We start from the raw sequence: 144,179 nt of genomic DNA on the forward strand, positions 1-144,179 counted from the left end.
AGCCAATCAAAAATAAAAGTTGCATTGGATTCCAAAATTAGATTTCACTAGGCATCCTTGATTAGGAAACTTAGGGCCTCTTCTATCAAACTGTGCTAACAGTTTGTAGCGTGGTGAGCCACGCTGAATGGCCCGCACTGCTCCTGATGCTCATAGAGTTCCTATGAGCGTCGGGAGCAGCACGAGCCATTCAGCGCGGCTCTCTGCACTAAAAACTGCAAGCGCAGTTTGATAGAAGAGGCCCTTAGTGGTGCCTAATGTAGGCATCCTATACAGAATCTTCCCTTATGTGACTCTTTAAGACATTTAAGAATACAAAATTTAGATATGTACTAAAGAATACTATCAAAATACTGTAAAAATGTATGCTCATTCCTGATGACAAATATGATTTGTGAAAAACAAGACAGGAAAGATCTACACAAGACCAATGATCTGAAAGTGAGGGTATTTCTAGGCCCTTCTCTTGACTACTACAATACTTGGGCCAGAAACATTACCAATCTCACTGAGCCAGCCCCAATATGATGTCATCAAGTTTCACTGACTTGTATTTTAAATTTTAGGATGAAGGCTATATCCTGGCTCTTCTCATTATTATAATGTTATATTATCTGACTTTTTCAGTTTGTTCTTCATATGATATATTTATGTTTATTTAAGATCTGATATACCGGTCCTGCATTTTACTGACCTAAACGGTTTAAAATGTATCAAACTAAAATGAAATTAGGTACTTGAGAAAAACTACCCTATCTGTCCCAAAGGCTCACAATCTAGCTAAAGTACCTGATAAACTAAAAATATGTACGGTAATAACAACATATAATACATTTCCAAGATCAAAAATCAAAGAGATAGAAATAATGAAAGAAGATAAAAAATTAAAAATAAAATAAAAACAAATTTAAGAGACAGAAAAGTCTCTGAAGTGGCCTGATAGCAAACAGTGATATTTTAGTGCAGGTCTTAATAGCTCCCGGCACAGCACACTTCACAGATCCGTCACTGGCAGAGCTTGAGAGCATCAAAGAAATTAACATTTCTAAAACATATCAACTAAAACTGTTATATTAAATAAATAAACGCAAATCAACATGAATCAGTACAAATTAATACAAATTAGAGCAGATTGTGGTCCCCATTCCATATGCTAGGTTATTAAGGAGAAAATGCATCAATGGTGTTTGAAGCGACTAATTTTTATAGCCTACCAGTTTTTTTGGTTAGGAGGTGGGAACTAACTCTCTTCTCATAGATAAAGGAGAACATTGCTTTTAAACACATTATTCATCCCAGTCTTCTTACAAATACCCGAAGGAGTGTTGGGGGGGGTGTTGCTTGGTGGTGGGAGAGAGTAGGCATCTCTCCCGCTGTTGAGGGGATGTTGGAGGTTGTGTTGCTTGGCGGCAGGAGGGGAGATGCAACATCGGCTTTTAACAAGCGCGCCTAAGATGCCTTTTCTCCCACAAAAACTACTATAATTCACAAGGCACAGCTAATGCATTTACTACTCCACCTAAAAAAAAAAGACTATAATTTATGTGAATCATGTAATTTGTATTTTGTTTCATTAGCCACAGTCAAAACACATGCCACAAGATGCACTTTTCACAGTGCTGGCACTGCACCAGCACCCTCCCTCCCCACCCCAGATCAGTCGCTGATTTTTGGCCCCAAAAGCTGACCCAGCCATTGGAGAATGACTCGGTGATGTTGAAGAATCCACTGGAGAGCTCATTTAAATTTTGGAGAGCCCATTTGCATGGCAGTGTTGGAGACTGCTAGAAAGCTCACAAAAGACCACAATAAGATGTTTTGACAATCTACCGCTAAAATGCATGCAGGCTAAAAAGTCTGGAACCGGTTTAGCGACCGCGTTAAAGGCAACCTTAAGTTTTGAGAATCTGACCCTTAGTCCTGATAGTATTCTAATCTGGAGGTCCTAAAGCCCCCTCTCCGGAATTACCTGGCCACACGCCCGCCCCTTTCCCCCTTCATTGATCGCTGTCTTCCAGCTCACTTATCCTCCTCCTTCTTCATCAGCCAAGTTCGGCTAAAGTTGTTGTAAATCCAATAAATCATGGTAAATCGGCCCGTTCGGCCCTTCCCCCCCCCTTTATTGACCGCTTTCCTCCTTCTCTACTTCCCACTCCCTCTTCTTCAGCCATGTTCGGCAGAAGGTGTTCTAAATCCAATACATTGTTTGTAAATCGGCATGTCAATGCGGATCCTAATGTAATTATTGTGAACCGCCTAGAACTCGATGGGCATGGCGGTATATAAGAATAAAATTATTATTATTATTATTATTTGGCCCCAGGGCCTTGGCCAATTATATATGGCCTCTTTTACATAGGCGCACTAGCATCTGCGCTGCGCTAACGGCACCGAAGCCCATAGAGATTTAAAGGGCTTCAGGGCTGTTGCTGCGTGGCTTTGTAAAAAAGGGCAATAGTCTCAGTTCACATGCAGCCCTTGATTAACACTCAAAAAGTCAGAATGCATTTCTAATGGCATGGCAGTAACACCTACCAGCTAATCTGATTAGTGCCCAGTACAGACTATAAACCTTGGGATTTTCAAATGCCATGGGAATGCTTCCCTTTGAATTTGAATGGATCATGCCACCAAGTCAGCCACTGACTCATGGCAACATGCACAGTGAGAAATTGACCCTGTGCTGTTTCATGGCAGATTACAGGAGTGGTTTGCCATTGCCATGGCTCCATTATATTGCTGCTGCCCAACATGGAGCCCCTTGACCTACAGTGCCTGGTATTCCCAGGTGGTCTCCCTGTTTGGCTTCTGACATTATGGGTGGGCTTGCTCAGGTTTCTTTGAATTTAGAAAATTTCACACAATAAGCATCATACTCTTTTGTCACCGTCCAATACTGGGAAAGTTTCTTAATTGCCAGCATTCAGGTCTGAACCTCATTTCAGCATTAGTCTTACTGAAACCATACTGTAACTTTGAAGCTCTGCTATTTCTAGGACCTTGTTTCACACACTGCAACAAGTGCCAGCCTTTTACAGAATCACACTTGAGTTGTGCATGTGACTTTTAATTAGTCCCAATTAGCATCAATTTTAGGTGACATATAGCTTTGGAGGGTCTACATATAAAATGCTAACAGCTATATGCAAAATTTGCTGCGCTTAAGAACATAAAAAATGGCAAACTTGGGCATTTACATTTAGACACGCTGATGTGGGTTTACACTAGAATAGGTGTTCAGATGGTCTTATAGAATAGGCATTCCCTGCACTACCAGCGAGATAACAGCAAAGGTGAACCCCTTTTTCCTTACAGCAGCATTTTTGTTTAGAAAAAGATAATAATTAAATAGCCATAAACCTTGTCTTTCAGCACACACATACTCTGACATAGAGAGCTGCACGGGAAGGGGATGACGGGAATCCTGCAGGACCTGCAGGTTCCCCCTTCAGGTCACGGGGATCCAGCGGGGATGCCCCCTCTGGTCGTGGGGATCCCGAGGGGTTGGGAGGCAGCTTGAGCCAAATGGCTCATCTTCTTTTCCTGCCCTTTTGCGTCTTCTTTTCATGCCCTTCTGCTCCCAGCACACCAAACGTAGCCGACCCGGAAGTCATAGCTGACGTCGGAGGCAAGGCTTCAGGTCAGCCACGTGGAGCGAGCAGGGCCTGCTACCCTGTGAAGAAGTGCAGCACTCGGGAGAGGTAAAGACTTGCGGGAGCCTCGGAGGTGAGCAGAAAAGGCAGGGCCTGCTGCCCTGCGAAGAAGTGCAGCACTTGGGAGACAGGAGGGTGGCAGAAAAGGCAGGGCCCGCTACCCTGCGAAGAAGTGCAGCTCAGTCATTTGGGAGAAACAGGGCTGTTTTGCGTTGTGTATTCAGACCCCATATCTGGTAAGTGATCATGTACATGCATTTTTGGGGGGGCTTTCCTTTAGGCTTTGTCCTTTCAAAATTTATTGAACTTTCTCTGGATTTTTGCTTTTTGGCATTGGAGGCGGGGAGGGGGGTTAGTTTTCTTTAGACGGCCCGTTCCGTATTTTCTGTGTGTTTTATTGACTTCTGACCATATGCATATCATAGTGTACTGTTATCTAGTTTTTTAAGGGGAAATCAGCATTTAAGAATTCTTTTTGTTAGTGTGTGTATCAAAGTGCAAGACTATACAAGTGCAGAATGGAAATGAGTCAACTAATGGGTCTGAAAACACCTCTAAGGATTCAAGACAAAGTTAGACAAGTTTCTGTTGAACAAGAACGTGCGCTGGTAGGGCTAGTCTCAGTTAGGGTGCTGGTCTTAGACCAGAGGGCCGCCGCGTGAGCGGACTGCTGGGCATGATGGACCACTGGTCTGACTCAGCAGTGGCAATTCTTATGTTCTTATGAAGTAATAGACAGAAGATAAACAAAATACAATGTAATAGGGAGAATTGGGCATGAGTGTGTCAATGAGAGGGAAAGAGAGATGGTGTACACGGGGAATGGAATAAAGAGGATAATTTTTGGTCATAGAAACTAAAGAATGAAGCACTGGGAAAGGAAATGAAGACAAGAAAATACCAGGATCTAAATTGCATATATACTAATGCAAGGAGCCTAAGAAACAAAATGGAGGAATTAGAAGCTATGGCCAATGCAGAGGACATAGACATCATTGGAGTCTCTAAAACGTGGTGGAAGGAAGAAAACAAATGGGATACAGCACTGCCGGGGTACAAACTCTATCGCCAGGACAGGTCAGGACAGAAAGAAGGTGGAATAGCCCTATACATAAAAGAAAGCATACAATCAACAAAAATGGACACAGCAGAGACGACCAACAATCGCTATGGGTTAAAATACCGGGATGGAAAGGGCCTGAAATAAAGATGGGCCTATACTATTGTCCACCCGGGCAAACCGGAGATATCGATGAAGAAATTAAAGCCGAGATGAAGCGAGAATGCAAAAGCGGTAACACGGTTATTATGGGAGACTTCAACTACCCTGGGATAGACTGGAGTCTTGGAAGCTCAAAATACGCTAGGGAGACAGAATTCCTGGAGGCTATACAAGATTGTTTCATTGAGCAGCTTGTTAGAGAACCAACGAGAGGAAATGCCACTCTGGATCTAATCCTAAATGGGTTAAGGGGAACTGCAAAGGAAGTAGAGATAGTGGGACCATTGGGAAACAGCGATCATAAAATGATCAAGGTCAAGGTTGAGGTAGGAATACCGAAAGGAAAGAGAACCATAGCGACAACTTTCAACTTCAGGAAAGGAAACTACGAAGCAATGAGGGAAATGGTAAGGAAGAAACTTAGGAACACTTCCAAAAAAATGGCAAACGGTAGAACACGCCTGGTCTTTTCTCAAGAACACGCTGAGCGAGGCGTAAAAACTTTATAATCCCCAGATTCAGAAAGGGGTGCAAAAAGAGTTGAACAAAAGACCCGGCGTGGATAACTAAAATAGTGAAGGAGGCAATAAAAAAAATTCATTCAGGAAATGGAAAAAGGACAAAACTGAGGGGAACTGGAAAGAGCACAGGAAGTATCAATTCTGGAGGCCACATTACCGTAAGGATGTGCTCAGAGTTGAATCGGTTCAGCGGATGGCCACCAGGATGGTCTCGGGGCTAAAGGGTCTCCCGTACGAAGAAAGACTGAGCAAATTGCAGCTCTACACTCTCGAGGAGCGTAGGGAGAGGGGAGACATGATTGAGACATTTAAGTACATCACGGGACGGATAGAGGTGGAAGATGATATCTTTCTTCTCAGGGGACCCTCGACCACAAGAGGACATCCGCTCAAGCTCAGGGGAGGGAAGTTCCGTGGAGACACCAGGAAATACTTCTTCACGGAGAGAGTGATTGAGCATTGGAACGAGCTTCCAGTGCAGGTGGTCGAGGCACGCAGCATCTCAGACTTCAAGAACAAATGGGATACCTATGTGGGATCCCTACGAGGTCATGCCAAGGGATAGGGTCACTAGGACTGAATGAGCGGGTCAGTAGAGTGACATTATAATTACAATTATTCTTTAGGGGGTCAGTAGATTTAAGAGGGTGGGTAAATGGTGTGGGCAGACTTGATGGGCTATGGCCCTTATCTGCCGTCATCTTTCTATGTTTCTATGTTTCTATGTTTCTATCAAAAAGAATGTCACCGAGTGGTTCGAAAAGCCACAAGAGAGTATGAAGAGAGGCTAGCCAGGGAAGCATGAAATTTTAAACCATTCTTTAGATATGTTAAAGGGAAGCAACCAGCTAGGGAGGAGGTGGGACCACTGGACGACGGAGACAGGAAGGGAGTGGTGAAGGAGGAGAAAGAAGTGGCAGAAAGACTTAACATGTTCTTTTCGTCTGTATTCACAAACGAAGACACATCCAACATACCGGAACCTGAGCAATTCTTCAATGGAAATCAAGCAGAAAAATTAACATCCATGGAAGTGAGCCTTAAAGATGTACGCAGGCAGATAGAAAAACTAAAAACTGACAAATCCCCGGGTCTGGACAGAATCCATCCAAGGGTTCTGAAGGAAAAAAAGGGGGAGATAGCGGAACTACTGCAGCAAATTTGCAATCTATCCTTGAAAACAGGCGTGATTCCGGAGGACTGGAAGATAGCCAACGTTATGCCCATCTTTAAAAAAGGATCAAGAGGTGACCCGGGAAACTACAGACCGGTGAGTCTGACCTCGGCTCCTGGGAAAATGGCGGAAGCACTGATAAAAGAGAACATCGATGAACATCTTGAAAGAAACGAACTTCTGATAACCAGCCAACATGGTTTCTACAGGGGAAGATCATGCCTAATGAACTTATTGCACTTCTTCGAAGGAATTAACAAATGGATGGACAAAGGAGACCCCATAAACATCATATATCTAGATTTCCAAAAAGCCTTTGACAAGGTGCCCCATGAACGCCTACTCTGGAAACTGAAGAACCCTGGGGTGGAAGGAGACGTACATAGATGGATCAGAAACTGGTTGGCGAGTAGGAAACAAAGGGTAGGAGTGAAGTACCACTACTCGGACTGAAGGAGGGTCACGAGTGGGGTCCCACAGGGCTCGATGCTCGGGCCGCTGCTATTTAATATATTCATAAATGATCTAGAAACAGGGACGAAGTGTGAAATAATAAAATTTGCAGACAACACCAAACTATTTAGTGGAGCTCAGACTAAAGAGGACTGAGAAGAATTGTAAAGGGACTTGAACAAACTAGGGGAATGGGCGACGAGATGGCAGATGAAGTTCAAAGTTGAGAAATGTAAAGTATTACATGTGGGAAACAGAAACCCGAAGTACAACTATACGATGGGAGGGATGTTATTAAATGAGAGTATCCAAGAAAAGGACTTGGGGTAATGGTGGACATGACAATGAAGCCGACGGCACAGTGCGCAGCGGCCGCTAAGAAGGCAAACAGAATGCTAGGCATAATCAAGAAGGGTATTACAACCTGAATGAAATAAGTTATCCTGCCATTGTATCGGACGATGGTGCGTCTGCATCTGGAGTTCTGCATCCAATATTGGTCGCCGTACCTTAAGAAGGACATGGCGTTATTCGAGAGTGTTCAGAGGAGAGCAACGCATCTGATAAAGTGGATGATACGCTGAGAAATTGGAGAAACTGGGTCTCTTTTCCCTGGAGAAGAGGAGACTTAGAAAGATATGATAGAGACTTACAAGATCATGAAGGGCATAGAGAGAGTAGAGAGGGACAGATTCTTCAAACTTCCGAATAATAAAAGAACAAGAGGGCATTCAGAAAAGTTGAAAGGGGACAGATTCAAAATGAATGCTAGGAAGTTCTTCTTTACCCAACGTGTGGTGGACACCTGGAATGCGCTTCCAGAGAGCGTAATAGGGCAGAGTACAGTACTGGGGTTCAAGAAAGGATTGGACAATTTCCTGCTGGAAAAGGGGATAGAGGGGTATAGATAGACCTGTTGGGCTGCCGCATGAGCGGACTGCTTGGCACGATGGACCTCAGGTCTGACCCAGCAGAGGCATTGCTTATGTTCTTATGTTCTTATGAGTGAGGTACAGATGAGAGGGAAGAAAAAGATGAGAGGGAGAAATGTTGAGGTGGAAAGGGGACAGTAGGACAGATTGAAAGGGATGCAAGAGGGAGGAATGTTGGACATAGTGGTGAAGGGAATGGAGGGAGTGATGTGGCATGGTGCTGGAGAGGGGTGATAGAAGGAGAAATGTTGGGCATGGGGCTGGTGGGCAGGGGCGAAAGATGCTGCATATGGTCTGGGGGATGAGAAAGGGATAAATGCTAGACCATGGTAGGAGGAACCAATGGACAGCAACAGAAGAATTTACAGGAAATGGGAAAGTGGAAAAAAGAAACCGGTACCAACTTGATGGAAAAATAAGTTTCCAGACAACAAAGGTAGAAAACTGAATTTATTGACTAAAATATGTTAGCTTTGGGAAATGTATATGGCAGATGTCTTTGCATTGTGTTCAAAAGAAAAGAAAAGGAAATGCATTTCTGGTTTTATTTCTACAGTGTTGAAGTACTTGCTGACCCATGCTATGGCTGGTGGGGATCCCCAAGCACTGCCAGCAGAGAACCTCCTCTAGAGATGGCCAGAACTTCCCTCCACCAAGTGCAGCAGTCACTGGCAGCATCCATGAGCCACTGAGATGCCAGCATCTGTGACTCAGGGACGCTACTGCTGCCTGTCAAGCTTGGCAAAAGGGACCCCCGGCCAACTGCAGAGGAAGTCCTCAGCTGAAAGCTTGGGGGGTTCTCTCATCAGCTGAGTATTTATATTTTATATTTACATTAGAGACTCTGGTAGAAATCCATTTACAAAGTATGTATTCTTCCCAATTAATATTTCCAAATTAATAAAGTATCTTTGCTTATTTGTAAATGGGTCTCCACCAGAGCCTTTAATTAACTATTTCTGAAGTTTATAGGGACGGGCGGGGACGGAGGGGATTCCTCGCAGGGATGGGCGGGGACGGAGGGGATTCCTCGCGGGGACGAGTGGGGATGGAGGGATTCCTCGCCGGGACGGGTGGGGACGGAGGGATTCCTCATGGGGACGGGTGGGGACAGGTGGGATTTTGGTGGAGACGGGTGGGATTTCTGTCCCCACGCAACTCTACTCTGACAGGCACAGAGAGCAGTGGCAAACATGCTGAGAAAGCATTTTTTTATTTATTTAATCTCCATATAAAAAGCATATAGCATCTCTATCATTTTCTTTGCTCTCTGTGAATGAAATTCAGAGGGAACATCTTCTTTCATGTTCTTACAAGTTAGGTGCAACATGTAGCTTAAGTCCAAATAATCTTCTCCATGGCCGGTGATGTAAAATTCCAGTGGCACAGTTTCTGATAAGGAATTAATGTCCATGCTTTCACATAGATTTTTTTTTTCAAACTGGTTTTGAAAGGTAAGAATTGAAAGAGGTCTAGTTCTGGTTTAACACATTCTTTTGAGCTGCTATGAGCAAACAGTATGACTTTTTTCTCTCTGAATAAATCTCTCAGCTTGAAAGCACTGACTCTCTTCTTAGCCTTGTACGTATGCTTCTGAGACATTGTACTACAGGGCTTATTTTGTTTAAAGGGTGTGAGAAATCATTGCAATAACATCTATTAAATCACTTATTTTTCACTTACTGGCTCTTCAGACCACCACTTGTACCAATCCAATCTGCTATGCCTTCTTATTTAGGCTATTCAAAATAGCTGTGGTGACATATCCCATCATATTTTTGGCTATGTTTTTGGCCACATTTTTCACATGCAGTTTAACGATTTCAGTGCTTCCTCTCAAGAGTGGTAGTGCTTCTCCAAAGAGATTATGAAATGCACTCCCATTCTCTGTTCCATGAAGAACAGGGTCATACATTTGAGCTGCAAAAATCCAAAGGAGCATTATAGTATAGGGGTGAAGTAGTCTTAAACAAAAAAAGAGCAGTACTTGAGGGTGATTATATCCAACAATTTTAAGGTAGTCAAATAAGTACCACCCAATATTTAGTGCTATTTATCTGGCCAAGAATGGCTCCTGGCTGGTTAAATAGCATTTAGTTGGTTAACCACAAATATTCAGTGGGAGATAGCTACTGAATATTTATGGTCATAAGCTAGCATGGTCACCAGCTGTGTCGCACGGCTCAGCCAGTCAGCACCAATATTCATTGGTTTACCAGCTAAGTTTAGCAGCAAGTTGAACCCGCATAAATAGCAGATCTACCTTTGACCATTATGACTTTTCCAGTCAGCTGATGGATATTGGCATAACTGGGCTTTTGGTGGCAGGACAGAGTGCGTATCCCTCCTGCTGTTTTGCTGCCTTGGGGGAAGGTAGTCGGCATGTCAGAAGGCAGTGGGCATCCTTCCTGCCAGTTTTCTTTTGCAAGGGTGTGGGTTCAGCATGGCAGGATGAAATGGGCATTCCTCCTGCCATTTTGCTGCTGGGGGGGGGAGTTGCCATGGCAGGAGGGAGTGACATTTTTTTAGTGCATCTTGAAGCCATGTTAGAGCATCAATCACTCTACTAGTTTACATGACATTTTAATATTAATCAGCTTATTGCATGGTTGGATCGGGGAATGCACGATTGTGCAGAAAACTAGGTTGTGGACCATTTTCTTCATTGGGTCAGCAAATGTGATTGCCGCTAAAGCTGTCATCTGGGCCTAAGAGTTTTGCACAAAAAGAGTGGCGCCTAGTGATACCTAATTAGAGATGCCTAGAAGCACCTACCTATGCCTATCCACAAAGTAGGTATAAGAACATAAGAACATAAGAACTGCCATCTCCGGATCAGACCCATGGTCCATCGAGTCCGGCGATCCGCACACGCGGAGGCCCAGTCAGGTATACACCTGATGTAGTTTTAGTCACCCATATCCCTCTATGCCTCTCATAAGGAGATGTGCATCTAATTTGCCTTTGAATCCCAGCACAGTGGATTCCTTAATAACCTTCTTTGGGAGAACATTCCAGGCGTCTACCACTCGCTGCGTAAAACAGAACTTCCTGACATTTGTCCTGGACTTGTCCCCCCTTAGGTATGGTTAGGGCAAAGAATAAGCATGGTATATCTTAGGCATCACTGGGCATATGTGTTAGGCATTGGTAAATTAGGCCAGAAAAACCCTGGCCTAATACAGCTTACCATGCCCAGCAATGTCTAAGCTGAGTTAGGTAGCACTAGGTGCAATTCTATAAATGATGCCTAATGGTTGATTCATAACTGCACTGAATGGCACCTAGGAGCTAGGTATCGCTTGGCACCGTTTATTGAATCAGGTCCCTATTGTCCAGCCTAGTTGGGCTCAGAAGCATTAATAACTTAGTAAATGAGATCTGAGGTCTGAAAATATGTTTGCAAGCTCCATTTAAAATTTGCAAATTAATTTTATTGCAAATGGACAAAGGAAGTTGATTCCATACATTAAGGACTACTACTGAAAAAATTGTTGAGCGAAATCATGCAAGGCAGATTTGACAGACAGATGGAACAAGCAAGTCTTACTGTGAGGAGTGAAGCAATCAAGTTGGAGTATAATATACCAAATACTAAATTTAAAATGATAATACTAGATTTAAAATTATTAAAACCAACAATAATACTATCCAGTTGTGAAGTGTAACAAAATAACTAACTGCTTACCTAAAAAATTAAGAATAAAAATGGAAAGAGTGTGATAGTCAACAAAAAGTTAGTTTTCAACATTAAAAACCAATTGAATAAATGTCATCCATGAAGAAATAGAATCCAGCCAATATACAAACAGTTGAAGATTAATATTCTTTTCATCTATATGAAAAATCTAGGAGGATACTATTAGCATAAAATTATGTTGAAATATCATGAAATTGAATCAAAGTTGGAAGAGGGCTCATGAAGATATTAAACAGTAGAGGAGAAAGAATAGATCCTTGGTGAACACCACAGTGCAGAGTGTAAGAACATAAGAATAGCCATTCTCATGGTGGCCAATCCAGGTCACTAGTACCTGGCCAAAAACCAAGGAGTAGCAATATTCCATGCTATTGATCCAAGGCAAGCAGTGGCTTCCCCCATGTCTTTCTCAATAGCAGACTATCTATTGGTCACTAGAGATCCTACGTACCCAAGAAAACCTGATGTTGGATAAAGGCAAAGGGCACCGAGTACTATCGCCTAGCAAATCATGCTGGAAAACTTCATATGAAGAGTGTTAATTGCCACGCTGTGGAAATCGAGGGCTAATGACACATCATGGCAAGCCATCAGACCTTTTCCAGTACTTTGAAAAGAAAAGAAAAACTAAAGTTCTTTACCCCAGCCATAACTTGTCATTCAGGTGAACAAGTTGAACCGCAAGGTAATGGCGGAATAGAAATCTCTAATATAATCTAATGTAATGTAATGTAACAACTATACTACGTAAACTAAGCCTCTACACAATCATGAAATTGTCCTTTTGCAGACTGCTATAATTCAACCAAAGTTATTTTCCCCAGCCATAACTTGTCCTTCAACTGGAACAATGATACTAATTAAACTAAGCCAAGAAAAACAAAACTAAAGTTCTTTACCCTAGCCATAACTTGTCATTCAGGTGGAACAACTATACTACGTAAACTAAGCCTCTACACAATGATGAAATTGTCATTTTGCAGATAAAGGGAAGGAGGTGAGAACCATAATTAACTCCCCCCTCTCCCCCCCCCCCCCCCCGAGAAGCTTGAACGGAACTCAGAGACCTGACATCACGTAACCCTGAAGCAGGGAACTTTTGGGAGGGGACTTACACCAGTCATAAAAGGTTGGGTTATATAAAGTTCCCTAGCCCCTACCCGGAGCATTGGGGTAGTGGGGGCATTGGACTTCAGGTGGGTCAGGTAGAAAAGCTTCCTGAAGTATCTGCAGACAAAAGCAGTAAAACTAAAGAGAAAACGTTTTGGTTTATTTTTGGCTTTTTGCCTGAGCAGCAGGCTGGACTATATTTTAAAGAAGAAACCTTGTGAATGTGTGATTTGTTTTAAGTCCATTCCGCCAGAGGGACTACTGGAACCCCAGTGCTTTGAACTGGGGGTAATAAAGATAAAAGCTGAACTTTACCCAGAAAGCAGTCAACTAATTATTCTACTGATTATCCAGTGGGAGTCCTCCTGGGAGCGCTCCGTCCTACGCCTGGGGAGGGAGCCGGGTTGCCAGCGCTAGGCTTACTCCTGGCCCCGCCACAATCTATATATATAAAATCGGAGGTATGTATGTGTGTGTGTATGTGCCGCGATCACGCAAAAACGGCTTGACCGATTTGAACGAAACTTGGTATGCACATCCCTCACTACCTGGGGTGATATGTTCTGGGGGTCTTGCGTCCCACCTGCACACGTGGGCGGAGCTACAAACAGAAAATCATATTTCACCCATTCATGTCAATGGAAAAAATGTAAAAAGCTGCCATTCTCACAGTAATTCAAAAACGGCTTGACCGATTTGAACGAAACTTGGTATGCAGATCCCTCACTACCTGGGGTGATATGTTCTGGGGGTCTCGCAGCCCACATGCACACGTGGGTGGAGCTAAAAACAGAAAATCAGATTTCACCCATTCAAGTCAATGGAAAAAATGTAAAAAGCTTTGGGACCGATTTGAACGAAACTTGGTATGCAGATCCCTCACTACCTGGGGTGATATGTTCTGTGGGTCTCGCGGCCCACCTGCACACGTGGGCGGAGCTACAAACAGAAAATCAGATTTCACCCATTCAAGTCAATGGAAAAAATGTAAAAAGCTGCCATTCTCACTGTAATTCACAAACGGCTTTACCGATTTGAACGAAACTTTGTATGCAGGTCCCTCACTACCTGGGCTGATATGTTCTGGGGTTCTCGCGGCCCTCCTGCACACGTGGGCGGAGCTACAAACAGAAAATCAGATATCACCCATTCATGTCAATGGAAAAAATGTAAAAAGCTGCCATTCTCACAGTAATTCACAAATGGCTTGACCGATTTGAATGAAACTTGGTATGCAGATCCCTCACTACCTGGGGTGATATGTTCTGGGGGTCTCGCGGCCCACAACTCTATGTTGCTTGCTCAAGGGTGGGTTCACCCAAGAATTTATATGTTCTTGCTCCAGGAGGTGAAACTAAAAATTTTGTTTATAATCACGTTTTGCGTTAGTTGTATTGTATTCATTTTGTCAAATATTTCACATTATAATTTGAATATTGTACTTTTTATTAAGCTGTAAAAAATAATTTCATTCACCACTATAAAGTATCTTTATTTTAATCCATGTACAGTGTTATTGCTATAATTAAATACCCGTGCAACGCCGGGGCATCAGCTAGTCTATATATATAAAATCGGAGGTATGTATGTGTGTATGTATGTGTGTATGTGCCGCGATCACGCAAAAACGGCTTGACCGATTTGAACGAAACTTGGTATGCAGATCCCTCACTACCTGGGATGATATGTTCTGGGGGTCTCGCGGCCCACCTGCACATGTGGGCGGAGCTACAAACATAAAATCTGATTTCACCCATTCATGTCAAAGGAAAAAATGTAAAAAGCTGGCATTCTCACAGTAATTCAAAAACGGCTTGACCGATTTGAAAGAAACTTGGTATGCAGATCCCTCACTACCTGGGGTGATATGTTCTGGGGGTCTAGCTGCCCACCTGCACACGTGGGCGGAGCTACAAACATTAAAATCAGATTTCACCCATTCATGTCAATGGAAAAAATGTAAAAAGCTGCCATTCTCACAGTAATTCAAAAACGGCTTGACCGATTTGAACGAAACTCGGTATGCAGATCCCTCACTACCTGGGGTGATATGGTCTGGGGGTCTCGTGGCCCACCTGCACATGTGGGCGGAGCTACAAACAGAAAATCAGATTGCACCCATTCATGTCAATGGAAAAAATGTAAAAAGCTGCCATTCTCACAGTAATTCAAAAACGGCTTGACCGATTTGAACGAAACTTGGTATGCAGATCCCTCACTACCTGGGGTGATATGTTCTGGGGGTCTTGCGGCCCACAACTCTATGTTGCTTGCTCAAGGGTGGGTTCACCCAAGAATTTATATGTTCTTGCTCCTGGAGGTGAAACTAAATATGTTGTTTATAATCAAGTTTTGCGTTAGTTGTATTGTATTCATTTTGTCAAATATTTCACATTATAATTTGAATATATGTGTGTGTGTGTATGTATGTATGTTCCAGCATAACTTTTCAATGCATGGACAGATTTCAACCAAACTTGACATACACATTACTTACTATCTGAGGACAAACACTGTGGGGGTGGGAAGAGGGGGGATATGTAAAAATGATTGAAAATGACAGATTTTAGTATCTACCCCATAGTGTTTTCGGGCTCACAGATGAATACTCAGCATAACTCTGAAACGCATGGAGAGATTTCAACCAAACTTGGTACACATATGACTTACTATCTGGGGAAAAATATTGTGAAGGTGGGACGGGGTAAAATACTGTGGGGGTAGGAAGGGGGTGATATGTTAAAATTATCAAAAGCGACAGATATTAATGTCCAACCCATAGTTTTCGGGCTCGCAGAGATGAATACCGACACTCCCGATGCCGTTTAAGTCTAAGTTCAGCCCCATAGAGAGGGACATTCCTTTGGGACATGTGGAGGGTAGGGGGTTGGGACATGAGGGTGGGGCATATGGGACATGTGGGGGGGGGGGTAACGTGGGACATAGGGGGGTGGGACATGTAGGGGGTTGGGCATTTTGGGATAAATAAATATCCGGGCAACGCCGGGTAATCAGCTAGTATATATATATATATATACAGATATGCTGCCCTTTTATGACTCCTTTTGGTTCAGCTTGCTGTCATTCCATTTCCTTTATATCCTCCCCACCTTGCCAAGTACATCATCAAGTACTTCTCCGCTTTTCTGAAAGCTACCTTAAGTACATGCCTGGTAACCGCTGAGAATCAGAGTATACAGCACATAGCCCACGGACATAGTAAATGTTACTGCCAGTGCTAACTAGCCCAGCCAATTGGTGGTGTGAATATATCGGCTGAGATAAGAAAACCCAGAATCAAACATTATTGAAAATGTACTCTAAAGGGCTCATAATCAAAAGAGAAAAATGTCCAAAAACCAGCCTAAGTCGGCACTTGGACGAACATTGTCCAAATACGTCCAAGTGCCGATAATAAAACGGGTTTTGGACATATTTCTAAATGACCTAGGCCTTCATAGTGCCACTGAATGACCAAAGCTTAACGGGGCATTTCAGGAGGAGTGTCAAGGGTGGGAGTTGGGCGGGACATGGGCCGGCTTAGACTTAGTCGTAGAGCATGTATAACCAAAAGTTGTACTGCCAGGATCGACGGAACTTGGACATTGTGACTTAGACCATGTAAAACATGGTCTAAGTCACAAAAACCCACCTAAAGTCACCAGATAAGCACTGCAAACACATAAAACAGAATCCCACACACTACCCCAGTGATCACTGATCCCCCCACCCCCATAAAAATATTAATCACACCTTTAAAATTCAGCCTCCAGATCATCACCTGGCAGCCTGGCATAGGAAAGCCTTGTCGTCCAGCAAATGGCATCCTTTGGAATAGCCTTATTCTTTTATATTCTTAAATCACAGCCAACTATTATGAACAAAAGCACTTATCTTTCAGCTTGAGTTCATGTGGAATGGCATTGGTCAAACTGCCGCTACAGGCCCATGTACTGTATCCAAGCGGCTTCCTCAGGGTTTTTTTTATTATGGGCTACAGTCTACTTGTCAGCATATGCACTTGGAACTCTGTGGCACTCATTTTATGCGCTGGATTATAGGGATATGCGACCAGCTGTAGTGTATCCATACCGGCTCTTTGAAAACAAAATCAGTACCTTTCTTCCTGCGTTCAAACAGATCTCCTTCAGTTTTCTCTCACTTCTTCAGCAACACCCACCATTGTAGGCTATTCCAAAGGATGTCATTTGCACAAAGCTATTTGCACTGGAAAGAATGAGATTGTTCTAAATTTTGCTATTTGCGCATATTTAATTGTTGAAATATTTATAGTTCTCAAAAAAAGTTTTCTCTAATATAAGAAATAAAATAATTTATAAATATAAAATTTAATGAGATAAACTGAACTAAATTTTGAGTAGTAATTATTAAAATTTTGGATTAAGTGTCATATATGGTCACTTTTAAAATATGAAGGCTTTGGATCGATGAAAGATACTCCTTCCACAATTCCTTATACGGATAATATTACTATGATCCTTGGAGTGGCAATTCTGAGATTCTTCCCTTCATTTAATTAAGTAATCTATCTCCTGGTAGATTAACCTTTTGAGGATCTGATTGCTTGTGGTTAATCGTTTTCACTTTTTTGTACCACTTGATATAGTAACCATAAACAATCTCTTAAATATGTTACTCATGTCTCATGTATGGAATTTGCTACTGTTGACAATATAAAATTAGTTTTTTTAAATATATCCTTGAAGTGTTCTAGAATCAATACATTAATATCCTTGAAGTGTGTGGTGCAGTGATTAAAGCCACAGCCTTAGCACCCTGAGGTTGTGGGTTCAAACCCATGCTGCTACTTTTGACTCTGGGCAAGTCATTTAATTTACCCAGGTCCACTAGATAGATTGTGAGCCTGCCAGGACAGACAGGTAAACAGGCTTGAGTCCATGAATAAATTCATGTAAACCATTCTGAGCTCCCCTGAGAGAATAGTATAGAAAATTGAATAAATGTGTTCTAGAATCAATATTACTTTAGTATAAATTTTTAACCTTTAATACCCAGTCTGAACAAGCAGGCCAAGGTGGTTTACAAACTTAGTAGTATACAGTATATAAGCTTGAAATCTTTTGGTGGCCTTTGGAACTTTCTTGTATTCACACTGTTGCCCTTTACATAAAAAAGGTTGGATATAGTTTATTTAAAATTTGATAAAACACTTTACAATATATTTCAAAGCGTTGTACAATTAAAATAAAAAATAAAATAATGAGCAAAGACAATACAAAGACAGACATACTAAGGGGGGAGGGAAGAATAAAACAAAAGGGAAGTGTGGGAAAAAATTACAATTAAAAAAAAAAATAATAATTAAAATACCACTGCTGTATAGGCATCTGCACTATGCCCTGTTCATTACATATTTGAACTTACAGGATCCAGTGTGTTATGCAAATGAGACCTGTTCCATGCATCTTGACTGTTATAGGGAAGGTGATCCTAATATATGCTGCCCTGTCATCTAAAAGGGCCAGGTGCCAAAATCACCCAGTGTCAAAGGCATCCCTCCACTGGCAGATCAGGGGTAGTGCAACTTCCTATAGGTCCCATTTTATCACTAATGCCAGCCCATGGCCCTTATCAGTCATTCTGCTGGAATGCCCAAGATTGCCATATTTGTTATACTAATGATACTCATGGAGGGCAAGAAGAGGTTTATGTACAAGTAAGGACAATGTTGTAAATGGCACAGGGATAGACAGGTTTGGGGTAAGGTCCATATGTGCACTGTGTTCCTGGAAGCTCTGGAATAGGTGCCCACATGTACGTAATGTAACATTTTATAACCTTACTAACAGCTGAAAGATGTGCAGGCAAGTAATCCCAGAGGCACAGGAAACAGAAACCATCATGCCATTTGTGGTGAGTGTGGAGGAGTTTCTGGACATCCAGTTGCCAGTACTATCTCCATTCATAGATCAAGAAGCAGATGCAAAGGCAGCAGTTGAGAATGGTGGTGGTAAGGCACAAGAAAGCCTATCAAGACACTGTGGTAGGAATTGATAATCTATACCTGTAATCTTCATGTTCAGAACCAAGATATCATGCCACAGGGATATCATGCCATTTCCCCATTAATGTGTGATAAAACATGAATGGTGCTTCTGAAATGACTGCCATAGGAAGTATATGGAGTGCATCAGGTTTGACTGAACATCTATATTTGTGTAAGATGAAGGGTTTGAATGGAAGTAAAACTAGATTTGGAAAAAGTTGAATATGATGATAAGCACATTGTAGAGGCTGATCCAGTGTTTACATCAGCTCAAATTGTGTGTTTGTTCTGTTTTTTGGGTTTTTTTTTCTATGTTTTCAAATATAAGTGCTATGGTCCCTGATAGAAAAAAAATTCCACTGACTTTTTAAAGAGGATTTTGCATGGGAAACTTTTACAAATACTTTGGATAAGAGGAAATGAATAAAATCCTTATTATGGTGTTTCCTAATAACCCCTCTCTCCTTTTTTTTTTTTTTTACGAAAGTGTAGTGCGGTTTTTAGTTCCAGCCCAGCTGTAACAACTCCAACGCTCATGGGAATTCTTTGAGCGTTGGAGCTGTTAACGCCGTGGCCGGCACTAAAAACCACGCTACGCTTTTGTAAAAGGGGAAAAAGTAAAAGAAGAAGTTTTCTTTCAGTATCCTTTTCTATTTTTCTGCATTTATAACAAAGCTTTAATAGTCTTAAATTTGCTTCCATAGGAAGAAAATGGAAATGAGTGTTTGCGGCATCTTCCAGCCTAGATTTATGTTGCTATCTGAAGGCTGTCAAAGGTGACTATAAGGTGCATATTTCTAAATGATTCAATATTTGTAGGCAGTGGAAGGTGTTAATGGAGTGTGTATGGTACTTCTTTCTATGCACTCTTAATAATTTTTTTTTTTTTTTTTTTTGCCAAATATCAGAATATCTGCTTTTAAGACAATTGATATTCCTGGTATTTTTCCACAATATGCCATGCAGAGAATCAAAGAATTATGGGTGGCTTAAATCATGTCTATTTAATCAAGACTGTTCCTTGACTAGTGTTAAATATACAGCAATAAATTGTACTTTCATTGTGCTAAGATGAGAACTAGATTGAATATTTTATTATATATTTATGTTTATGAGAGAGATACACATATTGGAAAATAAATCACCTATGGGATAGATAAGTATTAAAATGTAACATATTTTGCTTTATACATTAATTCTACTTTTAATGGTAAACATTTATCAAATAAGGTTTTAATAGAAAAGATGCATAAAATTATTCAAACTAATGCTATAGGCTAGGATATTAAATAACAAAAACAACAATAAAAGTTGTCAGGAAATGAAACATTTTAATTAGATATGATTTTAAAAATGCAAATACGGCCTGCACAAAGTGGTGGGTGAGGCTCTGGTCACCTTGTTCGGCAGACTGGATGGATCATGAGGGTCTTTTTTTGCCATCATTTGCTGTGTTACTGGTGCAAACCTTTAGACATAAGATACCATACTAGGTCATACTATAAGTCAATCTAGCAAAGTATTTTGCTTCTAACAATAACCAAACCAGGTCATGAATATCTGGTAGAATCTAAAAGAGTAGCATGTTTATATTTATTTAGCAGACTTGATATACTGCCCAACCTTTCTGGCAGCTTACAATAAACTAAAAACTTAAAAAGGGGAAAAGAGCTCCATTAAAAGTAGTACAGACCTGGGGGGTGGAGCCTGCAGCTTGAATTCACTGTTCCCCTCACCCATAGCACTAATCATTGCAGTTGCATTGTTACATTCTTTAAATCGGTGATTCAGTACTACAGGATCATAGCAGAGCATGGCAGCCTGAAAACAAAATAAAACTGAAATGGCTTTTGAGGCCCAAAGTAGTGGGGAGAGACCTAAACAGGATCTCCTTTCACCACTCGAGATGATATCATCACATGAACTGCAAGATCTCATAGAACCAATTGTGGCAGAGCTTGATTCTATCAAAAGAATGATTTAGGACAGTATCTCAGAGCTACAACAGGAATTTGCTAGTCTGTCTACACAAGTAGCGCATTGCAATACAAGATCAAATAAAATGTAATAGAGCATTTCTAACTTGGAAGACTCAGCGTTAATAAATTGAGACATTACAGAGAGAACTGGAAGATGCTGGTAATTGAAGTCACAGTGCAGTTTCTTGGCGCCACTGAATCAGAGACGCCTACATGCTTACATATTGTGCCCTGAGGAAGACAACTCTAATTGCCAAAATCCGTATCCTGGTTGGGACTTTCAGAGGATTCCATTTTTGGGACTTCATATAGTCTTTTTTAAGACCTAGGACTATTTCAATGTTATAACCTATGTTTCAAATAAATATAACTGTTGGTTGGTTTTGACATCTCTCTAACCTCTTTTTTGTACTGTATTTTAGGATTGCCAGAAAGAATTGAAGGAGAAAATCCACTACAATTTGATGAGGATTTTATTCCAAGACACTTGTAACTTACCTTCAAATACCCATTTGAATTCAAAAAGGCCTATCATATTCCCACTAGAAGCATGGACCTTACCAGAGGGCCACAACCTTTCATCTATAAATTGCTGCATCACACTCAGGTACTAGAAAACCTACAAGGCCTAGCAAATAACTGATCTTCTATGGAATGGAACAAAGATATGTATAGTGCCTGATTTTTGCTATAAACACCACAAAACATCGGAAAAGATTCCTGGAATTGCACCCACAGCTGAAAGCACTGGGAGTGCAGTATGGGCTGTTATATCCTACTGTCATGAAGGTGACATTTGGAAAAACTTTGAAGACGCTTCAGGGTAGAATGGAACGCTGATTGTGCCATTAAATAAATTTTAGAATAAGAAGTACATAATATTGACATATTTAATTAAGAAGAAATGAGTCACTGGGATATTATTTAAGAGTTGCATTTATGAAAAAAAGAAAGAAAAATATGGACCGATTAAGATGTATGAAGAAGTTATATTGAACTGTATTGGGATCATAGAAGAGGAATTATCTAAAGGTCCTTAGAAATATGTTATTTGGGTGATGAGTGAATTTATTAAATTTTCGTGTGAAATTATAAATACTACATTTGTTGACTTATAGCTTCTTAGCTTTAGCATTAAAGGACTGTTATTGTGTGATATAATAATAGATTGAGTCAATTTGAGCAACCAGAGGACTTTAATGAGTTCATTAGAGGCGTATAGTGGGAAGGCACCTATGTCTGACATTTCAATTTACTGTTCAAGCTTCTCAATCTTAAACTGTACAGTTTGTGGTTAGTTCAGTTGTACTTGCCAGTTAAACATGGTTAGTTTGTCACTGACTAACTGCAAGTACTTTGGTGAGTTATGTTACTATTTTATGAAATTAAAATTGCAAATATGAATGGGATGTTGTATTCAATAAAGCTGTGACTGGATTTATCTATTTATTCAATTTTCTATACCATTGTGAGCTAAGAACAGTTTGTGTGAATTTATTCAGGTATTCAAACATTTTTCCATGTCTGTCCTGGTGGATTCACAGTCTATCTAATATACCTGGGTCACAAGGAGTAGTGTGGGTTTGAACCCACAACAGTACATCAACAGTATATCAAAGGGACAGCAAAAACAAGACGACCCAAATTTCCACAGGAAAAGAACAACAGATCCAAACAAACGAGACTGTGGAAACCCAATGTTCTCGGACCTTTGATTTTAATTTTATTCCAAATTTTCTCAATAACAGCAATATCAACAAAAGACTCAATCCACATGTATCCTCTTATGGGTCCCCTTATGATACATGTGAATTGAGTCTTTTGTTGATATTGCTGTTATCGAGAAAATTTGGAATAAAATTAAAATCAAAAGTCTGTGAACATTGGGTTTCCACAGTCTCGTTTGTTTGGATTTGAACCCACAACCCCAGGGTGCCGAGGCTGCAGTTCCAACCCCTGTGCCACACTCTAAGACATAGTAAGGTAGGAGATAGCATACAAACATGGTCTGACAGGGTTGGCAAAACATACCCCCCCACACACACACACACACACTTTTACTATACCGCGATAGTGGTTATTAGTGCTGGGAGCCTTACTAAATGCTCTGCACTGCTCCCGACGCTTATACAGTTCCTATGAGCATCGGGAGCAGCGTGGAGCATTCAGTGTGGCTCCCTGCACTAATAACCACTATTGCAGTTTAGTAAAATGATGGGGGTGGGGGATAGTTAACAAACCCCCTCCTTTACAAAGCTGTTCTAGTATGATTTACTGAGGCTAAGTCTTAACCTGAATCTAGAGAGCCAATTAACCACCACAGCCAGTGTAAAAATGCTAGCCAGTTTTCTAAAGGAGGATCTAAGCATGGTAAAATTTAATATGACAAACATGTTATGGTGAGAAATATTATGATGAGCATAGTATTACAAAGCATGGGTAACATAAGGCCTCTTCTATGAAACTACACTAGCAGTTTTTAGCGCAGAGAGCCACACTGAATGGTCTGCGCTGCTCCCGACGCTCATAGGAACACTATGAGCGTTGGGAGCAGCGCAGTTTGATAGAAGAGGCCCATTTGTTTTTCCAAATAATGGTGGTTGGATTAATTTTGTTTGATTTGAGAGAGGAATGGATATGTGAGCGCCTTAACTATGGATTTTATGGACTTTATGGATTTTAACTCCTGGAATTTGTCAAAAAATTTTCAAACCCAGCTTTGTTAACGGTCAACATTCCAGAGTTTGATCACATATTGGATGAAAAAAAAAATATTTTCTATTTGTTTTCAAAGTTTTACCCATATGACTTCATGTCTTTATATACTTGAAAAGAGTAAACAATCGATTTACAGTTAACCATTTCTCTCCACTCAAAATTTTGTAGACTTCTATCATAACCACTGCCTCATCTTAGCTTACCAGAAACTTCCTCTTTTGTCATAATTCCTGCAGAAAAGGTAATTGGGAATTTTCTATCTACAGTACACTATTATGTACCTTTGATTCTAGGTGAAATGTTTCCACTAGCTCCTTTGATGATTTTATACAGTAATTAACCTGTCCAAGTAACTTTTACAACTATTATACCTTCCTAGCAATGCCTTTATTTCTGCCTAATTCAGCTCAATAGCAGTTTTCTCACCTTTTCTATCAAGCTATGTGCCTTCTTCTTGTGTTTCTAAGATCAAAATACAATGGAGTCAATTTTCATCCTGTGTGGTCACAAAATTAATTTAAGTGCTGGCACTTAAGCTATTATGCATATTCAGCACAATCTTTATAGTAGTTCTGAGGGTTGGATTCTCAAAACTTACCGTGCCTTTAATGATGGTTGCAAAACCAGTTCCAGCCAGTTTAGCGTGCCAGTATTTTACTGCCTGATTATCAAAATAGCTCACTGTGGGTTTTTTCTGAGCTTCCTAGCAGCCTCCGACTCTGCCATGCAAATATAGTACGAGGTCATTACTATTAAATGGTGGTAAAATGGGCTCATTACTATTTAAACGAGCACTCCAGGAGATTCTCTATCATCACCGGGTTATTCTCCAAGCAAAGTGCCGACTTTTAACAACTAAAAATTACCAGCTGGTCTGGAGGTGCCGGTGCTGTGAAAAGCATGTCTCAGGCGCATGTTTCTGTCTGTGGCTCATGATTAAAAAACAAACACACTATTCACATAAATATGGTGATGGGGAAAAAATCTCAAAAGCACGCATCCCAAGCGCATGTATTAGAGGTGTTTATTAAACACGTGTTTTATACACGCTTGTTGAAGCTGACAATCACACCTCCCTTCCCTTCTCCTCCATCCAATAGCGCCTGCAAACCTATGATTAACACAATGATGTAGCATTGCTGGTGGTTCACCACCCCTCCTATACACCCAAGCCTCTTTCTGTGGACTATTCTAAGCATGTGCCAATCGCTATCACCACAACTCATCTCATGTAAATTTGGTGACTCACTGTGAACCTCATTTACAAGTGCAGTTCTTCAAGAATTACTTATCTTTTTTAAATTATTATATTTATGGCCACTACAGTGATCCATTAGATTTTACTGGTGATATCGGTTTCCCAGTCCTTCTGATACAGACGTATCTATGAATCAAAAGAACATTATGGGGCTCATAATCGAAAGAGAAATATGTCCAAAAACCAGCCTAAGTCAGCACATGGACGAACATTTCTCAAAAACGTCCAAGTGCCGATACTAAAAACGAGTTTGGACGTACAGTATTTCTAAATGACCTAGGCCTTCATAGTGCCGCTGAACGACCAAAGCTAAATGGGGCATTTCAGGAGGAGTGTCAAGGGTGGAAGTTGGGTGGGACATGGGCCAACTTAGACTTAGTCGTACAGCACATATAACTGAAAGTTATACAACCCACAAATTGACGGAACTTGGACATTGTGACTTAGACCATATAAAACATGGTCTAAGTCACAAAAACTCACCTAAACTCACCAGATAAGCACTGAAAACACATAACACAGACCCTCACACACTACCCCAGTGATCACCGACACCCCCACCCTCATAAAAATATTAATCACATCTTTGAAATTCCGCCTCCAAACCACCATCACCTGGCCGCCTGTCATAGGAAAGCCTAGTCGCCAAGCACAGAGGCAGCTTAAGTCATCTTGGGGGTGGATTAGGGACCCATAGAGAGGAGGACCCATGCCCATAAGCCCCTGTAATCACTGCATTGATACTTAAACATGTGCTCTCTCCTATACACCCCCAAAACCCTTTTGTACTGGCATATAAGTGGCTCCTGCAGCCATAAGGGTTATTGGGGTGATAGATAAGTGGGTCTAGGGGATTCTGGAGGTGGTTTGGGGGGCTCACCATAACCTATAAGGGAGCTGTAGGGAGAAGACATAGCACCCTTTTTGTGAAGTTCATAGCAGTGCCCTGTAAGGTACCCCACTATTTAGCCGGCATGTCTGGGTGTGCAGTCCATCATTTTGCAGACTCCTCCCACGTCCAATAGGGCTTGTTCTAGGCGTTTTGGACTTGGACGAAAAGTTGGACGAAAATGTGGTATAAAGATGGATGATTTAGCAGCTTGGACGATCAGATCGGCAGGACGTATAATTAGACGATTTTTGAAATGAAAAAAAGTTGAACATATTTTTTGAAAATGTGTCTTAAGCTGTTTTTTTACTTTGGATGACTTGTGAATTGGACTTAAACGGACTTAAATGACCCTTTTAATTATGCCCCTCCACGTGAGTAAGGCTGGGGAATTGAAAGAAAAATGTTTCCAATGGGGTTACCCAAAAAGAGTGGTGAATGCGGCTTATAAAAGAACTTTGCAGACTAACAGGGATTTGTTCCTGTTACCACAAAATAACTCAGATGATCAACATCTCCTGCCTTGTAATTTAAGATATACTTCATCCTCACAGGAGATAGCATCTATCATTAGAAAGTGATGGCAAATGTTTTCTGGACATGAAATTTTAAATCAACACCGCTGCATGGTGTCTTTTGCCAGAAATGGTAACCTTACAGAAAGACTATGTAAAGCTGATGTCTGGACTGGTCAACAGAAGGTTGAAGATACAGGTTTTCAAAAATGTGGGAGTTGCTCTATTTGTGATATAACAATCAAAGGAAGAGTGGTACAATGGAATAAAAGCAAGAACAGCAGGAGGATAATGGGAAATACAACTTGCATTTCTAAACGTGTTATTTATTTAATAAAATGTCTTTGTGATATCACTTACATTGGTCAGATGTCCCGATTGTTCAGTACCCGGATTATCGAGCACAGGTTGTGTTTTTTAAATAATCGTGTAGAAGCTCCATTGGTGAAGCATTTTTAATAATTGAATCACAATTATGAGGTTCTTCGGTGTACAGTATTGAAACAGTTGGCCATCTCTGTCTGAGGAGGGAAAGGTGGTTAAGAACGCAGGAGCAAAGACTGATTTTTGAATTAAAAACTGTGGAACCAAATGGTTTGAATTCAACAATAGAGTGGAAAGTGTTCTTTAAATGAGTGTCAAATTTGGTATCTTGAATACCTTTACTCTGTACGCTTGGTGCTAGCTGCTCGCTTCCCTTTAAGCAAATGGGCTGAATTTTTGTGCCACAATAATGTCACTGTGGCGCTTGCTACAGCATTGGAGCTATGTTTCCCATGTTGGGAAGTTTGAGTTTTGAATTAAAAGGTTATTCTCCTAACATAGTGTTCTGCAAAGCAAGGACTTGCAATTTCAAGGACTCATGTTGAAAGTGTTGGAAGAGTTAATTCTTGGATGATAAGTTTGCAGTAGAGGTTGCAATATTAGATTACAATCATCGGTTGATCCTATGATACATGTATATATGACCATAGGTGGAATGAGGAAATAGTAGCACACTGCAGGAAGTGACTGCCTTAAGATAAGTACTAGTGATTCTGCTGTGTTAACCTTTAAATTTTTTGAACACTATGCTAAGTGATTTGTTTTCAGTCAGTTTAATTTAAGCCCAGTTTTTTGGTCAGAGACTTTTTCTCCCTTATTAAGAGGGAGTATTTTTCTCTCCGACTTGTTTCTGGAGCAGGCCTATGATTGGAAAAAGAACTCCTTAAAGGGGCTATGTGCTCTTAGGGTTTATATCCGTTTGGAATTGTGAGGCCTATTGAGTGTGCACTATTGATCACTGTGTACAAACAGTGGAAGACACAAGTTATATTAGCTAGCCCTACCCAAGCCATGCCCCCAACATGCCCTCTTGAAATTTAGATGCACTAGAGACTAACCGCATAGAAAAGTATCTAAAAAATGTGTTTTGAAAATAGTGATTTGGACATTTTAGTAAGTAAAACATCCACTTTATGCCATTTTTGGACATTTTTCTCTTTTGAAAATGAGCCCCATAGTGTGCAAATGCAAGAAGGCAATCACATGTATGGAGCATGGGAGGTGCATGAGTGGAACTATCATTTGAGCACAAAAATTATACAGTACTGTAAGTTACATACATCCTTGCCAGCTAGTATATCTTTGGGTGCATAAATATTAGGCATTTCAAAGCCAGGGTATGCTAGAATTTTATAATGGAATCTGGGTGCCCAGATGCAGTTATAGAATAGGCTTTCATCTCATGGTATTGGGGGTGCTTAAAACATGAAACTCAATGAATTACTGCTTCAGGGCTGGGTTCTGTATACTGCAGCCAAAATTGTGCACACAAATCTGGTATTCATTGCCAATTTGCACATTGATCTCTAATAATTGTCAATTAACAAGCAATTATTCACATGCACAGTTTGTTTCTTCATGTTCTTTTTGTAGCCAAAGTCCTTTTTCGCCCAAAGTAAACTCTAGTGTGTGGATGTCAAAAGGGGGTGTGGCCAGGGGAGGAGCATAGGCAGGTCATAGGAATTCTTAAAAGTTAGATGCCTAATTGGTGCTGATTTTTAGGCAACATACATAGAATTTATCTCTCAGTGCTAAAAGCAAAACCTGAAAATTATATACATTGAAAAGCCATTACTGGTAAAATAGCCAAAGAACTGCATGCTCAAATTTGAGGACATGAGAAAGTAGCTTAACAGCTGTATCGTGAATAAGCTGTAGTCTCTTAATATCAGATTAAAAAAAAAAAAAAAATCATTGAGGAGAGCATAATAATAATAATACAAATGGCATAAAATGAGAGTATAAATCAACAATTAAGAATCATCATTGAAGCAGTCAATTGGTAAACCTTAGGCCCTCTTTTACAAAGGTGCGCTAAGCGTTTTATCACAGATTTAGCATGTGCTAAATCAATGCATTTGCTAACCGCTAACACGTCCATAGGATAATATGCATGTGTTGGCGTTTAGCGCATGTTTAGCGTGTGCTAATATTTAGCATGCACTAAAAAGCTTAGTGTACCTTTGTAAAAGAGGGGGGGTTAATGTTATAATAGAATCTTTATAAGGAACAATATTATTCCCAAGACAAGAAGATGGAATAGATCCAAAGGATTTCTTTGACAATCAAATTGATCATGATTTACTGAGGCTAAGTCTTAACCTGAACCTAGAAAGCCAATTAACCACTACATCTAGACATAAATATAAGTTGGCAAGATCCAGGAAATAAGGCTTTTTAAGTAGAGAGCAAACACAAACCTTTTCCCAGAAACTAGAAACCTAACCCTAGGATAGGCTGGCAATAATCATTTCAAACATAATAAGGACAAGACTCAGGGTTTTAAGACAAAGCATTTGTCTTTAAAGCTGTTACCAATTTCTCAAAACTAGTCTAAGCAGAAAGGTTGAAAGTATACTACAAACTATATTTCATACAAGAACTGATTATAACAGAGCCCTGTGAACTACATGCTCCTAGAGTAGATGAGGAAATATAAGATTCTTCCTGCCTAGTGTTTATTGTTTATTAGAAGTTTCTATACTGCTACTAATGACTGGGGAGTTAATTTTGAGCGGTTTGCATGAACTTCAGAAAAGGATAAGAATTTATGAAATGTATCAATGATTGTTTATAAGTGATATATTTATTGTTAATGTGAAGGAATAGTTCATAACACAATGTAATTTTGAAAATGAATAAAGAGTATTAAAAAAAAAAGAACTTCAGAAAAGGTGTTACAATATATGAGCTTCAGTAGTGTTGTTTTAATACATGAGCTAAATATATGTAAATCTTACCTACATTTATATCCTTTATATAAGTATTGTTTCTGTATTGTCATTCCCAGAGTAAATGAAGAAGCACATTAAGGGCTCCTTTTATCAAGGCGTGCTACGGGGGGTTAGCGCGACAAACATTTTCATCACGCGCTAACCCCCGCGGCAAGCCTAAAAACTAACGCCTCGTCAATGGAGGTGTTAGCGACTAGCGCGGCAGACGGCTGAACGCGCAGTATTCCGTGCGTTAACCGCATACCGCACCTTGATAAAAGGAGCCCTAAGATCATATCAAATGACAAGCAAAGAGCTTAGGAGCAAGCAGTGAGACTACAAGAGGCAAAGGGGCATTAGGCAGATCTGCAATGTTTTGAAATGACTTCTTGGGGTAATTACCTCTTGCCTGTATTTTCTTAGAATAGTATGATTTTTGTTTCCAGGCATTTTTTTTTTCATGCTTTCCTGATATGTTACAAGATGATTTTTATATAATTACAAATTTCTCACAGTTTGTGCTCTTTCCCCAGTTTCTCTCAGAATTCAAGACCATAATTATACCAAGGTTTTCCTCGATGCCCCATTTCCCAGTAGAACACAAATAAATTTGTCCACATCATTCAGTTGTACTTTTACTTATCTATGTATTATTCCTGAATGCCTAAACTGGACTCGGAGAAACACTTTGTAAAAATTTGAATTGAGACTCTATAGTGTCATAGGGGAAATGGAACTAATATGCTTAAAATTATTTTTTAATGTATCTGCAGAAATCTCATAGTGTTGTGCCTCAGACCATTGAACAACCAAATTAACCAAGGTTTCCTGAGTTGCTTCATTTAGTTGCACCTTATAGAATTCTGATAACTTAATTCTTTTTGACCTAGACATTGTAATGAAAAAGTCTAAAGGCTTTTGGACAGCTAATGAATTTGTATTTATCCTGAAGACCAAGAATATTATACCTTATTTCAAATGTTGCCTGACTGTTGTCAATGATCACAGGATCTTAAAGTAACCCAAATAATAAAAAAAAACAAAAAACAAAAAACAAACATTTCCCACTTGATAAGATGATCAAGCACATCTTTTCCTATAGTCTTTGCTTTCAAATTTTAAAATGGTGCATTCACATGGGTGCTGGGTAATTTTCTCACAAAAGTACACTTTTAAAATTATCCAATTAACTAAATGGTTCAAAAACCACCTTAACTAAGTCCAATGAGGCTTTTCAGGTGACCCCAACTGTTGGAACTGTTTAAATCAACCTCCTACATCCCCAAAACTTTCAATGACAAAAAAACGTGATTTCTCTGTAAGTCTAGGCCATATACCTCAAAAATCAAGACCCAGGCTTCATTTGTGGCCTACTGGAGGTTAGTTCATGTACTGAGCATGTGTGAACTCTTCACATGATCACAGCTTCCCAGGAGCGCCGAAAAACCCCATGACAGACAGCAACTTCAGAGAAGCGAAGAAGCCCCTCCCCCAAAGGAGGTAAGAATTCATTTTAACCCATGGTTACAGAATGACCCTCATAACATTCTCTCTCCTTGACCTAAACATGCCCTTTTGATATGTAGACATGGTATGGATACCCATGTGTAAATAACAGCTTTTCAAAATTGTGTTTTATATGTGGAAAATCTATGAAGGGAAAGTGAATCAGATTTTGGGGCTTACATGTTATATGCAGGTATTTATTTTGTTCCTGGAACACTGAAGAGTTAAGTGACTTAACCAGCATCACAAGGAGTTGCAGGAAGACTTGAAACTAGTTCTATTGGGGTTTTTTTTCATGGCACTCTTCATTCTGCTAGGAGTTACATATGGGTTTCCTTCTGAAATAAGGACTATAGGGACCTATGTTGTTGTTGTTTTCAATAAAATAGGCACTTTTTAGACTTCTTACATTGCATCCTATTAGGAAAATCAAGCCCTTAAATATTTGTGTTTATTTTAGAAAAAAACAAGCCCTCTCCTTGTCTTTGCAAAATAACAGTCAAGATGGTTTACAATCATAAACCAAAAACCCCAGTTAATATAACATCAAGGAAACAGCAGAGTTTTCACTGTTTTCATAAGCTGCAAGTTTGACTCCTCCCCCCTAAATATCACATAAGTGCATGAATTTTAGTCTCTGCAAGTAAATCAATAAGGCCCCCTTTTACAAAACCACGTTAGGCTTTTTTATCACTGGCCGTGGCAATATTAGCTCCGCCACTCACAGAATTCCTATGAGCGTCGGAGCTAATACCACCGTGGCTGGCAATAAAAAAAGCCTAACATGGCTTCGTAAAAGGGGGGAGGGAGTAATTGAAGATAAAGACATCCTTTTATTAAGGTGAACTAACCAATTTAGCTCACGCTAAGGATTAGAATGCGCTAAATGCTAAGATGCCCATAGGAATATAATGGATGCCTTAGCATTTAGCGCACACTAATCTTTAGCCGCGCACTAAATCAGTTAGCGCTCCTTAATAAAAAGACCCCAAAATAATATCATATCTTATTTTTAAATGATTATTTTTCCAAATACATCATTAGTCTGTGGTTATTGTTAGTCAAAAGCTTTTGCTTAATGAAATAAAACAATCATATTTTCCTATGAAAGCAAAGGTGAAGTGAAGAGGAAAGCTGAGAATAGAAATAACTGCTACAGCAAAGTTTCTGACCTTCATATCAAGAGCAGCATTTGATGATGATTATGATGATGGTCTTTTGGCAATTTGAAATCTGTTGTGCTTAATGAGTAAATTAAAAGTATCCTAAGATAGCTCTCAGTTAAATTTATGTTTGTTCTTCAGTGAAGGACAGTGTGATTTCTGTGCCTATCCTTGTAAACATTTATTAGGAATGAACAAATATTATAGCAATACAAATTGAGCCTTTGTTTCTCTCTTGATAGTTAACTGTTTTGGTTTTTTTTTTTTTTTTTTTTTATATAGTAAGTAATTTGTATAGGTTTCAGTTTGTGGTTTTATTCACCTATGACAATTGCATCATTACAAAGGACATTTCCAGAGAAAGGTTTGCATACTCGTATACTGGAGATAATTTTTATAAAGGTGGTATGTACTTAAAGTGATAATGTATATGTCCATTTGGCAGTATTTTAGTCATCAATATGTTGCCACATATGCATATTGATGGCCTTCTATAAAATACCAGCCAATATAAAATATGTATGTATTGGACAGTAGGGTGCACATTGGTAGAGTCTTAGGGCTCCTTTTACTAAGGTGCGTTAGGGCCTTAACACACAGAATAACGCGTGCTAAATTGCCGTGTGCGCTAGACCTTAATGCCAGCATTGAGCTGGCTTTATTTTAGAAGCATACCATGCAGTTTAGCGCACGGTAATTTTGTATGTGCACTAAAAAAGCTAGCGCACCTTAATAAAAGTAGCCCTTAGTTGCACATGGGTAGAATGCATTTTTAGATTATAAAATGCTATAAATTGCACATGAACTTACAAAATATAGCTGTGACGATTTAAACCAGCTCTGTTCTTCTCACAAAGAGAATAGAAGAGGTGATCCCTACACTTAGGATGCTTTATCTTTTCTTCTGTACAAAGAGAATAAGAAAATCCTGCTTTTGATTCTGACATCAATAATCGCGTTCATGTTGAACTGAAAGGCCATTTTGGTAGTGTCGCCTGTAAAATCATAGTAACATAGTAGATGACGGCAGATAAAGACCCGAATGGTCCATCCAGTCTGCTCAACCTGATTCAATTTAAATTTTTTTAATTTTTTCTTCTTAGCTATTTCTGGGCAAGAATCCAAAGCTCTACCCAGTACTGTGTTTGGGTTCCAACTGCCGAAATCTCAGTTAAAACCTACTCCAGCCCATCTACACCCTCCCAGCCATTGAAGCCCTCCCCAGCCCATCCTCCACCAAACGGCCATATACAGACACAGACCATGCAAGTCTGCCCAGTACTGGCCTTAGTTCAATTTTTAATATTATTTTCTGATTCTAGATCCTCTTTGTTCATCTCACGCTTCTTTGAACTCAGTCACAGTTTTAACCTCCACCACCTCTCTCGGGAGCACATTCCAGGCATCCACCACCCTCTCCGTAAAGTATAATTTCCTAACATTGCCTTTGAATCTACCACCCCTCAACCTCAAATTATGTCCTCTGGTTTTACCACTTTCCTTTCTCTGGAAAGGATTATGTTCTACATTAATACCCAGAATGAAACAGGGGAAACAAAACCACAAACTCAAAAGTAAAAGTCCAGAGTGGAATTGACCCAATCAGAAAGGTGAGCACAAGAAAGTGTCCTTCAACTCATCTGATAAACACAAATGCCTTTATTCATCCAAAGTCTCGTATATGCATCCAACGACTCAATGACCCGACATGCACATGTTTCGGCCTAACCGGCCTACCTCAAGAGTCTCATGAGTCTTCAACGGGTGCGTTAAAAACTGGTATAGTGTACAAAGATGCACACACCCTCTAGACACGGCTACTAAAATTCCAAGACGTAAACCAGTGATTCTCACAACGGACTTGCTGCAATTTTATGCTGCTAGCGGGTCTTCAGTTCAGAGGAACCTGCCAGCGGTTTGCCCTTAGTGCAGCAAATTTCCATAGGCAATGTCCCAGTGAGCTGCTCGTGGTATGGCTCCAGCTCCAGCCATACCACGAGAAGCTCACTGGGACACTGCCTATGGAAATTTGTCTGAGCAGAGCCTCTTGAAAGGCATCCACAATCTCCCTACTTCTTTCTGATTCCGCAGACGGAACATTCCAGTCCGCATCCGGCAGGTTGAAATCTCCCAACAGCAGAACCTCCTATTTCCTTCCAAACTTTTGGATATCCACAATCAGATCCTTATCAATTTGCTACGATTGAGTCGGAGGTCTGTAGACTAAACCCACGTAATCAGAAATTCCATCTTCTCTTTTCAGAGCGATCCATATTGCTTCTTCATCTTCCCAGGTCCCTTGCATTTCGGTCGCTTGGATATTGATCTTTACATAGAGAGCTCCTCCTCCACCTTTTTGACCATCTCTTTTTTGACCAAATCAATTATAAAACTTGCCATAGTCATTACTCATAATATGTGTGTGTGTGTGTGTGTGTGTGGGAGGGGGGTGGTGGAGTTTAGAGTTAATGTCATAGTTTTTTCTGAAAAACAGAACCCCCAATATTCAGTCCTTGGCAGTCGGTGTTGTATTTATTGGGGAACAATGAGTTCTTTATTAGTATACAGATAGTACCTGAAATGAGTGAGAGAGAGAGAGAGACTGCAATTTCAATACTTCATAAAGTACAAAATAGAACAAAACCTGGAGCTTGATTAAAAAATATTAAAATGTTATATTTCTTTTCATAAATAGAACAAGAATAATATTCTCTTCATGAAAATGTATTTTCATTATTCAGTCTTCACTTTTGTTGCATAAAAATACCACCTGCCAAGATAGAAAACATTTACAGATCTGCAATAAATTCTGCATTTTCCGTAAGCAATTTGTTCTCTTATTGAAGTATTCAGGAATTAACTGCTTCTTTGTGACTATTTCTGCCAATTAAATGTGTTTCAGCTCTTAAGTGTTGAAAGAACTGATTTATAATTTGCATAATTATTTAGTTGACATTGGTTTAACATCAACTTTTCTCTCCACAATAATAATACCTTTTCAGCTGTTGAAAGGACCTTGCTTCATGTTGCTACTCATTTAAAAAGTATTTCATTGCATTTTGCTAGCAAAGTAAATTATGTAGCCACTTCTGCAATGGGAGAAAAAAAGAAAAACAGTGCAGATTTTAATTATGGCCAATTCCAGTTTATCTGCAGTAACAAGGAACTGTCCCCATTCACTCCCAGTCTCCACTCACAGGTAATGAACATGCAATTCCCTCTGGAAACTGGGGGATTAGAGAAACAACTGGTACTTTATTATAATAGTTGGCTAGGTTCATATGGGATAAAGAGCTCATGAGTAAATGATTAAAATACCCTGAACCAAGTATATTCTTTACTGCTTAAAGTGTTTATTACCCCTTTATATAATTATCTTTTTGAGTTTGTAAAATTGTGTATTCCCAGACTGATTAAAAAAAAGAAACATAATTTATGCCCCAATCACAGTCTGCTAAGACTCTGCCCATGCCTATGCCCACCTTTAAAGAATGAGCCATCACATTTGGTGCTATAGTATTGAATAGCATATAACCAGAATATGTATATGCACACACATAAGCAATACATTTAAACCAAATCTGAGAAAATATTTCTTCACTCCATCTAAGTAAGCTCTGGGATTCATTGGAAGCGTGTGTGGCAGTGTTGACTAGGATAAATCCTAGATCTGATGGTGACTTTATGAAGTCTCATGGGGCACCTGCAGTATTTGGGTAGTCTGCAAAGTTGAAGTCACCTAGTATGATGACCTAGTGTGTTATGGTTATGTTGCTGATCATAGCTAGTAGTTCATCTAGAGTAGACATAGGAGAGGTACGGGCTCGGTAGATCATGAATATAACCATTTTGTCATGACCTGTTGAGAAGATGAGGCATTACAGTTCTTGTAGATTCACAAAGTTTATGAGGTGTGGGTTCAGTCTGGGTTTGGTGATTGCAGTTACTCCTCTTCCCCTTTAGTTAAGGCGGTAGCATGCCAGTTTGATAGCCAGGTGGGCATAGAGCACCCAGGGTGCCCCCATCGTTATCTTTTAGCCATGTTTCCGTTATCAGGAGGATATCCAATTTGTTGTCAGTGATGATATCTGTTATGATAAGGTTTTTTTTGTGGACTGATCTGGCGTTTACCATAGCTGCTGAGACTGTGTTTATTGTGGGCACATGTGGGATGGTCTTTATTAATTTGAGGTTGGCGGTACTGGCTGGTGCAGTTTTTTTTGTGGGTTTAAGGTGCTAGGTCTCCTTATCTGCCTTAGCCCATGATGACTGGTATGTGGAGCCATTTGAATGAAGAGTTTAGTAGTTAAGAGAAGGGAATGAGGGTATAAGTTTGTGTTGGGTCACATGGGGAGTATAGGCATGGTTTCTGGCTTGGTCCTACTTGGGAGGACTGGAGCATGGAGTCCTGCTTGGTCCATCAGAGTAGACTGCACAGCGGCCCTTTAAAGGGCTGAAGAGAAAACAATCTCCATGTTCTTATTGGCGAGATCCCGGAGGATTGGAAGATAGCAAATGTAACACCTATATTTAAAAAGGGGTCGAGAGGAGACCCGAGAAACTACAGGCCGGTAAGTTTGACATCGGTTCCGGGCAAGATGGTAGAAGCACTGATAAAGGACAGCATCTGTGAGCACATCGAAAAAAAATGGGATGATGAAAGCGAGCCAACATGGCTTCTGCAAGGGAAAATCGTGCCAAACAAACTTACTGCACTTCTTTGAGGGCGTAAACAGCCAGTTGGATCAAGGGGAACCCGTAGACATCATTTACCTCGACTTCCAAAAGGCCTTTGACAAGGTACCCCGTGAGCGGCTACTTAGGAAGCTGTGGAACCATGGGGTGGAAGGGGACGTACACAGATGGGTCAAAAACTGGTTGGCAGGCAGAAGGCAGAGGGTTGGAATAAAGGGTCACTACTCGGGCTGGAGGAGGGTCATGAGCGGCGTTCCACAGGGGTCGGTACTCGGACCGCTGCTGTTCAATGTATTTATTAATGACCTGGAAATGGGGACGAAGTGTGAAGTTATAAAATTTGCGGATGACACTAAACTCTGTAGCAGGGTTAGAACTGTGGAAGAGTGTGAGGCTCTACAAAGGGACCTAAACAAACTGGAGGAGTGGGCGAATAAATGGCAGATGAACTTCAATGTAGGGAAATGCAAAGTCATGCATATAGGGAAAAAGAACCCGATGTTCAGCTACCAAATGGGAGGTTTAGTATTAGAGGGAAGTAACCTTGAAAGAGATTTGGGTGTGCTGGTGGACACAATAATGAAGCCAACGGCACAATGCGCAGCAGCCTGGAAGAAGGCAAACAGAATGTTGGGTATTATTAAGAAGGGTATTACAACCAGAATGAAAGAAGTCATCCTGCCGTTGTATCGGGCAATGCTGCGCCCGCACCTGGAATACTGTGTCCAGTATTGGTCGCCGTACCTTAAGAAGGATATGGCAATACTTGAGAGGGTCCAGAGGAGGGCGACAAGAATGATTAAGGGCATGGAAAACCTTTCATACACTGAAAGATTGGAGAGACTGGGGCTCTTCTCCCTGGAAAAGCGGAAACTCAGAGGAGACATGATAGAGACCTACAAGATCATGAAGGGCATAGAGAGAGTAGAGAGGGACAGATTCTTCAAACTTTCAGAACATAAAAGAACAAGAGGGCATTTGGAAAAGTTGAAAGGGGATAGATTCAAAACAAACGCTAGGAAGTTTTTCTTTACCCAGCGTGTGGTGGACACCTGGAATGCACTTCCAGAGGGCATAATAGGGCAAAGCACAGTACTGGGGTTCAAGAAAGGATTGGACAATTTCCTACTGGAAAAAGGGATGGAGGGGTATAGTTAGAGGATTACTTCACAGGTCCTGGACCTGTTGGGCCGCCGCATGAGCAGACTGCTGGGCACGATGGACCTTAGGTCTGACCCAGCAGAGGCATTGCTTATGTTCTTATGTTCTTAAGGGGGTGGGGCTTTCCTGCTGAAGTTTGAATAGCTAACCGACAAGAAGATGGTGTTCCGGTGCAGTGAAGGGGATGACTTAGCCTTCCTTACTCTTACTGTTCTGCTGGATCTGTGTATCACTATCCAGTGGAACCTTGGTTTTTGAGCATAATTTGTTCCAGAAGCATGCTCGTAAACTAAATTACTCGTATATCAAAGCGAGTTTCCCCATAGGAAGTAAGGGAAACTTGCTTGATTGGTTCCACCTCTGCCTCCCCCCCTGGTCACCGGCGCTGCTCCACCCCACCCCACCACATCGCCAAAAGACCCCTCCATCCCCGAGGCCACTGGTGCGCTTCCACATTACCCCCCCTGTGTAAATCTTCATCCCCCGCCCACCCAAACTGAAGGCTTACCCCCATTTGGCACCAGCACACAGCACCAACCCACAGGAGATGCCGGTGCCCGAAGATCCTGCCTCATGCTGGACTGGGCCTTGAGCATCTGCGCATGCTCAAGGCCTTCTGGCTCTCGTTCTCTCCGAGAATTTCAGAGAGAGGCGGGAGCCAGAAGGCCTTGAGTATACATCTCTTCCTGTGGGTTGGTGCTGTGTACCAGTGCAAGATGGGGGTAAGCCTTCAGTTTGGGTGGATGGGGGATGCTGGTTCGCGGGGGGGAGGGGGGAATGGCATTTGCAGGCAGGGGTGCGATGCCGGTTCACGGGCGGGGGACTCGCAAATCAAGTCAATGCTCAGTTTGTGAGACAAAAGTTTGCTGAGTGTTTTGCTCGTCATGCAAAACACTCACAAACCACGTTACTCGCAAACCGAGGTTTGACTGTATTTTATTATTTATTTATTATTATTTTTTTTTTTTTTTCAATTGTTTATTTATGACAAAAAACATCAGGAACATACAAAAACAGTACAGTCAGGCAATCTGCAGAACAGCAAGACCCCTGATGTCACCCAACCCAATTGTCTTGAAAGTTGTACTTATTTTTTACAGTGCTATAGGAATTAGAGACTGCGAGTTAAGATTTTGGGGCGTGGCTTGGAGACGAAGGAGAATGGTCGGGTGACTGAACTGCTCTGTAAAAAAGGCTCAAATAAATAAAATATAGCTACAGAAAAACATTTGAAATTCATTAAAAAGACGAGGATCAACAGCATAATGGCATCGGGTAAGCTGACAAAAGCTAACTCAGTAGGAGGAAGTAATAAAAGATCAAAAATAGAGCCGATAGCCCCCTCCAAAGTTCCATTGCCAACGGATGAGACAGAAGATATTGACATTGTTAAGGAACTGCGGCAGATAAAAGAAATAGTTTTACAAAATGCAAAGAATATACAGGAAGTTAAAGAAGAGCTGGCAGGGCTTAAATTAAGTTTGAAGATGGTGGATGTTAAAGTGGAGCAATTAGATAAGAGAGTGGAAAAAACAGAAAAAGAAATAGCTCAATGCAAGAGAGACTGTAAAGAAATAGAAATATTAAAGAGGGATCTTGAGGACGTTTCCAATCGCGAAAGAAGAAATAATTTAAGGCTGATTGGGATCCCGGAAGGGGTAGAAAAAAATAATCCTATTGCCTTTCTTGAGCAATTTTTACCAAAAATTCTACCTCTGACAGTTAAATTTCCTCTGGAAATAGAGAGGGCGCACAGGGTCCCGACTAAAAGATATGATAATCAAAAGGGTCCGCGTCCTTTAATTTGTAAGCTGCTCCGTTATCAACATGTGGAGGAAATTATAAGACTGGCAAAAGAAAATAAGACCTTGAAGTGCCAGGATTCTAAAATATATATAGTGCCAGATTTTGCAAAAGCAACAGCTCAAAAAAGGAAAAAACTGCTTGAATTGAGACCACAGCTTAGAGCGATTGGAGCAAGGTACGGTTTAATGTACCCAGCTATTATGAGGGTCATTTTTGCAAATAAAACTTCAAACTTTGATGATCCTTTGAAATTAAAAGAATTCTTAGAGCAATGTGAACAGCCTATGAATACATAAACTGAGACTAGAATTTAACAGAAGGATTGGAGTAAGAAATACTTTGATTCTGAGATGTTTTTTTTTTTTTTTTTTCTCTCTTCATTTGATTTTTTATTTATTTTGATTGGTTTCTGATATAGAATATTTTATGGAGAATTGGACTTTGGGAGTTACAGTTAAAAATGGAACAGATTTGAATTACTGATGGAACTGAATGGAAGGATGTGGATGCAAGGATTCTATGATGACATCATTCCACATGCTATGAATCTCAGGGATATTAATGTGAATGAACATTCTGATGTCTCTGATTGAGGTGGATATTAAAAGTTAAATATAAACTAAGAATGACTGGCTCTAATTGTTGAAATTAGGCTCCCTACAGAAGTTAAGGCAGTTTTAAGTAACATTTCCAGCCCTTTATCTGATATTGATGTTCCAGGCAATAAACAGCAATTTATAGGATCCTGCTATAGACTCTTTTTGAAGTGCTGGAATATATTGATCTCAGCTTTATAACATTCTTGACACTTTAGAATTGAATATAGTCTAGCTGAGGTCAAAGAGCACTTTATATTAATGGAAACACTCATGATTTCAAAGATTAAGGAAAGGGCGGTAGATGATGGAGATTTCCTTAAGTGCATAAGACACTTTACAGGAAAAGAGGTGGTTTAAACAGAAAAGGAATTGTATTGGATGATTACTTAAACTGCGCTAAAAAAGGAAAGAATCTGGAAATATGAAGGAGACAAAAGCCTGATTGCAGATAAATCCTAAATTTTAAAGAGAATATAAACTTATTAAAAAAAAAATGCAAGTTGTTTGGAAGAAGAAGTGACTTGAAAGAAGTGAAAGAAAGATCAAGGAAAGTATGAGATGTAAAGGATAAAGCAGTATCTAAACAGGATTTAAGAATAATTTCACTATGAATTGACTGTAAAGCAAAGAACATCAGATTTCTTTTGGATTGACTCTTCAGTGTATGAATGACTCTGTAGAAACATAGATGACAATTTAAATATAATGAAACTGGAAAGTGTGGTTGGATTTATTCAGACTTTTAATATGACTATAATATATTAAAGGAACTGAAACTGTTTAGGGATTTTATGAAAAAAAAAAAAGGGAATGAACGATAAAAATATATGCCTAATAGTGATGAATTAGTTAAAACAAGCAGCTGATATAAAGACATGAAGAATTGAAGAGATGGGGAGAAGCTGAATATGCTTGGAGAGTTTTTCTACACAAAGCGGAAGATTGATGAAATTGTTTATTTATGATATATAATGATATATTTTAATATCACTTTAATGTTTAAGGTTAAGAAGGTGATTTTAGATTAATTAAAGGGGGTATGCAATTAGAAAATTGAATAATTTATTAACATGTAATTTCTTTTCACAGGAATACAATAATATTGATTTATTTATTTGTAGTAAATTCAATTTAATATTAAAAGATATTGGTATAAGAAAATGAGTTTCTTGGGCATGTGAGGGAAAGATTCTGAATCTATAGATGTTTTATAATTTAAGGATAAGTGGGGAGGGGAGTGAGGGTGAAAGAAGAAAAGGGAATGGAGGAAAAAGGGTGGAATAGGGGGGGGGAAAAAAAAAAATAAAAAAAAAATTGAAATTTGAACTTAGTAGATTATTTGAAAGATATTATATTATATAATGTAGCTTATTAAGAGTGATAAATGATGTATATGGCAGAGCCTGAAGGGAGCTTTTTGTCACCTGATTATATATGAGCGTTTCCAAGTTTGCATTATTAATTGGGGGGGGAAGGGAGGGAGTAGGGAGGGGAATGGGAGGAAGAGATGTTGGTATAATATTTATTAAAGATTTTGTGAATTGGGGGAAATATGTTGATAGAGAGATAGGGAGGTGTTGGGGGGAAGGGGACCGAGATAATTTACAATATGGATATAAGGAAAAGGAGTATAATATGATATTGAAGTGGAGATTCTTAGATATTAAATTTTTATTTGTGTAATGACTTTCAAAATATTTTCTTTAAATGTTAATGGCCTGAATCACCCAGTAAAAAGGAATAAGGTAATGTCATATATCAAACAACAGAATATAGATATATGTTTTCTGCAGGAGACACATTTGTCTGGGATAGAGTCTATGAAGCTGTCAGATAATTGGATAAAACAATGTTTATTTGCACCAGCGATAAAAAAGATGGCAGGAGTAGCAATATTGATAAATAAAAAATGTACAGCAACGTTTAATATGATTAAGGCAGATCCTCTAGGAAGATGGGTACTTGTTGACATGAGCATGGGCAATAATACAATGGCGTTGTTAAATGTATATGCCCCTAATTCGAATCAAAATGAATTCTTTAAGTCTCTACAACAATTAATTTTACCACTGGCTACTACTAATTTAGTGGTGGCTGGGGACTTCAATGCTGTTATAGATCCAATAATGGATAAAAAACCAAGTAGAATTATGAAATCAATGGGGTTAGATAATTTGATACAATCATGTAATTTAAAAGATATATGGCGTATTCTTCATTTTAATGATCGGGAATTTACATTTTGTTCACATGTTCATCAATCATTTTCAAGAATTGATTATATTTTTATTTCAGATCAGATAGTACAGAAAGTTGTAAAAGCTGACATAGAACCAATAATAATATCTGATCATGGTGGTGTGTGGATAGAAGTTAATTTAGTAGATCAAGATAATTCTAAACCGATATGGAGGTTTGATAATACATTGCTTGCTGATTCTAAATTTTGTACAGAATTTCAAACTAAAATTAATGAATATTTTTTACTTAATGATTTAGAGGAAATGTCGATTGGAATTTTATGGGATGCTTTCAAAGCAACTATGAGAGGACAAATTATATCATATTCTGCATATAAAAAGAAACAGCTAAGAAAGCAATATGTAAATTTGGAAAAAGAAATTAAAAATTTGGAATTAAAATTGGTTAATAAATGGGAACAGGAGACATTTCAAATATTGTTAAAAAAAAAATGTGAATATAATGAAATTTCCTCTGGGTTAGTAAGGAAAGATATTTTTGCTCAGCAAGCGGTATATTATGGTAGTGCAAATAAGGCTGGAAGATTATTGGCAAATTATTTAAAAGCAAAGAAAAGGAAGGAAAAAATAAACATAATTAAGGATGAGTTAGGCAATTCACATTCTCAAATTGGAAATATATTAAAACAATTTTTAAAATATTATAAGTCACTGTATTCTTCGGAGTCTTATTTAAATAAAGAGAAAGATGGGTTGGATTTTTTGAGTTTAATTGAAGGTCCTAAGGTTCCTGATCATATAAAAGGAAGTTTAAATAAACCTATATCATTAAAAGAGTTACAAATGGCATTGAAATCCCTTAGAGTTGGGACCGCTCCAGGTGGAGATGGATTTACAGTAGAGTTTTATAAAGAATTTCAAATTTCCCTATTACCATATTTATTAAAATTATATCAGGATCAACTGAATAAAGGTTGTATATCAGGCACTATGGCAGAATCTTTAACTATTGTTTTGCCAAAGCCAAATAAAGATCCAACATTGGTGTCAAATTACAGGCCTATATCTTTAATAAATGTAGATGGTAAATTATTAGCTAAGATTTTAGCATTAAGATTGGCTAAAGCTCTTCCGCATATAATAGGAATGAATCAAACTGGATTTGTTGCTCAGAGACACTCTTCTAATAATACTAGACTGGCATTTCAGATATATTATTTAACAGAACAAATTAATGATCCGGCTTTTTCGGTATCACTAGATGCTGAAAAGGCTTTTGATCGTGTAGAATGGAATTTCATGTATCAAGCTATGGAGTGGTTTGGTATTGGATCCGGATTTATACAAATGATTCAAACACTGTATAGCTCCCCAACTGCTCGCTTATATATAAATAATAATATTTCAGATGCTTTTAAGTTGCAGAGGGGAGTTAGACAAGGTTGTCCATTATCTCCTTTGCTCTTTGATATAGTTCTTGAACCCTTATTATTAGCTATTCGACAGGCAAAGGACATACAGGGTATTCCATGTGCTGGAGTGGAATATAAAGTATCTGCTTATGCAGATGACATCTTGCTTCATTTGAGAAATCCGGAAACAACAATTCCATGTCTACTGAAGGTAATAGATACATTTGGAAAATTCTCAGGATACAAAATAAATTGGACTAAATCAGAGATTTTACCTTTAAATGTGCATTGTACAAAAGGTATATTTGATTCTTTCCCTTTTATATGGAAAGAGGATGGAATAAAGTACTTAGGTATTTGGTTGAATAAAACACTCGAAGAGACAATGAGAATAAATCAAAAAATTTTATTACAAAAAGTAACAGAGATGTGTGAGCAATGGAATCCTTTACATTTGTCCTGGTGGGGAAGAGTTCAAACTGTTAAAATGATGATTTTGCCTGTGGTTTGCTATCAATTGGGAATGATACCAGTGTTTTTTCAGGGGTCTTTCTATAAAAAATTAAATAGTATTCTGGTTAAATTTATTTGGCTGGGTAAAATTGCAAGAGTGGCTTTAGTGTCTTTGCAAAGACCAATTGAGGAGGATGGGGTAAATTTTCCCAATTTTTATAGGTATCATCAAGCCTATATCATGCGCCAAGGTATGTATTGGGTCCTCCCAGAGCTTTTGGAACAATTACCAGAGTGGTTAAAGATGGAGAGATCACTTATCTTTCCACTTAGGCTTGATCTTTTGCTTGGTATAAAAATGCCTAGAGTACGTAAGGACAATAGAGTATTAATGGATACTTGGAAAACATTAAGGTTTATAGACAAATTAACTACTGATTCTATTTTAAAATCGAAACAACAAACTATTTGGGTAAACTCCAAGATACAAATAGGCGGGTTTAAGGTTGTCTGGAAAGATTGGATTAAAGCAGGTATAAGATCATTAACGGAAATAATTGATAATGGTAAGATGCTTGAATTTTCACAATTGCAACATAAATATGGTCTGAATAAAAAACAAAGTTTTAAGTGGTTGCAATTGAAGCATGCTATTCAGGTGGGGTTCCCTGAATGGAAATCTTTAAATGATCATTACAGCTTAGAATTCTTATGTTTCCAGGCAAATTTTCTGGGTCATCAGGCCGCAAAGTGGTATAAAATTATATCTAATTATTTGAATAAGAAGCCTAAAAATGGATTAAGAGATATTTGGAGCATTGAGATTAAGCATCAAATTAATGCATCTCAATGGCCACGTATTTGGTCTTGGAGAATTAAAGGTACGATGTCAGCATCTATTAGGCAAACATGGTTCTTTTTGTTGCATAGAGCATTCTGGACCCCTACTAGATTACAAAAATTAGATTGCTCTAAGTCTAATAGATGCTGGCATTGTAAAATTGAAATTGGAACTTTAGACCATCTTTTATTTTATTGTCCATGTATTCAGGCATTTTGGATATCAATATGGGATCAAGTCAATATATTGATGGAAAATCATGTAGCATTATCCTACGACACAGTGATTTTTGGAATGTGTATGAGGGCCAAAAGTCAAATATCTGCAGCAAACAACAAATTATTGATGATTCTTACTGGAGTGGGAATTCAACAAATAACGACTAATTGGAAAGACTGTTCTAGATTGAATTGTAGTTTTTGGTGGAACTCAGTTTGTCATATGTACAAGATGGAAAGATTTCTTGCAGTACAAAGGGGGTATTTTAAAAGGTTTCAAGAGGTGTGGAGGCCATTAATTGATTATTATAATGATTAAGATTTATTCCTTTTCCTTAGAGGATAATTTATAAAAATAGGGTGGGGTGGGGGGGATAAGATAATTTAGTTAGCTAACGGTATATTTCAACTGATTAATGGATATAAGAAACATGGTATATAGGTATGAATAGAAAAAGAAAGAGGGTAAATTTATTGGAAATATGTTGTTATGAAATATAAGGGGATATATGTACTATGATGAGATATATATTGTTGTGCATCACTTTGTATAATAAAATGAATAAAGAGTTTGAGGAAGAAAGGGTGGGGGGAGGGACAGATTTAATGTAAGATTAATTGTATTATGAAAGAGAGATGTATAAGTATGTATAAGTTTGGACGAAATATTTTGTTGATATGGGAAGGGATGGGAGGTGGATGGGGGGTATTAAAACATGTATAATAATATTGTTTAAGAATGTCAAGTGAGTTATGTGAATTAATTATAATAATATTGTACACTTGTTGAAAGAAATAAAAAGGAATAAAGAATAAAAAAAAAAAAAAAAAAAAAGAGACTGCGAGTTAAGTGGTGCAACCACAAATGGGCTAGTCTACCTAATTTGGACTCAGGCCCAACTAAAATTGCGGCAGTCTTGCTGTGGTTGGCAGGTGTTCCTAAACTCTGCCAGCAGATGACATCCTCCTCTTTGGGCAGCCAGTGTTCTTCCATATATTACAGTGCATCTCATGTTTATGATTTTTGTTCTTGTAAACTTCAATAAAAAAAAATTGCTTGAACTTAAAAAAAAAAAAAAAAAAAATCTGGCCTTTATTCAAAGGCACTTATTTGATTATAACCAGTATTTCTTTCCTAGCAAAGGTCTCAGAACATTGGCATGTTTTCAATTTCAAGAATATCTGGAGAAATTTGATCTATCAAATTGTATGGTTTATTGTCATTATTGACAATATTGAGATTCATACTGGACAAGGGAAAATCAGCATTGTTGATGCAGCTGAATCTATTCATTGTTTTTGATATAGTTGATCACAAATTGTAATTGCTGGTCTAGTTGGATCTTGGCTCTCAGCATTTCTGAAGAAATACTGTTGCATCGTAAAAATGCACAACAAAATGTCACCAAATTGTGCAATGCAATAGGGCTCTTTCCTATTGCCAATTCATTTTAATATCTTTTTCAGTTTATTACATACAGAATTGAAGTATGTGGGTCTGTCATGCTATATTTATGCAGGCAATATTAAAATTGTTTTTACAGTTAATACATCCATAAATCATACTTATCAGTTTATGGCTAATGGTTTCAAGCATATTTCTGCATGGATAAGAATTAATTTACTTATGTTAAATACAGAAAAGACTACTTTACTTTGACTCTGCAGTAAATCAAACCTTTCTCTTTATCAGGACAGTTATTTAGGGAAAGAGTTATCAACATGCATTAGAGCAATGGTCTATACACTGGCTTACCGACCAAAGAGCAACACTGGTTGCAAAGAGTCCAAAATGCTGCGGTGAGACTACTAAAGAACCTCAGCCCTTTTGACCACATGTCCCATACATTGAGCCAATACACTGGCTCCCAATACAACAACGAGCAACGAAGCTAATAAATGGTATGGAGAACTTAGAATATGAGGAATGACTCAAGAAACTGGGATTGTTCTCCCTTGAGAAGAGGAGACTGCGAGAGGACATGATTGAGACTTTCAAAATACTGAAAGGCATCGACAAGATAGAACAGGAAAATAAATTATTTACATTGTCCAACATGACATGGACAAGAGGGAATGGACTGAAACTAAGGGGTGACAAGTCCAGGACAAATTTCAGGAAGTTCTGCTTCACGCAGCGAGTGGTGGACACCTGGAATGCACTCCCAGAGGAGGTTATTACAGAATCCATCGTTCTAGGATTCAAAAGCAAATTAGATGCACATCTCCTTACGAGAGGCATAGAGGAATATAGGTGACTGAAACTACATCAGGTGTACACCTGACTGGGCCTCCGCGTGTGCGGATCACCGGACTCGATGGACCACAGGTCTGATCCGGAGATGGCAGTTCTTATGTTCTTATGCAATATAGAACCCTAATTTGGCTTGATAAAAGAGGTCCTTATTGCAGGAAAATAACCCAACTTTTATTGATAACTTTCTATCTAAATGGTAAAAGTATTCTTCTGCAAAGGATGGTAAAACAAGTGGGAGTGCTGACTGACTCTGAAATGAAAAGGGAATCATAGGGTTGGTAATTGGTTACTGTTAAATTGAGGTATTTTACTCCAAGAGAAATTATTTTAACATAGGGCTCCATTTTATGCAATGAAACCCCATGCTAAAATAAGCCAATTTCTTATAAAATACCTGTGATGGAGTCTATAGGACACTACCACTTCCTATGCTGGATACTCCCTCACATTGTCAGAACCATCTTAACATAGGTAGCTCCTCCTTAGGAGGATGTGACATGGGCAGAAGTCATGAAAGCAGTTGCAAGGAAGTATATAAAGTAGGACCAGAACTAAGTTAGATAGGTCCAGGGGAGTAGGAGGAAGATATGGCCCCAGCATACTCCTTGACTTAAACATCCAGCCACTCTGCTTGGCTGGGGTAAGCCAATTCTTTGTACTAGCTATGTGTGAGCCCTATTCTAAGGTGTGGCTAGGACCAGACCTTGCTACCTGTTTGGAAAAAGACCTTTTGGAGTCTGCTGGGCATGAAAGTACCAGTTCCAGGCTCAGCTCAGGACTTTTGTCTGTCAAATCAAGAGACTGTTTTTCTAAGTACCCGATCCAGTGAAGCAAAAGGATTCAGGGAGTGTTTTATTTAAAGTCAATAAAGAACATTGCTGCACTATTGCTGGTCGTGTCTGGCTTTGTGTTTCCAGGCCCAAAAACCCAAACCCCACTCCAACTGTTACATAGCCCACATTAACATTAGTCCATTATGAAAATTTCTATCCTATTTACCTTTATAAAGTAAGCTTCCAGATCTATTGTATTAGAGCATAAATGCTAAGATGTATATGTACACCTGCTCTGTAGCTGGTGTAATGTGTGCCTGTTCTCAATATGTACTGAGATATTTAATAAAATATATGAGAGCTTTGCCTCTTCTCTGCCAGACAATGCCACTGAGAATGCTTGCAAACCACCTACATAAAAAAGGTGTACACATTCCAAGAGTGTATTTTTAGTCTTTTTTTTTTTTTTTGCATTAAAGCAGGATTTAAGAGGCCCATAAATTAAACAGTGGGCCAGTAACTGGCTGAACTGAAGAGCAAATGTATGACAGGATGTGTTACAGGGTGGGAGGTGGGGGGGGGAGAAGATAGGTGAGGTTCTGTGTAATGTGGTTGGATGGTTGAGGAATGGATGGTTGTTTGTTAGGGAAAGAATCTGTTAATGATTGGTAGAATAGATGTGGCTTTGGATTGGCTAGGTGCTGAGTGGGAGTTTTGGGACTGTGTGAGGGTTAGATTTTAGTAGTTGGGATTCAGGGGAGGAAAGGATAGTTAGGGTGCTGGTGAGTGAGTATTGAAGTGAGAGGGACGTGAGTAAAGAAAAAAATTAGTATTTTTGCCCACCCACCCTGTCCCGCCAGGGGTGGTGGGTTTGCGTTTAGGGAAGGTTGGCTGGTTTCATGAGTAGGTTGTTGGTATGCTCTTGAATTGGTGCAGCATTGTTTGGGGGAGTTGTCACAGTTTAGGGCAGAAATTGGTTTCTTCTAGGCGGTCAATGATTTGTTTATGGTATTGATACAGGAAATGATGGAAGGGCAGCTACTTGTGTATGATACCTCCACAGGTATTGGTGAGGCTGGGCAGCACCACAGATCTCATGGGGGAGGGAGACAAGGGTTGAATCAATGTTAAGAGAAAACACAGTATGAATTTGTGGGGGCTGTCATCTAGGTCATTACTGACTAGCTGACATGGGTTTGGGTTTTTGTGAAGACCGCTTTGGGAAAGTTGCATATATTTACATTCATGGTTTTAATGTTATTGCATTGTTTGCTAAATAAAGCTGCAGCCAGAATTCATTTATCCACTCTAAGAAGTTTGTTAAGTGTTATTTTCTTGAGGCTACTTCTGGGTATGAGCATTGAAAGTAATGTGAATGCCAATGTTAATAATATACTGCCATTTCATGTAAACATTTCAATGTGGTTTACTGTACTAGATATTACGGAAACACTGCAGACAATCAAATGAGAGAAACAGGAACTCCATTGTAAATTAAAAGATAGTAAAGACAAAGAAACATAAAAATTCCAGTAGATCACCATGTCATCATCCAAAAGGTGCACCGGAAGTCTCTTTATTTAGGGCCCCTTTTATCAAGCTGTGCTAGAGGGTTTTAGTGCACGCTGGCATGGTAAATGCTCTGATGCTCAAAGAATTTCCATGAGCATCGGGGCACTTACCTCTCTGGCCTGCACTAAGGAAACCTCAAGTGGAGTGTGATCAAAGGGGTGAGGGGGTTAGGTATTTTGATTCTGGAAAGCTAATTGAAAACAAATACATTTAAGAGCTACTCTAAGCCTAGGAAAGGAAAGCTCAGTGCAAAGGGAATACGGCAATAAATTCCATAAAGTAGGCACTACACAAAAAGCACAAAGGGCTCCTTTTACTAAGCTGTGATAGCGGTTTTAGCGTGCGCTAAATTGTCACCGCGCGCTAGATGCTAACGCCAGCATTGAGCTGGCGTTAGTTCTAGTCATGTAGCACGGGTTTAGCATGAGCGGCAATTCTACACACGCTAAAAATGCAATTGCAGCTTAGTAAAAGGAGCCCAAAGCCTGCGGATTCAAAATGCCCAAGTCATAAGAACATAAGAATAGTTTAGTCAGCCATCGTGTAATGATCTGAGGGCTCCAGCTGGAACATAGAATGATAATTTAGAATCAAGATAAGTATGTTCAGTATGACAAAGCACCTTATTAGCCATAGTTAATATCTTAAACTGAATATGGAAATGAATTGAGAGTCAATAATTATGGAATAATGGAATAGCGTGGTCCCTGTGAAGAGCGTTCGTAAGAAGTCGAATGGCAGTGTTTTGTACCGTCTGCAAATGATGAATCACATAATTCAGTAAACCTGTGTAGATTATATTCCAATCGTCTAGCCGAGAGGTTATCAACATATAAAGTAGACTCTCCCTGTAAGGAATATCAAGATGAAGAAAAGGCTGCTTTTATCAAGCTGCGGAAGGCGGTTAACGCACGGAATATCGCGCATTCAACTGCCTGCAGCGCTAGTCGCTAATGCCTCCATTGACGAGGCGTTAGTTTTTTGGTGTGCCGCGGGGGTTAGCGCGTGATGAAATTTCCGACGGCTAACCCCCGTAGCGCACCTTGATAAAAGGAGCCCTTAAACTCATGTTACCAATGTAAAATTTTGGGGTTATAGTCTTACAAATTTTTCAGCACATATACACACAAAAAAATGGAATCCCCTACCCCCATTTTAAAACCGTAGCACAGTTTTTAGTGCCAGGCACGGTAGTAATAGCTCTGATGCTTATAAGAATTCTATGAGCGTCGGAGCTGTTACCACCATGGCTGGCACTAAAAAACACGCTACGGTTTTATAAAGGGGGGGATTACATTTTTGCGTGTATATCTGCTGAAAAATTTGTAAAAGGGAGGGGGGGTAAATTTTGGGGCTCCTTTTACTAAGCTGCGTTAGGGCATTAATGCATGGAAAAGCGGGCGCTACAATGCCGTGTGTGCTAGACGCTAATGCCAGCATTGAGCTGGCATTAGTTCTAGCTGCATAGTGCGAGGTTAGCGTGCGCTAAAAATGCTAGCACACCTTAGTAAAAAGAGCCCTTAGTGTGCAGAATCCTAAATGGGGTTTTTAACACTAAAGATAATTTAGAAGACCAGGACCAATGTGGATGCATTTAGAACTGACACAGTATAATTTTACATCTGAGAGTTTGCTTTCAGTAATCTATTCAGAGAATATTTTAAATAGGACTTATGGTAAATCAAGGTAGTATAGCAAAAACTGTTTACATTTACAGCACTTTAGAAACGTAAATGCATTCATCTCTTAGGTGGATACTATGACAGTTGATTTCAACTTCTAAATATTTCACAACTGTCTGAAATTTAGAAAAGCTACATTAGATGGCAAAATTAAGTTAAATCTTACTATAACAATGCCAAATCTATGAGTTCTGTTCCTCTGGGCATTTTGATTTGATGATGAATGGTATCATGATATCAGCATTCTGGGCAAGCATTTTTCAATAGAAAGAAAGTTCTACGGTCATGCAGGGGCACATTCTTGCTTATTCTGCTTCCTTGAAAAAACGGCGTGATGCGGAACTCCTTGCTTTGTCAAGAGATCTCGCTGCTTATCGGACTATTCATATTTCTCGCCTCGATGTTGCTTCGAAACAGGCCATGAGTATCCTTAAAGCAAAAATTAACCTCCTGTTGGACCAACGCACCAGTCGAAATATTTACTGTTATAAATATAAATTACATCGGTGGGGAGATAAAACGGGTCGGTTGTTGGCTAATTTGGTGCGCCCTCACAAAGCGCGGCATACTATTACTTCTATCAAAGACAGACAGGGAGCAACCCATGTCACCCATTCGGCTATTACGCAACAATTTGTGCAATTCTATTCCGACCTTTACACCGCTCAAACTTTTGATTCCAATGCTAGTGAGCGGTTTTTCCAGGGCATCTCTCTTCCTTCGCTGTCTGCTGATTAAAGTGCATCTCTTAATGGCCCTATTACCGGTGAAGAGTTGCAGATGGCCATTAAAAAACTTACACTAGCCAAAACTCCGGGACCCGATGGACTTGGCCCTGAGTTTTATAAGCTCCTGGATCCGTCGGCTTTATTTTCTTTAGGGAATTATTTTATGGGACTTCGTACTACTACTCCTCCAGGGGACTCCCATAACAGGGCCCACATCATCATTCTTCCCAAGCCTGGGTGACCGCTTGATGCCTTGGGGTCATATAGGCCTATATCCCTTCTAAATCAGGATATAAAAATTTTGGCCAGTATTCTTGCGGCGCGACTCAATGAGTTTTTGCCTTTTCTCATTCATGAAGACCAGGTGGGATTTGTACCAGGCAGGCATGCATCCATGAACTTTTTGAAAGTCCTCGCGGTGTTGCAATCCTCCCATGTCCCCACTGATAGGGCGCTCATTACTAGCTTGGATGTTGAGAAGGCGTTTGACATGGTTTCTTGGCCCCATCTTTTTGGGACATTGAGCGCTTTGGTTTCAGAGGCGACTTCATTGCTTGGCTGTCCGCGTAGTACCATAATCCTCACTCCCAGCTATTAGTGAATGGTGGTGTGTCGGACCCCTTCCCTCTTGGGAGGGGTACACGACAGGGTTGTCCCCTCTCGCCGCTCCTCTTTCTTCTCTTCTTAGAGCCTTTGGCCACTCGGATTCGTCAGGACCCCCAGCTGGAGGGACTTTGGGTGAGTAGTCGGGAATTCCGCATTAGCATGTTTGCTGATGATATGCTTCTCTATGTTAATCATGCTGATCAGACTATGCCCGTCTTAATGTCCATTATTCGTTATTTTGGCGTTTTTTCGGGCCTCAAAATTAATTTCGATAAGACGGAGGCTCTTTTGTTGGGAACCGCGGCTGGGGAACCTTGGTGCCAGGGACTGGGCGTTGGCATAGCCCCCGGGAAATTGAAATATTTCGGTATCATGCTTTATCGTGATCCCCATAAGCTGTATGAGGCAAATATCACTGCTACTATCGGACGGATCAAAGCCCTTTGTCTAAAGTGGCACTCGCTCCCCCTTTCCTTGCTCGGTCGAGTAGCGCTAGTGAAAATGGTGTTATTTCCTAAATTGCTCTATACATTGCAAACCATTCCCGACTGGATATCACGCACGGATGAGCGCTCCTACCAAGCTATTGTTCGTTCTTTTGTTTGGAGGGGGAGGGTGGCTCGCATCAATGCTCTCAAGTTGTCCCAGAGCCGTGACAGGGGGGGTTTACCCGCCTACCCGCTCTTCGTGTCTATAACGTCGCAGCGCTTCTATGCTGGATTCATGAACAACTGGTCTCCTCACGTCGTTATTCTCCCGCAGCCCTACTTGCTGACTGCTGCTTGCCATGGTCGTTCTCCTCCTTCCTTCATGGGGCAGGGGGCGGGGGGTCTGGTACTCCGGCTTTCCCATTTCTCCTTCCTTTTCGCAAAGCTTGGCATTGGTGGCGCTTGCAACAAGGTAAGTTGCCCGCTGTTTCCCCTTTTCTTTCTCTGCTTCATAACCCTACTTTTGTTCCCAGGGTGGGGGGTCTGGCGGGCTTGTGGGGTCGACCAGAGCATGACACGACCTTGGATTCTGCTCTGGCTATGGGTGGGGGATTGTTTCCTTCCTTTGCTCAAATGCAGGCCTCGTGGTCTTTACCCCCTGCCCATATTTACACATACCTTCAAATTCATCACTACTATCATTCTCTGGTGCGCTCCCACGGGGAGGGATGTGGTTATGGCCCATTAGACACGATTTTTTTTATCCACTCCCACTGCGTCTAATACAATCTCCACTTGGTATAGGGCAGGGAGGGATAGCCTTGGGGAGAGTTGTCTCCGTGTTCTGGTCGGTGAATGGACCGCCGAACTTGCGCTGGATGTTTCCATCCATGATATACGACTCCTCTTCCAGACGTTATTCCTCCATGTGAAAGCGGCAACCCTACAGGAGACCCAATATAAAATTCTGCATTGCTCTTATCTCACATGAGCCCGGGGGCATGTTATGGGGCTCTGGCCCGATGATAAATGTCTTAAATGTAAGTCCCACAGGGGTAATTTTATACATTCATTCTTTGATTGTTTGGAACTGACCTTTTGCGATTCAGTGAAGAGTTGTCTGAATGCTCTCCTGTGCTGTGTCATGCCCTGGAATACATATGCTCTATTGTTGGGGGGACGTCCATGAAATGCAAGACCATGGCTTGGATTTTCCCTCTCAGAAATTTGTTCTCCATGCGATACTTGTGGGGAAAAAGCTTATCTTGCAATATTGGATTTCCGATGAGGCACCACCCTACTCCTTGTGGGCCACTATGATGAAACAACAAGCTCGATTTGAGCTGGACACTTATGCTTCTCACCCACAGGATCACTGGAGGACTTATTGTTCCCTATGGCTTCAGATTTTGGATCTGGATGTTTAGGTGCTATTGTCACTTTTATGTACTAACATGTGCGGTCTCCTGACTTTCCATTATATACTGCTTGCCCTATCGCCTTCTTCCAGCAGAGAGTGTGAGAGTGTGAGATTGAGTGTGTGATTGTATGTAAGGGTCTCTGTATGCGTGTGTGTCTGCTTGCATTTTGCTCTGTAGGGATGGGATTGGTTGGTTTGTGTGTGTCTAGTGTGATTGTGATTTGTGAGAATCGTTTGGGGATTCTGGATGATCTTATATAATATATTGGATGGGGGGCACTGTGGTGCAAGCTGTCCACCCTTTTTCCATGCCATTGCTTTGTGGTATTTTATGTATATTTTTTGTCTGTATTACTGCTTTGTATTATTCTGATGCTGTATGATACCCTGTAGGCCTTGCCATTTTGTGGTGGGCTCTTGTTGTCCAGTTGTCTCTTGTCTCAATAAACACGATAGTTAAAAAAAAAAAAGAAAGAAAGTTCTAGAAGAATAGATAAGGGGGTAAAATGAAAGGTGAAATCTCAAGAGTAACATATAAAAATATTTTGTAACAGAAAGGATGGTAGTCCCTTCTTCCTTTTGGATGCTAAAACAGTAAGAGCAAAAAAAACCCCACACCAAAAAACAACAGAAAGAAAGAAAAGCAGTGGGCAGGCACAGGATTCTTAAATGTAAAGAACTATGAACTAGGCTGGAGATCCATCCTTTTCTGTTTAGTGACATGTACTCCTACCATGTATATTTTGAAATGTTTCAGTAAGGGTCGAGTACCATGAATTCCAACATGAAAATATATTTGTATATTTTCATTATCCCTTTGATTATCTCAAACTATGGCGGAGGTATGAGAAGCTTGTGACAAAATAACTTGTCATAATAGTAGCCCACATTGACCTACCCCTAAATTGGGACCCTATGCTAAAATAGCATGATTTGTGGTAAAATAATTAATCTTAATAGTAGTACATCTTGATAACTCTCCTCATATTGTCATATTCCTTACATATTTTCATATACATCCAACATGTGGATATTAAGGGCTCCTTTTATAAAGCTGCGCTAAGGCCTTAATGCGCACTAAATTGCTGCATGCACTAGCCGCTACCGCCTCCTTTTGAGAAGGCGGTAGATTTCCGATTAGCGCACGCTATAGCGCGCGCTAATCCGGTACGTGCGATAAAACTGCTAGCGTGGCTTTGTAAAAGGAGCCCTAAATCTATAACAAGGCACTTGAGCCATGAAGGTATTTACCTAGGAGCACATGTTCCACTTATTATATATAGGCAACATAGGTGCCCATGTACCATTATAAAATAGATCCCAGAATTTAAGTGCAGGCATTTATAGACTACTATAATTTATTATTTCTATAGTGCTACCAGATGCTCGCAGTGCTGCACATTAAACAGACAAGAGACAGTCTCTTCTCAAAAGAGCTTACAACCTAGTTATGGCAGACAAACAGGACAAGGATGAATCTGTACATGCTATTAAGGTAGGACATTACAAAAAGAGTGATGAGGAGAAAGGATAAGGGAATATAGAGGGGATGAAAACAGAATGGTTGCTTTACAAGTGGATTGGGATTAGGACTTAAACACAGCTTCAAAAAAGTGGGCTTTCAGCATGGATATGAATGCCGCCAGAGACAGAGCCTGACATACTGAATCAGGCAATTTGTTCCAGGCATATGGCACAGCAAAGTAGAAGGGACAGAGTTTGGAGTCGGCAGTAGAGGAGAAGGATACAGACAAGAGACTTAGCCGATGAATGGAGTACCCAGGTAGGAGTATAGGGAGAGATAAGAGAGGAGAGGTATCGGGGAGCTGCAGAGTGAATACACTTGTAGGTCAATAAGAGGAGTTTGAACTATATGCGAAAATGGACAGAGAACCAGTAAAGTGATTTGAGGAGAGGGATAATGTGAGTATAATGACCCAGGTGAAATATGAGGCATGCAGCAGCATTCTGAACGGATTGAAGGGAAAGAGATGGTTTAGTGGAAGACCTGTGAGAAGCAAGTTGCAGTAGTCCGGGCGAGAAGTGAGGAGAGCGTGGGTCTTAGTAGTGTACTCAGAAAGGACAGGCTAGATTTTAGTGATGCTGTAATGGTAGATTTTGAGGGTCTGTTGAATATGCGAAGAGAAGGAAAGAGATGAGTCAAAGATGACTCCGAGGTTGCGAGCCAATGAGACAGAGAAGATGAGTGTGTTATCTACAGATATAGAGAATGGAAGCAGGGAAGAGGTGATTTTAGGAGGAAAGATAGAGTTTAGTATTGGTGGCAGGACATCCAGTTAGCAATGTCAGACAGACAGGCTGAGGCTTGGGCCTTCCCATAGAAATTTCAGGTGCAGAGAGGTAGATCTGCGTGTAATCAGCATAGAGGTGATACTAGAAGCCTTAGGAGGAGATTAGAGCACTAAGGCGAAAAGAAGATAAAGAAAAGATGTCCCAGGAGAAAGCCCTGAGGTACACCTACTGATAATGGAATAGCGGCAAAAGAGGATCCTTCAGCACTTACGCTGAAAAAGTGTGATGGGAAAGATAAGAAAAAAATCATGAGATAACAGAGCCTTGAAACCCAAGCAAGGACAACATATTGATAATTAAGCAGTGATCTAATGTATGAAAGGCTGCAGATATATCAAGGAGGATAAGAATAGAGAAGTCTTTGGATTTGGCCAGGAATAGGTCATTGAAGACTCTAGTAAGGAAGAACTGTAGAATGCAGAGGGCACAAGCCTGAATTGAAGTGGGTCAAAGATAGCTTAAGATAAAATAAAATCAAGACGATGGTGATTAAAAACATGTTCAAGTAGCTTGGATAAGAAAGGGAGGAAGGAGATGGGGGCAATAGTTTAAAGGGCAGGTAGGTCCAGCAAGTTTTTTTTTTTGAGGAGTGGTAACTATGGCATGCTTGAAGGCATTGGACACAGTTGCAGTGGAGAGCGATAGGTTGAATATATGACAGATAGATGGGGTGACAGTAGGAAAGATGGTGATCAGATTAGTGTGGATGGGATCAGAGGAACAAGTAGTGAGCATGGTGGAGGAAATAAAATGTGCAATTTCCTCTTCTGTGGTTTCAGTGAAGGAAGAAAAGGTAGCCAGGGTTATGGAGGGTTGGTTGAGAACTCAAGGTTAATCTTGAGAACTTTGTTGTGGAAGTACTCAGCCATAGTCAGGGGAGACAGCAAAGGAAGGATTAGAGGCAAGGGCACTTTGAATAGAGAGTTGAGTGTAGCAAAGAGATGATGAACGTTAGATTCAAGATAATTAGCCAAGCAAATATAGTAGTCTTGTTTCACAAGTGATTGGGTGGACTGGAAGGAGGTCAGTAGGAATTTGAAACACACAGTCAACATGAATGTTGGGTTTCAGTCAGAGATGTTCCACAGATCAGGCATAGGAACCTAAGTAGCAAGTCATAGAGATCAGCAAGGTCTGGAGTTTGGCATTTCTTACAGAACATGACATAAGAACATAAGAACATAAGAACATAAGAAGTTGCCTCCGCTGAGGCAGACCATAGGTCCATCCTGCTCAGCGGTACGCTCCCGCGGCGGCCCATCAGGCCCATTGACTGAGCAATGGTCTATACCTATCTATACCCCCCAATCCCTTTTTCTTCTAGGAATCTATCCAAACCTTCTTTGAAACCATTTAGTGTTTTCTTGTCTACAACAGCCTCTGGGAGCACGTTCCATGTATCTACCACCCTCTGAGTGAAAAAGTACTTCCTAGCGTTTGTTCTAAACCTGTCCCCTTTCAATTTCCCCCAATGCCCCCTTGTGCTTGTGGTGCCCCTTAGTTTGAAAAATCTGTCCCTGTCTACTTTTTCTATGCCCTTCAGGATCTTGAAGGTTTCTATCATGTCTCCTCTAAGTCTTCGCTTCTCCAGGGAGAAAAGTCCCAACTGCTTCAATCTGTCGGTATATGGGAGATTTTCCATTCCCCTTATCAGTTTGGTTGCTCTTCTTTGTACTCCCTCAAGTACCGCCATGTCTTTCTTGAGGTACGGCGACCAGTACTGGACACAGTACTCCAGATGCGGCCGTACCATTGCACGATACAGCGGCATGATAACTTCCTTCGTCCTGGTTGTAATACCCTTCTTAATGATACCCAGCATTCTGTTTGCTTTCCTAGAGGCTGTGGCGCATTGCGCCGATGCCTTCAGTGTTGCGTCTACCATCACTCCCAGGTCTCTCTCCAGGTTACTAACCCCTAGTGGTGTTCCCCCCATTTTGTATGTGAACATCGGGTTCTTTTTCCCCACGTGCATGACCTTGCATTTCCCCACGTTGAAGCTCATCTGCCATTTTTCGGCCCACTTTTCCTTTTGGAGATCCTCGCAGTCTTCCTTGGTTTGAGCCCTGCTGTATAGTTTGGTGTCATCTGCAAATTTAATGACTTCACACTTAGTTCCCGCCTCTAGGTCATTTATGTAGATATTGAACAAGAGCGGTCCCAGCACCGACCCCTGCGGAACTCCGCTCGTGACCCCTTTCCAGTCTGAGTAGTGGCCCTTTACGCCAACCCTCTGCTTCCTGTTTGACAGCCAGTTTTTGATCCATCGGTGGACCTCCCCTTGTACCCCGTGGTTCCATATCTTTTTAAGCAGTCTCTCGTGTGGCACCTTGTCGAAGGCTTTTTGGAAGTCAAGGTAAATGATGTCTATAGATTCCCCTTTATCCACCTGGCTGTTCACTCCCTCAAAGAAGTACAATAAGTTTGTGAGGCATGACCTACCCTTACAGAAGCCATGTTGACTTGGTTTTAGCTGCCCATTTTTTTCGATGTGCTCACAGATGCCGTCTTTAATCAGTGCCTCCATCATCTTTCCCGGGACTGAGGTCAGGCTCACCGGCCTGTAGTTTCCCGGGTCCCCCCTTGTGCCCTTTTTGAAGATGGGCGTGACATTTGCTATTTTCCAATCCTCCGGGATCTCTCCGGTTTTTAAGGATAGGTTGCATATCTGTCGAAGTGGCTCCGCTATTACGTCTTTTAGTTCCTTGAGTACCCTTGGGTGAATGCCATCCGGACCCGGCGATTTGTCGCTCTTTAGTCTGTCAATCTGCTTGAGTACATCCTCTTGGCTTACCTCTAAATCGACCAGCTTATCTTCTTGGTCTCCTATTACGATCTCCTCGGGTTCTGGAATGTTGGTTATATTCTCCATCGTGAAGACTGACGTGAAGAACTCATTTAACCTGTCAGCTATCTCTTTCTCTTCTTTTACAACTCCCTTTCGGTCTCCATCGTCCAATGGTCCCACTTCTTCTCTCGCCGGTTGCTTCCCCTTCACGTATCTGAAGAACGACTTGAAGTTTGTTGCTTCCTTTGCCAGTCTCTCTTCGTATTCTCTTTTTGCTTTTCTAATCACTCGGTGACACTCTTTCTGGTGTTCTTTGTGCCTTTTTTGGTTCTCTTCTGTTTGGTCTTTTTTCCATTTTCTGAACGATGCTTTCTTGTCGCTTATCGCCTTCTTCACTGCACTTGTTATCCACACTGGGTTTTTTGTTCTATTTTTTTTGCACCCTTTTCTGAACTTGGGGATGCATATGCTTTGTGCTTCGTGCACAGTCTCCTTGAGTAAGGTCCAGGCTTTTTCTACGGATTCCGTCTTCCCTATGTTGCCTTTGAGCTTCTTTCCCACCATTTTTCTCATGGCATCATAATTTCCTTTTTTGAAGTTGAGTGCCGTCGTTGTGGTTCTTTTCCCCTTTGATGATCCAATTTCAAGCTTGCACTGGATCATGTTGTGATCGCTGTTACCTAGTGGGGGTAATACCGCCACCTCCTTTGCTGGCCCCCCTAGTCCGTTAAAGATTAGGTCAAGAGTGGCATCGCCCCGTGTTGGTTCCGTGACCAGCTGCTCCATGAAACAGTCCCTCGTGACTTCTATGAATTTTGTCTCTCTTGCGCAGTTTGAGTGCCCAATACTCCAGTCTATCCCAGGATGGTTGAAGTCCCCCATCACCACCACATTTCCGCTTCTGCATACCTGTTTCAGTTCAGCCTCCATCTCCTGGTCGATTTCTTCCGGTTGTCCAGGTGGGCGGTAGTACAGACCCAGTTTAATGTCTGCTCCTGCTCCTCCCTGTAGCTTAACCCATAGTGATTCCAGGCCATCCGCCCGTACTGTTGTTTCCATCCTGGCTGATGGTATGGAGTCTTTTATGTACAGCGCTATTCCTCCACCCTTTTTATGTGTCCTGTCTCTCCTGTATAGTTTGTACCCTGGTATGGCCACATCCCATTGATTGTCCTCGGTCCACCACGTTTCTGTGACTCCAATTATGTCTAGGTCCTTATTGCTGGCTGTGATTTCCAGTTCTCCCATTTTGGCCCTCAGGCTCCTAGCATTTGTGTATAGGCAGTTTAAGACCCAGTTTTTTGTCCTCTCTCTTTGTTTCCCTTGTGCTTTGGTATTCCTGCAGTTTCCCTCATGGTTTGCCAGCCCCTGAGGAACATGGGAGGAACGAGGGCATCAAGAGCATAGAAAGATAGTATTATATGAGGGGATTGCCTCATTGACAGATTTTTTTTGAGAGGAAGGGAGAGAGAGAGAATGGTGGAGAGAGTGCACGGGTCAAGAGCCTGAAGATTCCTGAAAGTATTGGTGAGGATCAGTCATGTCTGGGGTTGGAGGGTGATAAGTTGTGAAGGTTATGAGATGATAGTCAGAGAGGGGAAAAACTGAGTTGGAGAAGTTAGAAATTGAGCAGTTGGAAAAGAGGACAAGATCAAAATAGAAGCAATTCTAATAATAAAAAGTTTATATACCGCAGGACCGTAAAGTTCTATGTTCTAATTTACAATAATTAAAATGCTACAGATTGAATAAACTTACAAAGCTAAAAAGCTTATAACTAAAACCTTAAAGATCAATCATTGTATAAAATTTTGAAATCAGATACCTAAGTGCTTCAGGAACAAATATGTTTTTAGGTGTCTCCTAAATTCCTCATAAGTATTAATAAGCTAAAGCAATTTTTCCAAATCTTTACCCCATAATGCTGCCTGATACGAAAAAAGATGTTGATGATATTTTTTAAGTTTGCATCCTCTAACCGGTGGGGAGACAAAGTTCAAGTGTCTATTGGTTGAAAAAGAAAAAAGGTCAGTTATATATTTAGGAGCTAACCCAAATAAAACCTTAAAACAGAAACAGCCAAACTTAAATTTCACATGCGCCTCCTTCGGCAGCCAATGCAGAAGTCGATAAGAAGATGTGACATGATCAAATTTCTTCAGTCCAAAGATCAGCCTGACTGCCGCATTTTGCACCAATTGTAATCGCCGATGTGTGCAGATAGTGGAGCACAGCTGAAGATTGAATAAGGATATTAGAGCAAGAAACTTTGATGCATAGAAGTCAGAGGGGTCATTAGCATGAATGTTAGTCACTAAGAATGAGGAAAGGAGACAAAGGTTGGAGAAAAATGGAGAGCCAGAGGCAAGGTCAGTGAGAAAGGAAGATAGGGATTTGTAAAGGGGTCAATATATGAACACTATTCAGAGAGATAGAGGAGTGAATGGATGGGTGGAATGGACTTCAAAGGAGGAATAGTGAGACTGAAGTAGGTAAAAAGATTGAAATCTACAGGAGGATGAGAAACAGCCCAACCCCTCCTCTGCGATCAACTGGGCAAGATGTATGGGAGAAAAGGTAACCTCTATGAAATAGGACAGTGAATGAAACAGAGTCTTCAGGACAGAGCCAGGTCACAATGCAAGCAGATGAAAGGAATGAGAGATAAAGAGGTCATGGATGTAAGCAATGGAGATAGACCATGCATTCCACAGGGCACATGAGAAAGGTAGAGAGGAGAGGAATGGAAATAAGATTGGAGATGTTGTGGTGTGATCCATGTGAGTAGGGTGAAACTTGATTAGGAGGACCAGGATTGACACTGATGTCCCCAACAGAGAGCAACAGGAGGACAAAAAGAGTATGTAGAAAATTAGGAGAGACACAGTGCCGGTGATGTAGACTACATATGATCAGACAGGTTGGGGAAGGTTGAATGAGAGGAAGTAACTGTTGAAGCATTTGAGCTGTGAAGAAGGTGGGCAATAAAAGGGATGGTGAGGTGGTGAATTCAAAAAGTGAGCCATGTAGACTTGAGGAATGCAGAAGTTTGGGATGGAAGATGAGGTTGGGTAAGGTTAGTATCAAGAGAAGAAGGTGTAATGGAGCCATAAGCTAAAAGAGGGAATGACACCTGGGGTGAGTTTGATTAGGGAGAGCCAGAGGGTTACCTTGGGGAGTGCTGGGAGGAGTCTGTAGGTGGATTACAAGGCCTCATTTGTAAGAATGATGAATGTGGTAGATAGGATTCCTTATATTAGTGATAATAGCGAATGCAGCAGTAAACTACTTTGAGGCAGACTCAAAAGATACACTTACATTTGCACAGATATGTGTGTAATAATAGGGACATTGTTTCCAATGATTACTGTATAGTAACTGTAATTCTATTACAAATTTATTCTGAAAGTTACAATGCCAAAAGTGGGAGATCACTGAGGAGTATTTGGTATGTGGTTTTTGAGAAAAAGCCTCAAAAACACCATGCAGCACATTTCACTACCATTGTGACAAGCTGCCTTAATACTATGTGTGCAGCAATCCTTTGTACTGTTACACTATCACTCGTGTTCTCCAGAAACAGTACTTCACAGCATGTTTACTTATAGCTTTTTTACTTATTTATTGGTCTTCAGAAGTGCCAGTATTAGCCAATTGATCTGAGTGGCCAAATACTATGTGGCACTAGCCTCCTCATCAGACCGTTGTGTTTTATAGAAAGTGCTTTAGTGCTTCAGTTCTTCAGTAAATAAATAATTAATCTTTCAACTTATCTTTTTTTTCTTTTTCTGAGTTTTCCCTTTGTCAGTAATTATCGGAAAGGGACCTGTCATTCTGACATGTTTCGCCCAAAGGCTGTATCAAGAAAAAAGTCCCCTGCAATAAAATATATTCATTAAACTCAGTATAAAATATCAATTTAGTAAAAAAAAGCCTTTCTGCTATTACAAATTTCTCTAAAAACATCTTTAAAGAAAGGGGTCCCTCCCAACTGACAAACCTTTTAGTAGCTAAATAATTGCCCCTTCTACTTTAGCTCCACAACATCCCGATCACTGACAATTTTGTGACAAAGATGGCCGCGATATTTTTTGCTCCTCTTTTTAAACCTCCCTCCTCTCTGACATCAGGGGCAGCAGTAGCGAATCAGGCCACATTGCGGCAGGAGAGATGCCTATGCCACCTATGGGCAGGGCCTTAGGCACATGGGCCAATCTAAGATTCTGGTTGGCCCTTATACAGAAGTATGACGCTTAATGGTAGTGTGGGCAAGAGTGCCTTCCCCAATAGAAACCAGGGATTTCCAGTAAGGTATGCCCAGAAGAAGACCTGAAGCAGGGTATACTGTTTGGATGGGTATTGAGTTGAAGAGGATTGTTGCAGGTGGGAAGTCCCCCACTAGTGTGAGCCTTTAGGGTTGAGGGAAACTGTTTGGGATGGCTTTTAGAAACTGTTTTATTTATTTATTCATTCTTGTATCTGCTTGCATTGAATACATTTATTTAACTTCATTATGCTGATCTGCCCTATTTTGTTGCCCTTTGAGTTCCTGGAAGCATCAGATCTTGCTTGGTAGCCCAATGCTCCCAGGATAATGATGAAATATCACAGGTTGGTAACTCACATGGTAAATTAAACTGCAGGGAAAATTCTCTTTTTACCACACCTGGATACATTTGTTTATTTATATGTTTCACATTCACAAACTTTGAGACAACTCTTTTGATGTGCTCTATGCTTTTGAAGGCCTTTGAGATGTTTTGGTCAAGGGCCGATTTTACAAGCTTAAACATTCAGTTCTGCATTTGTAATATATGTCGAGACATTTTGGTAAAAAATTTTCTAAATTGGCAATGCATATGTATAAGGGTATCATACATAAATTGTTCCTCTCAACATAGGTTAAGTGGCAAAATTGTGCATTGTTTTGCTTTAACACATTAGTTTAAAGTTACTGCAGGCTATATAACAATGAGATGCAAATCATAGAAATGCATGCAAATAACCTCATTATTATGTAAATTGAACACAGTTTGCATTGAACTGTGCAAGCTCCAATATTCCAGGAAAGATAATGCCAATTAAAAATTGGTAATTTCCTGCCCAGTAACAAGTTGCTAACAGAGAAACAGAAAAAAGAAGGCAGATAAAGACAATATGACCTTTCCAGTCTGACAATTCATGCCATCTACTCTCCCTTTCATTCCCTTAAAGATCCTATATACTTGTTCCAAGTTTTCTTAAATTCAGATACAGTATTCCTGCCCAAAATTCAGAATATGAGAGATAGCCATTTATTTCCCGTGGCAAAACTGGAAATTCAATACCAATGCCATATCCAGCAACCGATGCTGAATTTCCAGTTTTAATTTGGCCATCTGATACATTGCTGTAGCTGGCTAAGTCTAAGCAGCCAGCTCTGTCTGGCTGCTAAACTTAGCCTGCGAGTCGCTGAATATTGGTGGTAACTGGTTATGTTGTACAACTTAGCTGGTCATCAAGCTTTCTGCCGAATGGGATATTTAGTGAGAGTTTGCTGTTAATCTCCCACTGAATATTGGCAGATAACCAGATAAATAGCACTGAATATTGGACCCTTTATCTCTACCACTTCTACTGGAAGGCCATTCCATGGATTTACCATCCTTTCCATGAAGAAGTATTTCTTCAGGTTACTTCTAAGTCTACCTCCTTGCACCTTCATTTAATGCCCCCTCATTCCAGAGCTTCCTTTCAACTGAGAATTGTTACCTGTGCATTTATTCCATATATGAGGGGCTACTGAAAGTTCTCAGCCAAATCAGCAAAGATGGGGCAGTCTCTATCAAGGGCTATTCACTTAGTCCAGCAATTCACTTACCCCCTGTTTTACCAAGGTACGCTATGCATTTTAGCGCGTGCTAAATATAGGTGTGCGGTAACCACTAACGCATCCATAGACTAACATATACATGTTAGCGTTTAGCGCATGGTTAGCGCGTGATAATATTTAGCGTGCGCTAAAACGCTTAACACACCTTTGTAAAAGGAGCCCTTAGTCCAGCAAGTTTTAAACTTTTTCATTCCATATTTTTCTGACAAAACAAAAATAGGAGAAAATCAATGGACTAAGGGTCGCATAATCAAAACTGAAATACATGTGGCCCCTGTGGACCTACTGTTTTTACCTATGCTAAGACACTAGTGATTACATCGTTATAAACGATACAATAGATATAGCTACTGTGATGCTATGATAGTTTTGCTGATATGATGATTTTATTCACTGAGCTAGCCTCTAAGCTTCGATATTTCACATTATATTTTGATTTATATTGTTTAATTCATTATCACGTCTGACCAGTTCTATTAGTTCTGGTTTTGTTGTTTGTTCCTGTTGCATCATTACTACTATGATTATGCACTGAGGCATGGATGTTAACCCATATGCATTTTGTTATCACTGTCATGGATACTGTCATTCATGCCTTTGGTTGTATGTATATTCTAAAATGCTAATAAAGATGATTGAACTTAAAAACCCGTCCAAATCGGCACTTGGACAATCTAAAAGTCAGGTCATCCAATTGCTGATAATCAGAAAGGTTTTTTAGACATATCCAGGGACTTTTTAGGCTTCTGAATGCTGCTGTGTGCCCAGAGCTGAAAGGGGCATTTGTGGAGGAGTGGTTAGGGTGGTATGTAGGCGAGATGTGGGTCAACCTAGACTTAGTCATCCTGCAGGGATAATCAAAGATTTGATGAGACTGTCTAGACAGAGCTTATATGTTGTGACTTAGACAATATAAAGACACTTATAAGTGCCCATAAGGTATTCAAAGTGACCAGATAACCACTGCAGGGACAACATAAAGACCCCCACATACTTCCCTTAGTGTTCACTGACCCCATCATACTGCCACAAATATCAGAACATCAACACCTACTATAGGAAATCCTAGTAAAGCTGCATACAGGTAGCTTAAGTAGTCTGGGGGGTGAGCTAGTGAGCCATAGAGAGGAGGAACCAGGCCCATAAGCCACTCTAACCACTACATCAATGGTAGAAAGGGTTAGCCTACCCTCTCCAAAAAAAAAAAACACACACACCCTACTCTACTGCCATATAGGTGCCACCTGCTATTGGGATTGTAGACAGGTGGGTATAGTATATTTGGGAGGTGGGTTTTTTGGGGGAGGGCTCATCATAACCTGTAAGGGAGTTCTGGTGAGATGTTTTTCTGGCACCCTTTTTGTGAAGTTCACAGAAGTGCCCTGTAAGGTGCCCCACTGCTCTGTTGCTATGTCTGGGTGGCCAGTCCATCACAATGCTGGCCCCTCCCACATCTAAAAGATCTTGTTCTGGATGTTTCAAACTTGGACAAATTTTTGGTTGAGAATATGGTATAAACATAGACAAACTGATGGTCTGGACGATCAAATGCCTGGACTTACAGATAGATGATTTTTTTGGGGAAAAAAAATTTGGTCATACTTTTCGAGAATGGACATTTTGCCACTGCCAACTTTGGGCGACTAGCACCCTACTTCCAAATCAAATTTAAACGCTTCTTTTTATTATGCTCCTTCATGTGTATAGCCCTTGAAGGAAACTGCCTCCACGTTTGTTGGTTAGGCTGAGAACTTTTCAGCAGCCACTTGTAGCTATTTAAAAATCTCTATCATATATTATCTCTCCTGCCTTTCACTATACAGTTTGAAATATTTAAGTCTATCTCCACATGCTTTATATTGAAGACTACTGGCCATTTTAGTGATTACCCTCTGGACTGACTCCATCCTGTTTATATCTTTTTGAAGGTACAGTCTCTAGAATTGTACAATATTATTATAAAGGAGGTATCACCAGAATCCTTTTTCCTAGTGTCCATTCCTCTATCTATGCACCCGATGGTCCTTCTATCTTTTGCTGTCACATTTTCTACCTGTTTGGCCACCTTGAGATCATCACATATGATCATACTCAAGTCCCATTCCTCTTTCATTCAAAAAAGTTCACCCCCTAAATTGTACCATTCCCTTGGGTTTTGCAGATCAAATGCAGAACCCTGTATTTTTTTACATTAATCTTAGCTGCCAAATTTCAGACCATGCCTCAAACTTTGCTAGGTCCTTCCTTAAATTATCCATACCATCAGGAGTAGAGGAGTGGCCTAGTATTTAAAGCAGCTGACTTGGCACCGTGAAGTTGTGAGTTCAATTCCCATCGCAGCTCTTTGTGACTCTAGGCAAGTCACTTTGCACTTTATTGCCCTAGGTACAAAATAAGTACCTGTCTAAAATGTGTAAACCACACAAAAAAAGTAGCATACAAGTCCCATTCCTTTTACCTTATTGTAGATTTTGATATCATCTGCAAAGAGGCAAACCTTCCTAGACAGCCCTTTAGCTAGTGGAGCAGCCTGACCTTTACTAAGTTCCTTCAGTACTCTCAAGTGTATGCCATACAGTCTTATTGCTTTATCCGCCATTAATTTAGCTAGCTCCTCCCTCACAATTCTTTGAAAATCATTCTAGTATTATAACACCAAATGTTTCTGAGAGCTATCTGAAAATATACACAGTCTCAAAGTCCTTCCCCCCACCCCCAAGACATCCATCTCACTCAGATATGTTAATTTTGAAGGATTTATGCCCTCCCCACTCCACCCACATTGCTCACCCCCCTTGACCACCCTAAGAAAACTCATTAGTACCTATGCCCCATCAGGCCTACTTGAAATAATCAATGGTGGTCCATGAGTAACAGAAAAGGAATGACCACTAATTGTTCTTGCCCCTGCCAGCATTAGACTGGGGTTCAACTGCCATAAGAGGGCACAATGCTCCTTTAAGACAGACTTCCTGGGAGAATTGACCTCATATTAATGGCCTTAAGCTCAACTGGAAGCAGAATAATGCAACTTGCAAGGTTGGACCCAAGGCACATTATTCCTTTACGACAGAAGCCAATACAATGTGGTAGTGTATTAGTGGAGGTTAGAAACTCCCAGGAGAAACTAGGGCTCCTTTTACAAAGGTGCGCTAAGCATTTTAGCACGCACTAACCACACGCTAAATGCTAATGCGTGCATGTTAGTCTATGGATGCATTAGAGGTTAGCGTGCACGTATATTTAGTGTACGCTAAAATGCTTGGCGCACCTTAGTAAAACAGGGGTAAGCTATGGGACAATGCCATATTTTATGGTAGCTTTGTAAACTCACCCCTTAATCTGTATTTACTACAAATAAGTTACTGAATGTGCCTTATATGTTTGCAAGATTGATTTCTGAAATATTTTTAAAATACAAAATGAAATGAATTAACTGTAGTGGCTGTAAATATCAGGCTATAGCTAAATAGGGCAAACAGAAATGTCCAAGCATGAAACTTCTTAAGGCCTGAAGTAAAGGCTGTTTTGTTTACCTCATTGGAATAACTACAGGACGGCATTGTATCTTCCAAAACAGACAATATTCGATTATTGTTAGTATAAAAACTTATAGTATTACAGCAGCAGAGACATATCAGAAAAAATGTATTGTCAGTTCAGAATATGCAATGGAGAGAAGAACTTGCACCCATATGCTTAGCAGGGGGCTAGCAGATCCCCGTAACATAAGTAAGTGAATCTCTCTGGCTTTACCTAGAATGCACGTGTTTTTTATACAGAGAAATTCTTCCTTTGTTCCAAAAAGTACATCCCCGAATTCTGGTTATGTAATTCCCTATTGGTACATAAAATAATGTTTACCTAACTCTTTCTCTCAGTCCACGCCTCTCTCACCTCCACCCCCCCTCCCCAGTAGGGGGGGGGGGGCTTGCAGAAACAGAGAACTCTTGATGAACTTTCTTTCTCCAGCGCTGAGATCTGTAGATGCTAATTAGTGGTTTTACAATTCTGTGCATCTTCGGGATGGTGTCCTTGTATGCTGAAAGTTGGCAAAGGTGACCTTTCGACAATCCAGCTGCTTGGTTCCCATAACTTGGTTCAGAGACAGGGAGCAAATGTTTTGGTACCAAGTTCTCTCATCTCGCTACACCCACATCCTCCTGCAGGGATCCTTGCTCATTATAAAAGTTTTATGGCTTTCCAGGGTGCCTGGCATATGAAGTCATACAGCACTGATAACAGTTCAGCAGAACCTTGGAGAAATATCCTCCCAGCAGGGAATAGAGACAAAAAACGTTGTAGTAGAGGTCAGCTGGGTTAGCATTGCAAAGGCTGCAAGTGTTTACAGACAGCAAGGTACAGGCTGGGCCTGGCTATGGGAAAATATAGGTCTGTAGTGTCCAGCATACACAAGTGAGGCCAGTATGTCCAGTTGAATCATCTGTATATCCAGGTTATCCATGTCAGGCCCTAATTTGGTCACTTAATTTCAATTTGCTAACAAACAATGCCAATTTTTGTCAGGTTATGAAACTTTTTTGCTGCAATGTTTACAACATAAACCTCCTCCTTTACAAAAACATACTAGCGCTTTTAGCGCCGGCCACGGCGGTAAGAACTCCGACACTCATAGAATTCCTATGAGCATCAAGTTCTTACAGCCTTGGCCAGCACTAAAGATGCTAGCATGGCTTTGTAAAGAAGGACCTAAATGTTGGAAAAACAATAAACCTTTCTAACCCTATGACTGAAAAGATGTATTTAATTCTTGGTATCTATGAAAAGCAAAATATTTTGAAAACAAGAATACTATAATAGACAGATGGTACTAATGAAAGCAATGCTCTATGGGAGGAAAGAAAAAATTAGGAATTGCTACAGCTACATAATGGTATGTATAGCTGGCACTTGAGCTTCAAGTGGAACTAATATAAAACCAGCACAGCAATTCAAATATGTACTGTTTGATATATTACATCTCTGGTGTATATATCATTTAGAACTGCAAAAGGGTATTTGCATTGTCATTCTACCAATAGGATTCTATTTTTTCCACCATCACTGGAAATATGTTATTTCAAGCAGAGAAATGGATTGCATTTTTGCTGCAACTCATTAGTGCTAACTTTTCAAAACTTCCAAACTATTTTGTAACAGTATATGCCTTATTTGCCTTGCTGCTTAATGTAAGATTAATTTTCCCAACTGGATATGTATGATAGACTAATTATTAGTGTGCATTTATAATTTGGGTAATTTGGTTCATCTCAGTGCCCTGGATATTTTGGGCTTAGGGTTTTTTTCCCTTGCCTTTTTGGATGAGCACCATTATACGTTACTGGCATTTTGGAAATAAAAGTGAGTTAGAGCATAGCTCATATGAATAACAAAAACATTACACTGTATACAGTGCTCAGAAGGCAATTTGAACAAATATGCTTATTTTCCTTTGAAATACATTGCCCATCGTTATACCATATATTTTGAGACATGCTGGGTAGCTTGTCAATAGCTTTATAACAGTTCACTGCCTGGGGTTGCACAGGAGAATGCATGAGATCTCTGAAAAGAAGTGATCGGAAGGTAAAAGCCTAATGGTATGATCGGCAGACTGAGAACCAGGGAAGCAACAGTCCCAATCCCACTGATACTTTTATGACCTTGGTCAAGTCATAAGAGCATAAGAACATAAGAATAGCCTTACTGGGTCAAACCAATGGTCCACCAAGCTCAGAAGCCTGTCCTCACGGTGGGCAATTCAGATCACCAGTACCTGGCCAAAACCCAAAGAGTGGCAACATTCCATGCTACTGATCCAGGGCAAGCAGAGGCTTCCCCCATATTTTAATAACAGACTTTTTCTCCAGGAATGTGTCCAAACATTTCTTAAAACTAGCTATGTGAAAAAAAAAAAAATCATCCTACTGGTTTAAAAGTATTTCCCTGCAATCTCATCATTTAACCCTCCATTGACTAAAGTACAAGTTTAGAAGCATGCTTACTAAAGTATAGTAAGTGTTTGCACTTAACGCTTGTTAGGAAGATAAACTAGAATATAATAACAGCAAAGCCTGTGTGGTAAATACGAAGTGTATGCACAGCATCTTCTGCTAAAAATCCAGTATTGTTCTCATTCAACAATAATGAACCACTCTATCTGAGAAAAATTGTGGCAGGCCTATCAGCCAGATGGAGGAAGCACTGTCCATCCAGCCAACTACTAAAGGTAGAGAGGGGGGATCAGGTGGGCTACGGGAAGGGGGGAGGGGGGGGGGTTGGTCCAGCTGGGCTGGGGGGATTCCTGCCATTTTTGTCTTCACACCCTCCCATTGAAGGACATTTCAGGCATCTACCATTACCCCAAATATTTTTGCACTGGTTACAAATAGAATCTGTGTACTTCCTAATTTTATTTGTAATGGTAAAACTACTAGATCATGCTGGCTAAATATTATCGGTGGACAGTCAAAAAATTCTTTAAGGATAAAGTGAAAATAGTAGCAGCTAAAGACGATTGCTCACACACAAATTTGTGCCCAAAATAAGGCTAATAATAAATTAAATAAACTAAATTAGTGATGGGGGGGAGTCCTTAGTATACACAACTGCACAGTAACCAGAAGAACGTCAGCTGTCATTTATGATACCCATATAAGGTTAAAGAGGTATTATATCCCTAGTCTCACCCCCCATAGTGAATTTGAAGTGCACAAAAGTGCCTCAATGTAAATAAAGTGTGAAGCTAATAAAACACAATCGTGATTAGCTACTGCTATAAATACAGTTCAGCATATATAATTCAAATCAAGCCATGGGTGAAAGAGTCCAAACATTAAAGAACTGGGATTGATAGTAGAAATTCTCTCTGTACTTATCTTTTTATATAGCTATAATAAATGAAGCAATTATCAACTGCGTGCTGGTAGTAAATTCAACAGAATCAGTTTCGGGGTAAATTCTCCCTTCCTTGGGAATGTGAGCACTGCTTTGTGTGAACAGCACACTACTCCAGTCCAATACTCCCCAGTCACCAGGCAGGAAAGAAAAATGGCGCTGAAAGGAGAGGACCACCATCAAAATTTAAACTGCAGGGCGTCAATAACGTGATGACATTATTACTCAACATGGAGAAGACTAATGTCACCTAGAGATGAAATTCAGAATGACATGTAATTTTTTTTTTAAATCTTTATTGATTTTAAATCTAAAACAGTGTCATACAAATGAACAAACAGTAGGTATTACATACATTACACTAATATCTGTACAGGTAACATACATATCATTCAAGATTTTCAGTTTTCCTACATATAACAATAACATAATATATAGTATAAATGAAGAATAAAGTTACCCAAATGTCACCATCAATATTTATTCCCCTCCCTCCAACCCCCCACTCCCCATGGATGTGTAAAAAAAAAAAAAAAATGAATGACGTAAAATGACTGTCAAATAGTGTAATTCCACTCAATAAATTTGTTTAAACCTAAAGGTTGAACTGTTTGTAATTGAAACATCCAAAACTGCTCCCGCAGTTGTAAACGATCCAATTTGTCTCCCCTGTAGTCATCTGGGATTTGTTTGATAATGCCCCAACATAGATCTTCAAAAGTATGATGAAATTCTAAACAGCGTTGAACCATAGGAGAGGTTAAAGATCATGTATTTAACCTACTTCTTTGTTCAATCAGTCGGGTCTGCACTTGTTGCTGGGTCCGTCCTACATATATTAGAGAGCAAGGGCAAATGATAGTATAAATAACCCACTTGGAATGGCAATTCATAACAGATTTTAAAGTATAGAATTTTTTAGTTGTTGGATGCGCCCAAGTACTCCCAGTGATGTTAACAAGACAGAAATCACACTGAGTCTTACTCCTGTCAGTTGTGGAAGAAAATTTTGAATGAACTAAGCTATCCCCAATATTTCTGGGGCGAGAATGAGCAATGCGGGGGGGGGGTGGGGATCCTGAAAAGTCTCATGGAGCTGGAGAATGTTACAGTGATGGCAAATGCTCTGAGCCACTTTGGATGCTTGATCTGAAAAGGTTAACACACACACTGTTTTTCTCTTCCACATCATTGGAAGAATGTAAAAGTAATTGTCGATTAGCATATAATCCCCTCAAGAACTACTTATGAACTACTGCATGGGGATATCCATGTTGCAAAAACCGTTCAAAAAGACTGGGAGCTTGAGTTTTATAATCCTTCATGATCTGACAATCTGCATAGCCTTAAGAACTGGCTGATGGGTAATGATTGTTTGAGGTGAGTTGGATGGCAACTGATGTATTTTAGATAGTTGTTAGTGTCTACTGTTTTTTTTGCATATGGTGGTAACTAGTCCCGGAATTTATTTTTGGACCATGACATCTAGAAAAGGTAACTGGCATTGGTTCATGGTTGAAAATTTTAAGAGCTCCTTTGACAAAGCCGCACTAGGGCCTTAACGCGCGGACTAGTATGCGCTAAATTGCCGTTCGCGCTAGCCACTACCGCCTCCTTTGGAGCAGGCGGTAGATTTCTGGCTAGCGCGCACTAATCCGGTGTGTGCATTAAAACTGCTAGTGTGGCTTTGTAAAAGGAGCCCTAAGTGTTTATCTCTCGAATTCAACCAGTATAAGAACTGAGTGAGATGTTCCTCAGATCCAGACCAGATGCAAAATACATCATCAATGAACCTTAACCGGACCTTGATGTATCGAAACCAGTGAGACTGGTACAAATAACTTTCTGCAAATCTAGATACATAGAGATTTGCTATATTGTTGATCCATTGCCCATTTAGTGGACACCGCTTGGTCGCAAGGATCAGTTACAAAAGCTGAAAGTAAATTCCTGAAAGTATGTCATCCTCGCACCCCTTTGTTCTACGTTGTACCTATAATTTATAAAAAATATTTTTCCACATTGTATCCCTTCGATGGCTTTAGTCTTCTCCACATTAAGTAATGATGTCATCACATTATTAACCCCCCTGCAATTTAAACTTTGATGGCATTCCTCTCCTTTCAGCGCCATTTTTCTTTCCTGCCTGGTGACTGTGGAGAATTGGACTGGAGTATTGTGCTGTTCACACAAAGCAGTGCTCACATTCCTGAGGAAGGGGGAATTTCCCCCGAAACGGACACCATTGAATTTACTACCAGCACGCGGTTGATGATTGTTTCATTTATTACAGCTATATAAAAAGATAAGTACAGAGAGATTTTCTACTATACATCCCAGTTCTTTGGACTCTTTCACCCATGGCTTGATTTGTATTATGTATGCCAAACTGTGTTTACAGCAGCAGCTAATCACGATTGTGTTTTATTAGATTCACACTTTATTTACATAGAGGCACTTTTGTGCACTTCAAATTCACTACAGGGGTGAGACCAGGGATGTAACACCTCTTTAACCCTATATGAGTATCATGAGTGACAATTGACGTTCTCCTGGTTACTGTACAGTTGTGTACTGTACAGTATACTGAGGACTCCCCCCCATCACTATATAGTTTATTAGATTTATTATTAGCTTTATTTTGGGCACAAATTTGTGTGTGAACTATCATCTTTAGCTGCTACTATTTTCACTTTATCCTTGAAGAATTTTTTGACTGTCCATCATTACGAAGTTCTACTAAGAGGGTTTCTATTTTTGAAATCATTTCTTTCAATTACCCATGGATATTTTGGAGTGGTTAAATATTATCGACATTAATGATTTTTCTATATTGAGTTTTAATTTCTGGGTCTGTAACCAGTTTGTGATATGATCTAAGTTCTCATTTAGAAGTGAAATTTCTTGTGATGAACCAGATTCAAAAGGTATACTGTAACTGAATGTCATCCACATATACAAACATGGTCAGTCCAATCGACTGTCCAAGTGTCAAGAGTGGAGCTAAATATATATTAAACAGAAATGGTGACAAAATTGATCCTTGTGATAGACACACTCCTGTTTTTAAATAATTTGATTCTGAATCGCCCATCTTTACAATATTGCTTCTATCTTGAAAATATGATTTAAACCAGGGGTGTCCAAGCTTTTGGCTTCCCTGGGCCACATTGGCCAAAAATTTTTTTTCTGGGGCTGCACAAATGTGCAAACTCTGCAGCAAGACAGAGGAGGGAGCCAGCAAGACGGTAAACATCCGGGGGCAGCAGAGGAAAACACTGCATCGCCCTCGACCGAGGCTGCACAAAATACTTCACGGGGCTGCATGCGGCCCTTGGGCCACAAGTTGGTCACACCTGATTTAAACCAAGTGGATCGATTTTTCACTCCATCAAAAATTACAAAGACTAGGGGGACACTTGATGAAGTTACAGGGAAATACTTTTAAAACCAATAGGAGGAATTTTTTTTTTTCATTCAGAGAATAGTTAAGCTCTGGAACACTTTGCCAGCGGATGTGGTAAGAGCAGATAGCATGGCTGGTTTTAAGAAAGTTTTGGACAAGTTCCTGGAGGAAAAGTCCATAGTCTGTTATTGAGAAAGACATAGGGGAAGCCACTGCTTGCCCTGTATCGGTAGCATGGAATATTGCTACTTCTTGGGTTTTGGCCAGATACTAGTGACCTGGATTGGCCATCATGAGAACGGGCTACTGGGCCTGATGGACCATTGGTCTGACCCAGTAAGGCTATTCTTATGTTCTAAAGCTATATCAGTAATACCTATTTCCCATTAACTGTGCAAGTAAAAGAGTATGACATCAAATGCAGAGGAAAGATCTAGTGAAATCATCAATGCATTTTTTAAGAGGGGACTGAGAGGGGACATGATTGAAACATTCAAGATAATGAAGGGAATAGACTTAGTAGATAAAGACAGGTTGTTTACCCTCGCCAAGGTATAGAGAATGAGAGGGCACTCTCTAAAGCTAAAAGGGGATAGATTATATACAAATGCAAAGAAGTTGTTCTTCACCCAGAGAGTGGTAGAAATCTGGAATGCTCTTTCGGAGGCTGTTATAGGGGGAAACACCCTCCAGAGATTCAAGACAAAGTTAGACAACTTATTGCTGAACCAGATCATATGCAGGTAAGGATAGACTCAATTAGAGCACTGGTCTTTCACCTAAGGGCCGAAGTGGGACCGGACTGCTGGGCACAACGGACAACGGGTTTGACCCAGCAGCGACAATTCTTATGTTATTATGTTCTTATGTTAAAGTGGTTCAATGCTTTATGAATATATGTTGTTAACCCAAGTAGTGCTGTCTCAGTATTATGATGATTATGAAAAGCTGTCTGATGGGGAAGAAGGGCATTGGTATTATACACAAAATCTTGTGTACGGCTACTTCCACTATTTTTGCTAAGAACAGAATGTTGGTAATAGGATGGTCGTTACTAGGATCCGAAGTTGCCTGTGATCTATTTTTCAGATTTGGTTTTAAATATGTTGTTTTCCATTGCTATGGAAAATTGCCAGTCTGTAAACTCGTTGTTACCATTGAATGTACAAATGGAAGTAAAGGTAAGAGGGATTTTTTGAGAACACCCGAAGGGATGGGATCTGCAAGTGACATTGTTGTACGAAGTTTGGAAATTATTTTCTGGAGATGTTTTTGGGTTGGCATGTTAAACTTTTCATGGTGCTTCCCATTACTAGAAAGGAAGAAAGATCATGTATATTTGCCCCCTATTTTACTAAGATGTGGGCCTGTCTTCTCCTCCAAGTTTCCAAGTTTATTAAAAGTTTGATATACCACCTAATCAGGTCAGTGGCCATGTCCTGGAGAAGCCCTTTATAAGCCATTTAAAATTCCACCATGCTGACATTTTCCCCTTCCTCATGTAGCCTGGACCTAAGTTTGGACATACAGGGGCATTCTTTATTCCCTGGGGGGTGATTCCTGCTGCATATCACCCACCAGCAGGCATCTCTAATTTAGCCACCAGTATATTAGGCCAGGGTTTTTTTGACCTAAAATAGTGGCATCTAACTCATTACATGCCCATTCTCTGCCTCCTAACCATGCCTACTCTCTGGATAGGCATCTGTAGGTGCTGATAGTGTAGAAACCTACATGGCACCTATCTCAAAATTATTTTTAATTGCTTTTTTAAATTATTCTGAGACTCACACTTATGTTCTTTTCCTTTCTATTATTTTATGGTGTTCTTTTCTATCATTTTAATGTTTATTGTAACCACTTGTGTGGATGTTATACCCTTGAGCAGATAAGCAAATGAAATGACCTGACACTGAACAGTGCCAATCAAACCAATTAAAAAAAAAAATCAAGTTAGGCACCTGGATATGCTAGGCATGTCGATCTAGATGCCTAACCGTGGGCATCTTTTATAGAATCAGGCCCTTTATGTTCTTTATTTATCTTCATATTCAAAAATTACAGTTCCCTGTGGTGTCCCTCAGGGGTTTATACTGCTCCCCCTCCTTTTTAATGTCTTCCTATGTCCACTTGCTATTCTTATACAGAACCTTGGCTTGCAGACATTCTATTATATAGATGACATTCTTCTTATTTATCATACTAGCCTACTTCCGCCAAACCTGCCTAAATTAAACTCTGCTTTAATAGAAATTTCCACCTGGCTTCACAAGAACTAGCTCATCCTCAACCTACCCAAGACTACAGCCTGTTGAATAACAGGCAATCACTCTTTTCCTTTAATCTCTCTGACACTTCATGGCAATCTTGTTTTGTGTCTCTCATTTTAAATATCTAGGTGTCACACTTGATTAAGAATGCTCATTCAGTCAACATCTCTGAACTCTTGCTAAAACTTGTTTCTTTTCACTCCATGAGCTCAGAATAGTCTGCACTTTCCTTAATGATTCCTCTCAGAAGCCCACCCTCTATACTCTTTATTTCCCATTTAGACTATTGAAACATAATGTTCTCTGGGCTCTCACAGCATCAAATTTTTCATCTTCAAACAATCCAAAACACTGCCGTTTTCTCTCATGCAAATAGATTTGACCTTATTACACTGTTATTTATTTGTCATCACGGGCTACCCATTACTCCTAATTTCCAGTTTAAAATTCTCACTATCCCCCATAAAGCATTGATACCTCTCCTGCCTCATCCCTCCCTATCCTTCTTCTAGAATGCTGCTGTCCATTAATGACAGCTGTTTTCAAATTTCAGCTGTGCACAAGGTTCATTATGACTCCGCTAGAAATATAATTATTTTTGTATTGAACTTTCATTCTGGAAATCTTTTCCCCAATCATTCAGATTTGAATTGGCTTCTCCAAAATTTAGAAAAGTACTGATAACTTACCTGTTTTAAAAGACCTTTGGCTTGCTGTTAGATTATGACTGCACGCTGGGGATTTACTGGTTTCTACAGACACCCTCTCCTTATATCCATTCTTACTGGTCTCCTCTCAATATTCAGCTTATCTTTTTCTGAAGTTGAATATTGACAGGAGACAGGTGAGAATGGACATAAGGAGTGGGATTTTGTGGAAACTAGAAAACCCCCAGTGTGTGGCCATCAACCAGCTGCAAACCAGTCTTTTTTGCCTTTCCTGTCAAAACAACTGGCATTCCTTTCTGATATAACTGATATTGGATGTTTTTATTGTACTGTATTTAAGGAAAGGTGGTATATCATACAAAGTAAACCATACTTGTTTTGAATGCACTACTTAATAACCTAATGGCATGTCCTCTATTATTTAGAAAACAATAAATGTGTGTTAACCTATTCCACTACACTAAGGATTCCATTTACTTACATCAAATGTCCCTTTCAGTTGCCTCCAAAATGAACAGCTTTAGCCTCTTCAGCTTTTGCTCCTTGGAGAGTCATTCAGCTACAACTTTTTTTTTTTTTTTTTTTAGATGTTATGAACACAGTTGCATACAATATTCAAGATGAGATCTTGTCTTGAAAAACACATTTTATGACTGATGTGGGTTGAAACATCTCATGTGCAGAATCAGAAAGAAGCAAAGAGACTGTGAATATCCGTCAAAGTCCTTTACTCAGACAAATGGTGATGGAGCCCATGAGGGAAGGGGGATCTTGTTCTCATGAATGGAGGAAGTATTTTCAATGTTCAGATGGGTTTACACCTAGGCAATAGTGAACATCATACTATATGGTTTGATAAAAGAGCAAAAGTGGAGTGCAGATTGGCAAAACTCTAGATTTCAGACATGTTGATTTGGGTAAAATAGGAAAATGCCCGAAGAAGGAGCTGATGGCATGGATAGGCAAAGGAGAAGTAGAAGAGCATTGGTCTAAGCCGAAAGCTCCTATTAATATGGCAACAGATCTTTGTAAAAGGAAGGAAACAAAAACAAGAGAACTAGAGAGGTATTTTTGATAGGATGTCTAAATCTGAGTTGGACATTTTGGGAAAGACATCCAAAAATCCAATAGAGAAAATGTCCATTTTTGAAACTGCAAGATGGAACCAGGCTGCTAATGCTAAGAGTTAAAAGGAGATAGAGCAGCTTTTAAACTAAGACGGGAGGAGTCAAAAGTCAAACAGGAGCAGATGGTTCAGTGTAAAGTATCCTTGAAGAATACTGTTGAATCAGAACTTTTAGGGAGTTCTAATAGAGAGGTTTCAAAAATGCTGAAAGAAAGAAAGCCAAGAGTGCTTAAGAGGGAAGTGGAGTAAATATGTCAAATTATCCTTGTCATCTTCTCAGCAGCTTGTAGATACAAGGAAAAAACACAATTTGAAGTGCCTGTATACAAATGCTAGAAGCCTAAAAATAAAATAGGAGAGTTAGAATATATAGAACTGAATGATGAGGTAGATAAAATAGGCATCTCAGAGACATGGTGGAAGGAGGACAATTATATATCCTTGCAATTATATTGCAAGGATAGAGTAGATCAAATTGGGGGGGGGGGGGGTTGCTATATGTTATAGAGGGAATTGAATAAAATAAACATTTTGCATGACATAGATAGCAGTGTGGAATCCATATGGATATAAATTCCATGTGTGAAGGGAAGGAATATAAGGTAGGGTTATACTAATGTCCCCAGGACAGATTGAGCAGACAGATGAAGAATTGTTTTCAGAGATTAGGAAAACTAGAGAATTGGGCAACAGTATAATAATGGGTGATTTCAATTACTCAAACCACATCAAAAATGCCCTATATGGAAAATAAAGGGGACTAACTGACACTGCATGGCCCCACTAGATACACTCACACAGCTTACTTAAAGAGGAAGGCAATCTTAGAGAAGTGGAGAAAATACCCTCAGTTTGGCTTCATTGGTAAAAACAAAACAAAACAAAAACTCCACTTCTCATAGTATGGCTTCATTCAAATCAAGGTTTCAAATTATATCCACAGTGCCACTAAAGCAAAAATGAAGTACTCTTGAAGCCCGGAGGGAAACCATTTCTTAGATGAAAAATCAGCACACCAATAATAAGTACAGAGTCCATACTCTCATTGAAACTGTATCAAGTCCCAGGGAAATGTAAAGATGTAGAAAAAAAATCACACTTAGCTGCAGTCATCTTACACCGAAGCTCCAGAGCAATACCAATGCTGAAATCTGCAAACCCAGAGTGCTACAGACAAACACCCGACGGTGAAATCACCATTTTGCAAAGCTGCATCAGGGGTGGATTCCTACTACCACAAATCCAATTCACAGATCCCAGTTCTCGTGTAGGTTACTCAAAAGCACTCCCAATAACTGGAACAAATGGCGTTGGGATAGAACAGTTGATGCAACCGTTATTTCCACATACTCCTCCCCTTCCTATTGAGAGTCCAATAGAAACACTTCTTCATTCAAAAAATGCTGCCCACTCAGTGTGGGCATTCAAGCCCATAGGTTGAACTGATTGTAGTAAAAAAAAAATCCATCTCTGTTCCTTCTGTCTCAACAAATGTAATAAGGGCAGTGTTCTAAAACAGCACAGTGTAGTGATCCAAAATCATGCATCAACTTAAGACAGTGTGATACCAAGGATTCTTCAAGTTGTCTAGTCACTAGACAGGATTTATGCTCTAATAAACGTTTTTTAAAACAGTGGGAAGTTTGCTCCACATAGATCAATGGACAGGGACAGACAATGACATAAATCACCCCTTCTATGACTGAGCATGGGTAAGTGGATGTCAGCGCACTCTTTAAGCAGCAGTTGGCAATTGAACTGCTAGCTTTCACTCAAGGTGTGTAAAATAAAAAAAATACATGGAAAATGACTCGACGTAAGATTTTTTTATATTAAAATAAAATAATTATTGCCTTTATTTCCATCATGGAACTCAAAAGATTAGTTGCGTCATCGGGAGCTCTTTACAGTGCCAAAATGCTGGCCTTCTGATAAAGATCTCAACTCGATAATTCGTTGCTCTCTAATATATACCTTTTGTCCTGCATGACATAATTGGCTGTCAGCCAATCCATTAACAGATGCTGTCCTTAAATTTGGACAAAAAACTTCTCTTTAACATGGAATAAAAGTTCCAGAAAATCATATTTTTTGTTTACATTCATTTCTGAATATACATAAACATATTATAACATAGCCAAAAACTTTAAATCTAAACCTACTTATCTGTTTCAGGAGAAACTGCATTTGAAGTGCTGAAAACTTCATAGCCCTGTTAGTACCATAGAAAGGAGGGGCTGTTCTCCCCCTCCTGCTCTGAGCTTTACAGAAACTGACAGTTTCAAGTTACAGTGACACATTCCTAAGTGTGGGCTCTCAATGCCCCCCTTCCTATGCTAGAGACTGATACAGGTCTCTGATTCTAACTTATATATTTCCAGATGTTGCTTATATATTTCCTTAGTGTTCCTTATATAAAACATTTCACTTTAAGTACAAATTCTTTCATATATCTTTCATATATCCATTCATTCGTCTGTTCGGTCGGGGCCCCTTTCATTAACATCCATACCATGTATTTCATTCATATATAATGCAAGAAAACTTTCTCTATTATGCCCAGTATACCCAGCTCAAGCCCATCTGGTATCAATTAGACCACGAGGGAAGCTCAAGGCGGGCAAAAACCTGAACAAAGACTAAGGACATAGGCTGAACACAAAATGGAGTAAAGCCAAGCAGAAGACACAGAAAAACAGAGAACAAAATGAAGTCACTACCTCAAGATGGAGTTCATGTATATCCTGATTTCCTCTATGATCTAGCTTAATAGCAAAGTACATAAAAAGAATATTATTATGCTTTTCCTTAATATTAATCTATAGTGTGTTTTTCTGGCCTTGGCTACATCCATATTCAGATTTTTATTCACCAACTTTTCGTACGCTTCTATTAGGCGTGGCCTTAACTAATACATATGCTTATATCTAACTAGAGTTACCCAGAATCATACGAAAAGCAGGCGCTTTTGTAGAAAAACTCCACAAACACATATTGTTCATTATCCATTCCATAGCACCCCCTAGAGTGCCACTTCAGACACATGAAGTAAGACTCATCAATTTGAATAACTGTCCAGATACTGGGTGCACAAAATCCTGGATCTCCATTATCAAGAGACATACTACACATCCACCACATTTGATGTGTTCCCTCATCTCACCATGTGTATGTTCAGTGCTGTCAGTTCTTAACATACTTGGGCTTAGCATATCACACAGGTTATTATTACATCCATATGAGAAAGGACCCATAAATTTGCAAAACAGGGATGAACTTGTAGCAGACTAACATGTCTATGTATCAGTTTCTGAACCTTCTAAGACATGTTATTATACTTAGACACAAAGAAAAATATGTCCTCTTGCTGATGAATGCCCTGATACTCTAAAAGAGTTTCCATGTGGTTAAAAATGTCCTCTTCACTGCCTTGGATACAAGGGGAACTGGATAACCATATTGTACAAATTTATATTTTAGTCCCAAAGACTGCCTCTCATATTCTTGATTATTACTAACAAGCAGCGCAAAAACTAAGCATAATGATTGCTTGATTTCATGGGATAAGGATGCATGCTCCTAAAATCCAGTAAGGAGTTATAATCTGGTTTTTTTTAATGTGTATAATAGTTAAAAATTGCCTGTCTACTACTTGAACCTTAACATCCAGAAAAGAGATAGTATCCGGATGATATGTTATGTCAAACTTTAAAGAGAGATGGTAGGTATTGATTTATTCACTGAAGTATGTTAAATCCTCCAGGGAACCCCACCATAAACATAAAACATTGTCAATAAATCTAATCCACCCCATTTTGAGGAGTGTTGTATTTTTCCATTTTGATTTGTCATATCTTTGACAAATCAAAATGGAAAAATACAACACTCCTCAAAATGCTCCATAAAGAATTTGGCAACTGTGGGGGCAAACATTGTCCCAAAGCTACATCCAACTGCGGTAAAAAATTGTTCCTCAAAGATAAAACATTTATTCTTCATAACTAGGGAACTTAGTTCAACAGGAAATTCAGTCAGCACTAGCTGGGGACAGGGCTATTGCTGCAGAAAATCACCCACAACTTGAAGAGCTTTCTCCTGGGGGATGGAAGTGTAAAGTGCCGCAACATCAAAAGTCACCAAATATGTGACATCCATCAATGAAACTTCCCATGCCTGTAGAAGCAGCTTCAGGAAATAGGTGGTATCTTTTAACAATGATTTCTCATTCTTTAAGCATGGCTGTAAATGAATATCAATAAATTTGCAAAGTCTCTCTGATAGGGAATCTCTCCCCAAAACTATTGGTTTTCCTATTGGACTCAACAAATTCTTATGAATTTTATGTAATAGGTAGAAGGCTGGACCTTAAACTGTTTATATGTCAAACAATTAAATTCAGCTTGAGTCAAAACACAGCCTTCCTACCCTTAAATGGTTATAAGGCAGGAGGAGTTGTTGTACAGCGAGAGATTAGAGAAACTGGGCCTCTTCTCCCTTGAAAAGAGGAGACTGAGAGGGGACATGATCGAAACATTCAAGATAATGAAGGGATTAGACTTAGTAGATAAAGACAGGTTGTTCACCCTCTCCAAGGTAGGGAGAATGAGAGGGCACTTTCTAAAGTTAAAAGGGGACAGATTCCGTACAAATGTAAAGAAGTTCTTCTTCACTCAGAGAGTGGTAAAAAACTGAAATGCTCTTCCGGAGGCTGTTATAGGGGAAAACACCCTCCAAGGATTCAAGCCAAAGTTAGACAACTTCCTGCTAAACCAGAACATATGCAGGTAAGGCTAGATTCAGTTAGGGCACTGGTCTTTGACCTAGGGGCTGCCATGGGAGCAGACTGCTGGGAACGATGGGCCACTGGTCTAACCCAGCAGCGACAATTCTTATGTTCTTTACTAGCCATATTCACAACCAGGTCAAAGATACCATCAGACGGATCACTCTCTGGGGAAAGACAATGACTCTCATTCAGTAATTGGGCCCAAACTTCTCTCAGATATTGTTCACAGCCCCAAATCACAATGGCACCCTCCTTATCCACCCTTCTAATTACAATCAATCTCTCTGCCCTCATATTAGTTAAAGCCTCTCTCTCTGGATAGGTCAAATTATGATGAAACATCCTCTATCTCCAAAATTTCTACATCTTTCAACACTGCAAGATGAAAGGAAGCCAGAACTGGGTTAAGTGGACCGTAAAGGGAGGGTGGGGTGGGGTAAGGGGTGTTTCCAATTTTATTTATTCCTAACTACTGAACGGTTCCTAACACCACCCTCAGTTTGTTCAAAATAAAATATAAGCTGTAATTTCCTAATAAAATTTTCAAAATCAGCCTGAAACTGAAAGGGCTGATATTTTTCTGTTGGAACAAATGGCAGCCCCTTAGAAAGTGAAAACTCCTCTGCTGTTGACAATGAATAATTGTATATATTCACCACAACTGAGCTGCACAGGACTGTGACCAGATCTGATGTTTCTTCCCCCAGCCCCTCTTGCTGCCCCCCTCCATGCCTCTACTCCCTATCCGTGTCACCTTTCTGAGAAGTATCCTCACTACCACTTGAACCCCTAATGAAAACTGAAACTGTGTAGACTTTTTCTGCCCCCTATTCTTAATGACTCTGTCACACTTCATCCACACATAAACAAACCCAGGCATATAATCTGTCTGGTCACTCTTAAACTTCTTGATCTTTTGTTCACCCAACTCACTCCTGAATTTGTATATCTTAACTTTTAAATCATTAACTTTGATCTCATAAGACTCAACCTCTTTCAATGCTTCCAGTGCTTCAGTACGCATCTGCTGCTCACCTTGTATTTTACCTTGAGCTGTCTGTATCAATAAAAGCATTAAATCAAGCGAGCAGTGATTTAAGATTTTACTCCACTAGTCTATAAAACTGGCATCATCCTCAAACAATCATGGGGCTTGCATCATCTGTACCCCCCTAGGAATGATCTCCAATTTATAATAATCAACCAGGGAAGTGCTGTGCATTTGCCCCAATATTGACTGGGTATATCAGGGAGTGCTAGGGAAGTAAAACTCCTAGACTTCATAAAATGACTGCTTCTTGGAACAATTGGTCCAGGAACCAATAAGATATAGTCCTTAGTAGAATGCAAAGCATAGTACAGGAGTTAACTGTGTTGGGTCCGCTGGGAAACATTGATCACAGCATGATCAAATTTGAGCTGATACCTGACGTTGCAAAATAAATCTGCTGTAGAGGCATTTAATTTTTGAAAGGGCGACTGTGATAAAATGAGGAAAATGGTTAAAAAGAAGCTAAAAGGATCAGTTGAAAAGGTTAGGACTGTAAACCAGGTGTGGATGTTATTTAAAAATACCATCATGGAAGTCCAGACCAGATGTATTCCATGTATTAACAAAGGTAGAAAGAAGAGGAAATGAGAGCTGGCATGGTTGTAAGGTGAAGTGAAAGAGGCTATTAGAGCCAAAAAAACATCCTTTAAAGAATGTAAAAAAATGATCCAAATGAAGAAAATAAGTTAGATGCAAGTTTTATGCAAAGCACTGATAAAGAAAGCTATGAAAGAATATGAAGAGAAACTTGTCAAAGAGGTAAAAACTCATAACAAATTTTTTTAGGTACATTAGAAGCAAAAAAGCTGTCAGGGAATCCATGGGACTGTTGGATGATCAAAGAACAAAAGGGGCACTCGGGGAGGATATGGCCATCATGGAGAGACTGAATAATTTTTTTGCTTTGGTCTTCACGGAAGAAGATGTAAGAGATCTACCTGAACCAGAAATTGTTTTCAAGGGTGATGAGGAGGAACTGAAAGAAATCTCAGTGAATCTGGAAAATGTACTAAGCCAAACCAACAAGTTAAAAAGTGATAAATCACCTGGGCTGGATGATATACAACCCAGGGTATTTAAAGAACTCAAACATGAAATTGCTATCCTGGTATTAGTGATCTGTAACCTGTCACTAAAATCTTCTGTAGTACCTGAAGACTGGAGGATGGTCAATGTTACATCAATTAAAAAAAGGATCCAGGGGATATTTGGGAAACTACAAACTGATAAGCCTAACTTCAGTGCCTGGCAAGATGGTGGAAACAATTATAAAAAAATAAAATTGTGGAATATGTAGACAAACATGATTTAATGGGACAGAGTCAGCATGGGTTCAGCCAAGGGAGATTTTGCCTCACCAATTTGCTTGACTCCTTTGAAGGTGTGAATAAACATGTGGATAAAGGTTAGCCAGATGTAGATCTAGATGTAGTGTATCTAGATGTAGTGTATCTAGATGTAGTGTATCTAGATTTTCAAAAAGCTTTTGATAAAGTTCTTTATGAGAAGCACCTGAGAAAATAAGAGTCATGAGATAGGTAGCAAAGTTCAGTTGTGGATTAAGAATTGGTTATCGGATAGAAAACAGAGGGTAGGTTTAAATATTCATTTTTTCAATGGAAAAGAGTAAACAGTGAGTGCCACAGGGATCTTTACTGGAACCGGTACTATTTAACTTATTTATAAATGATTTGAAAATTGGAATGACGAGTGATGTGATTAAATTTGCAGATGACAGTCAACTGTTCAAAGTTGTTTAAATGCATGCAGATTGTAAAAAAATTGCAGGAAGAACTTAGGAAATTGGAAAACTTGGAGGCAAATTCTATAAATGGTGTCCCGATTGTAGGCAGCAGTATGCATCCTACCACTGTCTAACCAGCCAATTGGGACTCATTTAAAAAAAAAAAAACACACACACCGAGGAGGGTTGCCTACATAGTAAACACACCCCGAGGAGGGTTGCCTACATAGTAGGTGTTTTTGTGAGCCTAGGGAGGAATATAGGGCCACCTGAGCTTGCCCAAGGCTAGGATAGGCATGGTTTCACCCAGGAGTAGCCTTAGGTGACCTTAGGCAGTGCTAGGTGTCTCCCTAGGGCCATAATAGGTGCCTGAAATGTAGCCCAACACAATGCTGGTCTACATTTCAAATAGTCATAGCTGCTAAGCTGATTGTGACAAGGGAATCTCCCTGCCGCAATCAGTTTAGTGGCTTCAGCAGGGAAACCCCCCCTAAATCACTAGTCACCCAAAGTCAGAAACATCCAAAGTCCACTCGAAAAATACATTGAAAATATTTTGTTCTCGAGAATCGTCTACTTGTACATCCAGCTGTTTCATTGTCCAAACTGCTAAGTTGTCTATCTTTATACCCCATTCTCGTCCAAAAAATTGTCCAAGATCTTTTAAACATGGGAGGGACCAGAAAAGTAATGGACTGGACACCCAGACATGGCAACACAGTAGTAGGGCATCTTATAGGGCACTGCTATGAACTTCACAAAAAGGGTGCCACATAAACTTCTTACCACAACTCCCTTATAGGTCATGGTGAGCCCCCCAAAACACCCCTAAAACCTACTATACCCACCTTTCTACCATCCCAATAGCCTTTATGGCTGCAGGTGGCACCTATATGGCAATACAGTAGAGTTTGGGGATTTTGATGGGTGCACATGTATCACCATGAATTAAGTGGTTAGAATGGCCTCTTCTCTATGGTTCACTAGCCCACCCCACTGACTAGTTAAGCCACGTCTGTGCAGCTCTACTAGGCTTTCCTATGCCAGGTGATAATGTTCTGGAGGCAGGTATGAACTTTTTTATTCTGATTTTTATGGTGGTGGGGGGTCAGTGATCACTGAGGAAGTGTGTGTGGGTCTTTACTTTGTCCCTGCAATGGTTATCTGGAAATGTTTGATACCTTCTGGTCACTTATATCTGTTTTTAAATCACTTAAGTCACAACGTATAAGTTCCATCTAGGAAGTCTCGTTGAACTTTCGATTATCGCTGCAGGATGATTAAGTCTAGGTCAGCCCACATCATGCCTACCTCCAACCATAACCATTTCTGTTTCTATTATAAACCTTATACTTCCCTTCAGTGATCAAAGAAGAAAATCTTGGAGAAGAATCAGTTGACTGCCAAGGATATACTGTATCTGAGAATGGAGTGAATATTGCACCGTTAATAGAATAAATTGTTTATAAACAATTAGAAAATTTGAACGTGGACAAAGCTATGGGATCAGATGGGATGCATACCTGGATACCGAGGGAGCTTAGGATTTATTTATTTAATAGATATTTAGAGACAGGAGAGGTTCCATGGGATGTGACCTCAGAAGGAGGGTGCTCAGGCTGGTGTGAGTAGCAGGTAGGAGAAGCTGCTTGCTGCCAGTGAAAATTTGAGGAGGTATACTGAAGGTCTGTGGGCATGGTGGAATAAGAGTGTGTGGGAAGCTCTCGGTGCCAAAGCCACTGTAGACTACAGATAATAGTGTTCACTATTATCTATAGTTTCATGTATCCACGGTAGGTCTTGAAACTCTTTAAGTTTCAAGTTTAGTCTTGATATCTTACTTTAATTACCAAAGCAGTTTACATTTGTACAAAATTTTATAAAATGATTTAAAATTTAAAAAATGAGAAAGACTGAACTACATGAACATTACAGATAAAACATGCTACATAAGGAAAATGGGTAGGATACATTACATAAAACTAAAAAGAAAGGGAAAAGAATCAGCTCCGATCCCCATAGGGAGGAGTGATGGCAAATCGGCCGGAAGCCGTTGCCACTAGTTGCCGGGGGGGGGGGGGGGGGGGGGGGGAGGAACGGTAGATAAAAGAGGAGTGGGAGGGAGGACGCACCCCTTTTCAGCGACGCAAGAGATTAGAGAAGGAGGCAGCAAGAGATTAGAGAAGGAGGCAGCATTTCCACCTCCTTATATCTCCATCGCCACCCTTCTGCTTGTTTAGCAATCCTCAATTTTAACCACAAAAAAAAAATAAAAAATAAAAAACACTATTATAACAACCGACAACAACAGAGATATATAAATAACACTAACCGTCCTAGTTCCAGGTAAGACTCTTCTGCTTGCAGCGGCCACGTGGCAGCGGCCCTCAATTTGCCTCCCGGGCCTCACCGCTGCGGGCCCACGGGTGCCAACACAGGCCTGATCTTCTGCAGCCCTGCGATCCGCCGCGCCGTACTATGGCCGCCCTTCTTTTCGCAACGTGTGACTCCTCGGTCCGACTGCCGCGGCGGGAGGGGAGAGGGGGGCGCGTCGCCCCTGCTGGGGTCTGCTGCCCTCACGTTTGTCCTTCATCCCCTCCCTCGCACGCGATGTCCGACGTTACTTTTCGTTCGCTCCCTCGCACGCGGATGGCGAGCCGCTGCCCAGGCAAAGGGGGGGGGGCCGGGGGAGGGCGGGCCGCCCCACGCGTTCATGCTGGTCCGCCTGCCTGGGAGCATCTGCTCTGCTTCCTGCCGGCTAATACAAAAAAAACAAAAAACAAACTTAAGCCGGCGTTCTGCAGCGCGAGTAACTATCTGATCCGGTGGAGGAGGTCCACTGCTCACTCTCACGTGTCGCTCCACCTTCCCCCCCCTCGCCCAACGGGACTGTAGCCACTAGGGCAGGGAGCAGTCCCAGCGATCCCTGCTTAAGGAGCCCGAGAGAGATAGTATTGACCACCCACGTGGCCCCTTTCTAGGCGGTGCCGGAACTTCCACTGCTCTAGGGAGCCCGATGGAGAGAGGGTTGACCACCCACGTGGCCCCTCTCTAGGCTGTGCCGGAGCTTCCACAGCCCTATGGAGCCCGAGGGAGAGAGGGTTGACCACCCAAGTGGCCCCACTCTAGGCTGTGCCGGAGCTTCCACAGCTCTATGGAGCCCGAGGGAGAGAGGGTTGACCACCCACGTGGCCCCTCTCTAGGCTGTGCCGTGGCCCGACTAAGGTAAGATTTTATTACCTGCTGTGCTATTATCCCATGCTATTAAATGTAATGTAATACTATATACTATATGCTGAAAGGCCATTCTATGCTAGTCTGAGGCCAGTATACGCTATATGGTATGCTATTTAAATGCTATTTCATGCTATTATATGCGATTGGCCATTATATGCTATTGCTGGCTATTGTATGCTCTTTACATGCTATTTTATGCTATTATATGCGATTGGCCATTATATGCTATTGCTGGCTATTGTATGCTTTTTACATGCTATTTTATGCTATTATATGCGATTGGCCATTATATGCTATGGCTGGCTATTGTATGCTATTTAAAGTCTTACATGCTAGGATATGCGATTGGCCATTATATGCTATTGATGGCTATTTGTATATGCTATACAACAACTTCGCACCAATGCGCTTGTCTCCAGCTGGAGTTCTCGGATGGCTTTTGTTTCTGACGGCTTTAGTCCTTTTGCATCTTATGCTTGTTATAGGGCCAGTCTCACTGTCTCTATTCTTTTAGTACTTAGTATAGCCATGCCGGCTCAACATAAGCCACGATCAAAACCAGCAGCGCAGAAAAAGCCCTCGGCTACTAGTCAAAGGACTAGGACTACGCGTGCCACAACAACTAAGACTACGCGGGCCACAACAGCAGCGGCTCAAACAGCAGAGGCTTCCACGGCCTCAACTGCAGCGTCAGCTTCTACGGCAGCGGCGGCAATGGCTCTAATAGCCGAGACTTCCACGGCCTCAACTGCAGCGGCAGCTTCTACGGCAGCACTTGCTCAGCAATATACAACATCAGAGGCTCTAACAGCAGAGGCTTCCACGGCCTCAACTGCAGCGGCATCTTCTACGGCAGCACAATCTCATCAAGATCTGATTGACTTAATGGCTGAGTTCCAGAGGCAGATACTCCAGCAAGGGGTTCAAACTGTGCGCCAACGACTTCTTGCTGGCCAGTCAACACGGGTCCCCGTAGAGCCACCACAAGCTGCACCAACACCGACCTACCCACCTCCAGCACAGCCGATGTTACCATCACCGACATACCTACCTCCAGCACAGCCGATGTTACCAGCACAGCCGCTGTTGGTCCCAGGTGAGACACCACCACCAACATACCCACCTCTAGCACCTGATATTGCGTCCGCTACACGGGACGCTCTCTCTTCACACATTACGCCCTCATCTCTCAGGTTGGCTAGTGGGCAGGCGGAGGATCAGCTTACTCTAGCACGTACTATACGTGAGGCACTGTTGATCTTCGAACAGTCTAGGGCTATCCCCCCTTCTGAGCCTATTAACGCAGGGCCGTTAGTTCAAACAGACCCCATAGTTAGCAGAGGAGGGGACGACATCACATGTGGTGTAACCACTCTTGCTTCGGGAGTCCCTAGAGCAGTGAAAGAAAAAATATGGAAGAGAGACTATGTAGACATGTTTTCCTTATTACAGAGAGAAACGGAGGAGGACAACTACATAGAGACAGATAGGATACACATCCAGTTAGACAGGGAGAGGAAACCAAAGATCTATAAATCCTTATCTAACTGGATATCCGCCTTCCACATATACATGAGTGTAGTAGTAGAAAGAGAGCCAGAGATATCCCCCTATCTAATCAGATATTCGGACACAATTATCCGGGCGCACAAAAAATACGGGGGATGGGCCTGGCTCAACTACGATATCAAATTCCGGAAAAGTATGGCAGAAAACAAAACAATAACATGGAAGCACAGAGTATTTGACCTATGGATGGACGAAATGTGCGCTATGCGGCCATTTCTGCCCGATAGGTTCCCAGACAGATCAACTAGCGGGCCCCAAGGGTGGGGGCCCCAAGGGTTCGGAGGCAGACCATTGCCGCCTCCCCAATTTCATCGACAAGGAGGCCACATGTCAGGAAAGCAGATCTGTAGGCTATTCAACAGAGGCCATTGCACGTGGACCAACTGTAAATACAGACATGCCTGCCACTCCTGCGGAGGTACGCACCCTGCCAGCCAGTGCAGGAATGCAAAAGACCGCAGAATGTTTACTCAACCTGCCCCAACACACACCGATGCACCTGGCCCCCTCCCCCATCAAGGCTAGCACTTTGCTCCCATGGTTGCGCTTCTACCCGATGAGGGAGGACGCACAAGCCATCACGAGAGGCTTCTTAGACGGCTTCTCGATACCTTACACTGGCCCACTCAATCAGCAGCATATACTCCCGAAAAACTCCATATCATGCCATGCCCACAAACGCATAGTCCAAGATAAGATCGACAAGGAATTACAACTCGGTCGGATAGCAGGCCCCTTCACCACGCCACCTTTTCCCGCATTCCTTATTTCTCCCATTGGAGTAATTCCAAAAAAAGAGCCTGGAAAGTTCCGCCTCATCCATAATCTTTCCCACCCTGCTGGGGCAGCAGTTAATGACTTCATCGACCCAGCGTTATGCTCCGTACAGTACACCTCACTAGACCAAGCCATTTCATTCATAAAAGCATCTGGCCCTAGCACTATGTTGGCTAAAGTGGACATAGAATCTGCTTTTAGACTTTTGCCGGTACACCCCCAATCTTTTCCCTTACTGGGTTTTCACTGGAACGGGCAATTCTATTTTGATAAATGTATGCCCATGGGCTGTTCAGTTTCTTGTGCTTACTTCGAGCAGTTCAGTACATTTGTCAACTGGGTATTTGGTCAGACAACGTCACGGGGTTTAGCCGTCCACTATTTAGATGACTTTCTGTTCATCGCTCAGAGTCAGAATGACTGTGAACATTTAATGTCGTCATTCCATCGACTGGCCAAACATTTTGGCATCCCACTAGCCCAAGAAAAAACAGTAGGCCCGTCAAGCGTACTCACCTTCCTAGGTATTGAGCTGGACGTGATTAATCAAGTTTCACGCCTTCCAGCAGACAAACGCGATAAACTTCATTCGGCAATACAGCACATGTGTACAAGGAAAAAGGCTACATTACGCCAATTCCAAGAACTTCTGGGCTTACTGGGGTTTGCCACCAGGGTAATTCCCATAGGCAGAATTTTCGCCAGACGACTAGCTAGAGCTACAGTGGGAGCAGATAAGCCCCACCACCACATTAGAATTACCGGAACTATCAGGGACGACCTCAGACTATGGGACTCATTCCTGACCAATTTTAATGGACGCGTGTTCTGGCAATCGTCTACCGAAAATGCCGACGCCCTACAGCTCTATACTGATGCAGCAGGCAGCCAGGGATTCGGTATATACTTTCAGGGGGCATGGTCTTCTGCAAAGTGGCCTAGTTGCTGGGTTAGCTCAGGCATCCTCAAGAACATTACATTTCTGGAGCTGTTCCCTATCATGGTCTCCCTACACCTATGGGGTAGATTGTTAACTCATAGGTCCATAGTTTTTCGGTCTGACAACTCTGCCGTAGTCGAAGCCATTAATAGGTTAACCTCCAAATCCTTACCCATTATTAACTTGTTAAGACACATTGTACTGCTATGCTTACGCTACAACATTACTGTCAAGTCCCAGCATATACCCGGCTCTCAAAATGCCATTGCTGATGCTTTATCTCGCTTTAAGATGGCAACATTCCGGGCATTGGCCCCGGCAGCAGAACAGCACCCAACGTCGATTCCAGACGAGGTATGGCGCTTTGGACCCCCGAGGTTTGGAAGTTGATGCTCAACTCGCTATCCCCATCTACACGGCGAAGATATATTCAGCTGTTCACTGAATACACATCTGCAGGGATAGACTGCACACTGCCCTCTCTCGTCCACTTTATATTACACTCCAAACAGTCGGGCATACGAAGAACTAAGATAGCGGCCACATTCTCCAGCTTAAGTTTCTTCACCGATGCGATGGGCGCCCCAAACCCCACGAAGGCAGCGGTGGTACGCCGCATGATGAGAGGATGGGAGCGTGAACAGGCTTCCCTCCCTGACCGCCGCCTCCCTATTTCCCTCGATTACTTAGTTCTGATTCTACAGGTGCTGCCAAAAGTATGCCGCGACGCTTACGAGGTGACGCTGTTCCGGTGTGCCTATTGCCTGGCGTTTCATGGCGCCCTACGCGTTAGCGAACTGGTCCCAAACTCCAAACGTCCGGGAGCGTTAGGAGGCATGTTACTAGCCAACGTCCATTTCACAGAGACCTCCTTATCTATCAAGATACCTAGATCTAAAACCGACCAACTAGCCAGAGGTGCCTGGCTATCATTACACCCCTCCACCGATCTACGGGCTTGCCCGATACACAATTTTCTACGTTATATGGCCCTCAGGCCCATTGCACCCGGCCTTCTCTTGTTACATTACGACGGTTCGCCGCTGTCCCGTTTTCAATTTGCAAGAATTTTGCAACTCTCCATGATTCAGCTAGGTTTACAAGACAAACATTTCCGCACGCACTCCTTTCGCATAGGAGCAGCAACCACCGCTGCAGACCAGGGTCTCTCAGACAATCAAATAAAAGTCTTGGGGAGATGGAAGTCTGCGGCTTTCCGAAAATACATCCGTCTACCCATGGCTCACTAATCGATATTAAACATAGAAACATAGAAATAGACGGCAGATAAGGGCCCACGGCCCATCTAGTCTGCCCACCTTAATGTCCCTCCCCTACCTTTGCTCTGTGAATAGATCCCATGTGCCTATCCCATTTGGCCTTAAAATCAGGCACGCTGCTGGCCTCAATCACCTGTAGTGGAAGACTATTCCAGCGATCAACCACTCTTTCAGTGAAAAAGAATTTCCTGGTGTCACCTCGTAGTTTCCCGCCCCTGATTTTCAACGGATGCCCTCTTGTTGTCGTGGGACCCTTGAAAAAGAAGATATCTTCCTCCGCCTCGATGCGACCCGTAAGATACTTGAACGTCTCGATCATGTCCCCCCTCTCTCTGCGCTCCTCGAGCGAGTATAGCTGTAATTTGTCAAGCCGTTTTTCGTATGGTAGATCCTTGAGTCCCGAGATCATCCGGGTGGCCATTCTTTGCAACGACTCCAGTCTCAGCACATCCTTGCGATAATGCGGCCTCCAGAATTGCACACAGTATTCCAGGTGGGGCCTCACCATGGATCTATACAATGGCATAATGACTTCCGCCTTACGACTGAAGAAACCCCTTCGTATGCAGCCCATGATTTGTCTTGCCTTGGACGAAGCCTGCTCCACTTGATTGGCAGACTTCATGTCCTCACTGACGATTACCCCCAAGTCTCGTTCTGCTACCGTTTTTGCTAGGATCTCGCCATTAAGGGTATAAGACTTGCATGGATTCTGGCTGCCCATGTGCATAACTTTGCATTTTTTGGCATTGAAGTTGAGTTGCCATGTCCTAGACCATCGCTCCAGTAGGAGTAGGTCATACATCATGTTGTCGGGCACTGAATCTTCGTCTGTTGTGCATTTGCCCACTACATTACTAACTCTTCTCACATCTCCCTTCCCGGTTGCAGGTTCTCTGAAACACATCTGGATCTGCGGCCACTCCTTCGTTCATTGGGCCAAGAGAAGAACTCAGGTGAGACCTGGGGGTAATAATCTCGGCTTCCCGATGTCCGAAGCAGTGGTCACTTGGATGGGGACAAGGGGAATGCTATGGGATCAGCTCATGCCATCCATTCAATGGGCGCTACGGTCCCACTGCAGTCCTCACACAATCATTCTACACCTTGGAGGGAACGATATCACATCCACGAACAGCGTCCTGCTAGTGAAGAGAATGCAGCACGACTGTTTGTCTTTAGCCGCCATGCTGCCCCATACCACGTTAATGTGGTCGCAAATAATACCACGGTTAGTTTGGAAAGGGGCTAGATCCCATTCAGCAGTAGAGAGAACAAGAAAAAAACTAAATAAATGGATGTGCAAATTCATGCCTACCATCAGAGGACTTTACATAATACATGACCTACTAGAGGACGGCTGTCCGGGCTTGTATCGACCGGATGGGGTACACCTATCCGATATCGGGCTAGACATATTCCTCAGTACCCTACAGGATGTCATAGAAGCGCTACTGATACGTCCCGGGCCGCAGCCATGACACTTTGGGGGGAACCCGCGCTAAGCGAGGTTTCGCTAGGCACGGGTAGTGGAAGGTAAGCACAGCATATGTCTAAAAGGCATACATCTGGGCAGTGTTAAGAAATAGGGCATGTCACCTTGCTTGGACGGCAGGGAGGCCAGGCCATGAGCTTCACTGCAACCTAACGCTGATGAGAGGACACCTCCTTGAACGGGAAGGGTCCGGCGAGCCGGGGAAGCTTGTACGGCCCCCTACATCGCGCCGGGAGATAGGCATATGCTGTGCGGCTGTTGTTATGTTATGTTGTTATGTTATGCTTTTATGTTATGTTCATCAGTTGCAGATAAGTAATGTTATATTGCACTTATGGCTGCGGCCTAATAAATTCCACTTTGAGTTGAAATTGTCTGGGTGTCGTTTTGTACCTGGTCCTACCTTCATGGGTGAGCAACAAGTGCTGAGTGCATGATTTGAGAATCAGCTCCGATCCCCATAGGGAGGAGCGATGGCAAATCGGCCGGAAGCCGTTGCCACTAGTCGCCGGGGGGGGGGGGGGGGGGGGGGGGGAGGAACGGTAGATAAAAGAGGAGTGGGAGGGAGGACGCACCCCTTTTCAGCGACGCAAGAGATTAGAGAAGGAGGCAGCATCCCTCCCACCCACCCTCGACTATCGTCGCAGCCATTCGCCTGGAAGGTAAGCACAGCATATGTCTAAAAGGCATACATCTGGGCAGTGTTAAGAAATAGGGCATGTCACCTTGCTTGGACGGCAGGGAGGCCAGGCCATGAGCTTCACTGCAACCTAACGCTGATGAGAGGACACCTCCTTGAACGGGAAGGGTCCGGCGAGCCGGGGAAGCTTGTACGGACCCCTACATCGCGCCGGGAGATAGGCATATGCTGTGCGGCTGTTGTTATGTTATGTTGTTATGTTATGCTTTTATGTTATGTTCATCAGTTGCAGATAAGTAATGTTATATTGCACTTATGGCTGCGGCCTAATAAATTCCACTTTGAGTTGAAATTGTCTGGGTGTCGTTTTGTACCTGGTCCTACCTTCATGGGTGAGCAACAAGTGCTGAGTGCACGATTTGAGGGAAAAACAAAAGTGAAAGGCAGTCTTTAATGTGTGGGTATTATCTGAGCCTTGTGAGCAATTTAGCCCTAGGAATAGATTTCATAAGCATCTTTGAAGAGAAAGGTTTTAAGACTAGATTTAAAGTGGTTGAGGTTAGTTTCCTGTCTCAGGGCCAAAGGGAGGGAATTCCATAATGTGGGGGAAACTATCCAGTAAATAGTCTTGTGTGTTGTATCATAGAACAACTGAAGGGACTGAAGGGACTGCAGGGACTGCAAGAAGATATTGTTGAGAAGAACAGAGTGATCGCCGAGATTCATATGGAATCAAATGAGGGAATGTGACTAGATTGAACTTTGAAGGCAAGAAGAAGAATTTTGTATTACCTGTGGATACGGAGACATTACTGTAATATACTGGATTATTGGTTCAACATTGTCTTAATAACAAATGAGACTGCTGGGCAGATTGAATGGACCATGCAGGTCTTTGCCAATGTAGAACAAAGGAAAAGGAACAGAAACCCCACGTAAAATCCAACAGAAAGAGAACATGTGGGGAGTGGGATAGAACACGTCAACCTTGAATTTCTATACATTAAAATTTCTATAAATTTAAAACAAAATACATGTAGAAACACATGAATAAAAAGTCCTATAAAAGTGATGTCCTTATTGTGAAAGGATCCTTTCTCAATAAGGTTGATGTGTTCTATCCCACTCCCCACTTGTTCTCTTTCTATTGGTCTTTATCTGCCATAATTTACTATGTTACTATACCGCCAAATGAATGTGAACTTTGAAAGTAAACATTGAGGGCTCCTTTTACTAAGCTGCGATAGCGTTTTTAGCGGGTGTAGAATTTTAGCATGCGCTAAACTCACGCTACGTGGCTAGAGTAACGCCAGCTCAAAGCTGGCATTAGCATCTAGCGTGCACGGCAATTTAGTGGGCAGTAAGCGTGCACTAAAATCGCTATCGCAGCTTAGTAAAAGGAGCCCTGAATCTAGTCTTACTTCAAGATCTCTAACCACTAAATAGAGTAGTGCAACTTGTGAGGTTGTACAAAAAGGGTTCAAGAGAGCTCTCAGAGAAAGCAAATACAGATTATGCCTTACCACTATTATTCTCACATAGATACAGATAAGTATTCTTATCTGCTTTAATAAAATCCAAAGAGGATTTTAGAAAATATGTTACCTACTGTATATTACATTACGGATAACAATGCCTGATTAGCAAACCCTCTGAAGGGAAATAAAAACCCTGCTAATCAGGAAATTTGTCAAGACAAACTAATTGCCATTGCTTAACTATCCCTAATCTTGTAAATTTCTGATTAAGCCTGTAATTAGTACCTGATCCTGTAATTCTCCTGGAAATATCCAGCTTACCTCTTTTGTAATCCACCTAGAACTGCAAGTTTAAGGCAGAATAAAAGTCACTAATATAATGTAATGCTACCTATATGTGTATACCACAGCATATAATGATTTCATAAAGGTATGATCAGGATAAAACATGTATATCCAGGAAATATTCCTCCTGGGAATTTACCCCTGATTAATCACATAACTTTTTGTTTTAACTGGGGCTTGCCACTTTGATGCTCAAAACTTCCTGAACATACCAAAACATTAACTCTCTCTTTTACAAAACTGCAATAGCAGTTTCTAGCGCAAGGAGCCGTGCTGAATGGCCCGCGCTGTTCCCGATGCTCATTGAGTTGCCATTCAGCACAGCTCCCCACGCTAGAAACTGCTATCGCAGTTTTGTAAAAGAGGGGGGGGGGGGGGTAAGTTTCAGAATTTAACTTCTTAATCAGATCTCCATTGATATACAGCCCTTAACTGCCTTTAACTCTGAAATTTGTGGCCCAAGAATGTGGTGAAAGCAGTTAGTTCGGCAGGGTTTTAAAAATATTTGGATAATTTTCTAAAATAAAAGTCCATAGGCGTAAGGACGTTTTTCTTCACCCAGAGAGTGGTAGAAACCTGGAATGCTCTTTCGGAGGCTGTTATAGGGGAAAACACCCTTCAGGGATTCAAGACAAGGTTGGATAAGTTCCTACTGGAACAGAACATACGCAAGTAAGGCTAGACTCCAATAGGGCACTGGTCTTTGACCTAAGGGCCACCGTGTGAGCGGACTGCTGGGCACGATGGACCACTGGTCTGACCCAGCAGCAGCAATTCTTATGTTCTTATGCTCGTGTTAGCCATTATTAAGATGGACTTGAGAACATCCACTACTTTTTTCTAGGATAAGCAGCATATGAGGGGTGCTGAAAATTTATCAGCCCAACCAACCAACTTCCTACATTCTGAGTGTTATTTTGCCACTGTAGCTGAAAATATTGTTATATTATTTCATTAAGGGCTCCTTTTACTAAGCTGCGTTAGGGCATTAACGCGCGGAATAGCGCTTGCTGAATTGCCCCGCGCGCTAGACCTTAATGCCAGCATTGAACTGGCATTAGTTCTAGCCATGTAGCGCACAGTAATATCCTGCGTGCGCTAAAAACACTAGCGCACCTTAGTAAAAGGATCCCTAAGTGCCAATTTGCAGAAACAAAATTTTATGTTTTGACATTGTTTCCGATCATATCCGTCATTCTCTTCTTGCTTGGACTTGAGAACTTTTCAGCAACCCCTTATGAAATCTGTGTTACTCTTTGGGATTTTGCCAGGTACTTGTGACATGGGTTGGCCAGTACTGGAATCAGGATACAGGATTTTATGAACCTTTGGTTTGTCCCAATTTAGCAACTCATATTCTAAAATTAGCAGTTAAATTGAACCATATAAAATACAGTTTTATCTATATGCAGTCACTTAGATGGTTAAATACTGAATATTGCACTTAACCAAACAAGAGATAGATGATCACATAAACATGGATATGAATCCTGGTGCCTAAAGATGAGCTAGCATTGAATGTCCATAAAAAAACAAAAAAAAAAAACTCTGGTGGAGGTTAATAAAATGCTTATCACTGCCAGCTGAATATCTACCACTTCATGTTCACTGAGCAATTTCTAAAATATGAGGTTTTTTTTCATATTTAGACCTACATTTCTGTTTTAATACCTTTATATTCTAGGCAACGATTTTATCAAATAGCTTTCTTAAGATAGTAGCAGTATTACTCATCACACAAAAATGCCTTAAGATAACTACTAACAGACCTCGGCGGTTCTGCTGTATGGGTTTAGTTTTAATACACAGACCAATAGCACCAAAATCGTTATTGGTCTCAACTTCTTAAAAAACTTCAAAAATGTTTTAAATTTACTTTCATCTTAAAGCATTTCACTTTAAATAATTCAACTTTAAACAGCTTAAGTACTCATCTTATTTGAAGTGTGGCCAGGGGATCTTGACCGACATAGAAGTATGTTTCGTGAAAGGCTTTTTCAAAGTAATTCCCCTATGAAGTACAATAAACTAGTGAGTCATCTTTTATTTTTCTCATTTAAGGCATTGTTAATGTTTAGTAAGGCAGTTTCTAATTAACCACTTTAAATTATTAAGATCTTACCTTAGGTTTGTCAGTTCTGTGTTTCCCTCATCTCAACATTTAAACAGAAAATATGGCTACGGCTTTTTGTAGAGGATTTAAAGAACATCACGATGTCACACTTACATACCTAATACTAAGGGAAAATCCCTTTAATGATGTGGATTGGGCATTTAAATTAATGTCATCCACTCAATCTCTGGTTTCGCAGAATTTAGAGTATAAATCCATTTTTCGTTTTTTAAAATTAAGCATTTCTTTGTAGTTTCCACCCTCCCACCCAACTTTAATCTGATCAATGATCCTCCATTTTAGATATGAAATTTGATGTTTTTTATCTTGCCAATGTTGTACAAGCGGGGCATCAAGATTAGCCGTATTAATCCTTGATTTATGTTCAGTGAGCCTTAAGGCTATTGGTCTGTGTGTTAAAACTAAATACACACAGCAGCACCGCCAAGGTCTTTTAGTAGTTATCTTAAGATATTTTTGCATTTTAATACCTTGTCATCCTTTAGAAATTTATCACTTTTGTCCTCTTTTTTTTAGCTTATGATTTTGCTATCCTGACTTCCCTAATTATTTACTCTTAGAAGCTATATAGAGTGAAGAAAGGAAGCAAAGATTTTCCATTTCTGATAAATTATGCTCTGTCTGGTACTGAATGAATTTCAAATGTAACCATTTGAAGTATCTCATATGTAAATAAGATATTTATGTTTTTCTTGTTGTTTTAAGTATGCATGTTCACAATCATTATACACTGTATGCCTAAGTAGTCACTTGTATGCCCTAATCACTGGGATGTCCAACTGCCTTTAATTAAAGTCATTTTCCAGTACATCTAGCAGGACTTTCCCCCCCCCACACACACACACACATTATACTGTGCATCCAGAGTTCTAAGGAGCATGTTATAGGCGGGCTTTGGGCACACCTAATTTGGATTAGAGAGTTGCACGGGGACAGAAATCCCACCCATCCCCGCCAGGATCCTCTCCGTCCCCGCCAGGATCCTCTCCGTCCCCACCCGTCCCTGTCAGGATCCTCTCCGTCTCCACCCATCTCCGCAAGGAATTACCTCCATCCCCACCCATCCCCATAAAAAGCAGCAATTACTTCTGACAGGATCATCAATTCCACAGTTTCTTTTGTGTTTGCGCTGCTGTTTTCCTTGTGGAATCTCTTTGGTGGAACCCTTTTTTTGTTTTCTGTTCAGGTAATTAACTTATAAACCCCCTCTTTTACTAAGGCTGACATGTCCATTATATTATATGGACGAACCCTGCTTCCAAAGCCTTCCATCCCCATGGGAGTCCCGTTGGCTAGATGGGGATTCTCATGGGAGTCCCGTGGGTTAGGGGGGGGGGATTCCCGTGGGAACCCCACGGAACCTATGGGATTCCCGCGACCCCCGTTCCCATGCAGACCTCTAATTTGGATGTCCCTTTCCCAAGATGGTATGGATGAAACTTAGATGTTCAGAGCTAGACCTGTTTTAGAAGTGTCTAAATGCCACAAAGGGACTCAAACTGACCAGATGACCACTGGATACATTAAGGTATCACTGCAGGTCAAAATACTTTGCATCTTTCTAGGACATTGTGGTCATCCTTTGATCATAATTATAGTTTTCTTTGAGAAGGACTCCTCAACTTTAGTAAAGCAATGAAAACATAACTCTTCACCTAACCCCCTGCCCTTGACCAATGTTCTACAAATAAATGTACATGTGTCACATAAGGAAAGCTTATAAGGCAAAATCTTGTATAATAACTATGGCAAATCCAGCCTGTAAACTGTCTGTGTGTCAATTAGGATAAAACTTATACTGATAAACATGCACTGTGAGAATAACCAGGGTAAATTATACCTTGGATATATCATTCACTGATTTAGTAGAAGCAGCTTCGAGTCTCTGGAGCACTTTCCATATACTATCTAAAGTCACCGCTGTTGAGTCAGGTCCCTCCACTCCTCGATAGGCTATTGATTCAGCATCCTGGATAGCATGGTTCCCTTCTCCGCATGATGGCGTTGGACTCATCTGGGCTTCGGCCATCTCACTTTCCTCACCTTCCTGTGCCGGATTAGGTAGTGAACGAGCTGCAGAGGAGGACAGAGATATTTCGAGGCCCAAGGCTCCGATGTCTCCTTCCAACGGAGCAACAGCGGGAATTCCCCCTCCCATAGTAACTGGTGAGCTTGTCAGATACCAGTCTATCTATGTTTGCCTTGGTGAGGAGAGGTCCGCCCGGAGAACACTCTTGTGCTTGCTATGGGGCATAATCTCCGAAAGTAATGTTTTCCGCAGAGAACAAACAAGGAAATACAAGGTAAGATAGAGCTCTGGCACAGAATGCTTTCATGCTGCCGCCATCTTGTTTTCCCCCCAAGGTAAATTATAAATGGTAAATTGTATATTAGTATTAGACCCTTAATATGTGTCTAGCTAGGAAAAAACTTGAACTGAAATTATGACAAATCTAGCATAAATTGTAACCGGTTAACTATATACTACACATATGTTTAACCTGTAACCCATTCTAAGCTCTTTGGGGACAAGGGATAGAAATCAAAATGAATAAGTAAATAATAATACCACTTTACCCTAGTATTTGCTATGTGGCTATGGTACATGTTTTTCAGAAGAAATTTAATTAAACTGGAAGAGTGACTGAAATTCATGTTTCTACATCTTCTTACCCATTTGATCAAATTGATATTGTCACCTAAGCAGATACTATGAACACTGTCCTTTATACATGAGTCTATAGATAGAAAAACTGCAGAAAAAAAATGTTGATTCTCATATGTTTTGGAAAAGAAGTTAAGGATAGGCCTAAATTTTGCCATATGGAATTATTCATATTTTACGAAGCACAAGATTCAGTTTAAATGTGCCTGTATAGTTTTCAAAATTCTACATGGTCTCTTTGATACCCTGATCACTCTATCTTTAAATTCCTCTAGATCTTCAAGTTGTAGAACCATCCATTTATTTAAACATTCTTTTCCCACCGAAAAAGGTACCTATCAGTAAAATTGTTCATTCCTTCCCTTTCCTATTAACTACAATTTGGAACGACCTACCTTCTCAAATAAGATCTATCACCTCAAGTTTTTCAAAAAATCTTGAAAATTGCTTTGTTTCAGTGTTTTCTAGCAGATAAGTTTCAATGATGTCAATTTTTTTTCTTCTTAACTATAACTATTGTTAACCGAGTTGAGCCTTGTTTTTCAGGGATGACTCAGTATTTAAGCCCAAGATTTAGATTAGATTTAGATTTATTGGGTTTACCTAAGGCCATAAATATTGTTTGGCTATAAATTTTTCTATGACTTACATAAGAATGAATCAAATACAATGCTAAAAAGTCTTGACTCTTATTAAATCAGTATTGATATTGTAATTGAACACTAAAATAAATGGCATATAATTAAACAAAGAGTTGAGCAGGTTCATAAAGTAATATAAAACATCTGTTTCTCTTAAATATATTTGGAAATCTGACCTTGAAAATCTACATGTTCAATTATAAGTAGAAAACTTAAATATTTAAACTCCTGTTAAGTAATGCTATTTCTTTGTAGTAATATAAAAATGAATGAATGTATAACTAGGTAAACAAATAATAGATATATAAATGACTACTGGATGTTGAAAGTGAGCTTAAGTTGTTAGTTGAAGGTTGTTATATTTAATTAAGAGCTACCAGATGGTGTTGCAGAAGTGTTACTTTTACACATCACAAACTGTCCAGCTAATAGCTAAGCTGCATTTTTATATTAAATCACAGTGTTTTCATTTTTTAAAATCAGCTAATAAGCTAAACTTATCATTGATCTGCAAGCTAAAAGCTTCCAACAATATTTCAAATAGTTTTCCTTTGGTAAAGTGTTAGATGCCTATATTTCCGGTGCCGGAATCTCATCTACAGAGATGCCTACCAGTACCTGCTTCCATAGACGCGATTCACATCAAACATAGGTGGCATAAATGTAAGCCTTCAAAATCCTGGTCTATATTTCCGCTGCCTATGTTTGACTTAGCCGCAATTCTGCAACCAGTACTGGTGCTTCACTGACATATAACTAGCACCAGTTGTGGAGGCGCTGGCCAATACCAGAGCTGGTTGCAGAATCAGGCCTGAAATGTCTTCAGTAGTTTTGCTACAAAAGAGCAATAAATAGAAATAAAATAAAACAAAATAAAATGATACTTTTTTATTGGACTAAATACATTTTGTGATGAGCTTTGAAAGGTACCCTTCTTCAGATAAGAAATTCAGAAATGAGCAAATTATGACTTATATCAGAATATATGGGAAACATACAGTAAAATCATTCCAATCACAGCTTAATGGGGAAAGGTAGGAATGGGTAGGGAGTAGGAAACAGAGATTGATGAGTAATCAGAGGATGACATAGCAGTATACCTTTATTTGGTACATTGCAGTTAGTTTACCAGGGTTTAAGAAAGGTTTGGATAATTTCCTAACACAGAACTCCATAGGTCATTATTGAGATGAACTACTTGGGAAAATCTACTATCCTATTTCTAGGATAAGCAGCATAAAATCTGGTTTTCTCTTGTCAGGTACTTGTAACCTGGGTTGGCCACTGTTGGAAATAGGATACTGGGCTCGATGGACCTGCGGTCTATCCCATTATGTCAGCTCTTATGTTCTTATTCTGATTATCCTAGAAATAAAATTCTATAATAGTTCTTCGAGTGAGCACTGAATGAGATACAGAATCCTATAAATAAGGCAGTCCATTTTCCAAATTTCATGTTAAGAATGTCTTATGTCAATGAATTCCAGAGTTTAATTACATGTTGAGTGAAGAAATATTTTGTCAATTTATTTTAAATTTACTACTCAGTATATAAGAACAGCCATACTGGGTCAGACCAATGGTCCATAAAGCCCGGTAGCCCATTCTCACAGTGGCCAATCCAGGTCACTAGTACCTGGCCAAAACCCAAAGAGTAGGAAATTGTCCAAACCTTTCTTAAAACCAACTACGCTATCCACTCTTACCACAACCTCTGGCAACACATTCCAGAGCTTAAATGTTCTGATTGAAAAAAATATTTCCTCCTATTGGATTTAAAAATATTTCCCTGTAATTTCATTGAGTGTCCCCTAGTCTTTGTAATTTTTGATGGAGTGAAAAACCAATCCACTTGTACCCATTCCACTCCACTCAGGCTTTTATAGACTTCAATCATATCTCGCCTCAGCCATCTCTTTTCCAAGCTGCTACAGTTGGCTTTTAAATAAGGATTATACTGTATTTGACAACAGAGATGTAATTGCCTTTCTTATTATTCTGTTTTACAAATAGCTTCCCTAACTTTGTCTATAACCTTCAGAAAGTTATTCTGACAGTTAATCAGGGAATGAGGATACAACAAAGGTATAGAAGGGCAGGAGGTAGGTAACATAACAGCTGCTGCAGTCCAGGTGATTCTGTACTGCAGGAGGTCAACATCTGCTTTGTAGCAATATGTGAAAAAGGGTGAAGGCAATAAGAAAGAACAGAAAATTAGTAATCAGATTAAATAGTAAAAGGATCAAACCAGAGCTACATGAATACCAAAGACAGTGATAGAACTTTGAAAATATGCCATTTAGAAAAAAAGAGGGCCTGTACGAGAGGCTGATGAAAAGTTCTCAGCATAACCAACAAAGTTGAAGCAGTCTCATAAGAACACAAGATTTGCCGCTGCTGGGTCAGACCAGTGATCCATCGTGCTCTGAAATCCGCTCACGCTCAGTGCCCTATTTTGAGTCTAGCCTTACTTGCGTATGTTCTGTTCCAGTAGAAACTTATCCAACCTTGTCTTGAATCCCTAAAGGGTGCTTTCCCCTATAACAGCCTCCGGGAGAGCATTCCAGACCTCCACCACTCTCTGGGTAAATAAGAACTTCCTTACATTTGTACGGAATCTTTTCCCTTCGATATACCTCCCCCACTTTTACTAAGCTGCGGTAGAGGTTTCTGCCATGGCCCAGAGTGCCAAATGTTCTGATGCTGCTCTGACACTCATAGAATTCCTATGAATATCAGAGCTAATACCGGCATGGCCGGCGATAAAAAGCCTAATGCAGCTTCATAGAGTGGGGCCTTTATTAATCTTTTATTATTATTATTGTGCATACTATGAGAGGCCACTGAAAAGTTCTCAGCCCAATCAAGAAGAGAATGATATGGAGCCATGAAACTTACAAGTTATTCCATACTTTTCTTGACACTTTTCATTTCAATGATATGAAACAAAATGAAAAGTGCCATGAAGAATGTGGAATAATTGAGAACTTTTCAGTAGCCCCTGATATATAACCATGTGAGTCTTAGGCCTCCTTCCCAGTGCATTCTGGGATGCACTGGGAGTGATCTAAGACTCTGATTGGCCACATCCCTAAGGCCACTCCCATTGGGAGGGGGGTGTTCCCTGCCACTGCTACTCAGCTGATCACAGCAGGGATATAACCCTTGCCATGATCAGCTCAGCATCAATGCAATTCTCTAAACTGCATCTGTAACATGGACGCCAGTTAGAGAATTGGGGTAGTTAGGTAGGGTTAGGTGTCTGTCCATTAGGACAGATGCCATTCTATAATGGACAGACACGATTCTATATAGGATACCCATGTGCAATTCTCAAAAACTGCTGAGGTGGCTGCTGAGACCTGGTATCCTATACAGAATCAGGTCCTTAGTCCAGAGATTTTCCACTTTATTCATTCTACATTTTTCCAATGTACTGAAAAAAGTAGAAAATCACTGTACTAAGTGTACAGCCCTTGATAGAAACTGCCCCAACATTGTTGGTTGGGCAGCAGCCCCTTGTAAAATATGCATGCCAAAAAAAAAAAGGTACAAAATCATCTGACTGGCATAATTTCTACAAAAATGGTCACACAGATGTAAGGAGTAGCTTAGTGGTCAGTATAGTGGACTTTATACAATGTGACCCAGATACAAATCTCACCTTAGTTTTGTTATTGTGAGCTTTCCAGGAACAGATGCAAATCTACTGTACCTGAAGGTGTACTACTACTACTACTACTGCAACCATATTGCTTGCAGGTGTCTTATAAATTCAGGTAGAGTACAATTCTATGTTTCAGGAGGTCTCATATATTTCTACAGAAATAAGAGTTAAAGTGGGAGTTACAGCTGGGTCCCATTGTTCAAACTCCACTGCATTGACCACTAGGCTACTCCGTACAATTGCTTCCTGCTCTATTAGGAATGGCCATAATACCCAAAGATGTCACAGACCCACATATCCACTGACACTTTGGGTGGGAGGTTGATCAACTGGAAGATTAAGGAGAGTCAATTCCTTCATTCCTCCAGTTGTCAATCAGAGCACCTATTTGTACTATGTACATGATTGAAGTAGATCTAGATTTTTTTTTTTTAAGTTTTGTTTTTTGTCTTGGACTTTCTTCCCATTTCATGACCACTGAAAGACATCCCAATCTTGAGCCCTCCCTAATCCTACCCAAAAACATGCCTCCAACTTGCCCCCTTACTATTTGAATGAACTACAGTGTAAAAAAATTCAAATTTTGCCTTTCAAAAACCATGATTTGGATGTTTTCCAGAGATGGACTGGAGGTTTTTGGGGGGTGTCATTTTAAGATATCCACTGCTTCAAAAAAATGAGAGACACATTCTATTAAAATCATAAACTAAAAGTCTGCTTCCCATTTAAAATGATTCCATTTCTGCTTTTGAAGATAAAATCTACTCATCTTCACATTTCAGGGGAAAAAAAAATACTGCATTTAAGCTCATATTCATATCGAGAGTATTTTAGAGGACTGCACCTAATAATGTCTATGCATCCTCTTCAAAGCTGAAGATTTAAATCAAGAGAAATATATTGCACCTGTTCTCTGCATCAAATCACAGTTACAAGAAATCATTTTACAAATTCAAGACACACTAAACCCTTTCCACTTTCAGCTTTGTCACTGGCAAATGTGTATTGCTCTGTGAGAAATGTTCTTCTGTACCATAAGTTTATTCTTAGCATGGAAAATAATTTCCTCACTTTTTCAAGCAATGGTATAATTTCAAGTAGAATTTCTCCAAATTCCTTCTAACACTACAGAATTGTCTTAGTTGCCATTTCTTGTCAGCCTAATAGTATATAATCTTTCTAAAACTAACTTTTGCTGCTGAAATGGTGATAAAGCACACTATAGACTAGATAATTTATTTCTAATCTTAATGTATATTTTCTGTAAACCGCTTAGAACCTAACGGATGTAGCGGTATATAAGAAATAAATTACAAATAAATTACATTACATTACATTACATAATGAGAAAAAAAAATCAGTGGTATGGCATAGTTTGGGGATGTGCATTCATTTGAAACAAAGGAAATATTAACTACATTTCACATCTTGTTTATATTGTTGGAAAACAAAAAGAGCAGAAAAGATAGCATTTTGTGTGCCGTCTATAATCTTTGTTCTTCTGAAATAACACTGTTTTGAAAGAGTGCACACTATTCTCAAAAGCCCAAATTCTATATGAGGAGCCGTTGAAAAGTTCTCAGCCCAACCAAGAAGAGAATGACATAGAGCCATGAAACTTACAAGTTATTCCACACTTTCTGTGACACTTTTAGTTTCAATGAGGCAAATGTATCTAGTTTATGGGCAAAATTATAAGGAAACCAAGCCATTGTGACATCACCAATGAAGTTGGCTCTTAGGCATTGGTGGAATGAGGCATTATGACATCACAATATCACTGAAAAGTGTCAAAAGTGTGAAATAACTTGTAAATTTCATGTCTCCACTTCATTCTCTTCTTGGATAGGTTGAGAACTTTTCAGCGGCCTCTCGTATATGATGCCGAAAACATAGCTGTTGATAAAAACCATGCTTAGCACTATTATATAATAACATAATAAATGGCAGCAGATAAAGACCTGAATGGTCCATCTAGTCTTCCCAATAATTACACACATTATAAATTCATAATAAAGTTAAATTGTATTTTTTCTTTGATGTTTCTGGGCCATTTGATATTAAATTTTCTTTCTTTCATAGTTCTGGCCATAAGACAATAGAAGTCTGCCTAGTGCTGTCCTTAGATTCCAACTATAGTAGTTGCCAATTAAGCTTACTCCAGCCTATCTGAACCATCTCATCATTTGTGAGATATAGACGGTAAAGGTCTGTCCAGCATTGTCCTCATGTTCCAAATTACTGGAGTTCCTATCAAAGCCCTTTCCAGCTTATCCTAAACCAAATTGCTATATATAGGACACAGACCATACAAGGTTGCCAGTGTTAGCCTTAGTTCTTCAATTTATATCATTCATTTTCCAATTAGAGATCCTCTGTGTTCATCGCCTTCAAATCCTCAGATATGGGCAGGGAGATCCCTCTACTTGTCCATGCATATCAGCCTCTCACATCCTAGCACATATGGCTCCCTTGAATTTCCACTCCCCAAATGCATCACTTGGCACTTCTTTGCATTTAATTTTAGTTGCCAGACAGACAATTCGTCCAACTTTTGCAGATCTTTTTTCATGGTTTTCCACCCCCACCAAGGTGTCCATTCTGTTAGAAATCTTAGTATCATCTGTAAAAAGGCAAACTTTACCTTCTAACCCTTCAGCAATGGTGCTTACAAACATATTGAACAGAATTGGCTCCAGTATCAATCTTTGAGGCAGTCCACCACTCACTTTTCCTTCTTCCAAGTGAATTCCAATAACCATCACCATCTGGCATCTGTTCAACCAGTTTCTAATTCAATTCACCACTTTGGGTCCTAACCTCAGCCTGTCAAGTTTATTCAAGAGCCTCCTATGAGGAACCATGTCAATGACTGCTGAAATATAAGTAAATTATATCTAGCACACATCCTCGATTCAATTCTCTGGTTGCCCAGTCAAAGAATTCAAATTCATTTGGTACAATTTACCTTTAGTAAAACCATAGAGGGGCATAATCACAAATATGTCTTAGGCCTCTCCCTGGAGCATCCCACAATGCACCGGGAAGGGGCAGGCCCACCATTCAGATGAGGGCGGGCCGGCCGTGCAACTACTAAAGGTAGAGGGGGTTCCAGCTGGGCTGGGGGATCTGGCTAGGCTGGGGAGTGGAGCAGCCTACCTTCTCGGGGTGTGGGGGATGTCTGGCAGGAGGCACTGGGCATCCTTCCTGCTGGGGGAAGTGGCGGCAGGGTGGAGGCAAAAGGAATTGGGCACTCCTCCTGCCAGGGACATTCAGGGGATGGGGGCAGCTTCGGGGGTACCGGCAGGAGGGACTGGGCATCCTTCCTGCTGGTAGTCTTCACAAAGGGGACAGGTTCCTCCTGTAACCGCTAAACTGATTGTGGCAGGGAGGTTCCCTTGCTGATCAGTTCAGCAGCCGTGTTTACTTGAAGGCATCTTAAATGTAGGCCAGCAAAAATGCTGGCCTACATTTCAAGTGCCTTCCAAGGGCCTAGGGAGGCACCTAGGTCGCCTAGGGCTGCCTAATCTCACCTAAAGTCACTTCCGGTGGAAACTTCACCCACGCCTAGCCTTAGATGAGGTTAGGCGGCCTTTCGTGCCTCACTAGGTTCCTAGAGGTGCCTACAATATAGGCAGCCTGCCTTGGGAGTTTTTTCTCTCAAAAACGTGCATCCTGATTGGATTTTAGACAGTGGTAGGCCACCTAAAATCAGGACGCCATTTATAGAATTTGCTCCTTATTACCTAGGAACAACAACAAAAAAATGTTACATAGTGAAATCAGCAGTGACTGACTGTTTTCTAGATGGATTTCTATGGTACTTATCTTTAGTGCATCTAAATCTCAAGGGGGTGCGTTGGAGAGGTGCTCTGTATGGACTAGGGTGGTCTTATGATATTTTTTTTACAATAATTGACCTTTTATGAATACATCTAAGGCACAATTCTGATGTCTGGAGCTAGACCTATTTTAGCAATGAATAATTGCCAAAAAAGGTGTACAAACTGACCAGATGATCACTGGAGGGATTTAAGCATGACCCCAAACCATCCCCAAAAGATGTGAATGAAACAGGGCATAACTGCCTATATGACAGTGCCATATATTATGACCAGTCCTATTAAAGTAGCAATCAGGTTCATGGAGTGGCCTGGTGGAACTCCAGATCAGCTGCTGCCCTAGGCAACTACCTAGTCTTTGCCTAATGATTGGGCCAACATTCTTGACATTATGGTTGTTACCCATCTCCTCGCTATCCCTATCTACAGTTATTTATATCTTTGTTCTATTTCAGTTGTTACACTTCCTGAACCTGGTTGCAGTATCCATTTTTAGGTATTTTACTTGTTGAAGCAGCTACCTTAAAATAACATCACTCTATAGCTGCTGAAAAGTTCTCAGTCCAACCATCCAAGATGGAGCAGTCTCCATTAAAGACTATTCACTTAGTCCAGTGATTTTCAGCTTTTTTTTGTTCCGTATTTTTCCGACAGAACAAAAAAAGTAGAAAATCACTGAATTAAGTGAACAGCCCTCAATGGAGACTGCCCCAACTTTGTTGGTTGGGCTGAGAACTTTTCATCAGCCCCTCATAAGCAGTGGAACTAGTATTAATCTAATCCAAAGCAGTGTAAGGCACAATGCTTGTCCTCTGGGTTGTGCTTTTTTAGAGGAGCATCTGTTTCACTTGACATTGCCTAATTATGTATGCTTAATTTCCCCGATTCATTTGCAGTGGAAAGAGCAGCAGTACCTATCCGTTCCACGTACATGAGAGCATGCTAATATTTGACAACTGATCATTAGTTTTCTTTGCCAAAACTGCCATCAGCAAAGCAATCATACAATTCACATTATTTTTAATTGACAGTGTTCCCTTTCTTCATTTTCTCCTTCGTTTTTCCTTCATGAATACAAACAAACGCTGTGAGACTGTGGGTGGGATGGGAAATGAGTTTACTGCATGCTCTTAAGCTATTTCCAAAGTTTAGTAAGATCTGTGTTACTGCACAGCCAGACATTTATTATTATTAATATGCAATAATTGACTTGGAAGGGATAAAACCATTTTGGTCCCCTTCTACTAAGCTGCTGTAGAGATTTCTACCGTGGACCAGAACTTTAAATGCTCTGACACTTATAGGAATTCTATGAGCATCGGAGCAGCGTTGGAACATTTAGCGCTCTGGGCTGTGGTAGAAACCTCTACCATGTCTTAGTAAAAAGGGGGTGGGTTTATTTTTTAACTTGTATTCCAGAATAGGGAAACCAGGTGCCAACATGGTAATCAGAAGATCACAGCTAATGATTTTATCACTTCTGTCATATCAGAGGGCTCCTTTCAGAATATTAAGATGAGATGAATAGAATAATTTTTGATACTGCTTTCATGATGAGTAATTTTGTAGATCTTTAGTTGTCTTAGGAGACAACATGAAAAGTAAAATCTGAAAAGTGACAGTCAGACATTAGCATCATTCATTATATTATATAAGAATGCTAATCTGAAAATGCATTTGAAATTTTTGGTCTCTTGAAATCAGTAGACATGAACTTAAATATCAAGGCAGTAGCCATCTTTTTTGGGGGCAAAGGAGGACATCAGGTCAGCTAGTGTCATTTTCATCCTTGAAACCAGGAAAGTAAAATAAAATGAGTATCAATACTGCTCCAATGACCCTCTTCTGCATAAGTGTATAGGATATGTTAATCTTTGGGGAACCCAAGGGCCTCTGGTTTTGATGTGGGAGAAGTGGTGCTCAAGGGTTGAAAACACTTATATTATGCAGGAATGGGAAAAGGAAGTCATAGCAGCTATTGGGGGGTAGGGGTGGGGCTAAAGTGGGCCTTGGATCCCTGTCATAACATTGAAGGAGAAAAATGGAACAGACTTGCTTTGTAATGTTTAGTAGAGGAGTAACCTAATGGTCAGTGCGATGGCTTGAAAACCTGGGGAACTGGGATCAATTCCCACTGCAGCTCCTTGTGACTCTGAGCAAGACATTTAACCCTCCATTAACATATAAATAAGTTCCTAAATATGATATGTAAATCACTTTGTATCCACTGAAAGGTAATAAATCAAGTTCAAACCCCTTTCCCTTTCTTAGTAATGGTGGGATAGTAACCATAGAGAGGAGGACCCAGGCCCATAATCCACTCTAACCACTGCATTCATAGTGAAACATGTGCATCCCCCAAACCCTATTGTACTGCCATGTAGGTGGCACCTGCAGCCATAAGGGCTATTGGGGTGGTAGACAGGTGGATATAGTAGGTTTTAAAGGTGTTTTGGGGAGCTCACCATGATCTATATGGGAGTTTTGGTGAAATGTTTATGTGGCACCCTTTTTGTGACGTTCACAGCAGTGCCCTGTAAGGTGCCCCCACTACTCTGTTGCCATGTTATCATTTTGATGACCTCTTCTACGTCCAAAAGGTCTTGTTCTAGGTGTTTTTGACTTGAACAATTTTTTGGACAAGAATGGGGTATAAAGATAGACAAATTAGCGGTATGGATGATCAAACAGCTGGATGTACAAGTAGACAATTTTCGAAAAAAAATAAGAAATTGGATGTATCTTTCGAGAATGGACTTTAAATGGTGCCGACTTTGGGCAACTAGCAACTTAGGCCCAAAACGGACTTAGACATATTTTTTGATTATGCACCTCCACAACTAAGGTGACAAAATAATGTAGATTCCTGGCTTTACGTCCTCATTTAAGATCTTTGGCCTTCTCTCCCTTGCACACTTCAGAATAAACTTATATCAACTGTACCACAACATATACTGAGCCAGAATCATTGGAGTATTTCCTACAAGAACAAATTGCACTTCTACGGATGACCAGCTCATTGTCTCCACACTTTCTGTGGACTTGCGAAACTACAGCAGGAACTCACGACATCCATTTTTGTTTGTAGCCCTGCATGGAGCAGGGGTATAGGAAGATTGCTCTTGCTCTGCTTCACCGCTAGACAACCAGGCTTTAATACTTAAGTTGTGGAGAGTTCCAGGAGGCAGGAGGGAAAGAGGGGTAAGTCAGAATTGGTCCTAAAGTTGTTTGCAAATTTTTCTTATTCGCTGGCCAGTTTTGCCTCTAATCCCTGCGAATATGGAGGGGGGAGTGTAATATCATGCAACATACTACATGTGCACTATGCCCACACAAGCAGCTGTCCCACAACCAAGTGCCAAGGTGCATACCTTATAGAGAAGACATCATGTGCCATACAGCTCTGACATTTTAGGTGCATGCCCAGGAATGCCTTTCACCACAACTAGTCCATATTATAGCCAATCATAGAAGCAACTAGGGACCTGTAATTTAAAAAAAAAAAACCAAAACAAATGCAACTCATACTCGACAGAAAACTACAAATGCAACAAAAGCAAATCTACAGAAAACTGCATCCTAGGCAGTTCAGGTATAAACACATGAGAAGGGGGCTGTATAATGAGAACATTACTGTCAGATTTTCTATCCAGATGTGGATTGAGGCACTGAAGGCCTGCTTGAGAAGGTTGGACAGGGAGAAACCATTACCGAGCTTCAGTACCCTTAGATCCAGCTCCAGCAAACTATTTGGCTCCCCCAGTGGCACCAATAGCCCATTGTGTGGTAGGGATTGTTTCTATAGTAAAGGGAATTATGTGTAAAGGGGGGGGGGGGGGCTGATGTGAAAGGACACATCATATACAAGTGGAGGGATTTATGTTTTGTAATAGAATGTAAACCACTTAGACAACCACTGATAGGTGGTATAAAAATAACTTAAATAAATAAATAACATGTCCATGAATAAATATACGGTATATATTTTTAATATCTTTTGACAACTAAACCGTTGTTTCTTCTTTGTGTTATAATAACTCAACAGCCAGCATGGTTTCTATATAGCCATATGATATTAGTCAAATGTGGACATTGCTCTTCCAGCAACATATAGTCCTGACAATATTAAAATGACAGAGGAATATAAGAAACAGACAAACCTGAGTTTATTGCACATAACAGAATTGACTACATGCTTCAACATGCTTCCTAGAAGCATATTTCAACATGGATTTAGAATTGATTTGGTACTATGGATTAGCTCACTATTAACTGTAGGCTGACCATCCCAAATTGCAGCAGATGGTATAAGAGTGAAATGCCTTTCCAAGGTCCCAAGGAACCACTGTGGAAATTAAACCTGACATTCCTGGATCACAACCCACTGCTATAGCCATTGGCCTGACACTCCTATCATAGCACCTATCTAGCTTTCCTGTAGCAGGCTGAGATAGACATTACGTAGTCCACCACAGAAAAAGTCAAAAGATACTTTCCAACCCCAGATAGACCTATGATACTACAGGCCTGATGAGACATTTCCCAGATGTCCAACTTGAGGAATCCAATCTATAATTGGCTAACACTCTTGATCCCTTGGGGAGAATGTTTGGACTTAAGTGTTAACTGTTAAAGAAAACTTGATATAATGGATATCAGTATGGGCCCATTACATGCAAACGAGGGACTGTGGGCTCGGGCAGTAACTCATAGATGACCAGCATCAGACCATAAGTCTAAATAAGGACTGCACCATACATCATTTAGTCCAGTTTAGTGCAATTAATTTAGTCATGATACTATGTAAGTCATCAACAAACATTTGCAGTAGGGAAAAGAAAAATAAAAACTTAATAAACTCCCCAAATCATCAATATGTGTCAAAATTATGAAAGTGCAAAGTGCTCACATAAAAATTCATACTAAGGTTGTTCAATGAAAAGTGCTGTGCTAAACTGTGTCTCATTAGAGTGTGGGTCGGAGTCCTGGGATGCACGGGGAGGGAGGGGGGAGGTTTGTTTGCTTTTCTATTCAAAAGTGGATTTTGCATGGGAGCTGCTTTGCTGATGGTTTGACTATTTTATTGCTGTATCTTGTCTGAGCCTTTGTATTTTGTGTTTTGATGTTTTCTCTCTTGGTGGTGTTTTGTTTTCTCTCTTGTGCAATGATCCTTTAATAAAAATATTTAAAAAAAAAAGAATTTCATAATATCGCTCGACAGTTGGTTTTCAAAGTGCATTAGAATACTAAAAAAGTTCATAGAAAAGTTGGTATTTGAAATAAAAATCCATAGATAAATTCATGAAAAAATGTTTTCGCTAATGAAAAATTGGCTGAATCCTATAGAAAATTCATGCCGCCACATAACAGTTCATATCGCCACTCGATTCATAGAAAAATTCATGCAAAAATGTTTTTCACTAATGAGTACTTAGCTGAATCTTGTTCAAAGTTTATGCTGCAACACAATAGTTCATATCACCACTTGACAGAGCTCCGTTTCGACACCTTCATCAGGAGCAGAGATTAAAGTGCTAGTGCAATAAATTGCCAAAAGAACAATATCCTGGCAGGGTGGCAGCGACTACTTAAACTTGTCAGCACAATCCTCAGGAGCATGGTACAATCAAACTTTCGCTTCTGATTAAAAGAGGGGGTTAGTAGATAAAGACAGGTTGTTTACCCTCTCCAAGGTAGAGAGAATGAGAAGACACTCTCTAAAGTTAAAAGGGGATAGATTCCATACAAACGTAAGGAAGTTCTTCTTCACCCAGAAAGTGGTAGAAATCTGAAACGCTTTTCTGGAGGCTGTTATAGGGGAAAACACCCTCCAGGGATTCAAGACAAAATTAGACAAGTTCCTGCTGAACCAGAATGTATGCAGGTAGGGCTAGACTCAATTAGGGCACTGGTCTTTGACCTAAGGGCTGCCATGGGGGCGGACTGCTGGGCAAGATAGACCACTGGTCTGACCGAGCAGCGGCAATTCTTATGTTCTTATCTTGAGGTCTCAAAACACAAGCTTGAAAAAAAAAAAATAGAATATAGACAATAGCCTGCTATTACTCTTCATCCGCTTGGTATCAAAAAAAATTTTTCCGACTGCACCTATGTTCTCCGCACCCAGCAGCTCTACACTTATTCTGGACATTAGCTGTTCTCATCATCCCGGATCCAGCAGGTCTTGAAGCTCATGAGGTGATGCCATCTTTAAAGGGATAAGAAGATCTTGCTTCAGCCTCTTCCCCCTACTTTGAGCTCCAAACTCCGTCTCTATTTTATTTTATTTTGTTTTACTGCTGTCATTTCCCATTATAGGTCACACACTGATTTCTGCCAGAAAAATCTAATATTGTAAGTGTGACTGTAGGTACTAGTTTCTTCAAGTGTGAGGCGCAATGAAGTTAGGTTGCCATTCCATACATTGTAGGATACGCACCCCCCTCCCCACACACACACACACACATACACACATAACTTTTACAAATATTTTTATGTTTATTCTCTATTGATTTTAGTAACTACTTCCCTTCTATCCTTATTCATGACTTCTTTTCTCTATCAGGTTTTGCTCAAATATTCCTGCTGCTAGAATGTCATATTTAATGCTATTTTCTGTTTTTAACATACCATAACAAATAACATTTTCCTTTTTTCAGATATGCTGACTCAGCATCAATTTTCCTTTATAATATTAGACTATTGATTTTTACCTGTTTTGTTGTAAATGATATAAAATATAAAAGGTTAAATAAGAAAAGACACACTACCATTTTCAATCTATCTTTATTGACTTTGGGCTGTAGTAACTACATTCCATTTCTTGCCAAAATGAAACAATTAATAAAAAGTATTTGACAATAATCTAATCTTTCCATGTTTAATGTGTTGTGGTTGAATAAAATCCTGAAGCTAAAAGCTCAGAAGATTGATTTTACCTTACTTATTGACAAGTGGAAGAAACTTAGATGCACATTACAAATACTAATAGGAATATGTTTTTATACACATACATTGCAATAATATTGTATACCTCCTCATTTTATACCTAGGCACCTAAATCTAATTGCATTTTTGCACTTAAATTTATAAGAACATTAGCACTTATGCAAGTAAGTGTACATTTTGTATGCTTAGCCTTTTCCTATCGTAATAAATTTTACGTTACGCTGGTTCCAATCATAATTATTTTAGCAAAGTTTAGTATTATTCACCGTTATCATTTATAGCTATTGTAAACATAATGTAAATAAGTCATAAGTCTGTAAATTCAAATATTTTGTGTTCCTGTCATGTACTGTATGTCCCATGCCATGGGACATACGATGGCAACGACATTTTTGGAATGTCCCATCATCCGGGACACACGATAGGAAAAGGTTAAGTTTTTAGGTGAGTCCAAATCCTTAGGCTACACTCTTATAGTCATTCCTTATGTTTAAATATGAATGAATAAATAAATATTTCATCTTCTAATAGAAAATGTTCAAACTATTCCTTAATTACTATTAAAATGGAAAGTAGCTACTGTTGTATAGTCAATCAAATCATATACTTTGTTGTCTTATCAATATCACATCAAGGGCTACCCATAGATACTGGTTTTACTTGTATGGACCTTCAGACTACCTCCGGGCCAAATACTTCCCGGTAGCTGAAAACTCTTCGGCGGTCCAAGCTTTATTAATTATTCATAGGAATTCATTTTCTATTTTTTCTTATTTTATTTAAAATTTTCATTTGAATTGAAGGAATATCACTTAGCTTATAGCTTATAGGAAGAGATCACTATAAGCTAAGTGATATTCCTTCAATTCAAATGAAAATTTTAAATAAAATAAGAAAAAATAGAAAATGAATTCCTATGAATAATTAATAAAGGTTGGACCGCCAAAGAGTTTTCAGCTACCAGGAAGTGTTTGGCCCGGTGGTAGTCTGAAGGTCCATACAAGTAAAACCATTATCTATGGGTAGCCCTTGAAGTGATATTGATAAGACAACAAAGTATATGATTTGACAAACTATTCCTTATGCATTTCTTAATATCATGACAATTCTTATGTAATCCGCCTTGAACCGCAAGGTAATGGCGGAATTGAAATCACTAATGTAATGTAATTCCAATGCAGCTTCATTAGTCTTTAGATACTTTCATAATCAAAAATCATTTCAGTAATTTAATATATAATGACCTTAGTGGCTACACTCAGACCATCTCTTTCATGTAAGGCTTGAGTACATATAGCCAACCTCCTCATTGGTCATACTTATTTCATTGTTGTGAATAACTCAGTAGTAATTTAGTATTGCCCAAGGCAAACTTATCTTAGGCAACAGGGAGGGACTCCAACGTGAATTTGTGTTTCACTATTAGCTGTATCAAGGATAGTCCCCATAATGATCAGATCACCACATACTCCGTGCTGAGTTTAGGTGAGCATTAACTGCTATTCAATAAAAGATGGACAACTCATTTACCCCCCCTTTTAGTAAGCTGCAGTAGAGGTTTTTTGCCACAACTCTAGAGTACTTAGGGACAGATTCTGTAATTGGGTGCTGAAAAAAATAGGTATCTAAAGTTAGGCACCTACAGGGAAATTCTATAACCAGTGCCTAAACATAGGCTTTGGTAGGCACCCTGCTGATGCCTATTAATTGAAAAAATGCTATCAGAACTGGCAAAAATCAGCAGTGTTGAAGCACCAACCGACACCTAAATAAAAGGTGGCTGGAATCATGGCTAGGTAGCCATTTTAGGTTGAGGAATACAAAAGTAGGCATGCCCAGTGTCGGAAGTGGTGTTAGGTGGGCAAAAGTGGCTACCTAGCTGCGATTCATGGCAAGATAGGCAACTGAAATTGTAGGTCCAGAAAACCCTGACCTACATTTCAGCCACCTATCTACACAAAAGTGGAAGTAAGGAAGAAGTAGGGAATTACAGGCGAGTAAGTCTGACTTTTGTGGTAAGCAAATTAATGGAAATGGTTTTAGAACAGAGAAGATTCTTAAATCCGGTGGACCGGAGGCAACATGAATTCACTAGAGGTAGGTCTTGTCAGACAAATCTGATCAATTTTTTTGACTGGGTGACCAGAGAATTGGATAGAGGGAGTTACATTCCATTCCATTTCTAGACCTCAAAACCTCTCGGATCGATGTGGTTTACAAGAAGTAAGAAACTGGACAATCCCAGCGATCTATAAACTAATCATTGATCCTTTTAGTTCTCTAAAAATCTTACGAATGGAGTTAATTTTAATAATTTTCTGAAATATATGTAAGAGCAAGACCTTGTAAATAGAGAGCATAACTCCCTATCCCAACTGGTTGCCTGGTAAGCGAGCAGGTGCTGTTGGAACTTCTTATGAGTACAACCTCGAACTGGGGGGAAAACAAGTAGAGATGTAGTATGTAATGGACGATTTGTTTTGAATAAGGTAAACAGTTCTCATAGATACTCAAGCGCCTGGCCATGTAGAAATTTGTAGCCCCTGTATCACTCCATGGTGCGACCTCATCTAGAGTATTGTGTTCAATTCTGTTCTCCTTATCTCAAGAAAGATATAGTGGCACTAGAAAAGGTTCAAAGAAGAGTGACCAAGATGGTAAAGGGGATGGAACTCCTCTCGTATGAGGAAAGACTAAAATGGTTAGGGCTCTTCAGCTTGGAAAAGAGACGGCTGAGGGGAGATATGATTGAAGTCTACAAATTCCTGAGTGGAGTAGAATGGGTGCAAGTGGATCGATTTTTCACTCCATCAAAAATGGTAAAGACTAGGGGACACTCAATGAAGTTACATGGAAATATTTTTATAACCAATAGGAGGAATTTTTTTTTCACTCAGAGAATAGGTGGAGGGGCATAATCGAAAGGAATGTCTAAGTCTGTTTTCATCCAAGTCGCAAGTCGTCCAAAGTAAAAAACAGCCTAGGACACATTTTTGAAAAATACGTCTAAAATTTTTTTTGTTTTGAAAATCGTTTAACTATATGTCCTGCTGATCTGATCATCCAAACCGCTAAATCGTCCAAGCCGCTAAATACCACATTTTCGTCCAACTTTTCGTCCAAGTCAAAAACGCCTAGAACATGCCCTGTTGGACATGGGAGGGGTCTGCAAAGTGATGGACTGAACACCCAGACATGGCACCTAAATAGTGGGGTACCTTACAGGGCACTGCTGTGAACTTCACAAAAAAGGTGCCATGTCTTCTCCTCACTACAGCTCCCTTATAGGTCATGATGAGCCCCCTAAAACATCTCCAGAATCCCCTAGACCCACTTATCTACCACCCTAATAGCCCTTATGGCTGCAGGAGCCACTTATAGGCCAGTAAAAAAGGGTTTTGGGGTGTATAGAGGAGTGCACCTGGTTAAGTATCAATGCAGTGATTACAGGGGCTTATGGGCATAGGTCCTCTTCTCCATGAGTCCCTAACCCACCCCTAAGATGGCTTAAGCTGCCTCTGTGCTGGATGACTAGGCTTTCCTATACCAGGCTGCCAGGTGATGATGGTCTGGAAGCTGAATTTTAAAGGTGTGATTACGATTTTTATGGGGTGGGGGGGTCGGTGATCACTGGGGTAATGTGTGTGGGGTCTGTATTATGTGTTTGCAGTGCTTATCTGGTGACTTTAACTGGGTTTTTGTGACTTAGACCATGTTTTAAATGGTCTAAGCCACAACGTCCAAGTTCCGTCGATCCTGGGCTGTATATCTTTTGATTATACATGCTGTACGACTAAGTCTAAGCCGGCCCAAGTCCCGCCCAACTCCTGCCCTCGACACTCCTCCTGAACCTCCCCATTTAGCGATGGTCGTTCAGCGGCACTATGAAGGCCTAGGTTGTTTATAAATACGTCCAAAACCCATTTTTATTATCGGCGCTTGGACGTCTTTCATTTATGATCGTCCAAGTGCCGACTTAGGCCAGTTTTTGGATGTTTTTCTCTTTCAATTATGAGCCCCTTAAGCTCTGAACGCATTGCCAGAGGATTTGGTAAGCGCAGATGGCATAGCTGGTTTTACGAAAGGTTTGGACAAGTTCCTGGAGTGAAAGTCCATAGTCTTTTATTGAGAAAGACATGGGGGATGCCACTGCTTGCTCTGTACTTGTAGCATGGAATATTACTACTCCTTGGGTTTTGGCCAGGTACTAATGACCTGGATTGGCCACCGTGATAATTGGCTACTGGGCTTGATGGACCATTGGTCTGACCCATTAGGGTTATTCTTATGTTCTTATATGTCCCCCAATTTGAACAGCCCATGGGCTTCTAATGTGAACCAATGAAGTTCTCTATAATAAAATATAATATGATCTGATTTTTTTCAAATCGAAGATCAAATGTACTGCTACATTCTGTATTCTTTTTAATCTCAGTATATTTATACAATGCCCGGCAATATGAACTGAGTTGCAGTAGTCCAAAGTGCTAAGTATCAAAGACTGCATGAAAGTTCAGAATGCCATAGGTTCGAAATATGATTTAATAGTACACAATTTCCACAGAATGAAAAAAAAACACTTCTTGACTAATGCTGAGGTAAAGGCTTTCATAGCTAGATTTCTATCTAAATATACTCCCAGGATTTTAATTTCTCAATCAATAGGGTAGATAATTAATCTGAGTGTTAATTCTCTACCATCCAATTTGAAGAGGAATCATAGAAGAATCTAGTTTTGTCCGAGTTGAGCTTTAATTTATAATCTCTCATCCAATTGTTCATGAGTGTGCTACATATGGTGTATTTAGATTTTAACAAAGCCTTTGACAGTGTTCCACACAGATGTCTAATAAATAAACTGTGTGCCCTTGGGATGGGCTCCAAAGTGGGCTGGGTCAGAAACTAATTGAGTGGAAGACGACAGAGAACATAAGAATTGCCTCTGCTGGGTCAGACCAGGGGTCCATCACGCTCATCAGTCCGCTCCCGCGGCAGCCCTCCAGGTCCTTGACCTGTAAGTTCCCTCCACCTGAATTGTTTATGCCCTAATCCTGAAGTACCATGTAAAATACCCCTCTATCTGTACCCTGTAATCCCTTTCTCCTTTAAGAAGTCATCCAAGCCCTTTTTGAAACCCATTATTGTACTCTGTCCTATCACCTCTCCTGGAAGCGCATTCCAGGTGTCCACCACCCTCTGAGTGAAGAAGTACTTCCGAGCATTCGTTCTGAATCTGTCTCCTTTCAGTTTTTCTGAGTGCTCTCTTGTTTTTGATGTCCCTGCTAGCCTGTAGAATCTGTCCCACTCTACCTTATCTCTACCTTTCATGATTTTATAGGTCTCTATCATGTCCCCTCTAAGTCTCCGTTTTTCCAGGGTGAAGAGCCCCAGCCTCTCCAGCCTTTCGGTATAAGCAAGGTTTTCCATGCCCTTAATCATATTTGTTGCTCTTCTCTGGACCCTCTCGAGCATCACCATATCCTTCTTAAGGTGTGGCGACCAGTATTGGACGCAGTACTCCAGATGCGGGCGCACCATCGCTCGATACAGCGGCGGAATAACTTCCCTCATTCTGGTGGTGATGCTTTTTTTGATAATACTCAACATTTTGTTTACCTTTTTTGAGGCCGCTGCACATAGTGCTGCTGGCTTCATCGTTGTATCCACCAATACCCCCAAGTCTTTTTCAAGGGTGCCTTCCCCCAATACCCTCCCTCCTATCGTATATCTGTACATGGGGTTCCCTTTCCCTATGCGCAAGACTTTACATTTCTCTACATTGAAGCTCATCTGCCATCTATTTGCCCACTCACCCAGCTTGTTCAGGTCACTCTGTAGATCTTTGCATTCCTCAATAGTTCTGACCCTACTGGAGAGTTTTGTGTCGTCCGCAAATTTTATAACTTTGCACTTCGTCCCTGTTTCCAGGTCATTAATGAATGTATTGAACAGCAACGGCCTCAGCACTGACCCCTGTGGGACACCACTTGTGACCCCTTTCCAGTCCGAGTAGTGTCCCTTTACTTCTACCCTCTGCTTCCTGTCCACCAGCCAATTTTTGACCCATCTGTGCACGTCCCCTTCCACCCCGTGGCTCCACAGCTTCTTTAGTAGGCGCTCGTGGGGTACTTTGTTGAAAGCTTTTTGGAAATCCAGATATACGATGTCTATAGGGTCACCTTTGTCCAGTTGTTTGTTTATCCCCTCAAAGAAATGCAGTAGGTTCGTTTGGCATGATCTTCCTTTACAGAAACCATGCTGGCTTGTTCTCAACAGATTATTTTTTTTCTATGTGCTCATTGATACTTTCCTTGATCATTGATTCAGCCATCTTCCCCTGAACTGAGGTTAATCTCACTGGTCTGTAGTTCCCTGGGTCCCCTCTCGATCCTTTTTTGAAGATAGGCGTAACATTTGCTATCCTCCAGTCCTCTGGGATTACCCCTGTTCTCAAGGATAGATTACAAATCTGTCGCAGTAACTCTGCTGTTTCGTCTCTGAGCTCTTTCAGTATTCTTGTGTGGATTCCGTCTGGGCCCAGAGATTTGTCAGTTTTTAATCTATCTATCTGTTTGAGCACATCTTCGAGGCTGACCTCCAAGTATGATAATTTTCCCTCTTGATCCCCCTTGAAGATTTTTTCCGGTTCAGGCACGTTGGATGTGTCTTCTCTTGTAAAGACCGACGAGAAGAATGTGTTTAGTTTATCAGCCACCTCTTTTTCCACATTCACCACTCCCTTCCTGTCTCCCTCATCCAAAGGTCCCACCTCCTCCCTCGCCGATTGCTTTCCTTTCACATATCAGAAGAATGGTTTAAAATTTTGTGCTTCTTTGGCTAGTCTCTCTTCGTATGCTTTCTTTGCTTTCTGACCACCCTGTGACATTTTTTTTGCTGCTTCCTGTGCTCCTTCCAGTTTTCGTCAGTTTTGTCCTTTTTCCACTTCTGAAATGATTTTTTCTTGTCTTCTATCACTTTTTTTTTACTTCATTGGTTATCCATGCTGGATTTTTTGTATGATTCTTCTTGCATCCTTTCCTAAATCTGGGTATATACAGGTTTTGCACCTCGTTAACTGTGTCTTTGAATAAAGACCAGACTTGATCCACAGTCTGAGCTTTCTTGGTGCTGTTTCTGAGTTTCTTCCTCACTATTTGTCTCATGGCACCATAGTTCCCTTTCTTGAAGTTAAACACTGTTGCATTGGTTTTCATCCCTTTGGGCAATCCCATTTCTACCTTGAACCAGATCATGTTGTGGTCACTGGTTCCTAGTGGTCCCACAACCTCCACACCCTTTGCGGGTCCCTTCAATCCGTTGAGGATTAGATCCAGAATCGCTGACCCTCTCGTTGGTTCCTTGACAAGTTGTTCCATGAAGCAGTCCTGTACAGCCTCCAGGAACTCCGTTTACTTAGTACATTTAACTATGGTATTAGTATGCTTGCATTCCCGCCTCAACTCGGCTTCCATATCTGTATCAGTTGCTTCGTTCTGCCTAGGTGGATGGTAGTACAGCCCCATCTTTATCTCAGATCCATTTCTAGCTGATATTTTAACCCATAGTGACTCCAGTTGGACATTTGTCGCTGCTGTTGCATCCACTCCGGCAGAGTGAATGGTGTCCTTTATGTATAGTGCTATTCCTCCTCCTTTCTGATACATCCTGTCTCTTTGGTAGAGCTTGTACCCTGGCAGTACTGTGTCCCATTTGTTTTCCTCGTTCCACCATGTTTCCATGATCCCTATGATGTCCAGGCTTTCATTTTTGGCCATGACTTCCAATTCCCCCATTTTGTCTTTTAGGCTCCTTGCATTAGTGTACATGCAGTTCAGGTCCTGGTGTTTTCTCTTCCTTGTTATGCTTCCTTCCTTTCCGCCCCCTTCCTGACTTGCTGACTCTTGATTTGTGTCTCTTTTGTCTCCCCCTTGTGGTATGTTCCTATTGTCCTCCTCGTGTTCCCTCTCTTTGTCCAATTTCATTTTGACTTCCCCATGTAGTAAGTTCCTCATGTCCCCCTCTCCTTTGTCTTCCCCTTGTGTTATGCTTCTACTGTTGTCCTCTTGTTCCTTCCCGATGTCCAGTTCTACTTTGACTTCTCCTTGCAGTATGTTCCTCCTGACCTCTTCTTGCTTCTTCTGTTTCACTTGTTTATTCCTCCTGTTGTTTGCCATTTGCATCGTCCCGGCGTTTTCCCCACCCAGTATCTTATCGGGATACTGTCTTCCGAACCGTCTACACCAGGTCAACTGTCGGCTTTCCCCTTCTACTTAGTTTAAAGCTTGCTCTATTGCGCTTCTGACATTATTTGCAAGTTGTCTAGTTCCCACCGTGCTCAGGTGTAGTCCGTCTTTCTTGAAGAGCTTGTTCTTACCCCAGAATGTTGTCCAGTTTCTCACAAAGAGAAATCCCTCCTCCTCACACCATCTCCTCATCCACGCATTTATTGATTGTAGCTCCGTCTGCCTCTTCGGTTCTGCTTTTGGCACTGGTAGGATCTCCGAAAAGGCTATCCTCTGGGTCCTCATCTTCAGTTTCCTTCTTAAGATCTTGAACTGTTCGGTCAGTGCATTCTTGCTGTAGTCTCTCCTGGTGACATCGTTCGTCCTGACATGGACTATCACTACTATCTCTTCCGTCTCTGCTCCCTCCAGGATTCTTTCAATTCTGTCTACGATGTCAATTGGTTCTTGCTCCTGGGAGACAGGTCACTAGACGATCCTCTCTTCCTCCTGCTATGTGACTGTCTTCTTGGCGTAGGATTGAGTCTCCCACCAGGATTGCAGATTTCCCTTTTTCGGCCTCCACTGCGGTCACAGGTCCGTGTCCTTGGTGCGCTTCGTTTCTTCTTCCTCTAGGCACTGATAGATTCTTGCCTCTTCTTTCTGCAAAATTCCTCCATGGTTACCTTCTACCTTGGTGTCAGATGGATCTTGTCCTCCGTTCTGTGTCTTCCTTGTCCCTGTGCTGCTCGTGTTCTTGTTCTTCCACTCTCCTGTAGGCATCCTCGATGAACTTCTCAAGCTCCCTGACCTGTTCCTCGATGTGCCTCTCTTGCAAAGGGTCTTCGGCCACCTGGAAGGGGTCTTCTAAGATGTAGAGTCCCTTCAGCTCCTGGATCCTGTGATTCAGATGACTGACCTCACTCTTCAAGTTCTCCAGTTCCCGACATCACCCGCACACATATGACTGCCTCCCCGAGGGGAGATAGTCGTACATGTGGCAGTCCATGCAGTACACTGGAAAGCTCATCCTCTGGGTTCCTTCAGCCTCCATTCTTGTCTGCCTTCTGGTCCTGGTACTCTTAGCTTGTGTGCTCGCTCCTGTGCTTGGCTCTTGGGCCTATCCCTTCCTTATCTTCTGTCCCAGCTACTTTTCTTCTGCGCCTTCACCTGTCGCCTCCATGTTCGTGTGTCGCTACTCTTTGTTTGTGTATGGGTATGGTCTCCCCTGGGCCTACTTGTTCCTTATCTTCTGTGACTGCTGCCCCTCTGCCTTACCTGGTTGTATGTGTATGCTATCCTATGCTCTTGTTACTCTCTTACCTTGCTGTCTTTCTCGGGGTTCCTGGGTGTAGCGACCCGGCCCTTCTTCAGGCCCTTCGCAAAGGCGCTCTCGCTAAGGCGAGCGCCTTTGCCGCTTGCCTTTGCTGCGCGGCCGTTGACTCCCTTCTTAAGGGGGAGTCGGGGCGATGATGCTGATGACGCGGAGGGGTGGGCGGAGCTTCATCTCGCCGCTACCCGCTCCTCTCTGCCACCGCCGCTAGCTGTTTTCTGCCCTTACAGGCTCTTCCCGGCTTCTCCCCGCCGGCTTCTCTCTCCTGCTACCGCTGCTCCTCTTCACCACGCAGCTGCAGTGGCCTTCGTGCCCTGGCTCCCTTCTTGTTAAGGGGGAGTCGGGGCGATGACGCTGATGACGCGGAAGGGTGGGCGGAGCTTCCTCTCACCGCTACCCGTTCCTCTCTGCTGCCGCCGCTAGCTGTTTTCTGCCCTTACAGGCTCTTCCCGGCTTCTCCCCGCCAGCTGCTCTCTCCTGCTACCGCTGCTCCTCTCCGGCTGCAGAGGGTAGAGGTCAATGGAGATCGCTCTGAGGAAAAGGTGTTACCAGTCGTGTGCTTCAAGGTTCTGTTCTTGGGCCTGTTCTTTTTTAACATTTTTATAAGCATAAGCAATATTGCTGAAGGGCTTTCAGGTAAGATTTTCCTCTTTCTGGATGATACCAAAATCTGCAATAGAGTAGACACCCCAGATAGTATGAATTCCATGAAGAAAGACCTAGTGAAGCTTGAAGAATGGTCTGAAATTTAGCAGCTAGAATTTAATGCTAAGAAATGCAAGGCCGTGCATTTGGGCTGCAAAAAAACCTAGGAAAAAAGAGTTATTGATGCCCCTGTATAAGACACTGGTGAGATCTCATTTAGAATATTGTGTACAATTCTGGAGGCCGACCTTCAAAAAAATATAAAAAAGGATAGAGTTGGTCCAGAGGAAGGCTATTAAAATGAAGTGTGCTCTTCATCATAAGGCATATGGGGACAGACTTAAAGATCTCAATATATATACTTTGGAGGGAAGGCGGGAGAGGGGAGATATGATAGAGAAGTTTAAATACCTATGTGGTGTAAATGTGCATGAGTCGAGTCTCCTTCCTTTGAAAGAAAGCTCTGGAATGAGAGGGCATAGGATGAAGTTAAGAGATGGTCTCAGGCCTAATCTCAGGAAATACTTTTGTATAGAAAGGGTGGTAGAGGTAGTCTCCCAGTAGAGGTGGTTGAGACAAAGACTGTCTGAATTGAAGAAAGCATGGAACAGGCACATAGGATCTCTTAGGGAAAGGAGGATGCTGTAGATGGGCAGACTGGATGGACCATTTGGCTTTTATCTGCCATCGTGTTTCTATATTTCTAATGTGGTGTAAATCCTCACATGTAAATTAGGTACAGATCCCCCAAATCCTATACTACTACTTGCATCTTTAGTGCATGCCCTTCCCATGGCTATGCCCCCTTTCAGTTGTAATTTTGCATGTGCAAGTGATTTGCATATGTGTCTTTATATAATAGCACTTAGCAGGATATGCACACAAGGCCAAATTGTTACCAATTAACACCAATAATTTTTAGTACCCAATTATTTGTGATAATTGTCTCATTACATAATTAAATTATACATGCAAATTGAGCATATGCCCAAACTTACGTGCAGTTTTGAACCACATACATAGAATTCAGTGTTATGTATAAATTCTGTTTCAGAATAGGGACCATTTACAGTTGATAATGTTCGCCATATTTACCATGGCAAGAAATATAGTAAGAATGGAAGAAGGACATAATACATCAGTGTATCACAAACTGTGTGCTGTGGCACACTAGTGTGCCGCAAGACACCTGAGAGGAGGAGAGGTGCCAGCACTGGCTGACTGCCTAGAGGATGTACCTCTTGCGGTGAGAGGCACATCCAGTAGGCTGTTAGTTGACGCCAGCACCTCTCCTTCTCTCCCCGCCTCTTCCCATTCAGCACCCAACACTGGTAGCTCAGGGCCCCATCTGGAGGGCCTTCACGCATGCGCGGATGTCAACATGATAATGTCACACATGCACATGTCATCGCGTTGACACCTGCACACTTTATGGATGCCCTCGAGCCGTGGTCACCACATTTAGTGTGCTGTGGCTTCACAGAGTTTGTGAGACGCTAATACATTGTTGTAGATTCCCAGAATGATTCTGTCAGAATACTCAATTGGGCATCATATTTTTAAAGATCAAGCAGGTTCAACTGCATGCTTATAGTTCACTGAGTAAGCCTGGTGGCCAGCATCTATATTGCTTCGATTGGAAGTGCTATTTGTCAGCCCTGTCCCACCCCTGCCACATAGCTGGCCCTGCTTAGGATTCACTCTCAAACTACAGTATCCAAGCCCTTGATCAAGTCCTGTGCAAAATGGGACTCCAGAAAAAGTAAAGGTTTGCCTCTTCTGCTATGCAACTTGCCAGGTAAAATAAATGAGAAAGACTCTTATGCAGCAACTTCACCTTTCTGAAATTATATGTAGTGATATATTTAGTTTTTAAGAGGGTTATTTATCTTTGAGAAAGCATTATACCCTCCAGCTTTTGCTAAAATATAATAGCTAGGTAATGCTGCTGCTGCTGCTATTAGTCACTAAGATGTTTCTTCTTAATTTTTTGAAATTGGTTTAGTCAGATTTTTTTTATGGAACTTTATTCTCCAGTAGAGAATGAAACGATGAAATAATTAATCACCATTCCCGCCCCCACGGGATACCATCTCATGTTATTCTTTAGTATATATCTGAACCTCAGTCCAGCATTCTTTAATGCAAGGCTTGAGGGTCAGTGGCTGTGCTCATTCATACTCTGATTCTTCCCTCTCTCCTTAAAGAATGACGTGGGGATGTTTTCCCTTATGGACGGGAATGGTGATGAATTCTGTCACCATTCTATTCTCCAATTATGGTTATACATGTTATGGTTATACATATTATGGTCAATATTATACATATTATAGTCCGTATTATATAAATAGTTTTATTATTATATTTCTTATTATTCTTAAGGTTTTATAAGGAAAAGAGATCAGATATGTTGTTACAACTGAATAAAGTGATTAATTTGTCACTGTCTAATGGACAAGTACCTGGCATATTAAAGTCCTATCTTATTAGGCTAATAAAAAGTAGTCAACTTTGTATGCATCTATTAACTATAGCAAATTAAACTTTTATGGATAAATTGTTAGATAGGATTATGAATTTTCAGATTTAAGCTTTTGTATAAGATAGATAAAAATGTGATCATTTGAGTCAAGATTCAGATGGGGCAACATCACAAAATCAGTATTGGTGGCCATCCCAATTCAGTTCTAAATTAGTGAGAGAAAGATAAGGTAATGATGCAGGTATTGCTTGATTTCTCAAACATGAAGGCAGATAAAGACCAAATGGTCCATCCAGTCTGCCCATCCGCAGCATCTGCTAAGAGATCCCTCTTGCCTGTCCTACACTTTCTTAAACTCATACACAATCTTTGTTTACACCACCTCTACCAGGAGACTATTCCATGTATCTATCACCCATTCTGTAAAAAGTATTTCCTTAGATTACTCCTGAATTTATCACCTCTTAACTTCATCCTATGCCCTCTCATTCTGGAGTTTCATTTCAAATGAAAGAGATTTGTCTCATGTACATTTATGCCATGTAGGAATTTAAACATCTCTATCATTTCTGCTTTCTCCTGTCATTCCTCCAAAGTAAACATATTGATATATTTAAGTCTGTCCCCATATGTCTTTTGATAAAGACCACTGACCATTTTAGTAGCCTTCCTCTGAACTGACTCCATCATATTTTATCCTTTTGAAGGTGTGGTCTCCAGAATTTCACACAATATTCTAAATGCGGTCTTACCAGACTCTTTTACAAGGGCATCAATACCTCCTTTTTTCTACTGACCATACTTCTCCCTATGCACCCAAGAATCCTTCTAACTTTTGGGCATCTTTAGATCTATCACATACTACCACATCCAAGTCCTGCTCCTCTTTCAAGAACAAAAGTTCTTCACCTCCTAAACTGTATTGTTCCTTCAGGTATTTCCAACTCAAATGCATGACCTTGTGTTTCTTAGCATTAAATCTTAGTTGACAAATTTCAGACCATTCTTCAAGCTTCGTTAGGTTGTTCCTCCTGTTATTCATACCATCAGGGGTGTCTACTCTATTGCAGATTTTGGTATCATCTACAAAGAGGAAAATCTTACCTGACAGCCCTTCACCAATATCACTTACAAAAATGTTAAAAAGAATAGGCCCAAGAACCAAATCTTAAAGTATACCACTGGTAACATCTCTTTCCTACAACCCTCTGCCGCCTTCCGCTCAACCAGTTCCTGACCCAGTCTGTCACTTTTGGGCCCATCTTGAAGGCATTTAGTTTATTTATTAGATGCCTCTGTGGAACACAATCAAAGGTTTTGCTAAAATCTGACTACACCACATCTAGTACACTTCCTCTATCTAGTCACCTAATCAAAGAAATTGATCAGATTTGTCTGACAAGACCTGGCTCTAGTGAATCCATGTTGCCTTGGAATCAGCATTTGATCTAGTGGATCAAAAGTTACTGAAGGCATGATGTGAAGGAATGGGACTGAGATCAGTGTTGAAGTAGATTATACTTGATAGGGACAAGTTGCCTAATTAAGATGGTCATCCTTTCTAAAGTGTAAAAGAGGCTAGGGAGGCATCCTATCAGCCAAAGAAGACAGTCATTTATTCAAACATGTGGTCACTTTTCTAGCGATACTGGCAGATTGTTCAGTGACTTCTTCTCAGCGTTCCATACTAGCTTCAGTGGCAATTTAGTGTCCCCTGAGGAAGGTGCTTCTTTTAGAAGCTGAAACTAGGATCCTTGTCAAGTCCACATGCTTGAATAAAAGACTGCTTTCTTTGGCTGATAGGACACCTCCCTTGCCTCTTTTGCTGTACTGTTTGTATTTTGAGATGAGGTGTTTCTTCTTTCTTTTTGTTACATCCTTTTTAAACTATCATACCCACTGCAAATTATGCCTCTTGGGTGGTTAATAGGGAGGAGAGTCTATATCAAAGCATAGTCAATTCCTTTATTTGGCACTCAAATAGACCTAAAACAAGTTTCTCTAAATTGGTTCAAGCTGGTTCAAGCAGGGTAAATGGAGGGGTCGAAATGGAGAATCTTTGCATATACAATGTTTCTGTACTGATATAATGAATCTAAGAAATTCACACTGTATGCGTAAACACAAAAAACAGAGCCAACAACCCCACGGTTAATTCCAATAAAAGAAAGCGGGGAGAAAAATGTACACATCAACCTGTGGCAGTGTTGAGTTTCAAATCATTTATTAAATACAATGAATATTCAAATAAATAAATATCAGTCCATATGGCATAACCTTGGTGAATATTTTCAAACTCACTTATACCCGAAATGGTCCGTGTTTCAGCTGTGACACTATAATCCACTAGATGGCATTGAGACACTTTGCATCTATAGGAATATGCTTAGGGAGCTCGTGGCTAGACCTTTCATCAACACATTGGTGTGGAAGAAATCCCGTTTACTGAGAATCCCCAATGTGTGCACCTGATTGTCAGTGTTCATTTTTTAAACCTGGTTTGTAGTGCGAGGGAGTTTATTTTATGTCTAATGATAATACTGTATGCACCAGAAAACCTATAGCACAATTGGTGTGTACCATATATCATCTTCTCTATAATAGCCAGCAGAGGTTTTAAAAAATTTTGAAGAATAGGAAGGGTTAAATTTGTGAAGTCACTGGAAAATATAATACTAGAGAAGCTGGGTGTGTGTGAACCCTTTTCTGCCCTTAAAAGGCAATCTGGACTTTCCAACTAGAGTGGATCCATACCCCTTCCAGTTGTAGAGGAAACAGGGAAGTCATTAAGTAGGCAAGCTAAGAGTCCTGGGGTCTGACGAGGTAGAAATGCTTCCTCTCCTCTGGCCATCATAAACATGGAAGGTACCTAATGAAAACTGGTCCACTAATTTCAGGAATGCAATTACTGCCTCTTCTTAGACAGCCTTATTCAACCATCAGCTGGAAAGTCCAAACTATTTTTCAATGTATGTTCTTTAACTTTCTCATGGACCTCAGTTATACCGTCTGCATGCCACTAAACTTTTAGATCATGCAGATCTTCTTAGACAGGGCATTCCACAGCAAGTTCTGTTACTCTGAATCGGATTAAAGTTTTCTTTAACAACCCTATGAGATGAATAGGCTGTCCCAATGGTACATAATGTGACTGGGTAAGACCTGGACTGGATCAGCCAGAATCCTGACCTGGGTCATCCAAGCCTCGGCCTAGCGGTTGAGTGAGGTATGGAGATTAGAGGGGTGTCTGCCTCAAATAAAAAATGTCCAGCAAAGGTGTGTAGTGTGAATTATTATTACTCTATTTTATAGCTTATACTTTGTTGAAAAAAAAAAACACAGAACTTGCCCTGGTAGCTAAACAGCCTGTTAGCCCAGCTAGGTTTCAACAATTGTACAGTTCCCCAATCAGAGCATGTGTTTGCAGCAAACTATGCTCTGCCAGTCTGTATTCTAAAGGGAGGAAAAAAAAACAAACTTTCTGTATCACAATCCTGGAACCAGCTGGGACTGCTCTGCCTGGTTCCCTCTCAGTATTCTTGTGCTTTATACAATGTCAGAAGCAGTGCTTCCCACTCTTCTGTTCCCCTAATTTAATTAGAAGCAGTGATTCTTCACTCTTTTATTAACAGGGTTGGTGAGGCAATTTCACTTTATCCAAAATAGCATTACTTTACCCAAGCTTTAATCCATAAGCATCTCTTCAGACAAACAGGATTCTACAGGTTCCATTTCATAATCACTTGTTTACATTTCTTCTGGCATTTCTACATCAAATCCAACCAACATACAAAAGGACTATGGCAAAAGTCAATCCTTGCTGGTTATCATACCGCTCTCAGAAATCTGTGCTGTCCTCACACTGCTGTGTTAGGAACCACTCTCACAGATATAAGATATCTTTCATTGAGTCGGTATTTTATGCAAAGAACATATAGCCACGCAAGCTCATATAAAGTGCTGAGTGCAATAAATAAATGACTTTTTTCTTTTAAAAATAGGTATCAAAAAACTTATGCACTTATCTTATAGAGAGCTAACTCTATGGTTCAGCCATAAAATGAACAACAGGCGTTCAGCCATATATTGAACAGCCACGGGCTACGAGTTAGCTCTCTATAAGATAAGTGCATAAGTTTTTTGATACCTATTTTTAAAAGAAAAAAGTCATTTATTTATTGCACTCAGCACTTTATATGAGCTTGCGTGGCTATATGTTCTTTGCATAAAATACCGACTCAATGAAAGATATCTTATATCTGTGAGAGTGGTTCCTAACACAGCAGTGTGAGGACAGCACAGATTTCTGAGAGCGGTATGATAACCAGCAAGGATTGACTTTTGCCATAGTCCTTTTGTATGTTGGTTGGATTTGATTTTCACTTGAGGACTGGTTTGCCTATTGGAGTGATTGAGTACGTTACTATTTCTACATCAAAAACAGTGTTACCTTCAGAAGATTGCTTACAAGATTCAGTCCTGAGATTTTCTCCCCGTTTCCTGTGGGAAATGCTCGTCTCTAGCTTCTGACCCCTGGATTGCATCGGTCTGTCTCTTTCCAAGGGTTCAGGCAGGCTGAAGGTTGGTGGTTGCCTCTCTGGCCTAGAGACCACACCCTTTTCTCTAGTCCTGTGCTAATTGTCTCTAAGAATACCTGTGGCTCTCTGGTGCTTTGCTAATGAGCCTGGTTAGTGTCCCTGCTGACTAGCCCTATCCAAAGCAGAGCTGATTGCAGGAGCTAATCTCTTTGTGGGTTTTGCTATCACCGGCCTGGTGCCTGCTGGTACTTGTAGCTCTTTGCCTTTATCATTCCCTACACTAGAACTAGGCAAGTATAATTGGGTCACTTTTGGGCTGCTTTTCATAGGATAAATTCTTCATGGCAGTTTCCCTAACCTGCCAGCAAGTTTAGGGATAGTTTTAGAGCACTGCATGATTTCTTCCACCATGATAGGACTCTCCCTATCACAATAAGAGCATAAGAATAGCCTTTCTGGGTCAGACCAATGGTCCATTAAGCCCAGTAGCCCATTCTCAAGGTGGCCAATCCAGGTCACTAGTACCTGGCCAAAACCCAAGGTACAAATTAGTAAGAGATAACTGAAAAGCTGCCTATGTGGAATGATTTCTAGTTACTTGGGGGTGAAATAGGGGAAATGGCAGAGATATACCAAGTAAGGACATATGTGAGAATTTTGAAGAGCTCTACACCCTCACTCAAGTATAAAATTCTGCATAGAGTCCATATTACCAAACTGAAGGGCAAATTAATTATGGGTTGAAGATATATCTGTGTTAAATGTAGAACATCTTCTGGCATCTTTATGCACTCTTTTTTGGAATGTCTATCATTATGACACCTATGGTCCCATGTGATAGATGAAATAGATCACACTATACAATACGCCTTTGAATGCTCACACTCAGTTCTATTAATGGGGAATCAGGAGCCACTTTGAAGAGAGGGGCTTATGGATATTCAGTATAAATTCACACTTTTGGCTACTATTTGTGTTATACTATATTAGCTATGCTTTGTAATACTATGCTTACTGTGCTATGTTTTACCAAACTATGCTCACCATGTTATCTCTCACATACCATGTTTATTGCAATGCTTTGTTAACTATGTTTTGCCATCTCTGTCAGACAATGTTTACCATGCTATCTTTTATCATACTATGCCTGAGAATATGGCATAGTGGTTAGAGCTACAGCTAGATCAATTTATTATTCTGATTATAGTTTACAACTTAATAGTTGAAATGGATGGATATACATTCAATTGAAAATGCCCAAATCTCTGAGGATGCAACATTTATCTCTGGCAGAGATATATTGCATGTTAGCACAGTCATAAGAACATAAGAACATAAGCAGTGCCTCCGCCGGGTCAGACCACAGGTCCATCCTGCCCAGCAGTCCGCTCCCGCGGCGGCCCAAACAGGTCACGACCTGTCTGTATCATCAGAAGGGGCTCCCTTGCCACCTTGGTTTCTCATTTAAGTCCTGTCTTCCTATCGAAGTCCTAACCCTCCGGTCTTGCACCTGCACGACCTGGTTTGGTTTCTACTCATTACCTGGTTAGCTTTCTATACTTGTGTTACATCCCAGCTCCTCCCTCAGTATCCCATGATCCCTTTATCCTTCAGGAATCCGTCCAATCCCTGTTTGAATCCCTGTACCATACTCTGCCTGATTACTTCCTCCGGTAGCGCATTCCAAGTGTCCACGACCCTTTGGGTGAAAAAAAACTTCCTTGCGTTTGTTTTGAACCTATCTCCCCTCAGTTTCTCCGAATGCCCCCTCGTATTTGCTGTCCCCTTCAGTCTGAAGAATCTGTCCCTGTCCACCCTCTCTATGCCCCTCATGATCTTGAAGGTCTCTATCATATCTCCCCTGAGCCTCCTTTTTTCCAGAGAGAAGAGCCCCAGCCTATCCAACCTCTCGGCGTATGGGCAGTGTTCTAGCCCTTTTACCATTTTCGTTGCTCTCCTTTGGACTCTCTCAAGTACCGCCATGTCCTTCTTGAGGTGTGGCAACCAATACTGAACGCAGTATTCCAGAAGTGGACGCACCATCGCTCGATACAATGGCATGATGACTTCCCGCGTTCTGGTTGTTATGCCCTTCTTTATGATGCCAAGCATCCTGTTGGCTTTTTTCGAGGCTGCTGCGCACTGTGCAGATGGCTTCAGTGATGCATCCACCAGCACACCCAAGTCTCTCTCAAGCCTGCTGTCTCCCAACAATACCCCCCCCAATTTGTAGTTGAACAACGGGTTCTTTTTCCCTATATGCATGACCTTGCATTTGTCCACGTTAAAGCGCATTTGCCATTTGTTTGCCCAGTCTTCCAGCTTGTCCAGGTCTCTTTGTAGGTCCTCACACTCCTCCCTGGTCCTAACTCTGCCGCACAGTTTGGTATCGTCTGCAAATTTTATAACCTCGCACTTTGCCTCCTTTTCCAGGTCATTGATAAATATGTTAAAGAGTAACGGCCCCAGCACCGACCCCTGTGGCACACCGCTTGTGACTCCCCGCCAGTCAGAATATTGACCCTTTACTCCGACCCTCTGCAGTCTGCCCGACAACCAGTGCTTGATCCATCTGTGCACATCCCCTCCCACCCCGTGGTTCCACAGCTTCTTAAGCAGCCTTTCATGTGGCACCTTGTCGAAAGCCTTTTGAAAATCGAGGTAAATGATGTCTATGGGTTCCCCATTGTCCACCCGACTGCTTATTCCCTCAAAGAAGTACAGAAGGTTCGTTAGGCACGACCTTCCCTTACAGAATCCGTGTTGGCTTGTTCTCAATAGGTCATTCTTCTCGATGTGCTCGCAAATGCCGTCCTTGATCATAGCTTCCACCATCTTCCCTATAATTGAAGTCAGGCTCACCGGCCTGTAGTTCCCGGGGTCACCCCTCGATCCCTTCTTGAAGATAGGTGTGACATTCGCCAGTTTCCAGTCCTCTGGTACCTCACCAGTTTTCAAGGATAGATTGCAAACATGCTGGATTGTGCCCGCTATTTCTTGTCTTAGTTCCTTCAGAACCCTTGGGTGGATCCCGTCCGGGCCCGGTGATTTGCCGCATTTTAGCCTGTCTATCTGTTTGAGGACATCCTCCTTACTTACCTCTATGTGATCCAATTTTTCAGCCTGTTTCCCACTCATGAGCTCCTCTGAGTCCGGTATATTAGATGTGTCTTCTCTCGTGAAGACCGACGAGAAGAACGTGTTCAACCTCTCAGCTACCTCTTTATCCTCCTTAATCACTCCCTTCCTATCCCCATCGTCCAACGGCCCCACCTCCTCTCTCGCTGGTCGCTTTCCCTTAACGTAACTGAAGAATGCCTTGAAGTTTTTCGCCTCTCTGGCCAGCCCCTCTTCGTATTCCCCCTTTGCTTTTCTAACTTCCCGGTGGCATTCCTTTTGGCATTTCCTGTGCGTCTGGTGATTTTCCTCTGTTGGGTCCTTTTTCCATCTCCGGAAGGATACCTTTTTGTCCTTTATCGCCCTCTTTACCTCTGTTGACATCCAAACCGGGTCCTTTGATCGCTTGTTCTTGCAGCCTTTCCTGAAACTGGGGACGTACATTCTCTGTGCTTCCTGCAGGGTGTCCCTGAATAGGGTCCAGGCGCTTCCCATAGTCTCCATCCTAAAGATGTTTCTGAGCTTCCTCCCCACCATTTCCCTCATAGCAACATAGTTCCCTTTCTTGAAATTCAGCGCAGTTGTTGCGGTCCTCCTTACTATGGGTGTCTCTCTTTCTAATGTGAATCTGATCGTGTTGTGATCACTGTTGCCTAGTGGTCCTCCCACTTCTATCCCTCTAGCAAGCCCCCCTAATCCGTTTAGGATGAGGTCAAGAGTAGTACCCCCTCGCGTCGGTTCTTTGACTAGTTGCTCCATGAAGCAGTCCCTCAGTCTGAGACTCCTAATAATACTTGATGAGATTTTGTTCAGGTTGGGAAGGGGAAGGGTCTTAAGTTCTGGGGCTTCAGGAAAGGGTTTGTGTCTGTTTTTATTTACTGATAAAATAACTTCAATGGTAAAGCTCTTTCACCTTGGTATATTTATTATGTTTGAATTAACATGTACTACCCACGTTGTGTTTTAGACTATAGGATTTTATATATCCAAAAATAACTAATCCTGTTATTTCTTTCTCTACAACATCACTAAAATTAGGCCTTTCCTCTCTGAATATGCAACCTCATCCATGCTCTTCTCACCTCTTTCCTAGACTACTTCAACTTGCTTCTCATGGGTCTTCCGTTAAGTCATCTCTCTCCCCTTCAATCTGTGCAGAATTCTTCTGCACGTTTCATATTCTGCCAGTGTTATTATGCTCACGTTATCCCTCTCCTCCAGTTACTTCAGTGGCTTCTCATCCATTTCCACATACAGTTGAAACACTCTTAGTGACTTAAAAATCTATTCACTGTGCAGCTCCTCAATATCTCTCCCTACAATCAACCCTAACAACTCCATTCATCAGGCAAATCTCACTTGGTGGTACCCTTATCCTTTACAGCCAACTCCCAACTCCGTACCTTCTGCCTTGCTGCGCCATATTCCTGGAGCAATCTGCCTGGCTCAGCACATTGGGCTCTGTCTCTGGCGGTATTCAAATCCAGGCTGAAAGCCCACTTGAAACTGCATTTAGCTCCTAACCAACTTGTAAGGCACCCATTTCTGTTGGCCATTTCCTCCACAGTCCCTCACCCTATCCGCCTCATTATTTCCCTTCTAATTCAATACTTGAGCGGTGTATATAGATCTTCCCTTTTGTCCTGTGTTCTGTCATAATTAGATTTCAATCTCTATCGGTCAGGGACCGTCTCTTGCGTATTTAATGTACAACATTGCATATGTCTGGTAGCGCTAAATAAATATAAGTTGTTTTTAGGTAGGGTCATCTACAGTAGAGTACTAACATCATTAACATGAAATTTGACTACAGGTTCCATTTTATGCATAATGCATTTATGTTATTTATAATACATATTAACAGTATTAGTGAGTAATAATGCAGTAGCACTTATTAAAAACTCTAGTTGCAAATCTGAATGCAGAAAAAGCAGGCTTAACTTTGTATGGATAAGTTACCAGTAGAAAGTAGAAAGACTGAACCCAGTCCTTGGAATACACTGTCTGTCTGTTTTTCAAGATATGCACAATGAATATGCATGAGATAAATTTTACATGCACTGCCTCCATTGTTTGCAAACCTGAATGGTTGGTTATGTCCCAAGGACTGGGTTGAGAACCTCTGCTATAAAGTGAGGCTTTTATTTGTATTGTATTTTTAGCTATAATATTGTCTGACTATAATGTTCATTGATTGTTATATATTACTTTGGACATAGTGACTGAAACAGTGATTGAGCAATTAAAGGGAATTAAAATCTAAAAAAAAAAGTTTTTATTTTTCTAATGTTAAGAGAATCTTTATTGCTATGCATATATATTTTTCTGTTTCAAACACTGGCTTTGCTAATTCTATCATGCATCTGTGCTTTAGAGTGTTATTACATAATTATAAACTTACAGAAATGAAGCAGAAAAAATATGCTTCCTTCAAGATAGCATCTGACCAGCTTTAGTGCTGTCATAGCAGATTTCTTTCATATTCCGTAAGTAGTCTGTGAAGTACAAGATTTGCAATATGTTTGTGGGAACTCTAGGTTGTGACTGTCTTTTAACATGAGGCTTTAAGTAGTCTATTAAAAATTATCTGGCAGTGCAGTTTATAACCAGAGGGAATTTAATATTGCTAAATGTTTATGCAAAAGAAAACTCAAATATATATTGAAACATTGTACACGACAGCTAATAAAGACTGTAAGGCTTATATACTGTGATTAATTTCATTTCCAATACAATGTTATAGACCGCAGTTGATCTCAGTTTCCCTTCACTTCTTGTTCACTAGGGATTCTTTGCTTATTCCATGCCTTCTTGAATTTTCATTGTTTTTCTTTTTTGCCAGTCCTATTGGCCTATTGAGGGACTATTCTGTGACTCCATTTCCCTTTCAGGGAAGAAATGTTCTCTGATGCTGCAGCAGCTAAATCTAGTCTACTATTACTAATAACATGCTCAGAATGCTATTAAGTGTACGTGACACTGAACAAGTACATAAAATAGAGGCATTCCCTTCCCAATGTTGTTAAGTCAAGACAAAATATTTTGTAAAATAATTTTAGTTCTACAGAGGATGTCTCTAAACTTCAATCTGCAATTATATTTTCCTTGAAAAACTTTTTTTTCCCCCCTGGCTTATAGTGATATGCATATTATGTTTACTCTCTCTTCCTCAGAAAAATGTAATTTTAAACTAAGTCTTATCTTTCTATGTCTTGGGATTCCCCTCAGTTGGTGCAAGCAACTTTGAAGGCTTATGGGGGTTGGACTTAATTTGATGAGTCTTCCTCAGAGCTGCCAAAAGATGATCTCTGAAGAGTTCAGTGTGGATGGAGCTTCACTTAGCACCATGATTGACCTGCATTATATGAATAATATAACTTGTGATCAACCCCATAAACTGCATTACTCTGATCATCAAGAGCACTTTAAAGAGGTCAGTGTACTTCAACAACTTTGCAGAGCTTCTTCCCCCCATTCCAAGACCCACCAACAAGGAAGCGTATACTCAAGACCCCCAGTAAAAACCCCTACCCCTAAAACCTTACCCAAAACCCCCCAGTTAATATCTCAAGTATAGATCCCTCACCCTGTCTGAAGATATTCTAACATTCTCTTCCCCCAGGAAGACTTTTCCACCCCCCAAAGACCTCCCTCTCACAGACCTCCAGGCCTACATCAATAACTCCTGGTGCTCTAGTATTATGGGCAGAAAACATGTTTTGCTCCTGGCCCCTCCAGTACTGGGTTCAAAATTATGCTGGTTGAACCCTAGCTTGAACTCCAGTGGTAATAGCCTGAGACTACTTCTATTTTGAACTCAGCGTTAGAAGCAGCACAAATGATTGGGGGTCACTCCTGTCCCATAACCCTAGGACACCAGGGAGTGAGAAAGTCCTTTTCAGAGAGTAAGAAATAGGGTAACATCTTACAGGGATAAAGAACATCTAGAATACCTTCAGTGAAATGGAAGATCTGAATGAGGGTCTTGGGGTGAGTCTTCAGGCAGGGCTGAAAGCCTTTTCTGAGACGAATGATTTTATGTGCCAAGTAGCATGGACCTGGCCCCTTTAAGAAGGTGCCCTGAATCATATTAGTGGCCTTATGCTCCCAGTTTTGAGCTGGAATTAAGTTTCCAGGAACAGCATAACTTGCAAAGTTTAGCACAAGCTGTATTATTCACTTTGCATCTCATTATCATGTAACTGTATTTGGTTAAACTAACATGCATTATGGTAAAATACTAATTTAATGGCTTTACACAACAGGATATCTATAACAGGTAGATAAGGAGGCAATTCAAGACAAAACTGATTGCCCTAAGAGTAGAAAGCAT

Source organism: Geotrypetes seraphini, chromosome 6 (genome assembly GCF_902459505.1).
Source record: "Geotrypetes seraphini chromosome 6, aGeoSer1.1, whole genome shotgun sequence".
Classification (NCBI taxonomy): domain Eukaryota; kingdom Metazoa; phylum Chordata; class Amphibia; order Gymnophiona; family Dermophiidae; genus Geotrypetes; species Geotrypetes seraphini.